Genomic DNA, 115917 nt, shown 5'->3' with positions numbered 1-115917 from the left:
TCTGATTTGTTTTCTTTGTTTCTCACTTTTCTGGCTTCTTAGTAATAGCTAGTAAATTCCTTTAATCTTCCTATGGTTAGTCAGTTTGCCCATGATGATAATTATTGTGTGATCTCCTGGTCCTTATTTCAATCCTTGAACCCTTTTCATTGCATTTTCTCCCCTTTTCCCTTTGAGGAGGGGGAGTGAGAGAGCGGTTGTAGTGAAGCTCAGCTGCCCACCTCAGTAAAAGCACCACACATGATGACAGCAGCCAGTTCTCTTAGTACTCTGGGATGAATCCCATCAGGCCCTATAGTCTTGTATGCATCCATCTGGAGCAGCAAATTCGGGGTTTGTTGGGAGTTTATCATTCCTGCAGTCACTGTCCTCCAGTTCAGGGCACCTGGGGTCCCACAGCCCAGCATCAGTGTTGAAGACAAAGGCAAAGAAAGCATTAAACATCCCTGTGAAGTCGATGACCCTGTTTGGGCATCCCCATCCAGTAGAAGACTAATGTTTTCTCTCATCCTACTTTTGCTGTTAAGATAGTTTAAAAAAAAAATCCATTTTATTGCCCCTCACAGTACTGTCCAGCTTCAACTCAAATTGTGCTTTGGCCATACGAATTTTCTCCCTACAAAGGCAAACAGTACCTCTGTAGTCCTTCCACATTGCCTGACCTCACTTCCAGCAAACAGAAACTTTCCTTATCCACGTAAGCTCTAGAAGAAGGTCCCTGCCCATCTGAGCCAACCTTCTGCCACGGCTGCTTTACTGGAGTTCAGAGCGGGGCTGGCTCTTTGCCTTCAGCACCCTGGTCAAAGGGTGGCAGCTCCAGGCTCAGCACCCAGCTGTGCCCCATTCCCTGCAGCCTGCGATCCCGCTCAGCTCTTCACTGTCATCTCTTCACATTGTCCCATTGCTCACTGATTCCTCCTTAGATGGGTGGAGATGAACAAGCTCAGATAGTGGCTTTCCCTGGAGGTCTGGAGAGGCCCCTGCTGGTGACAAGCCCCTTGTGCTTGCTGAAGGCGGTGGACTGGGCACCCAGCTGCCATGGGATGGTGGTGCCAGCCCTGCAGAGCTCCCCAGACATTGGCCCAGGGGCAGAGCACCTCCAAGAGGCTTATTGCAGCCAGGAAGTGGGCAAACGTTGGGGAAGTTGGGCGTAGCCTTGTGCTTTCTGCAGCTCTGCTGGCTGCCGTGAGGGACCTTGAAGGGAATGACGACACGGACTCCAAGATAGTGGAGAAATGGAGACCCTTTATTGTCCCGATGCCAGATCTTATATAGCTTTTCTGAGCCCCTACATGCACTGCACGTGGCTGGCAAACATAGTTGCAGACTTCTGATTGGTGCATTCCTTTTGATCACACGTAGCCCTCTATAGGCCCGTCCGAGTCTAACAACTCCTTCTTATTGGTTCCCACTTTCTCTTATTCTAGCCTGGTTACCACTCTATGCCTTAGTGCACCGCCGTATCAGTCAGCTCCAGTTTGTCACTGAAAGGGTCACCCATAATTCCCCCTTTTTTTGTTTCTACAAGCCAAATCGTGCGCAACGAACATTTAATCATTTTTTGCAAACATTGCAACAGGCATGGTATAACTATTATAACTGCAACAAATGCGATAAACAAAATAATCATTATCTTTTACCAACTCCGTTAGCCACCCGGTTATTCCTAATCCCTTTAGCCAAGACTCCAATCCCAGTGAGCTTGTTGTTAGCTTATCAGACAACTCATTCAGTTTTTTAAGCTGTTGAAATATCGTCTGGGCTGGATTGAGACCCATGCGGTGCCAAAACTGCAGAGGTGGAGGAGGGCAGTGGTCCCAGCCAAGGCCGCACGCCACGGGCTGGCACCCATCGTGGTCCTTGTCCCATGGAGACACAAGCATACCCTCGCCCCCAAGTTATTAGCTAGTATGGTCCTTCCCACCCCCCGGTATCCAAGTTTCGCATCATAACCATCGCTTTCCCTGTTTTAACTGATGTTAGTCTTGATTCCATTATTTTAAAATGCTTAATAAGGGGTGGTACATCTTCGTGTTGAAAAGGTAGTGTTAAATGATTCATAACATAGATTACCTTAACTAACCTATTCTGTGGTGTCTCTTGGGTCTCCCCCTGTTTTTGTTTTGCTAGCAGGTCCTTTATTGTGTGGTGTACTCGTTCTACTATGGCTTGTTCTGTGGGTGAGTGTGGGATGCCTGTCTTGTGCGTGATACCCCAAGTGTGGAAAAATGCCGTTGTAGAGTGGCTGACATATGCAGGGCCATTATCTGTTTTTCTTTCTTTTGGGATGCCAAGGGCGGCAAAGGCGGCACGAAAATGTGCTTGGACATGGCGGCTAGTCTCGCCTGCCATAGCCGTGGCCCAGATTGCATGTGAAAATGTGTCTATGGATACGTGAACATATTTTAACCTTCCAAATTCGGGAATGTGAGTAACGTCGGTTTGCCAAATCTGGAGGGAGGAGAGGCCCCTAGGATTGACGGTAGTCGGTGGGCCTGTCTGCTGTTGACAGTCTGGGCAGGTTTGGACTATGAGTTTTGCCTCTCCTATAGAGATGGCAAATTGTCTGGACAATACTTTCGCTGCCTGGTGAAAGAATTGGTGTGACAAACGAGCCTGAGATAGTGTATTTGGTACCGGGACTTGCAATGTTAGGTTAGCTAGATGATCGGCTCGGGCATTCCCCTCTATAAGGAAACATGGTAAGGTGGTATGACTCCTAGTATGAATTATGCAGTATGGATGGGTACGTTGCTCAACAAGGAATAGCAATTCCTTGAATTTTGCAAATAGTGCTTCATTCTGAATGTGCCTGATTTGAGATCGTTCAATTCGTTGTACCACTCCTACCGCATATTGTGAATCTGACACAATATTCACTGGAACCTGATGCCATTGTTTAAATGCCAATATTGCATGCAATTCTACTATTTGTGGGGAGCCTTGAATGTTTTCCATTATGTGATTCCACTGGCCCCCTTGTTCCCATGTAACTACTGCTTTTCCCGTTCGCCCCGACCCATCAGTGAATACAGTTTGTCCTTGGACAGGGTGCCATCTATATAGGGGTTTAACCTCGAGTTGAACATTATTATAAAAGGTGAACATTTTGTGAGAAGGGAGGTGTATATCTAATTGACCATCAAAGCCCGAAAGGGCTGCTTGCAGCTCAATGCTATTCTGGAGGCACCAGTCGAGGTAGTCCTTAACTATCGGGATAACAATGCTTTTTGGTTCCTCTCCAGCTATCTCTATGATACGTTCTCTGCCCTTCTTAATTAAGGCTGCAAACATTTCCATGCGAGTCGCGAATGTCTTAGTAGGTTGATGAGGTAAGAACACCCATTCCAGTAACAATAGTGGATTCGCTGCGGCTGGATCCCATTGCGCGATGATAGCTAAAGGTTGCGGATTCTGGTTGCATATGTAGAGCTGAATGGGTAAGTTTTCCGCGCGTCGTTGGATTGTTGGGCTGAAATTTTTTCCTCAACGTTGCTTAAAGCTATTCTGGCCCCATTAGTCATGTTTTGGGGTGCATTAATGTCCGTGTCCCCCTTAAAAAGTTCAAACAATGGTGCTAAGGTTTGATTATCAATGCTGCAGAGCGTTCGTATCCAATTTATATTTCCTATAAGCTTCTGGACATCATTCAGCGTGCGGATTTCCATTGTGATGGCTACATTTTGGGGTTGAATACTCTGTTGTAATATCTTCCAGCCTAAATATTTCCAAGGTGCTTCCATCTGGATTTTTTCTGGCACAATTTGTAACCCTCTTTTTTGCAACTCCTGCTGTAGAACAGGCATCACTTCTTGCGCTAAGCTCTTGGATGGGCTGGAGAGCAATATATCATCCATATAGTGATAAATGTACACATGAGGGAATTGCCTTCGCACAGGGCGCAAAGCTTCTGCAATGTATGTCTGGCATATAGTTGGGAAATTTTTCATCCTTTGGGGTAGTACAGTCCAGTGATATCTATCTATGGGTTCACTCCTGTTGATTTTTGGGACTGAAAAGGCAAATCGGGGAGCATCTTCAGAGTGAAGTGGTATAGTAAAAAAACAATCCTTCAAGTCAATAATTAGTATATTCCAATTTCGAGGGAGCATAGTAGGGGAAGGCAATCCGGGCTGGAGAGCTCCCATGTCTTCCATGACGTTGTTTATCTGGCACAGGTCATGGAGCAGTCACCATTTCCCTTTTTTTTTTTTGATCACAAATATTGGTGAGTTCCAAGGACTAGTTGTGGGGGTGATATGTCCTAATTTCAATTGCTCTTTAATAAGTTCTTGGAGCACAGCGACCTTTTCCGCTGGAAGCGGCCATTGATCCACCCACACTGGCTTCTCAGTTTTCCAGGTGAGTTTCATGAGTGGTCGCTCGTCAATGGCCGCTATCGAAAATTTTCCGGAGAGCTCAGGATGAAATTGCCCTGCCCCATCACATCTCTCCCCAGGAGGCTGACAGGTATTGGGGCAGCATGTGGCCAAACGTGGTATGCCGAACCTTTGTGAGTTTTAATGGTAAGCATATATTTACTTTGGCAAGTATTGGAAACACCACCCACCCCCATGAGGCCTTTTGCAGTTGAATCCAACGGCCATCCGCTGGGCCAGTCCTTTAGGGCTATTACTGTTACATCTGCCCCTGTATCCATTAACACCGTGACTAGGGCATTGGGGGGGTCAGCGGTCGGGTGATGTAGTGTCAGGGTCAATATAGGTCTTTTGGTGGCAATGGTCGAGGCCCAGAAGACTGACGGGGATCCTGTTGACCCAAAACCCCTGTCACGTCGCTCGCACTGTTCTGCTTGGGGAACTGTTGCTTTAAATAATATTAACTGGGCAATTCTGGTATCCTTTGGCACAAGCACTGGTGGCGAGGGAGTCCACGCCATGGCTTGGATGACCCCTTCATAATCAGCATCAATAACTCCAGGCAGTACAAAAAGTCCTGTCAAGGTGGTGCTTGAGCGCCCCAACAGGAGCGCGCTATATCCTTTACCTATTGGTCCCTTAATGTTCAGCATTATTTTGCGCACCCGAGTGTCCCAAAGGGTGCAGTCCTCTACTGTGGAGACATCCAAACCTGCGCTTCCTCGGGTTTTGGCAGTGAGGGAATCCACGGTGATATATTTGGCGAGGCCACTGGAGCGGTGCTCTGCTGTTGTTGTGATCCGGCTGTCATCATTACTCGAGGCGGGTCCCATGAGGGCGGCCTGCCCACTGTCGAGGACTGAGGCACTTGTGTCGTCACGCGGCCCCGCCCCGCGCTCCGCCTCCCATTTCCCCGTCGCGATTGCAGGGACAGACCTTCTGTGTTATATCTCGAGCGACACTGGCTAGCCCAGTGCCACCCTTTTCCACATCGGGGACAAGCAGAGGGGGGAGCAGGGTTACTGCGGCCTCCCCCCATGCCCCGCTGGGGGCATTCGACAGCAAGGTGTCCTGTAGCTTGGCAGCAGAAACAACGTTTACCCACGATTTGAAGCGCTGCCGCAAAGGCTCCAGCTAAGGTGGCAGTGTGGTGCTCCACCGATCCAACTCAGTTACACACCTCTATCATCTGCACTAACATAGTATTAACTGGTAACGCTTGGAGTATCTTTTTACAGTCCGTGTTTGCATTTTCTACAGCCAATTTTAATATCAATGCCTCTCTTGCCTCGCGATTGTCAACCTGTTTATCTACAGCGTCCCGTAATCTATCGATAAATTGCACGTACAGTTCACTTACTTGTTGTTTAATACTCGTAAATGAGGGTTCAACTTTTCCTACTTCTGGTAATTTCAACATTGCCTGGAGAGCCAGAGACGCAGACTGTCGCAAGATGGCATCATTGAGCCTAGCCTGCAATCTCGGGTCCAGCCAATGGCTCAGTCCCCATTAGTTGTGGGATCCCGGCTCCCAGAAGAGGGTCGCCAGGCTGTCTCTCCAGATTTTGTAAGGCAGCCGTTTCGCAGCCTTCTTTCCACTTTTGTTCCCACAGCAACTTTTGTGTTGGGGTTAAAATCATTGCGGCAATCTGGCGACAGTCGTAGGGCACTAACAATTGACCAGTCATGACGTCCTCTAACAACGACTGTGTAAACGGTGCGTGCAACCCGTACGTAGTCACCAGCTTTCGTAATTCTTTAATTAAATCCCATTGAAAAGCATGATACTCATTTGGACCGTTGGCACGCACTTCTACCGGGAAAGCCATTCCTATTGGGTCCCCGTCCTTTAATGCTTCCCGGCGTACCTGCTCCCATCGCTCCCGTGGATCAAAAACTCGAACTCCCAGGGAGGCATTGTTAAGGTGGGGCAATGTGGGAGCCGAGGGGGCTCGCGGAGTAGGGCTAAACAGTGCTGGTTCGCGACCCTCTTCTTGATCGTCCCCCACGTCTATTAAATTGTCCTGCTCTGGTGGCTCATCAGACTCCGATCCCGGAGCTGCTATCAGGATCGCCCGCTCGGTGGCGCTCTGTACCTTCTTTTCCGCCTGCCACGCTCTTAAAGTCTCCGTTACCAGGCCCCACGTGGTCATAACCTCAGCGGCGGTCGCATCCCCGCTTGATGCTGCCTCCCACACTTTCTCCCCCGCTTGTTCCCAAGTCTCTACATCGAATATAGCTGAGGCCGTCGAGGGGACCCCTTGTTTCTGCAAAAACTTTAATAGTAGCTTTATCTTAAATGGGTCGTATTTTACACCCCTTTTTGTTAACAATTGCGTTAATAATGTTACTATTGCTTCTTCTTCTCCTGAGAGATTGGCTCCCCTTGTGAATGCCCAGCCGCTCACCTGTCCTTCAGGCGATGTCCCGGGGTTGAAGCTGCAGTCCAGCTGCAAGCTTGATTCGTTCGGCTGGGCTCCCTCCGGACGCTCCTGCAGCGTTGCTCTACCCCTTATCACGTCGGGGTCACTATTTGAAGGGAATGACGACACGGACTCCAAGATAGTTGAGAAATGGAGACCCTTTATTGTCCCGATGCCAGATCTTATATAGCTTTTCTGAACCCCTACATGCACTGCAAGTGGCTGGCAAACATAGTTGCAGACTTCTGATTGGTGCATTCCTTTTGATCACGCGTAGCCCTCTGTAGGCCCGTCCGAGCCTAACAACTCCTTATTGGTTCCCACTTTCTGTTATTCTAGCCTGGTTAGCGCTCTATGCCTTAGTGCACCGCCGTATCAATCAGCTCCAGTTTGTCACCGAAAGGGTCACCCATAGGACCTCTCTCTTTTGGTCGGACTCCCTTGGAGAAGAACCCCTGGGGGGCCCCCTGCCCCCTGGGGGACCTCTCTCTCAGATGGGGCTCCCCTTGTGCTGCAGCCGCCCCAGCCTCACCAGCCATGCCAGGGGCCTCCTGACTTCCCTCTTCACTCTACTCTTCCTCTGGCTGGGCTCAGGTAGGATCCTGGGGGGCTGCTGGGGGCTCTCCCCTGTGGGCCTGGCAGACGTGCTGCTGTGGGGCAGGGGAGCGGCCATGGGACAGGGGGGAACCCGAGCCCACAGCTTGGCTCACGCTGGGTTTCACTTTTACTTTCCCCCTCTCTCTCTCTTTTTTTTTTCTTTTTTTTTTTCCATGCAATACACACCTTATATTAAGGCTTATATTAAATCTGCCTTATATTACTAGCCTTTTCTGTCCCTTCTTCACCTGCCCAAATGCTGCAGAGAGGGCTCCCACTCCCAGCACACCTCCTTCTCCTGCACGTCCTCCCTCTCCCTCTCCCATTTCCCCAGTGTTTTCCATGGGACACGGGGGACGCAGCACGTACCAACTGACGCACAGCTCGCCCTTTGTCACTCACTGCCCCTAAATTTACAATGGCAAAATCTCACCGCCTCTCTGTGCCTTCTCCATTGCCCAGCCCAGCTCAGAGTGGAGGGACCAGACCAGCCTCTCCCTGCCACCGTGGGGCAGGATGTCGTGCTGCCCTGCCACTTGTCCCCTCAACGGGATGCTCGCAGCTTGGAGGTCAGGTGGATCCGGGATGAGTTCTCTGAGACAGTGCACCACTACCGCAATGGAGAGGACCTGTACGGGGAGCAGATGGAGGCATATGTCGGGAGGACAGAGTTGGCCAGAGATGGTCTCTCTGCTGGAAACCTGGACTTGAGAATCACGGGGCTGAGACCCTCTGATGATGGCCTGTACGTCTGCACTGTGGGAGATGCTTATAATGAAGCCATTGTGGAGCTGGAGGTGTCAGGTTAGTGGCTGGGGTGATGCTTCCAGGGCAGAGTTTACGTCTCCTTTGAATGTTTCAGCTCTTTCACAGCATGGAGCATGCCCATGGATGTGGAGGTAATATCTGGGGAGAGAGCTCCATGGATATTTTTGTCAGTTTTCCCTGGTGTCCTCGAAGACAATAATCATAATATTGTGAGGGCACTGGGCACAGGCTGCTGAGCAGCACCTTCAGCTGTGTCAGCGATGGGACCAAACACCACACAGGGAGAACCAAAGAGTCCTGTGAGCTGCTGGACGTCTGCTTTACTTCTGCTTTGTGTGCTGGGGGAGACCTGAGACGTTGTCTGGAAGTCTTGGGGCTTCTTGAACAAGCACGGCTTGGTGCTGAGACGCTGCCTGGAGGCGCTGAAGGCCGGCACCTGGGTTTTCAGTGTGATTTGGGGCCACTGGCATTGTGCAGCCCTGCTCTCTGAGTCCGGCACCAGCCAGGGTGGTTTCGGGTGAGGGTGGGTGCATGGAGCGCCCGGACCCTGAGCCTCTGGGGCCGTGGCTGGGCTGGGCTGTGTCTGGCATGGGAGCAGATGGGGTCTTTGCCTTGGAACTGAATCCCTCCCCAAGTCAAGCCCCAGCCACGGGCTCTTCCCCCAGCCACAGGTGCTGACCCCCACCTCTCCCTGGGGGGCTACGAGGCCAGAGGCGTCCGGGTGCTGTGTCGATCGGCCGGCTGGTACCCACTGCCGCAGCTGCTGTGGAGGGATGCTCGTGGGCAGCATCTGCCCTCGGTCTCCCAGACACATTCCCAGGACCAGGAGGGGCTCTTTGAAATCGAAGGCGCCATCATCGTGACCGGGAGCGTGGAGGGCCCCTTGTCCTGCATGGTCAGGAGCAGCCGCATCCAGCAGGAGCGGGAATCATCCCTGCACATCGCATGTACAAATAGCACAGCCAGGGGGAGGTGTTCCTGGCCCCTGCACTTGTCCTGAGCTGGGAGAAGTCTGGGTCTTGCTTTTCCACCCACGGGCACATAAATGAAACCCTTTTCCTTGTGCCTTTTCTCAGCTCCCTTCTTCCACAATGCCCAGCCCTGGATGGTGGCTCTGGCTCTGGTCCTCGTGCTTTTGGCTGTGTCCATTGGCCTCGGTGTTTATCTCTTTCGAAAGAAAGGTAAGCTGGCAGCGCAGGGATGGAGCGGAGGGAGGTGTCCTGCAGGGACCCACGTGGGTCTGGAGTGGGGCTGAGCCCTGGCCCAGGGAGGTGCGTAGGAGGAGGAAGGGAATGTTCTCCTGGGGATCCCAAAGGCCTTAGGATCCTCTTGGGCCTCTGCCTTGGGCAACGAAGGCAGGGGAGAAGGCAAGGGGCCTTGGGTGGGAGGCCAGGGAGCATGGCTGCAGCGTGGGGCTGGTGGGAAGGCCCAGAGCCCCTGCACATGTTCCCACCGAGCAACCAAGCTGCTCTGCTGACCTCCTGTTCCTCCGCCTTTGCTTTTCAGTGACACAGAGCCGAGAGCTGGGTGAGTCCTTGCAGTGCCTGCCCCCAGCCCCCTGGGGAAGTGGCATCCCTGCGGGAGGGACTGTGCTGGGTGGGCTGTGGGGGCTTGTGTGCTGGTGGCTCGGGGGTGCTGGAGGAGCAGCTGGAGCCTGACGGGGGAGTGGGGAGTGCTGGGGCTGGGGCTGCCCTGGGCACAGACACGGCTGGGATGGCTGAAAGGAACGGGGATCAAGGTGGGGACGGGGAGCGAGCTGCGGGGCTGCCCTACTCTGTACTTGCAGGACAGGGACGTCCTCCACCTGTCCCCATTCACTTCCACCTGTGTTTTGGTGGCACGGTGCAGAGATTTGCACAAGTGTCTGTCCTTACTGCTCCACGTGCACAAGCCTTGCTCAAAGCTGGGTCTTGCTCCCTGTTAGTCTGGTCCCTCCCAGTCTGGGTGTAAGTTGGTCATTTTCCACTTTAAACCCTTCGTGGTCTTCAAATGGGATCAGCCCTGAGATGAAAAGCTGTAACCTCTGATCACTCATGCTTTTGTTTTCCTTTTCCAGTGAATAGAGATGCAAAGCTGGGTAAGTCTCCTTCCCCAAAGAGAAAGCATTTGGTGTCTTCTCAGAGGAGTAGCCATGGGATAAGAAGCTGCCCCTCTGAACATGCATTACTTTTCTCTTTCTTTTTCTTTTACAGAGGAACAACCTGCAGAGATCGGTGAGTCTCCATCCCCAAACCCAAAGAATTTGGGGTCCAGACATGGGATGAGAATTTTTCCCCTCTGATCATGGATTCCTTATGTTTTTCTTTCCCAGAGGAAAAAGATGCAAGACTGGGTGAGTCTCCCACCCTAATCCGAAGGAATTGAGGCCCTTGGCTTTGCAGCAGCCATTTGATGAGAATCTGTCCTTCCTCCTCATGCACTACTATTCTCTTTCTTTTCCAGCGGAACTGGCTGCCAAAGTGGGTGAGTGTCCCTGAGTTTGGGCATGGTGCAAGAGAGCTGCACAAGTGTCTGTCCTTACTGTTCCACTTACAAGAGCATTGTACAAAGCTGGGCCACAATGACTATTTGTTTGGTCCCACCTCGGAGCAAGGCAGTATTTTCCCAGTCATGGGCTGCATTCACGGTCTACCATGAGCTGAGCAACATTCCCCTCTGATCATGCATTACTTTTGCTTTCCTTTTCAGAGGAACAATCTGCAGAGCTGGGTGAGTGTCCCCGTGCTTGGGCCTCAGGGCAACACCAAGGCGATGTGCAGGGGAGGGTGGGCACCTGGGACAGAGCAGCCCAGGGCTGGCCACTCACCCTGACGGGGGAGTGGGGAGTGCTGGGGCTGGGGCTGCCCTGGGCACGGGACACGGCCGGGATGGCTGAAAGGAACGGGGATCAAGGTGGGGACGGGGAGTGAGCTGCGGGGCTGCCCCGCTCTGCACTGACGCTTCTGGGACAGGGACATCCTCCACCCGTCCCCATTCACTTCCACTTGTGTTTTGGTGGCACGGTGCAGAGAGTTGCACAAGTGTCTGTCCTTACTGCTCCATGTGCACGAGCCTTGCTCAAAGCTGGTTCTAGCTGACTGTTAGTCAGGTCTCTCACAATCTGGGTGCAAGTTGGCCATTTCCCACTCGTGATATGTGTTCAAAGTCTAGCCATGGGCTGAGCAGCTCTTCCTTCTGATCACACATTGTTTTTGCTTTCCTTTTCAGAGAAACAAGCTGCAGAGCTGGGTAAGTGTCCCTGTGCTTGGGCCCCAGGGGACAACAAGGCGATGTGCAGGGGAGGGTGGGCAGCTGGGACAGTGAAGCCCAGGGCTGGCCCCTCACCCTGACAGAGGAGTGGGGAGTGCTGGGGCTGGGGCTGCCCTGGGCACGGGACACGGCCGGGATGGCTGAAAGGAACGGGGATCAAGGTGGGGACGGGGAGCGAGCTGCGGGGCTGCCCCGCTCTGCACTGACGCTTCTGGGACAGGGACGTCCTCCACCCATCCCCATTCGCTTCCACTTGTGTTCTGGTGGCACGGTGCAGAGAGCTGCACAAGAGTCCGTCCTTACTGCTCCACGTGCACAAGCCTTGCTCAAAGCTGGGTCTTGCTCCCTGTTAGTCCGGACCCTCCCAGTCTGAGAGAAAGACTGTCTGTGCCCACTCACCAGGGCAAAGAAATTTGGGGTCTAGCCATGGAATTAGCCATGGAATTTGAAGCACTCCTCTTTGCAGAAACATGCATTTCTTTTCCTTTCCTTTTCCAGTGAGAAAAGATGCAAAGATGGGTAAGACTCCCTTCATAAACCCAAACACTTGGCATCTTTCCATGGCAGCAGCTATGGGCTGAGAAGCTCCCCCTCTCATCATGCCTTGCTTTTCACTTCCTCTTCCAGTGGAACAAGCTGCAGAGCTGGGTGAGTGTCCCCATTCTTGGGTTGTATGATGATGCCAAGGCAATGTGCAGGGGAGGGTGGGCAGCTGCGACAGAGCAGCCCAGGGCTGGACCCTCACCCTGCCCACACCCACTGGGCACCGGCCATGGGCTGTGACCAGCTCTCCCCTCTCATTCCAGCATGGAGAAGGTGTCTTCTGCCTCAAAATAGAGGTAGGTGTGCACTGGGTTGTCCTCTGCGGTGCTTCTCCTGCCCTTGCTGGGGCATGTTCAGGAGCCAAGAGGTGCCCCATCTCCTGCCCTGTGGGGCAGCTCCTGGCCCCGAGCTGGGGAAAGCCTGCCCAGGGCTGAGCTCTGCCCCCGATGGCCTGGCTCCTTCTGTCCCTGCAGTGAAGGTGACCCTGGATGCAGACACAGCTCATCCCATGCTTGTCCTGTCTCAGGACCAAACGAGTGTGAGACGGGAAACTGAATGGCAGCAGGTTCCTGACACACCAGAGAGATTTGACACTTGTTGCTGCGTGCTGGGCCGTGAGGAGTTCAGAGAGGGGAGGCACTTTTGGGAGGTGGAGGGAGAGGGGGAGTGGCTAAAGTTTTCTTGGTGGGCTGTGGGGGTGGCCAGGGCATCTGTGAAGAGGAAGGGGGAGATCGACACGAGCCCTGGAGAAGGGATCTGGGCTGTGGAGTACTATTATGAACATCTCAAGTCTCTCACATCTCCTCCCACTCACTTGTCCCTGTCCCCTGTCCCTACGAGGATCTGGGTCTGTCTGGACTGTACCCAGCAGCAGGTGTCTTTTATCAACGCTGACAACGGGGTCGAGATCTTCACTTTCACAGCAGCCTCCTTCAATGGGGAGAGCATCCACCCCTGGTTCCTCTTGAAGAAACGGGGAATTCAGCTGTGCCTGAGGGACAGCACCCTGTAGACCCTGTCCCCAGCCCTGGGGGGCTCCTGCTCTTCTCCAGCCACTCCTGCATCACCTCTTCTTGGTCCTGCAGGAGCAGCACAGGAATGAGGAGCAGTGGGGGCTGCCCCATATTCCTCCCTGCTGCTAGAGGAGGGCTGGGATGCTGCAAGCAGTGGCCAGGCCCCTTGCAGACCCTGGGCTCTGCCCTGCACATGGCTCCTGTGCTGGGGCACAAGCCTTGCTGGCACCCGCGGGTCTCACCCTGCCTCTGAGCCCCAGCAGGCAGCACAGGGGCTGCAGCAGCTCTCCACGCTCCTCTCCCTTCTGCTTGCACTGCTTGCAGACCCCAGTGCAAGGGATGTGGTCACCGTGTGCTGCCGGCCATTGCAGGCCACCTTTGCCTCCTAGTTTGGGGTTGATCTGTGCTATGTGCCTGGTGCTGAGCATAAGTAGTCTGTGGGGGCTCTTTGTTCCCTCCTCTGGAGCACATCAAGGCATAGCAGCAGCAGCACTGTGGCAAATAAAGTTTTGCACGGGACAATGGAGTCTGGCAGTGGCATTTCCTGGGTGCTTTCTGTCCTGAGGCTTTGCTGCCTGGGAAGGTGTCTTGCAGCAGACCGTCTCCTCAGTGCCTGAGCCTCCCCTGTGACAGCTCCACGTCGTTCCCTCAGGCCCTGTCGCTGGCCCCAGAGAGCAGAGACCAGCACCTGCCCCTCCGCTCCCCTCATCAGGAAGCTGTGGGCTGCCGCGAGGCCTCCCCTGCGTCTCCTCTGCTCTGGGCTCAACAAGCCAAGCACCTTCAGCCGCTCCTCACACCCCTTGCCCTGCAGAGCCTCAGCCATCCTCGTAGCCCTCCCTTGGAGGCTCTCGCACAGTTTCACGCCCTTCATCTGCTGTTGTGCCGACAGCTGCACGCAGTGCTCGAGTGCTCACAGCAGGCCGAGCAGAGCGGGACGATCCCTTCCCTCGGCTGGCCAGCAGTGCCATGCCTGAGGCACCCCAGGGCATGCTTGGCCCTTTGGGGTCCCATGCCATGTCCCCCACCCACCCGCTCCACTTGGTGGGACACCATAGGAACCCCATGAGCGTCTGCCCTGTCCCCAGAATGCTGCAGAGACGCCAGCAGGGCTTGTGGAGCATCTTTATTCTCAGCATCGCGGCATCGGGTCTGAGATGGGGCCATCCAGGAGCCACAGGTGCCAGGAGGTGTCTGTCTGGCGGTCCTCAGATGCTGCCTGGGGAAGGGGGACACACACAGGGCGAGAGATGGGGTGATTCGGCCCTCATCAATGGGGACGGGGATGGGGACACCGTTACCTGCGGGGTAGTTGTCTCCAGGGAGGGGAGTATAACCTGCTGGGGGGAGAAGAAGAGTGAGCAGAATCCTTGTCACCCTTGACCATGTCCCCCAAGAAGCATTTGGACTGTGCTCTTATTCATATGGTCTGAATTTTGGGGTAGACCTGTGTGGTGCCAGCAGTTGGACTCATTGATCCTTGTGGGTCCCTTCCAACTCGGGATATTCTATGATTCTATGACCCCACGTTGGAGCAGGGGAAGAGAGTGACCGTGAAGGAGCAGCAGAGACGAAGTGCTATAGACTGACTGCAAACCCCATTGTCCCGTTCCCCTGCGCCGCTTGGGGAGAGGAGGTGGAAGAGGGTGGGGGTGGATGAGGGGAAGATATCTCTGATGTGTTTTCTTTGTTTCTCACTTTTCTGGCTTCTTAGTAATAGCTAGTAAATTCCTTTAATCTTCCTATGGTTAGTCAGTTTGCCCATGATGATAATTATTGTGTGATCTCCTGGTCCTTATTTCAATCCTTGAACCCTTTTCATTGCATTTTCTCCCCTTTTCCCTTTGAGGAGGGGGAGTGAGAGAGCGGTTGTAGTGAAGCTCAGCTACCCACCTGAGTAAAACCAGCACACATGATGACAGCAGCCAGATCTCTTAGTACTCTGGGATGAATCCCATCAGGCCCTATAGTCTTGTATGCATCCATCTGGAGCAGCAAATTCGGGGTTTGTTGGGAGTTTATCGTTCCTGCAGTCACTGTCCTCCAGTTCAGGGCACCTGGGGTCCCACAGCCCAGCATCGGTGTTGAAGACAAAGGCAAAGAAAGCATTAAACATCCCTGTGAAGTCGATGACCCTGTTTGGGCATCCCCATCCAGTAGAAGACCAATGTTTTCTCTCATCCTACTTTTGCTGTTAAGATAGTTTAAAAAAAAATCCAGTTTATTGCCCCTCACAGTACTGTCCAGCTTCAACTCAAATTGTGCTTTGGCCATACGAATTTTCTCCCTACAAAGGCAAACAGTACCTCTGTAGTCCTTCCACATTGCCTGACCTCACTTCCAGCAAACAGAAACTTTCCTTATCCACGTAAGCTCTAGAAGAAGGTCCCTGCCCATCTGAGACAACCTTCTGCCACAGCTGCTTTACTGGAGCCTGGAGCAGGGCTGGCTCTTTGTCTTCAGCACCCTGGTCAAAGGGTGGCAGCTCCAGGCTCAGCACCCAGCTGTGCCCCATTCCCTGCAGCCTCCAATCCCGCTCAGCTCTTCACTGCCATCTCTTCACATTGTCCCATTGCTCACTGATTCCTCCTTAGATGGGTGGAGATGAACAAGCTCAGACAGCGGCTTTCCCTGGAGGTCTGGAGAGGCCCCTGCTGGGGACAAGCCCCTTGTGCTTGCTGAAGGCCCTGGACTGGGCACCCAGCTGCCATGGGATGGTGGTGCCAGCCCTGCAGAGCTCCCCAGACATTGGCCCAGGGGCAGAGCACCTCCAAGAGGCTTATTGCAGCCAGGAAGTGGGCAAACGTTGGGGAAGTTGGGCGTAGCCTTGTGCTTTCTGCAGCTCTGCTGGCTGCCGTGAGGGACCTTGAAGGGAATGACGACACGGATTCCAAGATAGTCGATAAATGGAGACCCTTTATTGTCCCGATGCCAGATCTTATATAGCTTTTCTGAGCCCCTACATGCACTGCACGTGGCTGGCAAACATAGTTGCAGACTTCTGATTGGTGCATTCCTTTTGATCACACATAGCCCTCTGTAGGCCCGTCCGAGCCTAACAACTCCTTCTTATTGGTTCCCACTTTCTGTTATTCTAGCCTGGTTAGCACTCTATGCCTTAGTGCACCGCCGTATCAATCAGCTCCAGTTTGTCACTGAAAGGGTCACCCATAATTCCCCCTTTTTTTGTTTCTACAAGCCAAATTGTGCGCAACGAACATTTAATCATTTTTTGCAAACATTGCAACTGGCATGGTATAACTATTATAACTGCAACAAATGCGATAAACAAAATAATCATTATCTTTTACCAACTCCGTTAGCCACCCGGTTATTCCTAATCCCTTTAGCCAAGACTCCAATCCCAGTGAGCTTGTTGTTAGCTTATCAGACAACTCATTCAGTTTTTTAAGCTGTTGAAATATCGTCTGGGCTGGATTGAGACCCATGCGGTGCCAAAACTGCAGAGGTGGAGGAGGGCAGTGGTCCCAACCAAGGCCGCACGCCACGGGCTGGCACCCATCGTGGTCCTTGTCCCGTGGAGACACAAGCATACCCTCGCCCCCAAGTTATTAGCTAGTATGGTCCTTCCCACCCCCCGGTATCCAAGTTTCGCATCATAACCATCGCTTTCCCTGTTTTAACTGATGTTAGTCCTGATTCCATTATTTTAAAATGCTTAATAAGGGGTGGTACATCTTCGTGTTGAAAAGGTAGTGTTAAATGATTCATAACATAGATTACCTTAGCTAACCTATTCTGTGGTGTCTCTTGGGTCTCCCCCTGTTTTTGTTTTGCTAGCAGGTCCTTTATTGTGCGGTGTACTCGTTCTACTATGGCTTGTTCTGTGGGTGAGTGTGGGATGCCTGTCTTGTGAGTGATACCCCAAGTGTGGAAAAATGCCGTTGTAGAGTGGCTGACATATGCAGGGCCATTATCTGTTTTTCTTTCTTTTGGGATGCCAAGGGCGGCAAAGGCGGCACGAAAATGTGCTTGGACATGGTGGCTAGTCTCGCCTGCCATGGCCGTGGCCCAGATTGCATGTGAAAAGGTGTCTATGGATACGTGAACATATTTTAACCTTCCAAATTCGGGAATGTGAGTAACGTCGGTTTGCCAAATCTGGAGGGAGGAGAGGCCCCTAGGATTGACGGTAGTCAGTGGGCCTGTCTGCTGTTGACAATCTGAGCAGGTTTGGACTATGAGTTTTGCCTCTCCTATAGGGATGGCAAATTGTCTGGACAATACTTTCGCTGCCTGGTGAAAGAACTGGTGTGACAAACGAGCCTGAGATAGTGTATTTGGTACCGGGACTTGCAATGTTATGTTAGCTAGATGATCGGCTCGGGCATTCCCCTCTGTAAGGAAACCTGGTAAGGTGGTATGACTCCTAATATGAATTATGCAGTATGGATGGGTACATTGCTCAACAAGGAATAGCAATTCCTTGAATTTTGCAAATAGTGCTTCATTCTGAATGTGCCTGATTTGAGATCGTTCAATTCCTTGTACCATTCCTACCGCATATTGTGAATCTGACACAATATTCACTGGAACCTGATGCCATTGTTTAAATGCCAATATTATTGCATGCAATTCTACTATTTGTGGGGAGCCTTGAATGTTTTCCATTATGTGATTCCACTGGCCCCCTTGTTCCCATGTAACTACTGCTTTTCCCGTTCTCCCCGACCCATCAGTGAATACAGTTTGTCCTTGGACAGGGTGCCATCTATATAGGGGTTTAACCTCAAGTTGAACATTATTATAAAAGGTGAACATTTTGTGAGAAGGGAGGTGTTTATCTAATTGACCATCAAAGCCCGAAAGGGCTGCTTGCAGCTCAATGCTATTCTGGAGGCACCAGTCGAGGTAGTCCTTAACTATCGGGATAACAATGCTTTTTGGTTCCTCTCCAGCTATCTCTATGATACGTTCTCTGCCCTTCTTAATTAAGGCTGCAAACATTTCAATGCGAGGCGCGAATGTCTTAGTAGGTTGATGAGGTAAGAACACCCATTCCAGTAACAATAGTGGATTCGCTGCGGCTGGATCCCATTGCGTGATGATAGCTAAAGGTTGCGGATTCTGGTTGCATATGTAGAGCTGAATGGGTAAGTTTTCCACGCGTCGTTGGCATTGTTGGGCTGAAATTTTTTCCTCAACATTGCTTAAAGCTATTCTGGCCCTATTAGTCATGTTTCGGGGTGCATTAATGTCCGTGTCCCCCTTAAAAAGTTCAAACAATGGTGCTAAGGTTTGATTATCAATGCCGCAGAGCGTTCATATCCAACTTATATTTCCTATAAGCTGCTGGACATCATTCAGCGTGCGGATTTCCGTTGTAATGGCTACATTTTGGGGTTGAATACTCTGTTGTAATATCTTCCAGCCTAAATATTTCCAAGGTGCTTCCATCTGGATTTTTTCTGGCGCAATTTGTAACCCTCTTTTTTGCAACTCCTGCTGTAGAACAGGCATCACTTCTTGCTCTAAGCTCTTGGATGGGCTGGAGAGCAATATATCATTCATATAGTGATAACTGTAGACATGAGGAAATTGCCTTCACACAGGGCGCAAAGCTTCTGCAATGTATGTCTGGCATATAGTTGGGGAATTTTTCATCCCTTGGGGTAGTACAGTCCAGTGATATCTGTCTATGGGCTCACTCCTGTTGATTTTTGGGACTGAAAAGGCAAATCGGGGAGCATCTTCAGAGTGAAGTGGTATAGTAAAAAAACAATCCTTCAAGTCAATAATTAGTATATTCCAACTTCGAGGGAGCATAGTAGGGGAAGGCAATCCGGGCTGGAGAGCTCCCATATCTTCCATGACGTTCTTTATCTGGCACAGGTCATGGAGCAGTCACCATTTCCCATTTTTCTTTTTGATCACAAATATTGGTGAGTTCCAAGGACTAGTTGTGGGGGTGATATGTCCTAATTTCAATTGCTCTTTAATAAGTTCTTGGAGCACAGCGACCTCTTCCGCTGGAAGTGGCCATTGATCCACCCACACTGGCTTCTCAGTTTTCCAGGTGAGTTTCATGAGTGGTCACTCGTCAATGGCCGCTATCGAAAATTTTCCGGAGAGCTCAGGATGAAATTGCCCTGCCCCATCACATCTCTCCCCAGGAGGCTGACAGGTATTGGGGCAGCTTATGGCCGAACGTGGTATGCCGAACCTTCGTGAGTTTTAATGGTAAGCATATATTTACTTTGGCAAGTATTGGAAACACCACCCACCCCCATGAGGCCTTTTGCAGTTGAATCCAACGGCCATCCGCTGGGCCAGTCCTTTAGGGCTGTTACTGTTACATCTGCCCCTGTATCCATTAACACCATGACTAGGGCATTTGGGGGGTCAGCGGTTGGGTGATGTAGTGTCAGGGTCAATATAGGTCTTTTGGTGGCAATGGTCGAGGCCCAGAAGACTGACGGGGATCCTGTTGACCCAAAACCCCTGTCACATCGCTCGCACTGTTCTGCTTGGGGAACCGTTGCTTTAAATAATATTAACTGGGCAATTCTGGTATCCTTTGGCACAAGCACTGGTGGCGAGGGAGTCCACGCCATGGCTTGGATGACCCCTTCATAATCAGCATCAATAACTCCAGGCAGTACAAAAAGTCCTGTCAAGGTGGTGCTTGAGCGCCCCAACAGGAGCGCGCTATATCCTTTACCTATTGGTCCCTTAATGTTCAGCATTATTTTGCGCACCCGAGTGTCCCAAAGGGTGCAGTCCTCTACTGTGGAGACATCCAAACCGGCGCCTCCTCGGGTTTTGGCAGTGAGGGAATCCACAGTGATATATTTGGCGAGGCCACTGGAGCGGTGCTCTGCTGTTGTTGTGATCCGGCTGTCATCATTACTCGAGGCGAGTCCCATGAGGGCGGCCTGCCCACCATCGAGGACTGAGGCACTTGTGTCGTCGCGCGGCCCTGCCCCACGCTCCGCCTCCCGTTTCCCCATCGCGATTGCATGGACAGACCTTCTGTGTTATATCTCGAGCGACACTGGCTAGCCCAGTGCCGCCCTTTTCCACATCGGGGACAAGCAGAGGGGGGAGCAGGGTTACTGCGGCCTCCCCCCATGCCCCGCTGGGGGCATTCGACAGCAAGGTGTCCTGTAGCTTGGCAGCGGAAACAACGTTTACCCACGATTTGAAGCGCTGCCGCAAAGGCTCCAGCTAAGGTGGCAGTGTGGTGCTCCACTGATCCAACTCGGTTACATGCCTCTATCATCTGCACTAATGTAGTATTAACTGGTAACGCTTGGAGTATCTTTTTACAGTCCGTGTTTGCGTTTTCTACAGCCAATTTTAATATCAATGCCTTTCTTGCCTCGCGATTGTCGACCTGTTTATCTACAGCATCCCGTAATCTATCGATAAATTGCATGTACAGTTCGCTTACTTGTTGTTTAATACTCGTAAATGAGGGTTCAACTTTTCCTACTTCCGGTAATTTCAACATTGCCTGGAGAGCCAGAGACGCAGACTGTCGCAAGATGGCATCATTGAGCCTAGCCTGCAATCTCGGGTCCAGCAATGGCTCAGTCCCCATTAGTTGTGGGATCCCGGCTCCCATAAGAGGGTCACCAGGCTGTCTCTCCAGATTTTGTAAGGCGGCCGTTTCGCAGCCTTCTTTCCGCTTTTGTTCCCACAGCAACTTTTGTGTTGGGGTTAAAATCATTGCAGCAATCTGGCGACAGTCGTAGGGCACTAACAATTGACCAGTCATGACGTTCTCTAACAACGACTGTGTAAACGGTGCGTGCAACCCGTACGTAGTCACCGTCTTTCGTAATTCTTTAATTAAATCCCATTGAAAAGCATGATACTCATTTGGACCGTTGGCACGCACTTCTACCGGGAAAGCCATTCCTATTGGGTCCCCGTCCTTTAATGCTTCCCGGCGTACCTGCTCCCATCGCTCCTGTGGATCAAAAACTCGAACTCCCAGGGAGGCATTGTTAAGGTGGGGCAATGTGGGAGCCGAGGGGGCTCGCGGAGTAGGGCTAAACAGTGCTGGTTCGCGACCCTCTTCTTGATCGTCCCCCACGTCTATTAAATTGTCCTGCTCTGGTGGCTCATCAGACTCCGATCCCGGAGCTGCTATCAGGATCGCCCGCTCGGTGGCGCTCTGTACCTTCTTTTCCGCCTGCCACGCTCTTAAAGTCTCCGTTACCAGGCCCCACGTGGTCATAACCTCAGCGGCGGTCGCATCCCCGCTTGATGCTGCCTCCCACACTTTCTCCCCCGCTTGTTCCCAAGTCTCTACATCGAATATAGCTGAGGCCGTCGAGGGGACCCCTTGTTTCTGCAAAAACTTTAATAGTAGCTTTATCTTAAATGGGTCGTATTTTACACCCCTTTTTGTTAACAATTGCGTTAATAATGTTACTATTGCTTCTTCTTCTCCTGAGAGATTGGCTCCCCTTGTGAATGCCCAGCCGCTCACCTGTCCTTCAGGCGATGTCCCGGGGTTGAAGCTGCAGTCCAGCTGCAAGCTTGATTCGTTCGGCTGGGCTCCCTCCGGACGCTCCTGCAGCGTTGCTCTACCCCTTATCACGTCGGGGTCACTATTTGAAGGGAATGACGACACGGACTCCAAGATAGTTGAGAAATGGAGACCCTTTATTGTCCCGATGCCAGATCTTATATAGCTTTTCTGAACCCCTACATGCACTGCAAGTGGCTGGCAAACATAGTTGCAGACTTCTGATTGGTGCATTCCTTTTGATCACGCGTAGCCCTCTGTAGGCCCGTCCGAGCCTAACAACTCCTTATTGGTTCCCACTTTCTGTTATTCTAGCCTGGTTAGCGCTCTATGCCTTAGTGCACCGCCGTATCAATCAGCTCCAGTTTGTCACCGAAAGGGTCACCCATAGGACCTCTCTCTTTTGGTCGGACTCCCTTGGAGAAGAACCCCTGGGGGGCCCCCTGCCCCCTGGGGGACCTCTCTCTCAGATGGGGCTCCCCTTGTGCTGCAGCCGCCCCAGCCTCACCAGCCATGCCAGGGGCCTCCTGACTTCCCTCTTCACTCTACTCTTCCTCTGGCTGGGCTCAGGTAGGATCCTGGGGGGCTGCTGGGGGCTCTCCCCTGTGGGCCTGGCAGACGTGCTGCTGTGGGGCAGGGGAGCGGCCATGGGACAGGGGGGAACCCGAGCCCACAGCTTGGCTCACGCTGGGTTTCACTTTTACTTTCCCCCTCTCTCTCTCTTTTTTTTTTCTTTTTTTTTTTTCCATGCAATACACACCTTATATTAAGGCTTATATTAAATCTGCCTTATATTACTAGCCTTTTCTGTCCCTTCTTCACCTGCCCAAATGCTGCAGAGAGGGCTCCCACTCCCAGCACACCTCCTTCTCCTGCACGTCCTCCCTCTCCCTCTCCCATTTCCCCAGTGTTTTCCATGGGACACGGGGGACGCAGCACGCACCAACTCACGCACAGCTCACCCTTTGTCACTCACTGCCCCTAAATTTACAATGACAAAATCTCACCGCCTCTCTGTGCCCTCCTCCATTGCCCAGCCCAGCTCAGAGTGGAGGGTCCAGACCATCCTCTCACTGCCACCGTGGGGCAGGATGTCGTGCTGCCCTGCCACTTGTCCCCTCAACGGGATGCTCGCACCTTGGACGTCAGGTGGATCCGGGATGATTTGTCTGAGACAGTGCACCACTACCGCAATGGAGAGGACCTGTACGGGGAGCATGTGGGGGCATATGTCGGGAGGACAGAGTTGGCCAGAGATGGTCTCTCTGCTGGAAGCCTGGACTTGCGAATCACGGGGCTGAGACCCTCTGATGATGGCCAGTACGTCTGCACTGTGGGAGATGCTTATAATGAAGCCATTGTGGAGCTGGAGGTGTCAGGTTAGTGGCTGAGGTGATGCTTCCAGGGGAGAGTTTATGTGTCCTTTTAATGTTTCAGCTCTTTCATAGCATGGAGCATGCCCATGGATGTGGAGGTAATATTTGGGGAGAGAGCTCCATGGATATTTTTGTCAGTTTTTACTGCTGTCTTTGAAGACAATAACCATAATATTGTGAGGGCACTGGGCACAGGCTGCTGAGCAGCACCTTCAGCTGTGTCAGCAATGGGACCAAACACCACAGGGAGAATCGCAGAGTCCTCTGAGCTGCCGGACGTCTGCTTTACTTTTGCTTTGTGTGCTGGGGGAGACATGAGACATTGTCTGGAAGCCCCGGGGCTTCTTGAACCAGAACAGTGTGGTGCCGAGACGCTGCCTGGAGGTGCTGAAGCTCAGCACCTGGGTTTTCAGGGTGATTTTGGGGCCACTGGCATTGTGCAGCCCTGCTCTCTGGTTCTGGCACAAGCCGGGGTGGTTTGGGGTGAGGGTGGGTGCATGGAGCGCCCGGACCCTGAGCCCCTGGGGCCATGGCTGTGCTGGGCTGTGTCTGGCATGGGAGCAGATGGGGTCTTTGCCTTGAAATGAATCCCTCCCCAAGTCAAGCCCCAGCCGCGGGCTCTTTCCCCAGCCACAGGCGCTGACCCCCACCTCTCCCTGGGGGGCTACGAGGCCAGAGGCGTCCGGGTGCTGTGTCGATCGGCCGGCTGGTACCCGCTGCCGCAGCTGCTGTGGAGGGATGCTCGTGGGCAGCACCTGCCCTCGGTCTCCCAGACACATTCCCAGGACCAGGAGGGGCTCTTTGAAATCGAAGGCACCATCATCGTGACCGGGAGCGTGGAGGGCCCTTGTCCTGCGTGGTCAGGAGCAGCCGCCTCCAGCAGGAGCGGGAATCGTCCCTGCACATCGCAGGTACAAATAGCACAGCCAGGGGGAGGTGTTCCTGGCCCCTGCACTTGTCCTGAGCTGGGAGAAGTCTGGGTCTTGCTTTTCCACCCACGGGCACATAAATGAAGCCCTTTTCCTTGTGCCTTTTCTCAGCTCCCTTTTTCCACAACGCCCAGCCCTGGAAGGTGGCTCTGGCTCTGGTCCTCGTGCTTTTGGCTGTGTCCATTGGCCTCGGTGTTTATCTCTTTCTAAAGAAAGGTAAGCTGGCAGTGCAGGGATGGAGCGGAGGGAGGTGTTCTGCAGGGACTCACGTGGGTCTGGAGCGGGACTGAGCCCTGGCCCAGGGAGGTGCGTAGGAGGAGGAAGGGAATGTTCTCCTGGGGATCCCAAAGGCCTTGGGATCCTCTCGGGCCTCTCCCTTGGGCAACGAAGACAGGGGAGAAGGCAAGGGGCCTTGGGTGGGAGGCCAGGGAGCATGGCTGCTGCGTGGGGCTGGGTGGGAAGGCCCAGAGCCCCTGCAGATGTTCCCACCGAGCAACCAAGCTGCTCTGCTGACCTCCTGTTCCTCCACCTTTGCTTTTCAGCGGCACAGAGCCGAGAGCTGGGTGAGTCCTTGCAGTGCCTGCCCCTAGCCCCCTGGGGAAGTGGTGTCCCTGCGGGAGGGACTGGGCTGGGTGGGCTGTGGGGGCTTGTGTGCTGGTGGCTCGGGGGTGCTGGAGGAGCTGCTGGAGCCTGATGGGGGAGTGGGGAGTGCTGGGGCTGGGGCTGCCCTGGGCACGGGACACGGCTGGGATGGCTGAAAGGAACGGGGATCAAGGTGGGGACGGGGAGTGAGCTGCGAGGCTGCCCCACTCTGCACTGACGCTTCCGGGACAGGGACGTCCCCCACCCGTCCCCATTCACTTCCACTTGTATTTTGGTGGCACGGTGCAGAGAGCTGCACAAATGTCTGTTCTTAATGGTACAAGTCTTTTAAAATGCTGGGCCTCGGTCCTTGTTGGTCTGGTCGCTACAAGTCTGGCAGCAAGGTGGTATGGGCGCATGCATGAGAGCAAAAAAATTTGGGGTCTAGCCATGGAAGCAGCAATGGGGTGAAAGTCTCTCCACTGACCATTCATTCCTTTTGCTTTTTATAGCAGCAAAAAAGGATGCAAAGCTGGGTAAGTCTCCATACCCAAAGAGAAGGCATTTGGTGTCTTCCCACAGGCATACTCTCCCTTCTGACCATACATTGCTTTTCTCTTTCTTTTTCTTTTCCAGTGAAACAAGCTGCAGAGATAGGTGAGTGGCCATCCCTGACCTGAAAGAATTTCCTTCATAGACAATGGATGAGAAGTTTTCCCCTCTGATCATGCATTCCTTATGCTTTTCTTTTCCAGAGGAAAAAGATGCAAGACTGGGTGGGTCTCTCTTCCCCCCCACAACTGAAGGAATTTGGGGTCTTTGGTTTGTAGCAGCCATTGGTGAGAAGCTGACTCCTCTCATTGATGCATTCCTTTTCTCTTTTATTTGTAGCCGAACAAGCTGCCGAGCTGGGTAAGTCTCACTCTCCAAAAGGAAAAAAGATAATAATAAGAAAAAAAAAGTGTCATAGTGAGAGGTATGGGATAAGTAACTGTGCCCTCTGATCATGTTTTTTTTTCTGTTTCATTTGTAGAGAAACAAGCTGCAGAGCTGGGTGAGTGTCCCAACGCTTGGGCCCCAGGGAAACACCAAGGCGATGTGCAGGGGAGGGTGGGCAGCTGGGACAGAGCAGCCCAGGGCTGGACCCTCACCCTGCCCACACCCACTGGGCACCGGCCATGGGCTGTGACCAGCTCTCCCCTCTCCTTCCAGCATGGAGAAGGTGTCTTCTGCCTCAAAATAGAGGTAGGTGTGCATTGGGTTGCCCTCTGCAGTGCTTCTCCTGCCCTTGCTGGGGCATGTTCAGGAGCCAAGAGGTGCCCCATCTCCTGCCCCGTGGGGCAGCTCCTGGCCCCGAGCTGGGGAAAGCCTGTCCAGGGCTGAGCTCTGCCCCTGATGGCCTGGCTCCTTCTGTCCCTGCAGTGAAGGTGACCCAGGATCCGCGCACGGCTCATCCCATGCTTGTCCTGTCTCAGGACCATATGAGTGTGAAATGGGAAAGTGAATGGCAGCAGGTGCCTGACACGCCGGAGAGATTTGACTGTTGGTGCTGCGTGCTGGGCCGTGAGGAGTTCAGAGAGGGAAGGCACTGCTGGGAGGTGGAGGAGGAGGGGGAGAGGGGAAAGTATTCACGGTGGGCTGTGGGAGTGGCATCTGTGAAGAGGAAGGGGTGGATCGACATGAGCCCCGAAGGAGGGATCTGGGCTGTGCAGTACGATCAGGGGTAGCTCATGTCTCTCACATCTCCTCCCACCCCCTTGTCCCTGTCCCCTGTCCCCACAAGGATCTGGGTCTGTCTGGACTGTACCCAGCAGCAGGCGTCTTTTATCAGTGCTGACAACGGGGTGGAGATCTTCACTTTCACAGCAGCCTCCTTCAATGGGGAGAGCATCCGCCCCTGGTTCCTGTTGTGGTCACAGGGAATTCAGCTGTGCCTGAGGGACAGCACCTTCTAGACCCTGTCCCCAGCCATGGGGGGCTCCTGCCCTTCTCTACCCACTCCTGGATTACCTCTCCTTGGTCCTGCAGGAGCAGCACAGAAATGAGGGGCAGTGGGGCAGGGGCTGCCCTGTGTCCTTCCCTGCTGCTAGAGGAGGGCTGGGATGCTGCAAGCAGGGCCAGGCCCCTTGCAGACCCTGGGCTCTGCCCTGCACGGGGCTCCTGTGCTGGGGCACAAGCCCTGCTGGCACCCGCGGGTCTCACCCTGCCTCTGACCCCAGCAGGCAGCACAAAGGCTGCAGCAGCTCTCCACGCTCCTCTCCCCTCTGCTTGCACTGCTTGCAGAACCCCAGTGCAAGGGATGTGGTCACCGTGTGTTGCCGGCCATTGCAGGCCACCTTTGCCTCCTAGTTTGGGGTTGATCTTTGCTCTGTGCCTGCTGCTGAGCATGAGCAGCCTGTGGGGGCTCTTTGTTCCCTCCTCTGGAGCACATCAAGGCGCAGCAGCAGCAGGACTGCAGCAAATAAAGTTTTGTACGGGAAGATGGAGTCTGGCAGTGGCATTTCCTGGGTGCTTTCTGTCCTGAGGCTTTGCTGCCTGGGAAGGTGTCTTGCAGCAGACCGTCTCCTTGGTGCCTGAGCCTCCCCTGTGGCAGCTCCGTGCCGTTCCCTCGGGCCCTGTCGCTGGCCCCAGAGAGCAGAGACCAGCGCCTGCCCCTCCGCTCCCCTCATCAGGAAGCTGTGGGCAGCTGCGAGGCCTCCCCTGCGTCTCCTCTGCTCTGGACTCAACAAGTCAAGCGCCTTCAGCTGTTCCTCACACCCCTTGCCCTGCAGAGCCTTCTCCATCCTTGTGGCCCTCCCTTGGAGGCTCTCGCACAGTTTCACGCCCTTCGTCTGCTGTGGTGCCCACAGCTGCACGCAGTGCTCGAGTGCTCACAGCAGGCCGAGCAGAGCGGGACGATCCCTTCCCTCGGCCGGCCAGCAGTGCCGTGCCTGAGGCACCCCAGGGCACGCTTGGCCCTTTGGGATCCCATGCCATGTCCCCCACCCACCCGCTCCACTTGGTGGGACACCGTAGGAGCCCCATGAGCCTCTGCCCTGTCCCCAGAATGCTGCAGAGATGCCAGCGGGGCTTGTGGAGCATCTTTATTCTCAGTACCGCAGCATCGGGTCTGAGATGGGGCCATCCAGGAGCCACAGGTGCCAGGAGGTGTCCGTCTGGGGGTCCTCAGATGCTGCCTGGGGAAGGGGGACAGACAGGGCGAGAGATGGGGTGATTCGGCTCTCGCCAATGTGGACGGGGATGGGGACACTGTTACCTTTAGGGTAGTTTTCTCCAGGGAGGGGAGTGTAACCTGCAGGGGGGAGAAGAGGAGTGAGCAGAGTCCTCATCACCCTTGACCACGTCCCCAGCTCTCCCCGGCCACTCACCGGGGGCGGGAGGCCTGGCCCTGAAGCGGTAGACGCCGGCGAGAAATAAGCCAAGTCCCACCACCATCAGCATGGTGGCCACCGCCACCATTATCGTCACCTCCGGCAGCAGTCCGGGACCTGCGGGGACACGGCCGGGTGAGTGGCGGTGAGTGGGCAAGACCGCCGGCCTCCGGGTGCCGTCCTGCGCCTCTCCACTCACTCCAGTCCTCCAGGAGAGGCTCCTGCAGGCTGACGTGCTGCACCGAGCACGTGTAGGTGTCGCCTGCCACCGGGGCCACCATCAGGGACACCTGCGTCTGGTAGGTCCAGTTGCCGTTGGGGATGGCGGAGATGGGGTTGTAGCCGTCGGGCTCCAGGATGTCCCTGTTGCGCAGCCAGATGACGGTCTCCTCGGGGGGGTAGAAGCCCCAGATGTGGCAGGTGAGGCAGACGGGCACACGGGCGTTCCCCGTCTCCGCGGGGATGATGCGGACTTGGGGCTGCGCTGGAGCAGGGACGGGGATGGGGTCAGGGGTGGGCGAGCCCCTTTTCCCTGCCCCGTGCAACGTCCCCACGCAATGTTCCGTGCAACGCCCCCGTGCAATGCCCTGTGCAAAGCTCCACGCAACTTCCCCACGCTGCTTCCCCATGCAACGCCCTGTGCAAGCTCTAGGCATTGTCCCATGCGATGTCACGTGCGACATCCCCATGCGATGCCCATGAGATGCCCTGTGCAACGCCCCTGTGCCACACCCTGCAAGAGGCATTGCTCCGTGCAACATCCCCATGCAAAGTGCAATGCAGTGTGCTGTGCAGTGCTCCCTGCAACATCTCCCTGCAACGTCCTCATGCAGTGTGCTCTGCACCACCCCGATGCAATGCCTGGTGCAACAATCCCATGCAACGTGCTCTGCAAAACCCCTGTGCAATACCCCCATGCAACAGCTCCATGTAACATGCTCTGCAACACCTCCGTGCAATGCCCTTTACAACACTCCTCTGCTATCCTCCATGCAACGCCCCCATGGAATATGCTCTGCAAAAGCCCCGTGCAATGCCCCCATGCAACATGCTCTGCAACACTCCCACGCAACACCCCAGGCAATATTCTCCTGCAGCGCTTCCACACCACGGCCCCACGCCAAGCCCCCCCAGGGGCTCACTGCGCCGCAGCGCCGTCCAGTCCCAGTAGCGCAGGGCCAGGTCGCTGCAGGCCTGGCGCTGGGCCTCGACCCGCTGCACCCAGGTGCTGTCGTTGTTGAGGTGGGCGGCGAGGTGGGTGGCCTGCAGCCGCAGCAGCCCCCAGTCGCAGGCGACGAAGCACTGAGTGTCAGACTCGTAGCACACCAGCTGGTTCTTGTTGAAGGCCAGGGTGAAGTCGAAACCCATCACGGAGCCGTTGGCCGCCAGCAGGCAGGAGCTGGCCATGTGTATCAGAAATGTGCCTTGCAGCAGACAGTCACCTTGGTATTGGTTCTGGGAGTCAAGAGCCAGGAGGAGCCTCAGCTTCAGCTGACCCCTGTTCCCCGGTTCCCTGGCTGTGCCCACAGGGGGCATCACGAGCTCTTGGAAGTCCTCCAAGCAGAGGCAGCAGGTGGCCTCAGCCTCGAAGCTGTCCCTCAGGTCCTTGCAACTCACCTCCATGCCCCAGCACCCGACCTGCTGCACTCGTGTTTCACTTCCCAGCACCCAAATTCTTCATGAGATGGACATGCAGGAGCCACGGGACCACCCCAGATTCCCCCAACTCTCAGCAGTCAATAACAAACCTGCACTCCCAGAAAACCACTTCCACTTTATTGCACCTCGTTTTAAAGCAAGCATGGAAAAAGACAGACACTCTTGAGCCAAACTCGTTGGGCTGTATTTTAAATATCGCAGCATTAAAATCAAGAGCAGACATCGTGGGGAAACTGGGGAAGGAAACGTGTCTTTGGAAGACACTGCATCCGATAGAAGCAGGTGATCCAAGCAGACCGAACCTCAGTGAGATGGAGCCTCCGTGGCTGCAGGACTCCTTTGGCCTCTTTGAAGGTTTCAATCTATGAAGGTGGGAAGCTAAGAAGAATCTCTGAACCCAGCTACACAATGAGGAGACACAGATGCTCTCCTCCATCTGGTTCTCAAGGCATGAGCCAAGCTGAGCCGTCTCCAAACCCCACCATACATCTCCATCCACGTCGCGTCTCACCATCCCCGAAACCCCTCATTCTTTATCCCACTGAGATCCCACCAAGATCCCACCATCCCCAAACCCCATGCTCCTTCCTTCCAGAACATTCCCATCTCCTAAAATTCCATTGTCTTCCATTCCAGTTGAGATCCACCACCACAAACCCCATCCACCTCCATCCCAGTGGGGTACCACCATTTCCAAAACCCCATCATCCTCCATTTCGCTGGGCTCCCACCATCCCCAAACCTCATCATCCTCCATCCCACTACTGTCCTACCACCCCCTAACCCAGTCGTCCTCCATCCCACTGGGCTCCCACCATCCTCAAAGCCATCCCGGGACTGGGGACTGACTGACCACCACTTTCCCTAAGCACTACGAGAAGCTGTGCCATGACCAACAGCTGCATGCCTGGTCCTCCTCAATTCACATAAATCATCTTCAGAGGGTTGTTTGGGAGGAACAGTGAAAGTTATGCTCGGAGTTGAAGGCACAAGCAGCAGCGAAACTCAAGCTCTAGGATGGATGGGACGTGGAGGAGCTGTGATGTTGTGGGGATGGAGACCCAAAGACCCCCCATCTCCGCGGTGTGGTTCCTCTGGTGGATGATGAGGGTGGAGCTGGCCCGAAAGCTTTTCTCGCAGTACGAGCAGTGGTAGGGCTTCTCACCCGTGTGGATGCGCTGGTGCCTGCAGAGGGTCGTGGTCTCCCAAAAGGCTTTCCCACAGTCAGAGCAGACATGGGGACTGGGCCCCACGTGGCTTTTCTGGCAGAGGAGGAAGGCTGAGGGAACGGTGAAGCCCATCCCACAATCAGGACACTGATAGGGTTCACTGATAGGGTGTAATTCCCAGGGCCTTCTTTGTTAATCCTTCTTGGTAGCTGGGGCAATGTTTGACAGCTTAAATTCCAAGGCCAAAGACCCTTAAGATAGAATTTGGAGAGGTCTCGAGATGACATTATGCACCTCCACATTGTCCCAATGCTCCCTGTTTGATTCCTCCTTAGATGGGTGGAGATGAATGAGCCTAGAGAGTGGCTTTCCTTGGGGGTCTGGAGAGGTACCTGCTGGGGACAAGCCCCACGTGAAGGGTGAAAGCCATGGGCTGGGCACCCAGCTGCAATGGGATGGTGGTGCCAGCCCTGCAGAGCTCCCCAGACAATTGTCCTCATTGCCCCACGGGCAGAGAACTTCCCAGAGGGTTATTTCAACCAGGAAGTGGGCAAAGGTGGGGGACGTTGGGTGTAGCCTTGTGCTTTCTGCAGCTCTGCTGGGTGTTGTGAGGGACCTCTCTCTCTCAGTGGGACTCCCTTGGAAAAGAACCCCTGGGGGGGCCGCCTGCCCCCTGGTGGACCTCTCTCTCAGATGGGATTCCCCAGGGACTGCTGTCACCCCAACTGCACCAGCCATGCCAAGGGCCTCCTGACTTCCCTCGTCACTTTCCTCCTCCTCCAGCTGGGCTCAGGTAGGATCCTGCAGGGCTGCTGCGGGAACTCCCCCCAGGGCCTGGCAGATGTGCTGCTGTGGGGCAGGGGAGCGGCCGTGGGGCAGGGGGACCTGAGCCCTCAGCTCAGCCCCCAATGGGTTTCACTTTCACTTTGGTTCTTTCAAGCAATACGGGCACTGCCTTAGCTGCCCTTTCTGGCTCTTCTTCACCTGCCCGAGTGCTGCAGAGAGGGCTCCCACTCCCAGCACACCTCCTTCTCCTGCACGTCCTCCCTCTCCCTCTCCAGTTTCCCCAGTGGTTTCCCATGGGACACGGGGGACCCAGCACACACCAACTCACGCACAGCTCGAACTTTGTCACTCACTGCCCCTAAATTTGACATGGCAAAATCTCACCTCCTCTCTGTGCCCTTCTCCATTGCCCAGCCCAGCTCAGAGTGGAGGGACCAGACCAGCCTCTCACTGCCACCGTGGGGCAGGATGTCGTGCTGCCCTGCCACTTGTCCCCTCAACGGGATGCTCACACCTTGGACGTCAGGTGGATCCGGGATGATAGCTCTGAGACAGTGCACCACTACCGCAATGGAGAGGACCTGTACGGGGAGCAGATGGAGGCATATGCTGGGAGGACAGAGTTGGCCAGAGATGGTCTCTCTGCTGGAAGCCTGGACTTGCGAATCACCGGGCTGAGACCCTCGGATGATGGCCAGTACGTCTGCACTGTGGGAGATGCTTATAATGAAGCCATTGTGGAGCTGGAGGTGTCAGGTTAGTGGCTGGGGTGATGCTGCCAGGGGAGAGTTTTCATGTCCTTTTAATGTTTCAGCTCTTTCACAGCATGGAGCATGCCCATGGATGTGGAAGTAATATTTGGGGAGAGAGCTCCATGGATATTTTTGTCATTTTTCCCTGGTGTCCTGGAAGACAATAATCATAATATTGTGAGGGCACTGGGCACAGGCTGCTGAGCAGCTCCTTCAGCTGTGTCAGCAATGGGACCAAACACCACACAGGGAGAATCAGAGTCCTCTGAGCAGCCGGACGTCTGCTTTACTTTTCCTTTGTGTGCTGGGGGAGACCTGAGACGTTGTCTGGAAGTCTCGGAGCTTCCTGAACCAGCATGACTCACTGCTGAGATGCTGCCTGGAGGTGCTGAAGCTCAGCACCTGGGTTTTCTTGGCAATTTGGGGCCAGTGGCATTGCGCAGCCCTGCCCTCTGGTTCTGGCATCAGCCAGGGTGGTTTGGGGTGAGGGTTGGTGCATGGAGCGCCCGGACCCTGAGCCCCTGGGGCCATGGCTGTGCTGGGCTGTGTCTGGCATGGGAGGAGATGGGGTCTTTGCCTTGGAACTGAATCCGTCCCCAAGTCAAGCCCCAGCCACACGCTCTTCCCCCAGCCACAGGCGCTGACCCCCACCTCTCCCTGGGGGGCTACGAGGCCGGAGGCGTCCGGGTGCTGTGTCGATCGGCCGGCTGGTACCCGCTGCCGCAGCTGCTGTGGAGGGATGCTCACGGGCAGCATCTGCCCTCAGTCTCCCAGACACATTCCCAGGACCAGGAGGGGCTCTTTGAAATCGAAAGTGCCGTCATCATGACCGGGAGCGCGGAGGGGCCCTTATCCTGTGTGGTCAGGAGCAGCCGCCTCCAGCAGGAGCGGGAATCGTCCCTGCACATCGCAGGTACAAATAGCACAGCCAGGGGGAGGTGTTCCTGGCCCCTGCACTTGTCCTGAGTGGCGAGAAGTCTGGGTCTTGCTTTTCCACCCAGGGGCATGGAAACGCAGCCCTTTTCCTTGTGCCTTTTCTCAGCTCCCTTCTTCCACAACGCCCAGCCCTTGATAGTGGCTCTGGCTCTGGTCCTCGTGCTTTTGGCTCTGTCCATTGGCCTCGGTGTTTATCTCTTTCGAAAGAAAGGTAAGCTGGCAGCGCAGGGATGGAGCGGAGGGAGGTGTTCTGCAGGGACCAGTGTGGGTCTGGAGCAGACCTGAGCCCTGGCCCAGGGAGGTGCGTAGGAGGAGGAAGGGAATGTTCTCCTGGGGATCCCAAAGGCCTTAGGATCCTCTTGGGCCTCTGCCTTGGGCAATGAAGGCAGGGGAGAAAGCAAGGGGCCTTGGGTGGGAGGCCAGGGAGCATGGCTGCAGCGTGGGGCTGGTGGGAAGGCCCAGACCCCCTGCAGATGTTCCCACCGAGCAACCAAGCTGCTCTGCTGACCTCCTGTTCCTCCGCCTTTGTTTTTCAGCGGCACAGAGCCGAGAGCTGGGTGAGTCCTTGCAGTCCCTGCCCCCAGCCCCTGGGGAAGTGGTGTCCCTGCGGGAGGGACTGGTCTGGGTGGGCTGTGGGGGCTTGTGTGCAAGTGGCTCGGGGGTGCTGGAGGAGCAGCTGGAGCTTGACGGGGGAGTGGGGAGTGCTGGGGCTGGGGCTGCCCTGGGCACGGGACACGGCCGGGATGGCTGAAAGGAACGGGGATCAAGGTGGGGACGGGGAGTGAGCTGCGGGGCTGCCCCGCTCTGCACTGATGCTTCCAGGACAGGGACATTCTCCAGCAATCCGTTCTTCACTTCTGTAATGGCTTCGGTGGCACAAAGATCAAAGTTGCGCAAGTGTCTGTCCTTACTGTTCCACTTACAAGAGCATTGTACAAAGCTGGCCACAATGACTATTTGTTTGGTCCCAACTTGGACCAAGGCAGTATTTTCCCAGTCATGGGATGTGTTCAGGGTCTACCATGGGCTGAGCAACTCTCCCCTCTGATCATGCATTACTTTCACTTTCCTTTTCAGACAAACAAGCTGCAGAGCTGGGTGAGTGTCCCCGTGCTTGGGCCCCAGGGAAACACCAAGGCAATGTGCAGGGGAGGGTGGGCAGCTGGGACAGAGCAGCCCAGGGCTGGACCCTCACCCTGCCCACACCCACTGGGCACCAGACGTGGTCTGTAACCAGCTCTCCCCTCTCCTTCCAGCATGGAGAAGGTGTCTGCTGCCTCATAAGAGCGGTAAGTGTGTATTGGGTTGCCCTCTGCAGTGCTTCTCCTGCCCTTGCTGGGGCATGTTCAGGAGCCAAGAGGTGCCCCATCTCCTGCCCCGTGGGGCAGCTCCTGGCCCCGAGCTGGGGAAAGCCTGCCCAGGGCTGAGCTCTGCCCCTGATGGCCTGGCTCCTTCTGTCCCTGCAGTGAAGGTGACCCTGGATCCGCACACAGCTCATTCTCAGCTTGTGCTGTCTCAGGACAACAGCAGTGTGAGATGGGAAACTCAAAAGCAACAGGTGTCTGACACCTCGGAGAGATTTGACAATCAGTGCTGCGTGCTGGGCCGTGAGGAGTTCAGAGAGGGAAGGCACTGCTGGTTGGTGGTGGTGGAGGGGAAGAGGGGGAAGTATTTGTGGTGGGCTGTGGGGGTGGCCAGGGCATCTGTGAAGAGGAAGGGGTGGATCGACATGAGCCCTGAAGGAGGGATCTGGGCTGTGCAGTACAATGAGGGGCAGCTCATGTCTCTCACATCTCCTCGCACCCCCTTGTCCCTGTCCCCTGTCCCCACGAGGATCTGGGTCTGTCTCGACTGTACCCAGCAGCAGGTGTCTTTTATCAATGCTGACAACGGGGTTGAGATCTTCACTTTCACAGCAGCCTCCTTCAACGGGGAGAGCATCCACCCCTGGTTCCGCCTGGAGACACAGGGAATTCAGCTGTGCCTGAGGGACAGCACCCTGTAGACCCTGTCCCCAGCTCTGACGGGCTCCTGCTCTTTTCCAGACACTCCTGCATCACCTCTCCTTGGTCCTGCAGGAGCAACACAGGAATGAGGGGCAATGGGGCCAGGGGCTGACCCGTGTTCCTCCCTGCTGCTGGAGGAGGGCTGGGATGCTGTAAGCAGGGGCCAGGCCCCTTGCAGACCCTGGGCTCTGCCCTGCACAGGGCTCCTGTGCTGGGGCACAAGCCCTGCTGGCACCCGCGGGTCTCAACCTCCCTCTGAGCCCCAGTGGGCAGCACAGGGGCTTCAGCAGCTCTCCACGCTCCTCTCCCCTCTGCTTGCACTGCTTGCAGACCCCAGTGCAAGGGATGTGGTCACCGTGTGCTGCCGGCCATTGCAGGCCACCTTTGCCTCCTAGTTTGGGGCTGATCTTTGCTCTGTGCCTGGTACTGAGCATGACCAGCCTGTGGGGGCTCTTTGTTCCCTCCTCTGGAGCACATCAAGGCACAGCAGCAGCAGGACTGTGGCAAATAAAGTTTTGTACAGGAAGATGGAATCTGGCAGGGGCATTTCCTGGGTGCTTTCTGTCCTCAGGCTTTGCTGCCTGGGAAGGCGTCTTGCAGCAGACCGTCTCCTCGGTGCCTGAGCCTCCCCTGTGACAGCTCCATGCCATTCCCTCAGGCCCTGTCGCTGGCCCCAGAGAGCAGAGACCAGCACCTGCCCCTCCGCTCCCCTCATCAGGAAGCTGTGGGCTGCCGCGAGGCCTCCCCTGCGTCTCCTCTGCTCTGGGCTCAACAAGCCAAGCGCCTTCAGCCGCTCCTCACATTTCTTGCCCTTCAGAGCCTTTGCCATCCTTGTGGCCCTCCCTTGGAGGCTCTCGCACAGTTTCACGCCCTTCGTCTGCTGTGGTGCCCACAGCTGCACGCAGTGCTCGAGTGCTCACAGCAGGCCGAGCAGAGCAGGACGATCCCTTCCCTCGGCCGGCCAGCAGTGCCATGCCTGAGGCACCCCAGGGCACACTTGGCCCTTTGGGGTCCCATGTCATGTCCCCCACGCACCCTCTCCACTTGGTGGGACACCGTAGGAGCCCCATGAGCCTCTGCCCTGTCCCCAGAATGCTGCAGAGACGCCAGCAGGGCTTGTTGAGCATCTTTATTCTCAGCACCGCGGCATCGGGTCTGAGATGGGGCAATACGTCCATGCAATGCCCTTTGCAACACTCCTCTGCTATCCCCATGCAAAGCCCCCATGGAATATGCCCTGCAACAGCCCCGTGCAATGCCCCCATGCAACATGCTCTGCAACACTCCCACGCAACTCCCCAGGCAATATTCTCCTACAGCGTTTCCACACCACGGCCCCACGCCAAGCCCCCCCGGGGGCTCACTGTGCCGCAGCGCCGTCCAGTCCCAGTAGCACAGCGCCAGGTCGCTGCAGGCCTGGCGCCAGGCCTCAACACGCTGCACCCAGGTGCTGTCGTTGTTGAGGTGGGCGGCGAGGTGGGTGGCCTGCAGCCGCAGCAGCCCCCAGTCGCAGGCGACGAAGCGCTGAGTGTCGGAGTCGTAGCACACCAGCTGGTTCTTTTTGAAGGCCAGGGTGAAGTCGAAGCCCATCACGGAGCCATTGGCCACCAGCGGGCAGGAGCTGGCCATGTGCATCAGGAATGAGGCTGAGGGGAGAGGGGCAGGAATGCCATCTCTGTGCCTCCGTCCACCTCCATGCAGAGCAGAGCCCCCCAAATCCCCAGGGTCCCATAGAGCTGAGTCCCCCCAAAGCATCCCCAAAGTCCCATAGAGCAGAGCCCTCTCCTCACCATCCCCAGGGTCCCACAGAGCAGAGCCCCCCCCAAACATCCACCATGGTCCCCAAGGGCAAAGCCCCTCACAAACAACCCCACAGTCCCATACAGCAGACCTCCCCCCAACCCCCTCTCAGACTACCACAGTGCAGAACCCCCCCCAAACTATCCCTAGGGTCCCATGATGCTGAGCAAGCCCAAACCTCCCCACGGCCTCATAAAGCAAACCCCCCACCCAAACTCCTTCTCACGGCCCCATAGAGCAGAGCCCCCACAAACTACCCCCAGGGTCCCACGAAGCAGAGCCTACCCCAGCCCTTCCCCAGGGGTCCCATAGAGCAGAGCCCCCCAAAACTTATCCCTAGGGCCCCATGATATTGAGCCCCCCCCAGACATCCCCATGGCCCCATAGAGCAAAGCCCCCCCCCAGTTCTCCACAGGGTCCTATAGAGCAGAGCCCCCCCAAACTCCCCCCAGGGTGCCATAGAGCAGAGCCCCCCCAAACATTCCCCGTGGTCCCCAAGGGCAAAGCCCCTCCCCCCCAGCAGACCCCAGTGCAAGGGATGTGGTCACCGTGTGCTGCCAGCCATTGCAGGCCACCTTTGCCTCCTAGTTTGGGGCTGATCTTTGCTCTGTGCCTGGTGCTGAGCATGAGCAGCATGTGGGGGCTCTTTGTTCCTTCCTTTGGAGCCCATCCATGCAACACAAAGCAGCAGCAGGACTGTGGCAAATAAAGTTTTGTACATGAAGATGGAGTCTGGCAGTGGCATTTCCTGGGTGCTTTCTGTCCTGAGGCTTTGCTGCCTGGGAAGGCGTCTTGCAGCAGACCGTCTCCTTGGTGTTGGTCCTGGGAGTCGGAGCTAGGAGGAACCTAAACTCCAGCTGCCCCCGATTCCCCAGCTGGCACCCACTTGTCCCAGCTGGGTCATTGCCCTGCCCTGGGGGCACCCAAAGAGCTTCCAGCCTCCCATCACACAGACTCTGCAAAGGCTGTGCCCACACGGGTGCATCTCTGGCTCTTGGAAGTCCTCCAAGCAGAGGGAGCAGGTCTCCTCAGCCTTCAGCCCAAGATCACAGAATGACAGAATAGCCTGAGTTGGTAGGGACCCAATGGGACCATCGAGTCCATCTCCAGGCTCCACAAAGGATCACCCAAAAATCAGACCCTTTCCCTAAGAGCCTTCTCCAAACACTCCTTGAGCTGCAGCAGGCTCAGGGCCGTGGCTACATCCCTCGGGAGCCTGTTGCAGTGCCCGACCACCCTCTCGGGGAATAAACCACTTCCAAACAGCCGGCCTGAGTGTCTCTGGTGGCAGCTCCCTGCCGTTACCTTGGGCCCTGTCGCTGGCCCCAGAGAGCAGAGACCGGTGCCTGCCCCTCCACTCCCCTCATCAGGAAGCTGTGGGCCACCTGAGGCCTCCCCTGCGTCTCCTCTGCTCTGGGCTCAACAAGCCAAGCGCCTTCAGCCGCTCCTCACACGCCTTGCCCTGCAGAGCCTTCGCCATCCTCATGGCCCTCCCGTGGAGGCTCTCGCACAGTTTCACACCCTTCGTATGCTGTGGTGCCACAGCTGCACACAGTGCTTGAGGTGAGGCCGCAGCAGGCCAAGCAGAGCGGGACAATCCCTTCCCTCGGCCGGCCAGCAGTGCCGTGCCTGAGGCACCCCAGGGCACGCTTGGCCCTTTGGGGTCCCATGCCATGTCCCCCACCCACCCGCTCCACTTGGTGGGACACCGTAGGAGCCCCATGAGCCTCTGCCCTGTCCCCAGAATGCTGCAGAGACGCCAGCAGGGCTTGTGGAGCATCTTTATTCTCAGCACCGTGGCATCGGGTCTGAGATGGGGCCATCCGGGAGCCACAGGTGCCAGGAGGTGTCCGTCTGGGGGTCTTCAGATGCTGCCTGGGGAAGGGGGACACACACAGGGAGAGAGATGGGGTGATTCGGCCCTCGCCAATGGGGACGGGGATGGGGACACCGTTACCTGCGGGGTAGTTGTCTCCAGGGAGGGGAGTGTAACCTGCTGGGAGGAGAAGAAGAGTGAGCAGAGTCCTTGTCACCCTTGACCATGTCCCCAAGGAAGCATTTGGACTGTGCTCTTATTCATATGGTCTGAATTTTTGGGTAGACCTGTGTGGTGCCAGCAGTTGGACTCATTGATCCTTGTGGGTCCCTTCCAACTCGGGATATTCTATGATTCTATGACCCCACACTGGAGCAGGGGAAGAGAGTGACCGTGAAGGAGCAGCAGAGACGAAGTGCTATAGACTGACTGCAAACCCCATTGTCCCGTTCCCCTGCGCCGCTTGGGGAGAGGAGGTGGAAGAGGGTGGGGGTGGATGAGGAGAAATAACTCTGGTTTGTTTTCTCTGTTTCTCACTTTTCTGGCTTCTTAGTAATAGCTAGTAAATTCCTTTAATCTTCCTATGATTAGTCAGTTTGCCCATGATGATAATTATTGTGTGATCTCCTGGTCCTTATTTCAAACCTTGAGAACTTTTCATTGCATTTTCTCCCCTTTTCCCTTTGAGGAGGGGGAGTGAGAGAGCGGTTGTACTGAAGCTCAGCTGCCCACCTCAGTAAAACCAGCACACATGATGACAGCAGCCAGTTCTCTTAGTACTCTGGGATGAATCCCATCAGGCCCTATAGTCTTGTATGCATCCATCTGGAGCAGCAAATCTCACACAAATTCGGGGTTTGTTGGGAGTTCATCATTCCTGCAGTCACTGTCCTACAGTTCAGGACATCTGGGGTCCCACAGCCCAGCATCATTGTTGAAGACAAAGGCAAAGAAAGCATTAAACAGCTCTGTGAAGTCGATGACCCTGTTTGGGCATCCCCATCCAGTAGCAGACCAGTGCTTTCTCTCATCCTACTTTTGCTGTTAAGATAGTTTAAAAAAAAATCCATTTTATTGCCCCTCACAGTACTGTTCAGCTTCAACTCAAATTGAACTTTGGCCATACGAATTTTCTCCCTACAAAAGCAAACAGTAGCTCTGTAGTCCTTCCACATGGCCTGACCTCACTTCCAGCAAACAGAAACTTTCCTTATCCACCTAAGCTCTAGAAGAAGGTCCCTGCCCATCTGAGACAACCTTCTGCCACAGCTGCTTTACTGGAGCAGTGACCAAGGCTGGCACATTGCCTTCAGCACCCTGGTCAAAGGGTGGCAGCTCCAGGCTTGGCACCCAGCTGTGCCCCATTCCCTGCAGCCTCCAATCCCGCTCAGCTCTTCACTACCATCTCTCTACATTGTCCCATTGCTCACTGATTCCTCCTTAGATGGGTGGAGATGAACGAGCTCAGACAGTGGCTTTCCCTGGAGGTCTGGAGAGGACCCTGCTGGTGACAAGCCCCTCGTGCTTGCTGAAGGCCCTGGACTGGGCACCCAGCAGTGATGGGATGGCGGTGCCAGCCCTGCAGAGATCAACAGACATTGCCCCAGGGGCAGAGCTCCTCCCAGAGGGTTATTGCAGCCAGGAAGTGGGCAAAGGTTGGGGAAGTTGGGCATAGCCTTGTTCTTTCTGCAGCTCTGCTGGGTGTTGTGAGGGACCTCTCTCTCAGTGGGGCTCCCTTCGAGAAAAACCCCTGGGGTCTGCTTGCGCTCTGGGAGACGTCTCTCTCAGATGGGGCTCCGCTGGGGCTGCGGAGGCCCCAGCCTCACCGGCCATGCCAGGGGCCTCCTGACTTTCCTCGTCACTCTGCTCCTCCTCCAGCTGGGCTCAGGTAGGATCCTGCAGAGCTGCTGGGGGCTCTACCCCCTGGGCCTGGCAGACGTGCTGCCATAGGGCAGGGGAGTGGCTGTGGGACCGGGGGAACCCGAGCCCACAACTCGGCCCCAGCTGGGTTTCACTTTCACTTTGTCTATTTCATGCAGTACGGGTGCTGCCTCGGCTGCCCTTTCTGGCTCTTCTTCACCTGCCCAAATGCTGCAGTGAGGGCTCCCACTCCCAGCACACCTCCTTCTCCTGCACGTCCTCCCTCTCCCTCTCCCATTTCCCCAGTGCTTTCCCAGGGGACACGGGGGATGCAGGATGCACCAACTCACGCGCAGCTCGCCCTTTCTCACTCATTGGAACCCAGCTACACAATCAGGAGACACAGATGCTCTCCTCCATCTGGTTCTCAAGGCATGAGCCAAGCTGAGCCGTCTCCAAACACCAACATCCATCTCCAGCCACGTCAGGTCTCACCATCCCAAAAACCCCTCATCCTTTATCCCACTGAGATCCCACCGAGATCCCACCATCCCCAAACCCCATGCTCCTTCCTCCCAGAACAGTCCCATCTCCCAAAATTCCATTGTCTTCCATTCCAGTGGAGATCCACCACCACAAACCCCATCCACCTCCATCCCAGTGGGGTCCCACCATCTCCAGAACCCCATCATCCTCCATTTCGCTGGGCTCCCACCATCCCCAAACCTCATCATCCTCCATCCCGCTGCTGTCCTACCACCCCCTAACCCAGTCGTCCTCCATCCCACTGGGCTCCCACCATCCTCAAAGCCATCCCGGGACTGGGGACTGACTGACCACCACTTTCCCTAAGCACTATGAGAAGCTGTGCCATGACCAACAGCTGCATGCATGGTCCTCCTCAATTCACATAAATCATCTTCAGAGGGTTGTTTGGGAGGAACAGTAAAAGTTATGCTTGGAGTTGAAGGCACGGGCAGCAGCGAAACGCAAGTTCTAGGATGGATGGGACATAGAGGAGCTGCGATGTCATGGGGGTGGAGACCCAAAGACACCCCATCTCCCGGTGTGGTTCCTCTGGTGGATGATGAGGGTGGAGCTGGCCCGAAAGCTTTTCTCCCAGTACGAGCAGTGGTAGGGCTTCCCACCCGTGTGGTTGCGCTGGTGCCTGCAGAGGGTCATGGTCTCCCAAAAGGCTTTCCCACAGTCCGAGCAGACATGGGGACTGGGCCCCACGTGGCTTTTCTGGCAGAGGAGGAAGGCTGAGGGAATGGTGAAGCTCATCCCACAGTCAGGGCACAGATAGGGTTCACTGATAGGGTGTAATTCCCAGGGTCTTCTTTGTTAATCCTTCTTGGAAACTGGGGCAATGTTTGACAGCTTAAATTCCAAGACCAAAGACCCCTAAGATAGAATTTGGAGAGGTCTCGAGATGACATTATGCACCTCCGCATTGTCCCAATGCTCCCTGTTTGATTCCTCCTTAGATGGGTGGAGATGAATGAGCCTAGAGAGTGGCTTTCCCTGGGGGTCTGGAGAGGCACCTGCTGGGGACAAGCACCTTGTGCTGGGTGAAAGCCATGGGCTGGGCACCAAGCTGCGATGGGATGGTGGTGCCAGCCCTGCAGAGCTCCCCAGACAATTGTCCTCATTGCCCCAGGGGCAGAGCTCTTCCCAGAGGGTTATTTCAACCAGGAAGTGGGCAAAGGTTGGAGACGTTGGGTGTAGCCTTGTGCTTTCTGCAGCTCTGCTGGGTGCTGTGAGGGACCTCTCTATCTCTGTGGGGCTCCCTTGGAAAAGAAGCCCTGGGGGGCTGCCTGCCCCCTGGGGGACCTCTGTCTCAGATGGGGCTCCCCAGGGACTGTGGCCGCTCCAACCGCACCGGCCATGCCAAGGGCCTGCTGACTTCCCTTGTCACTTTCCTCCTCCTCCGGCTGGGCTCAGGTAAGATCCTGTGGGGCTGCTGGGGGCACTCCCCTCAAGGCCTGGCAGACGTGGTGCTGTGGGGCAGGGGAGTGGCCGTGGGGCAGGGGGACCTGAGCCCTCAGCTCAGCCCCCAATGGGTTTCATTTTCCCTTTGGTTCCTTCAAGCCATAGGGGCGCTGCCTTGGCTGCCCTTTCTGGCTCTTCTTCACCTGCCCAAATGCTGCAGAGAGGGCTCCCACTCCCAGCACACCTCCTTCTCCTGCACGTCCTCCCTCTTCCTCTCCTGTTTCCCCAGTGGTTTCCCATGGGACACGGGAGAAACAGCACGCACCAACTCATGCACAGCTCGCCCTTTGTCACTCACTGCCCATAAATTTGACATGGCAAAATCTCACCTCCTCTCTGTGCCCTTCTCCATTGCCCAGCCCAGCTCAGAGTGGTGGGACCAGGCCACGCTGTCACTGCCACCGTGGGGCAGGATGTTGTGCTGCCCTGCCACTTGTCCCCTCAACGGGATGCTCACACCTTGGAGGTCAGGTGGATTCGGCACAGCTTATCTGAGACAGTGCACCACTACCACAATGGAGAGGACCTGTACGGGGAGCTGATGGGGGCATATGTCGGGAGGACAGAGTTGGCCAGAGATGGTCTCTGCCGGAAGCCTGGACTTGAGAATCACGGGGCTGAGACCCTCTGATGATGGCCAGTATATCTGCACTGTGGAAGATTCTTATAACGAAGCCATTGTGGAGCTGGAGGTGTCAGGTTAGTGGCTGGGGTGATGCTTCCAGGGGAGAGTTTACGTCTCCTTTTAATGTTTCAGCTCTTTCACAGCATGGAGCATGCCCATGGATGTGGAAGTAATGTTTAGGGAGAGAGCTCCATGGATATTTTTGTCAGTTTTCCCTGGTGTCCTAGAAGACAATAATCATAATATTGTGAGGACGCTGGGCACAGGCTGCTGAGCAGCTCCTTCAGCTGTCAGCAATGGGACCAAACACCACACAGGGAGAACCAAAGAGTCCTCTGGGCAGCCGGACGTCTGCTTTACTTTTGCTTTGTGTGCTGGGGGAGACCTGAGACGCTCTCTGGAAGTCCTGGGGCTTCTTGAAGTAGCAAGACTTGGTGCAGAGCTGCTGCCAGCAGGTCCTGGAGTTCGGCACCTGGATTTTCTGGGCAATTTGGGGCCATTGGCATTGTGCAGCCCTTCCGTCTGGGTCCGGAACCAGTCGGGGTGCTTTGGGGTGAGGGTGGGTGCATGGAGCACCCGGTCCCTGAGTCTCTGGGGCCGTGGCTGGGCTGGGCTGTGTCTGGCATGGGAGCAGATGGGGTCTTTGCCTTGGAACTGAATCCCTCCCCAAGTCAAGCCCCAGACACGCGCTCTTCCCCCAGCCACAGGCGTTGACTCCCACCTCTCCCTCGGGGGCTACGAGGCCGGAGGCGTCCGCGTGCTGTGTCGATCGGCCGGCTGGTACCCGCTGCTGCAGCTGCTGTGGAGGGATGCTCGCGGGCAGCATCTGCCCTCGGTCTCCCAGACATATTCCCAGGACCAGGAGGGGCTCTTTGAAATCGAAGGCAGCGTCATCGTGACCGGGAGCGTGGAGGGGCCCTTGTCCTGCGTGGTCAGGAGCAGCCGCCTCCAGCAGGAGTGGGAATCATCCCTGCACATCGCAGGTACAAATAGCGCAGCCAGGGAGACGTGTTCCTGGCCCCTCCACTTGTCCTGAGTGGCGAGAAGTCTGGGTCTTGCTTTTCCACCCAGGGGCATGGAAATGCAGCCCTTTTCCTTGTGCCTTTTCTCAGCTCCCTTCTTCCACAACGCCCAGCCCTGGATGGTGGCTCTGGCTCTGGTCCTCGTGCTTTTGGCTCTGTCCATTGGCCTCGGTGTTTATCTCTTTCGAAAGAAAGGTAAGCTGGCAGCACAGGGATGGAGCGGAGGGAGGTGTTCTGCAGGGACCCGCGTGGGTCTGGAGCGGGGCTGAGCCCTGGCCCAGGGAGGTGCGTAGGAGGAGGAAGGGAATGTTCTCCTGGGGATCCCAAAGGCCTTAGGATCCTCTTGGGCCTCTGCCTTGGGCAACGAAGGCAGGGGAGAAGGCAAGGGGCCTTGGGTGGGAGGCCAGGGAGCATGGGTGCAGCGTGGGGCTGGTGGGAAGGCCCAGAGCCCCTGCAGATGTTCCCACCGAGCAACCAAGCTGCTCTGCTGACCTCCTGTTCCTCCGCCTTTGTTTTTCAGCGGTACAGAGCCGAGAGCTGGGTGAGTCTTTGCAGTCCCTGTCCCCAGCTCCCCAGCAGTGGCACCCCTGCGGGAGGGATTGGGGTGGGTGGGCTGTGGGGTCTTGTGTGCTGGTGGCTCGGGGGTGCTGGAGGAGCAGCCGGAGCCTGACAGGGGAGTGGGGAGTGCTGGGGCTGGGGCTGCCGTGGGCACGGGACACGGCCGGGATGGCTGAAAGGAACGGGGATCAAGGTGGGGATGGGGAGCGAGATGTGTGGAAGCCACGCACTGCACTGATGCTTCTGGGACAGGGACGTCCTCCAACAATCCGTTCTTCACTTCCTTAGTGGCTTTGGTGGCAGAAAGATCAAAGTTGCACAAGTGTCTGTCCTTACTGTTCCACTTACAAGAGCATTGTACAAAGCTGGGCCACAATGGCTATTTGTCTGGTCCCACCTCGGAGCAAGGCAGTATTTTCCCAGTCATGGGATGTGTTCAGGGTCTACCATGGGCTGAGCAACTCTCCCCTCTGATCATGCATTACTTTTGCTTTCATTTTCAGAGGAACAATCTGCAGAGCTGGGTGAGTGTCCCCGTGCTTGGGCCCCAGGGAAGCACCAAAGCGATGTGCAGGGGAGGGTGGGCAGCTGCGACAGAGCAGCCCAGGGCTGGGCCCTCACCCTGCCCATACCCACTGGGCACCGGCCGTGGACGGTGACCAGCTCTCCCCTCTCCTTCCAGCATGGAGAAGGGGTCTGCTGCCTCAAAATAGAGGTAAGTGTGTATTGGGTTGCCCTCTGCGGTGCTTCTCCTGCCCTTGCTGGGGCATGTTCAGGAGCCAAGAGGTGCCCCATCTCCTGCCCTGTGGGGCAGCTCCTGGCCCCGAGCTGGGGAAAGCCTGCCCAGGGCTGAGCTCTGCCCCTGATGGCCTGGCTCCTTCTGTCCCTGCAGTGAAGGTGACCTTGGATGCGGACACTGCTCATCCCCAGCTTGTCCTGTCTCAGGACAACAGCAGTGTGAGATGGGAAACTCAAAAGCAGCAGGTGTCTGACACCTCGGAGAGATTTGACACTTGTTGCTGCGTGCTGGGCCGTGAGGAGTTCAGAGAGGGGAGGCACTGCTGGTTGGTGGAGGTGGAGCGGAAGAGGGGAAAGTATTTGTGGTGGGCTGTGGGGGTGGCCAGGGCATCTGTGAAGAGGAAGAAGTGGATCGACGTGAGCCCTGAAGAAGGGATCTGGGCTGTGCAGTACAATGAGGGGCAACTCATGGCTCTCACATCTCCTCGCACCCCCTTTGTCCCTGTCCCCTGTCCCCACAAGGATCTGGGTCTGTCTCGACTGTACCCAGGGGCAGGTGTCTTTTATCAACGCTGACAATGGGGTGGAGATCTTCACTTTCACAGCAGCCTCCTTCAATGCGGAGAGCATCCGCCCCTGGTTCCGTCTGGAGACACGGGCAATTCAGCTGTGCCTGAGGGACAGCACCTTGTAGACCCTGTCCCCAGCTCTGATGGGCTCCTGCTCTTTTCCAGACACTCCTGCATCACCTCTCCTTGGTCCTGCAGCAGCAGCACAGGGGGCAGGGGCCCCACAGCACCGGGGCCAGGGGCTGCCCTGTGTTCCTCCCTGCTGCTGGAGGAGGGCTGGGATGCTGCAAGCAGGGGCCAGGCCCCTTGCAGACCCTGGGCTCTGCCCTGCACGGGGCTCCTGTGCTGGGGCACAAGCCCTGCTGGCACCCGCAGGTCTCACCCTGCCTCTGAGTCCCCGCGGGCAGCACAGGGGCTGCAGCAGCTCTCCACGCTCCTCTCCCCTCTGCTTGCACTACTTGCAGACCCCAGTGCAAGGGATGTGTTCACCGTGTGCTGCCGGCCATTGCAGGCCACCTTTGCCTCCTAGTTTGGGGTTGATCTTTGCTATGTGCCTGGTGCTGAGCATGAGCAGCCTGTGGGGGCTCTTTGTTCCCTCATTTGGAGGACATCAAGGCACAGTAGCAGCAGGCCTGTGGCAAATAAAGTTTTGTACAGGAAGATGGAGTCTGGCAGTGGCAGTTCCTGGGTGCTTTCTGTCCTCAGGCTTTGCTGCCTGGGAAGGCGTCTTGCAGCAGACCGTCTCCTTGGTTCCTGAGCCTCCCCTGTGGCAGCTCCATGCTGTTCCCTCGGGCCCTGTCGCTGGCCCCAGAGAGCAGAGACCGGCGCCTGCCCCTCCGCTCCCCTCATCAGGAAGCTGTGGGCCATCGCGAGGCCTCCCCTGTGTCTCCTCTGCTCTGGGCTCAACAAGCCAAGCGCCTTCAGCCGCTCCTCACACGCCTTGCCCTGCAGAGCCTTCGCCGTCCTCGTAGCCCTCCCTTGGAGGCTCTCGCACAGTTTCTCACCCTTCATATGCTGTGGTGCCCACAGCTGCACGCAGTGCTCGAGGCGAGGCCGCAGCAGGCCCAGCAGAGCGGGACGATCCCTTCCCTCGGCCGGCCAGCAGTGCCGTGCCTGAGGCACCTCAGGGCATGCTTGGCCCTTTGGGCTGCCAGGGCCCGCTGCTGGCTCACACCCAACTTGCCATCGGCCACAACCCCCAGCTCCCGTTCTGGGGGCTGCTCTCCAGCCTCTTGCCCCCCACGCTGTACGTACAGCCGGGGCTGCCCCTGCCCAGGGACAAGGCCCCGCACTTGCTCTTGTTAAACTTCCTGCAGGCGGTGGCTGCCCAGCTCTCCCCTTTGGCCAGATCCCCCTGCAAGGCCTCTCCAGCCTCAAGGGAGTCAGCAGCTCCTCCCCGTTCTGTGTCAGACACAAACTCACTCAGGTTTCTCTGAAGTCCCGCATCCAGGTCATTTATGGGACCACTGAAGAGACCTGACCCCAAAACGGAGCCCTGCAGAGCCCCACTCATGACTGGCCGCCAGCCTGATGTAGCCCCTTTTACCAGAATCCCTCAGAGCCAATTGTTCAGCCATCGTATTGTGCATTTGTCTGGCTCTGTGATGGACATTTGGTCCAGATGGATACGGTCAGAAAACATGTCATAATCTTTACTGAAATCCAAAACGATCACCTCAACTGGCTCCCTCGCTCAAATGGGAGACTGACCTTATGAAAAAAAGGAAATCAGGTTTGTTGAACACGAGCTTCCCCTCACAAACCCATGTGTCCTGTGACCAGTGGCCGCATTGTCCCTCAGGTGTTTTTCACTCACTCCCAGAGCAATCTCCCTAACTTTAGCAGGCACTGCCATGAGACTGACAGGCCTGTAATTCCCAGGGTCTTCTTTGCTGCCCTTCTTGGAAACTGGGGCAACGTTTGGCAGCTTCCAGTCACTGGGACCTCTCCGGATTCCTCAGTATATTTAAAATTAAATTATAGAGATTTCATGATGTAGTAGGTTTATGTGGCAAGATTTTGGTAGCAGGGGGTTGCTACTGTGAGAAGTATCCAGAAACTGCCCCATATTAGATAAGGGCCAGCTCGCTCCAAAAGGACACACTGCTGCCCAGAGCTGAGCCACTAAGCAATGTTATTTGTGCCTCTGTGAGAGCATATTTAAGAAATGTGGAAAAAACTGCTGCACAACATCAGCTGGGAGAGCGAGGAGTGAGAACCAGCCCATCACCAACCACATGAAATTTAACAAGAGCAACTGCCGGGTCCTGCACCTGGGGTGGGGCAACCCTGGCTATACGTACAGACTGGGTGACGAGATGCTGGAGAGCAGCCCTGCAGAGAGGGATCTGGGGGTTGTGGTTGACAGCAAGCTGAACATGAGCCAGCAGTGTGCCCTGGCAGCCAGGAGGGCCAACCGTATCCTGGGGTGCATCAGGCACGGCATTGATAGTCAGTCGAGGGAAGTGATTGTCCCACTCTACTCTGCGCTGGTGTGGCCTCACCTCGAGCACTGTGTGCAGTTCTGGGCACCACAGTACAAAAAGGACGTGAAACTATTGGAGAGTGTTCAGCGGAGGGCCACAAAGATGGTGAAGGGCCTAGAGGGGAAGACGTATGACTTCAGCCAGTTCTCTTAGAACTCTGGGATGAATCCCATCAGGCCCTATAGTCTTGTATGCATCCATCTGGAGCAGCAAATTCCACACAAATTCAGGGTTTGTTTGGAGTTTATCGTTCCTGCAGTCACTGTCCTCCAGTTCAGGGCACCTGGGGTCCCACAGCCCAGCATCAGTGTTGAAGACAAAGGCAAAGAAAGCATTAAACATCTCAGTGAAGTTGACGACCCTGTTTGACCATCCCCATCAAGTAACAGACCAATGTTTTCTCTCATCCTACATTTTCTGTTAAAACAGTTTAAAAGATAATCCATTTTATTGCCCCTCACAGTACTATCCAGCTTCAACTCAAATTGTGCTTTGGCCATACGAATTTTCTCCCTACAAAAGCAAACAGTACCACTGTAGTCCTTCCACATGGCCTGACCTCACTTCCAGCAAACAGAAAATCTTTCCTCATCCACCTAAGCTCTAGAAGAAGGTCCCTGCCCATCTGAGACAACCTTCTACCACAGCTGCTTTACTGGAGCAGTGACCAAGGCTGGCACATTGCCTTCAGCACCCTGGTCAAAGGGTGGCAGCTCCAGGCTTGGCACCCAGCTGTGCCCCATTCCCTGCAGCCTACGATCCTGCTCAGCTCTTCACTGCCATCTCTCCACATTGTCCCATTGCTCACTGTTTGATTCCTCCTTAGATGGGTGGAGATGAACGAGCTCAGACACTGGCTTTCCCTGGAGGTCTGGAGAGGACCCTGCCGGGGACAAGTCCCTCATGCTTGCTGAAGGCCCTGGACTGGGCACCCAGCTGCGATGGGATGGTGGTGCCAGCCCTGCAGAGCTCCCCGAACATTGCCCCAGGGGCAGAGCTGCTCCCAGAGGGTTATTGCAGCCAGGAAGTGGGCAAAGGTTGGGGAAGTTGGGCATAGCCTTGTGCTTTCTGCAGCTTTGCTGGGTCCTGTGAGGGACATCTATATTGGTGGGGCTCCCTTGGAGAAGATCCCCTGGGGGGCTGCCTGCCCCCTGGGGGGCCTCTGTCTCAGATGGGGCTCCCCTGGGGCTGCGGCCACCCCAGCCTCACTGGCCATGCCAGGGGCCTCCTGACTTCCCTCGTCACTCTGCTCCTCCTCCAGATGGGCTCAGGTAAGATCCTGCAGGGCTGCTGGAGGTTCTCCCCCCAGGGCCTGGCAGATGTGCTGCCGTGAGGCAGGAGAGCAGCTGTGGGGGGGACCTGAGGGGGACCTTTTTTATGAAAAAAAGGAAATCAGGTTTGTTGAACATGAGCTTCCACTCACGAACCCATGTGTCCTGTGACCAGTGGCCGCATTGTCCCTCAGGTGTTTTTCACTCACTCCCAGAGCAATCTCTGTAACTTTACCAGGCACTGCCATGAGACTGACAGACCTGTAATTCCCAGGTTCCTCTTTGCTGCCCTTCTCTGAATCTGGGGCAACGTTTGGCAGCTTCCAGTCACTGGGACCTCCCCAGATTCCTCAGTATATTTAAAATTAAATTATAGAGATTTCATGATATAGTGAAGATGCATTGCTGTGTACGAAGGCGTCTTGCAGCAGACCATCTCCTTGGTGTTGGTCCTGGGAGTCAAGAGCCAGGAGGAACCTCAGCTTCAGCTGCCCGTAGTTCCCCAGTTCCCTGGCTGTGCCCACAGGGGGCATCACGAGCTCTTGGAAGTCCTCCAAGCACAGGCAGCAGGTGGCCTCAGTGTTGAAGCTGTCCCTCAGGTCCTTGCAAGCCTCATCCATGCCCCAGCACCCAGCCTGCTACACTTGTGTTTCACTTCCCAGCACCCAAATTCTTCATGGGATGGACATGCAGGAGCCACAGGACCACCCCAGATTCCCCCAACTCTCAGCAATCAAGAACAAACCTGCACTCCCAGAAAACCACTTCCACTTTATTGCACCTCATTTTAAAGCAAGCATGGAAAAAGACAGACACTCTCGAGCCAAACTCATTGGAGTGTATTTTAAACATTGCAGCATTAAAATCAAGAGCAGACATGGTGGGGAAACTGGGGAAGGAAACGTGTCTTTGGAAGACACTGCATCCAATAGAAGCAGGTGATCCAAGCAGACCGAACCTCAGTGAGATGGAGCCTCCGTGGCTGCAGGACTCCTTTGGCCTCTTTGAAGGTTTCAATCTATGAAGGTGGGAAGCTAAGAAGAATCTTTGAACCCAGCTACACAATGAGGAGACACAGATGCTCTCCTCCATCTGGTTCTCAAGGCACGAGCCAAGCTGAGCCGTCTCCAAAACTCACCACCCATCTCCATCCATGTCAGGTCTCACCATCCCAAAAACACCTCATCCTTTATCCCACTGAGATCCCACCAAGATCCCACCATCCCCAAACCTCATCATCCTCCATCCCACTACTGTCCTACCACCCCCTAACCCAGTCGTCCTCCATCCCACTGGGCTCCCACCATCCCCAAAGCCATCCCGGGACTGGGGACTGACTGACCACCACTTTCCCTAAGCACTACGAGAAGCTGTGCCATGACCAACAGCTGCATGCATGGTCCTCCTCAATGCACACAAATCATCCTCAGGGGGTTGTTTGGGAGGAACAGTAAAAGTTATGCTCGGAGTTGAAGGCACGAGCAGCAGCAAAAATCAAGCTCTAGGATGGGTGGGACGTGGAGGAGCTGCGATGTCGTGGGGATGGAGACCCAAAGACCCCCCATCTCCCGGTGTGGTTCCTCTGGTGGATGATGAGGGTGGAGCTGGCCCGAAAGCTTTTCTCGCAGTACGAGCAGGGGTAGGGCTTCTCACCCGTGTGGATGCGCTGGTGCCTGCAGAGGGTTGTGGTCTCCCAAAAGGCTTTCCCACAGTCGGAGCAGACATGGGGACTGGGCCCCACATGGCTTTTCTGGCAGAGGAAGAAGGCCAAGGGAACGGTGAAGCCCATCCTGCAGTCAGGGCACTGATAGGGTTCACTGATAGGGTGTAATTCCCAGGGCCTTCTTCGTTGACCTTCTTGGAAACTGGGGCAATGTTTGACAGCTTAAATTCCAAGACCAAAGACCCCCAAGATAGAATTTGGAGAGGTCTCGAGATGACATTATGCACCTCCACATTGTCCCAATGCTCCCTGTTTGATTCCTCCTTAGATGGGTGGAGACGAACAAGCCTAGAGAGTGCCTTTCCCTGGAGGTCTGGAGAGGCTCCTCCAGGATAAATGCCCCTCGTTCTTGCTGAAGGCAGTGGACTGGGCACCCAGCTGCCATGGGATGGTGGTGATGACGCGTGGAAAAGACTCCACAACCATAGGGTTGTAAAGTAGGTATACTTTATTGCAGTGCTTCGGGCGCAGTGGGAATAGCTTTCCTCAAAAAAGTGCGCTTTTACATATTAAATGAGCTCTAATACATATTCATTATTTTCCCCTGTCCTGGTTTCAGTTAGGACAGAGTTAGTTTTCCTCCTAGTAGCTGGTAGGGTGCTATGTTTTGGATTAGGATGAGAATAATATTGATATCACGCTGATGTTTTAATTGTTGCAGAGCAGTGCTTACACCAAGCCAAGGACTTTTCAGCTTCTCGCTCTGTCCTGCCAACGGGCAGGCTAGGGGTGCAGCGGGAGCTGGGAGGGGATGGACCCAGGACAGCTGACCCAAACTGGCCAAAGGGGTATTCCACACCCCGTTATGCTAAACAATATATAGGGGTGGCTAGCCAGGGTGGAGGGGCCGGCTTGGGGATAGGCTGGGCATTGGTCAGCGGGTGGTGAGCAATTGCATTGTGCATCACTTGTTTCATACACATTAGTAGTAGTAGTACTATTATTATTATTATTATTATTAATGTTAATTAATGTGTTAATAAACTGTGTTAATAAACTGTCTTTATCTCAACTCACACGCTTCACTTTCCTGTTTCTCTCCCCCATCCCAGAGAGGGAGGGGGAAGGGTGAGCCAACGGCTGTGTGGTGTTTAGCTGCCGACCGGGTTAAACCACAACATCCCCGACAAGGCGGACCTCTTCCAAGTACTCATTTCCATACTCTCCACCCTTAGCTCTTCCCGGTTGTGCCTGCGTAATGTAGCCTGGTGGTTGCAGGCAGGGGTCTTTCAGGATGAAGGCAAAGAGGAAAAGGAGGTCAAACTTTTTACCTTTCTGGACTTTGACCTGCTCTTGGACAGTATTGAGGAGTTTATTGCTTATCTTTGCATTGTTTCCTGCCAACAAGTTGTTCATCCTTCCCTAACGAGTTGTTCATCCTTCCCTCATCTGTTGGCCTTGAGTGATATCTTCCTTTTTACTTCTGCTTCTCATAAGATTCTCATCTACATCCCCGATAATCAGGATATTTTACAATATATGTAGCTAACTATTAATTCGGATAAGTTTTAGCATCTTCCCCATCTCAGTGCTAGGCATACAGAGCTCCCCAGACACTTCTTCCCACTGCTCCAGGGCCAGAGCTCCTCCTAGAGGATTATTGCAACCAGGATGTGGGAAAAGGCTTGGGAAGTTGGGCGTAGCCCTGTGCTTCCTGCAGCTCTGCTGGGTGCTGTGAGGGACCGCTCTCTCGGTGGGGTTCCCTTGGAGAAGAACCCCTGGGTGGGCTGCATGCCCCCTAGGGGACCTCTCTCTCAGATGGAGCTCCCCTGCGGCTGCCAACGCCCCAGCCTCACCAGCCATGCCAGGGACCTCCTGACTTCCCTCGTCACTCTGCTCCTCCTCCAGATGGGCTCAGGTAGGATCCTGTGGGGCTGTTGGGGGCTCTCCACCTGGGCCTGGCAGATGTGCTGCCGTGGGGCAGGGGAGTGGCCGTGGGGCTGGGGGAACCCGAGCCCACAGCTCAGCCCCCAATGGGTTTCACTTTCACTTTGGCTCTTTCACACAATATGGGCACAGCTTTGGCTGCCCTTTCTGGCTCTTCTTCACCTGCCCGAATGCTGCAGAGAGGGCTCCCAATCCCAGCACACCTCCTTCTCCTGCACATCCTCCCTCTACCTCTCCTGTTTCCCCAGTGGTTTCCCATGGGACACGGGGGATGCAGAAAGCAGCAACTCATGCACAGCTCACCCTTTGTCACTCACTGCCCCTAAATTTGCGATGGCAAAATCTCACCTCCTCTCTGTGCCCTTCTCCATTGCCCAGCCCAGCTCAGAGTTATGGCACCAGGCCAGCCTCTCACTGCCACCGTGGGGCAGGATGTCGTGCTGCCCTGCCACTTGTCCCCTCAACGGGATGCTCGCACCTTGGACGTCAGGTGGATCCGGGACAATATCTCTGAGACCGTGCACCACTACCGCAATGGAGAGGACCTGTACGGGGAGCAGATGGGGGCATATGCTGGGAGGACAGAGTTGGCCAGAGATGGTCTCTCTGCTGGAAGCCTGGACTTGCGAATCACGGGGCTGAGACCCTCAGACGATGGCCAGTACGTCTGCACTGTGAAAAATGCTAATGCTTATGACGAAGACATTGTGGAGCTGGAGGTGTCAGGTTAGTGGCTGGGGTGATGCTTCCAGGGCAGAGTTTACGTGTCCTTTTAATGTTTCAGCTACTTCACAGCATTGAGCATGCCCATGGATGTGGAGGTAATATTTGGGGAGAGAGCTCCATGGATATTTTTGTCTGTTTTCCCTGGTGTCCTCGAAGACAACAATCATAATATTGTGAGGGCACTGGGCACAGGCTGCTGAGCAGCTCCTTCACCTGTGTCAGCAATGGGACCAAACACCACACAGGGAGAATCGCAGAGTCCTCTGAGCTGCCGGATGTCTGCTTTACTTTTGCTTTGTGTGCTGGGGGAGACCTGAGACGTTGTCTGGAAGTCTTGGGGCTTCTTGAACCAGCACGACTTGGTGCCAAGACGCTGCCTGGAGGCACTAAAGCTTGGCACCTGGGTTTTCAGGGCAATTTGGGGCTACTGGCATTGTGCAGCCCTGCCCTCTGGTTCCGGCATCAGCCGGGGTGGTTTGGGGTGAGGGTAGGTGAATGGAGCACCTGGAACAATAGCCCCTGGGGCCGTGGCTGTGCTGGGCTGTGTCTGGCATGGGAGCAGATGGGGTCTTTGCCTTGGAACTGAATCCCTCCCCAAGTCAAGACCCAGCCGCGGGCTCTTCCCCCAGCCACAGGCGCTGACCCCTTCCTCTCCCTGGGGAGCTACCAGGCCGGAGGCGTCCGGGTGCTGTGTCGATCGGCCGGCTGGTACCCGCTGCCGCAGCTGCTGTGGAGGAATGCTCGTGGGCAGCATCTGCCCTCAGTCTCCCAGACACATTCCCAGGACCAGGAGGGGCTCTTTGAAATCGAAGGTGCCATCATCGTGACCGGGAGCGTGGAGGGGCCCTTGTCCTGCGTGGTCAGGAGCAGCCGCCTCCAGCAGGAGCGGGAATCGTCCCTACACATCGCAGGTACAAATAGCACAGCCAGGGGGAGGTGTTCCTGGCCCCTGCACTTGTCCTGAGCTGGAAGTCTGGGTCTTGCTTTTCCACCCATGGGCATGGAAGTGCACCCCTTTTCCTTGTGCCTTTTCTCAGCTCCCTTCTTCCATAACGCCCAGCCCTGGATGGTGGCTCTGGCTCTGGTCCTCGTGCTTTTGGCTGTGTCCATTGGCCTCGGTGTTTATCTCTTTCGAAAGAAAGGTAAGCTGGCAGCGCAGGGATGGAGCAGAGGGAGGTGTTCTGCAGGGACCCGCGTGGGTCTGGAGCGGGGCTGAGCCCTGGCCCCGGGAGGTGCATAGGAGGAGGAAGGGAATGTTCTCCTGGGGATCCCAAAGGCCTTAGGATCCTCTTGGGCCTCTGCCTTGGGCAACGAAGGTAGGGGAGAAGGCAAGGGGCCTTGGGTGGGAGGCCAGGGAGCATGGGTGCAGCGTGGGGCTGGTGGGAAGGCCCAGAGCCCCTGCACATGTTCCCACTGAGCAACCAAGCTGCTCTGCTGACCTCCTGTTCCTCCGCCTTTGCTTTTCAGCGGTACAGAGCCGAGAGCTGGGTGAGTCCTTGCAGTGCCTGCCCCCAGCCCCCTGGGGAAGTGGTGTCCCTGTGGGAGGGACTGGACTGGGTGGGCTGTGGGGGCTTGTGTGCTGGTGGCTCAGGGGTGCTGGAGGAGCAGCTGGAGCTTGACGGGGGAGTGGGGAGTGCTGGGGCTGGGGCTGCCCTGGGCACAGACACGGCTGGGATGGCTGAAAGGAACGGGGATCAAGGTGGGGACGGGGAGCGAGCTGCGGGGCTGCCCTACTCTGTACTTGCAGGACAGGGACGTCCTCCACCTGTCCCCATTCACTTCCACCTGTGTTTTGGTGGCACGGTGCAGAGAGCTGCACAAGTGTCTGTCCTTACTGCTCCACGTGCAGAAGCCTTGCTCAAAGCTGGGTCTTGCTCCCTGTTAGTCTGGTCCCTCCCAGTCTGGGTGTAAGTTGGTCATTTTCCACTTTAAACCCTTCGTGGTCTTCAAATGGGATCAGCCCTGAGATGAAAAGCTGTAACCTCTGATCACTCATGCTTTTGTTTTCCTTTTCCAGTGAATAGAGATGCAAAGCTGGGTAAGTCTCCTTCCCCAAAGAGAAAGCATTTGGTGTCTTCTCAGAGGAGTAGCCATGGGATAAGAAGCTGCCCCTCTGAACATGCATTACTTTTCTCTTTCTTTTTCTTTTACAGAGGAACAACCTGCAGAGATCGGTGAGTCTCCATCCCCAAACCCAAAGAATTTGGGGTCCAGACATGGGATGAGAATTTTTCCCCTCTGATCATGGATTCCTTACGTTTTTCTTTCCCAGAGGAAAAAGATGCAAGACTGGGTGAGTCTCCCACCCTAATCCGAAGGAATTGAGGCCCTTGGCTTTGCAGCAGCCATTTGATGAGAATCTGTCCTTCCTCCTCATGCACTACTATTCTCTTTCTTTTCCAGCGGAACTGGCTGCCAAAGTGGGTGAGTGTCCCTGAGTTTGGGCATGGTGCAAGAGAGCTGCACAAGTGTCTGTCCTTACTGTTCCACTTACAAGAGCATTGTACAAAGCTGGGCCACAATGACTATTTGTTTGGTCCCACCTCGGAGCAAGGCAGTATTTTCCCAGTCATGGGCTGCGTTCACGGTCTACCATGAGCTGAGCAACATTCCCCTCTGATCATGCATTACTTTTGCTTTCCTTTTCAGAGGAACAATCTGCAGAGCTGGGTGAGTGTCCCCGTGCTTGGGCCTCAGGGCAACACCAAGGCGATGTGCAGGGGAGGGTGGGCACCTGGGACAGAGCAGCCCAGGGCTGGTCCCTCACCCTGACGGGGGAGTGGGGACTGCTGGGGCTGGGGCTGCCCTGGGCACGGGACACGGCCGGGATGGCTGAAAGGAACGGGGATCAAGGTGGGGACGGGGAGTGAGCTGCGGGGCTGCCCCGCTCTGCACTGACGCTTCTGGGACAGGGACATCCTCCACCCGTCCCCATTCACTTCCACTTGTGTTTTGGTGGCACGGTGCAGAGAGTTGCACAAGTGTCTGTCCTTACTGCTCCATGTGCACGAGCCTTGCTCAAAGCTGGTTCTAGCTGACTGTTAGTCAGGTCTCTCACAATCTGGGTGCAAGTTGGCCATTTCCCACTCGTGATATGTGTTCAAAGTCTAGCCATGGGCCGAGCAGCTCTTCCTTCTGATCACACATTGTTTTTGCTTTCCTTTTCAGAGAAACAAGCTGCAGAGCTGGGTAAGTGCCCCTGTGCTTGGGCCCCAGGGAACAACAAGGCGATGTGCAGGGGAGGGTGGGCAGCTGGGACAGTGAAGCCCAGGGCTGGCCCCTCACCCTGACAGAGGAGTGGGAGTGCTGGGGCTGGGGCTGCCCTGGGCACGGGACACGGCCGGGATGGCTGAAAGGAATGGGGATCAAGGTGGGGACGGGGAGCGAGCTGCGGGGCTGCCCCGCTCTGCACTGACGCTTCTGGGACAGGGACGTCCTCCACCCATCCCCATTCGCTTCCACTTGTGTTTTGGTGGCACGGTGCAGAGAGCTGCACAAGAGTCCGTCCTTACTGCTCCACGTGCACAAGCCTTGCTCAAAGCTGGGTCTTGCTCCCTGTTAGTCCGGACCCTCCCAGTCTGAGAGAAAGACTGTCTGTGCCCACTCACCAGGGCAAAGAAATTTGGGGTCTAGCCATGGAATTAGCCATGGAATTTGAAGCACTCCTCTTTGCAGAAACATGCATTTCTTTTCCTTTCCTTTTCCAGTGAGAAAAGATGCAAAGATGGGTAAGACTCCATAAACCCAAACACTTGGCATCTTTCCATGGCAGCAGCTATGGGCTGAGAAGCTCCCCCTCTCATCATGCCTTGCTTTTCACTTCCTCTTCCAGTGGAACAAGCTGCAGAGCTGGGTGAGTGTCCCCATTCTTGGGTTGTATGATGATGCCAAGGCAATGTGCAGGGGAGGGTGGGCAGCTGCGACAGAGCAGCCCAGGGCTGGACCCTCATCCTGCCCACACCCACTGGGCACCGGCCATGGGCTGTGACCAGCTCTCCCCTCTCCTTCCAGCATGGAGAAGGTGTCTTCTGCCTCAAAATAGAGGTAGGTGTGCACTGGGTTGCCCTCTGCGGTGCTTCTCCTGCCCTTGCTGGGGCATGTTCAGGAGCCAAGAGGTGCCCCATCTCCTGCCCCGTGGGGGCAGCTCCTGGCCCCGAGCTGGAGAAAGCCTGCCCAGGGCTGAGCTCTGCCCCCGATGGCCTGGCTCCTTCTGTCCCTGCAGTGAAGGTGACCCTGGATGCAGACACAGCTCATCCCATGCTTGTCCTGTCTCAAGACCAAACGAGTGTGAGACGTGAAACTGAATGGCAGCAGGTTCCTGACACACCAGAGAGATTTGACACTTGTTGCTGCGTGCTGGGCCGTGAGGAGTTCAGAGAGGGGAGGCACTTTTGGGAGGTGGAGGGAGAGGGGGAGTGGCTAAAGTTTTCTTGGTGGGCTGTGGGGGTGGCCAGGGCATCTGTGAAGAGGAAGGGGGAGATCGACACGAGCCCCGGAGAAGGGATCTGGGCTGTGGAGTACTATTATGAACATCTCAAGTCTCTCACATCTCCTCCCACTCACTTGTCCCTGTCCCCTGTCCCTACGAGGATCTGGGTCTGTCTGGACTGTACCCAGCAGCAGGTGTCTTTTATCAACGCTGACAACGGGGTCGAGATCTTCACTTTCACAGCAGCCTCCTTCAATGGGGAGAGCATCCACCCCTGGTTCCTCTTGAAGAAACGGGGAATTCAGCTGTGCCTGAGGGACAGCACCCTGTAGACCCTGTCCCCAGCTCTGACGGGCTCCTGCTCTTCTCCAGCCACTCCTGCATCACCTCTTCTTGGTCCTGCAGGAGCAGCACAGGAATGAGGGGCAGTGGGGGCTGCCCCATATTCCTCCCTGCTGCTGGAGGAGGGCTTGGATGCTGCATGCAGGGGCCAGGCCCCTTGCAGACCCTGGGCTCTGCCCTGCACACGGCTCCTGTGCTGGGGCACAAGCCTTGCTGGCACCCGCGGGTCTCAGCCTGCCTCTGAGCCCCAGCGGGCAGCACAGCGGCTGCAGCAGCTCTCCACGCTCCTCTCCCTTCTGCTTGCACTGCTTGCAGACCCCCAGTGCAAGGGATGTGGTCACCATGTGCTGCCGGCCATTGCAGGCCACCTTTGCCTCCTAGTTTGGGGTTGATCTGTGCTATGTGCCTGGTGCTGAGCATAAGTAGTCTGTGGGGGCTCTTTGTTCCCTCCTCTGGAGCACATCAAGGCATAGCAGCAGCAGCACTGTGGCAAATAAAGTTTTGCACGGGACAATGGAGTCTGGCAGTGGCATTTCCTGGGTGCTTTCTGTCCTGAGGCTTTGCTGCCTGGGAAGGTGTCTTGCAGCAGACCGTCTCCTCAGTGCCTGAGCCTCCCCTGTGACAGCTCCACGTCGTTCCCTCAGGCCCTGTCGCTGGCCCCAGAGAGCACAGACCGGCGCCTGCCCCTCTGCTCCCCTCATCAGGAAGCTGTGGGCCACCGCAAGGCCTCCCCTGCGTCTCCTCTGCTCTGGGCTCAACAAGCCAAGCGCCTTCAGCCGCTCCTCACACCCCTTGCCCTGCAGAGCCTCAGCCATCCTCGTAGCCCTCCCTTGAAGGCTCTCGCACAGTTTCACGCCCTTCATCTGCTGTGCTGCCCACAGCTGCACGCAGTGCTCGAGTGCTCACAGCAGGCCGAGCAGAGCGGGACGATCCCTTCCCTCGGCCGGCCAGCAGTGCCGTGCCTGAGGCACCCCAGGGCATGCTTGGCCCTTTGGGGTCCCATGCCATGTCCCCCACCCACCCGCTCCTCTTGGTGGGACACCATAGGAACCCCATGAGCCTCTGCCCTGTCCCCAGAATGCTGCAGAGACGCCAGCAGGGCTTGTGGAGCATCTTTATTCTCAGCACCGCGGCATCAGGTCTGAGATGGGGCCATCCGGGAGCCACAGGTGATAGGAGGTGTCTGTCTAGTGGTCCTCAGATGCTGCCTGGGGAAGGGGGACACACACAGGGAGAGAGATGGGGTGATTCGGCCCTCATCAATGGGGACAGGGATGGGGACACCGTTACCTGCGGGGTAGTTGTCTCCAGGGAGGGGAGTGTAACCTGCTGGGGGGAGAAGAAGAGTGAGCAGAATCCTTGTCACCCTTGACCATGTCCCCCAAGAAGCATTTGGACTGTGCTCTTATTCATATGGTCTGAATTTTTGGGTAGACCTGTGTGGTGCCAGCAGTTGGACTCACTGATCCTTGTGGGTCCCTTCCAACTCGGGATATTCTATGATTCTATGACCCCACGTTGGAGCAGGGGAAGAGAGTGACCATGAAGGAGCAGCAGAGACGAAGTGCTATAGACTGACTGCAAACCCCATTGTCCCGTTCCCCTGCGCCGCTTGGGGAGAGGAGGTGGAAGAGGGTGGGGGTGGATGAGGGGAAGATATCTCTGATTTGTTTTCTTTGTTTCTCACTTTTCTGGCTTCTTAGTAATAGCTAGTAAATTCCTTTAATCTTCCTATGGTTAGTCAGTTTGCCCATGATGATAATTATTGTGTGATCTCCTGGTCCTTATTTCAATCCTTGAACCCTTTTCATTGCATTTTCTCCCCTTTTCCCTTTGAGGAGGGGGAGTGAGAGAGCGGTTGTAGTGAAGTTCAGCTACCCACCTGAGTAAAACCAGCACACATGATGACAGCAGCCAGTTCTCTTAGTACTCTGGGATGAATCCCATCAGGCCCTATAGTCTTGTATGCATCCATCTGGAGCAGCAAATTCGGGGTTTGTTGGGAGTTTATCGTTCCTGCAGTCACTGTCCTCCAGTTCAGGGCACCTGGGGTCCCACAGCCCAGCATCAGTGTTGAAGACAAAGGCAAAGAAAGCATTAAACATCCCTGTGAAGTCGATGACCCTGTTTGGGCATCCCCATCCAGTAGCAGACCAATGTTTTCTCTCATCCTACTTTTGCTGTTAAGATAGTTTAAAAAATAATCCATTTTATTGCCCCTCACAGTACTGTCCAGCTTCAACTCAAATTGTGCTTTGGCCATACAAATTTTCTCCCTACAAAGGCAAACAGTACCTCTGTAGTCCTTCCACATTGCCTGACCTCACTTCCAGCAAACAGAAACTTTCCTTATCCACGTAAGCTCTAGAAGAAGGTCCCTGCCCATCTGAGCCAACCTTCTGCCACGGCTGCTTTACTGGAGCCCGGAGCAGGGCTGGCTCTTTGCCTTCAGCACCCTGGGCAAAGGGTGGCAGCTCCAGGCTCGACTCCCAGCTGTGCCCCATTCCCTGCAGCCTGCGATCCCGCTCAGCTCTTCACTGCCATCTCTTCACATTGTCCCATTGCTCACTGATTCCTCCTTAGATGGGTGGAGATGAACAAGTTTAGGCGCTGGCTTTCCCTGGAGGTCTGGAGAGGCCCCTGCTGGTGACAAGCCCCTTGTGCTTGCTGAAGGCCGTGGACTGGGCACCCAGCTGCCATGGGATGGTGGTGCCAGCCCTGCAGAGCTCCCCAGACATTGGCCCAGGGGCAGAGCACCTCCAGGAGGTTTATTGCAGCCAGGAAGTGGGCAAACGTTGGGGAAGTTGGGCGTAGCCTTGTGCTTTCTGCAGCTCTGCTGGCTGCCGTGAGGGACCTTGAAGGGAATGACGACACGGACTCCAAGATAGTCGAGAAATGGAGACCCTTTATTGTCCCGATGCCAGATCTTATATAGCTTTTCTGAGCCCCTACATGCACTGCACGTGGCTGGCAAACATAGTTGCAGACTTCTGATTGGTGCATTCCTTTTGATCACACATAGCCCTCTGTAGGCCCGTCCGAGCCTAACAACTCCTTCTTATTGGTTCCCACTTTCTGTTATTCTAGCCTGGTTAGCACTCTATGCCTTAGTGCACCGCCGTATCAATCAGCTCCAGTTTGTCACTGAAAGGGTCACCCATAATTCCCCCTTTTTTTGTTTCTACAAGCCAAATTGTGCGCAACGAACATTTAATCATTTTTTGCAAACATTGCAACTGGCATGGTATAACTATTATAACTGCAACAAATGCGATAAACAAAATAATCATTATCTTTTACCAACTCCGTTAGCCACCCGGTTATTCCTAATCCCTTTAGCCAAGACTCCAATCCCAGTGAGCTTGTTGTTAGCTTATCAGACAACTCATTCAGTTTTTTAAGCTGTTGAAATATCGTCTGGGCTGGATTGAGACCCATGCGGTGCCAAAACTGCAGAGGTGGAGGAGGGCAGTGGTCCCAGCCAAGGCCGCACGCCACGGGCTGGCACCCATCGTGGTCCTTGTCCCGTGGAGACACAAGCATACCCTCGCCCCCAAGTTATTAGCTAGTATGGTCCTTCCCACCCCCCGGTATCCAAGTTTCGCATCATAACCATCGCTTTCCCTGTTTTAACTGATGTTAGTCTTGATTCCATTATTTTAAAATGCTTAATAAGGGGTGGTACATCTTCGTGTTGAAAAGGTAGCGTTAAATGATTCATAACATAGATTACCTTAGCTAACCTATTCTGTGGTGTCTCTTGGGTCTCCCCCTGTTTTTGTTTTGCTAGCAGGTCCTTTATTGTGCGGTGTACTCGTTCTACTATGGCTTGTTCTGTGGGTGAGTGTGGGATGCCTGTCTTGTGCGTGATACCCCAAGTGTGGAAAAATGCCGTTGTAGAGTGGCTGACATATGCAGGGCCATTATCTGTTTTTCTCTCTTTTGGGATGCCAAGGGCGGCAAAGGCGGCACGAAAATGATGCCATTGTTTAAATGCCAATATTATTGCATGCAATTCTACTATTTGTGGGGAGCCTTGAATGTTTTCCAGTATGTGATTCCACTGGCCCCCTTGTTCCCATGTAACTACAGCTTTTCCCGTTCGCCCCGACCCATCAGTGAATACAGTTTGTCCTTGGACAGGGTGCCATCTATATAGGGGTTTAACCTCAAGTTGAACATTATTATAAAAGGTGAACATTTTGTGAGAAGGGAGGTGTATATCTAATTGACCATCAAAGCCCGAAAGGGCTGCTTGCAGCTCAATGCTATTCTGGAGGCACCAGTCGAGGTAGTCCTTAACTATCGGGATAACAATGCTTTTTGGTTCCTCTCCAGCTATCTCTATGATACGTTCTCTGCCCTTCTTAATTAAGGCTGCAAACATTTCAATGCGAGGCGCGAATGTCTTAGTAGGTTGATGAGGTAAGAACACCCATTCCAGTAACAATAGTGGATTCGCTGCGGCTGGATCCCATTGCGCGATGATAGCTAAAGGTTGCGGATTCTGGTTGCATATGTAGAGCTGAATGGGTAAGTTTTCCACGCGTCGTTGGCATTGTTGGGCTGAAATTTTTTCCTCAACGTTGCTTAAAGCTATTCTGGCCCTATTAGTCATGTTTCGGGGTGCATTAATGTCCGTGTCCCCCTTAAAAAGTTCAAACAATGGTGCTAAGGTTTGATTATCAATGCCGCAGAGCATTCGTATCCAACTTATATTTCCTATAAGCTGCTGGACATCATTCAGCGTGCGGATTTCCATTGTAATGGCTACATTTTGGGGTTGAATACTCTGTTGTAATATTTTCCAGCCTAAATATTTCCAAGGTGCTTCCATCTGGATTTTTTCTGGCGCAATTTGTAACCCTCTTTTTTGCAACTCCTGCTGTAGAACAGGCATCACTTCTTGCTCTAAGCTCTTGGATGGGCTGGAGAGCAATATATCATCCATATAGTGATAACTGTAGACATGAGGAAATTGCCTTCACACAGGGCACAAAGCTTCTGCAATGTATGTCTGGCATATAGTTGGGGAATTTTTCATCCCTTGGGGTAGTACAGTCCAGTGATATCTGTCTATGGGCTCACTCCTGTTGATTTTTGGGACTGAAAAGGCAAATCGGGGAGCATCTTCAGAGTGAAGTGGTATAGTAAAAAAACAATCCTTCAAGTCAATAATTAGTATATTCCAATTTCGAGGGAGCATAGTAGGGGAAGGCAATCCGGGCTGGAGAGCTCCCATGTCTTCCATGACGTTGTTTATCTGGCACAGGTCATGGAGCAGTCACCATTTCCCATTTTTCTTTTTGATCACAAATATTGGTGAGTTCCAAGGACTAGTTGTGGGGGTGATATGTCCTAATTTCAATTGCTCTTTAATAAGTTCTTGGAGCACAGCGACCTTTTCCGCTGGAAGTGGCCATTGATCCACCCACACTGGCTTCTCAGTTTTCCAGGTGAGTTTCATGAGTGGTCACTCGTCAATGGCCGCTATCGAAAATTTTCCGGAGAGCTCAGGATGAAATTGCCCTGCCCCATCACATCTCTCCCCAGGAGGCTGACAGGTATTGGGGCAGCATATGGCCGAACGTGGTATGCCGAACCTTCGTGAGTTTTAATGGTAAGCATATATTTACTTTGGCAAGTATTGGAAACACCACCCACCCCCATGAGGCCTTTTGCAGTTGAATCCAACGGCCATCCGCTGGGCCAGTCCTTTAGGGCTGTTACTGTTACATCTGCCCCTGTATCCATTAACACCATGACTAGGGCATTTGGGGGGTCAGCGGTCGGGTGATGTAGTGTCAGGGTCAATATAGGTCTTTTGGTGGCAATGGTCGAGGCCCAGAAGACTGACGGGGATCCTGTTGACCCAAAACCCCTGTCACATCACTCGCACTGTTCTGCTTGGGGAACCGTTGCTTTAAATAATATTAACTGGGCAATTCTGGTATCCTTTGGCACAAGCACTGGTGGCGAGGGAGTCCACGCCATGGCTTGGATGACCCCTTCATAATCAGCATCAATAACTCCAGGCAGTACAAAAAGTCCTGTCAAGGTGGTGCTTGAGCGCCCCAACAGGAGCGCGCTATATCCTTTACCTATTGGTCCCTTAATGTTCAGCATTATTTTGCGCACCCGAGTGTCCCAAAGGGTGCAGTCCTCTACTGTGGAGACATCCAAACCGGCGCCTCCTCGGGTTTTGGCAGTGAGGGAATCCACAGTGATATATTTGGCGAGGCCACTGGAGCGGTGCTCTGCTGTTGTTGTGATCCGGCTGTCATCATTACTCGAGGCGAGTCCCATGAGGGCGGCCTGCCCACCATCGAGGACTGAGGCACTTGTGTCGTCGCGCGGCCCTGCCCCACGCTCCGCCTCCCGTTTCCCCATCGCGATTGCATGGACAGACCTTCTGTGTTATATCTCGAGCGACACTGGCTAGCCCAGTGCCACCCTTTTCCACATCGGGGACAAGCAGAGGGGGGAGCAGGGTTACTGCGGCCTCCCCCCATGCCCCGCTGGGAGCATTCGACAGCAAGGTGTCCTGTAGCTTGGCAGCGGAAACAACGTTTACCCACGATTTGAAGCGCTGCCGCAAAGGCTCCAGCTAAGGTGGCAGTGTGGTGCTCCACCGATCCAACTCAGTTACACACCTCTATCATCTGCACTAACATAGTATTAACCGGTAACGCTTGGAGTATCTTTTTACAGTCCGTGTTTGCATTTTCTACAGCCAATTTTAATATCAATGCCTCTCTTGCCTCGCGATTGTCAACCTGTTTATCTACAGCGTCCCATAATCTATCGATAAATTGCATGTACAGTTCGCTTACTTGTTGTTTAATACTCGTAAATGAGGGTTCAACTTTTCCTACTTCTGGTAATTTCAACATTGCCTGGAGAGCCAGAGACGCAGACTGTCGCAAGATGGCATCATTGAGCCTAGCCTGCAATCTCGGGTCCAGCCAATGGCTCAGTCCCCATTAGTTGTGGGATCCCGGCTCCCAGAAGAGGGTCGCCAGGCTGTCTCTCCAGATTTTGTAAGGCAGCCGTTTCGCAGCCTTCTTTCCACTTTTGTTCCCACAGCAACTTTTGTGTTGGGGTTAAAATCATTGCGGCAATCTGGCGACAGTCGTAGGGCACTAACAATTGACCAGTCATGACGTCCTCTAACAACGACTGTGTAAACGGTGCGTGCAACCCGTACGTAGTCACCGTCTTTCGTAATTCTTTAATTAAATCCCATTGAAAAGCATGATACTCATTTGGACCGTTGGCACGCACTTCTACCGGGAAAGCCATTCCTATTGGGTCCCCGTCCTTTAATGCTTCCCGGCGTACCTGCTCCCATCGCTCCTGTGGATCAAAAACTCGAACTCCCAGGGAGGCATTGTTAAGGTGGGGCAATGTGGGAGCCGAGGGGGCTCGCGGAGTAGGGCTAAACAGTGCTGGTTCGCGACCCTCTTCTTGATCGTCCCCCACGTCTATTAAATTGTCCTGTTCTGGTGGCTCATCAGACTCCGATCCCGGAGCTGCTATCAGGATCGCCCGCTCGGTGGCGCTCTGTACCTTCTTTTCTGCCTGCCACGCTCTTAAAGTCTCCGTTACCAGGCCCCACGTGGTCATAACCTCAGCGGCGGTCGCATCCCCGCTTGATGCTGCCTCCCACACTTTCTCCCCCGCTTATTCCCAAGTCTCTACATCGAATATAGCTGAGGCCGTCGAGGGGACCCCTTGTTTCTGCAAAAACTTTAATAGTAGCTTTATCTTAAATGGGTCGTATTTTACACCCCTTTTTGTTAACAATTGCGTTAATAATGTTACTATTGCTTCTTCTTCTCCTGAGAGATTGGCTCCCCTTGTGAATGCCCAGCCGCTCACCTGTCCTTCAGGCGATGTCCCGGGGTTGAAGCTGCAGGCCAGCTGCAAGCTTGATTCGCTCGGCTGGGTTCCCTCCAGACGCTCCTGCAGCGTTGCTCTACCCCTTATCACGTCGGGGTCACTATTTGAAGGGAATGACGACACGGACTCCAAGATAGTCGAGAAATGGAGACCCTTTATTGTCCCGATGCCAGATCTTATATAGCTTTTCTGAGCCCCTAAATGCACTGCACGTGGCTGGCAAACATAGTTGCAGACTTCTGATTGGTGCATTCCTTTTGATCACGCGTAGCCCTCTGTAGGCCCGTCCGAGCCTAACAACTCCTTCTTATTGGTTCCCACTTTCTGTTATTCTAGCCTGGTTAGCACTCTATGCCTTAGTGCACCGCCGTATCAATCAGCTCCAGTTTGTCACCGAAAGGGTCACCCATAGGACCTCTCTCTTTTGGTCGGACTCCCTTGGAGAAGAACCCCTGGGGGGCCCCCTGCCCCCTGGGGGACCTCTCTCTCAGATGGGGCTCACCAGCGACTGCGGCCGCTCCAACCACACCGGCCATGCCAAGGGCCTGCTGACTTCCCTTGTCACTTTCCTCCTCCTCCGGCTGGGCTCAGGTAGGATCCTGTGGGGCTGCTGGGGGAACTCCCCCCAGGGCCTGGCAGACATGCTGCTGTGGGGCAGGGGAGCGGCCGTGGGGCAGGGGGACCTGAGCCCTCAGCTCAGCCCCCAATGGGTTTCACTTTCCCTTTGGTTCTTTCACACAATATGGGCGCTGCCTCGGCTGCCCTTTCTGGCTCTTCTTCACCTGCCCGAGTGCTGCAGAGAGGGCTCCCACTCCCAGCACACCTCCTTCTCCTGCACGTCCTCCCTCTCCCTCTCCCATTTCCCCAGTGGTTTCCCATGGGACACGGGGGACGCAGCACGTATCAACTCTCGCACAGCTCACCCTTTGTCACTCACTGCCCCTAAATTTGCGATGGCAAAATCTCACCTCCTCTCTGTGCCCTTCTCCATTGCCCAGCCCAGCTCAGAGTGGTGGGACCAGACCATCCTCTCACTGCCACCGTGGGGCAGGATGTTGTGCTGCCCTGCCACTTGTCCCCTCGCAAGGATGCTCGCACCTTGGAGGTCAGGTGGATCCGGGATGATTTGTCTGAGACAGTGCACCAGTACCGCAATGGAGAGGACCTGTACGGGGAGCAGATGGAGGCATATGTCGGGAGGACAGAGTTGGCCAGAGATGGTCTCTCTGCTGGACACCTGGACTTGCGAATCACGGGGCTGAGACCCTCTGATGATGGCCAGTACGTCTGCACTGTGGAAGATGCTTATAATGAAGCCATTGTGGAGCTGGAGGTGTCAGGTTAGTGGCTGGGGTGATGCTTCCAGGGGAGAGTTTATGTGTCCTTTTAATGTTTCAGCTCTTTCATAGCATGGAGCATGCCCATGGATGTGGAGGTAATATTTGGGGAGAGAGCTCCATGGATATTTTTGTCATTTTTCCCTGGTGTCCTGGAAGACAATAATCATAATATTCTGAGGGCACTGGGCACAGGCTGCTGAGCAGCACCTTCAGCTGTGTCAGCAATGGGACCAAACACCACAGGGAGAATCTCAGAGTCCTCTGAGCTGCCGGACGTCTGCTTTACTTTTGCTTTCTGTGCTGGGGAAGACCTGAGACATTGTCTGGAAGCCCCGGGGCTTCTTGAACCAGAACAGCTTGGTGCCGAGACGCTGCCTGGAGGTGCTGAAGCTCAGCACCTGGGTTTTCAGGGTGATTTGGGGCCACTGGCATTGCGCAGCCCTGCTCTCTGGTTCTGGCACAAGCCGGGGTGGTTTGGGGTGAGGGTGGGTGCATGGAGCGCCCGGACCCTGAGCCCCTGAGGCCATGGCTGGGCTGGGCTGTGTCTGGCATGGGAGCAGATGGGGTCTTTGCCTTGGAAATGAATCCCTCCCCAAGTCAAGACCCAGCCGCAGGCTCTTTCCCCAGCCACAGGCACTGACCCCCACCTCTCCCTGGCGGGCTACGAGGCCGTAGGTGTCCGGGTGCTGTGTCGATCGGCCGGCTGGTACCCGCTGCCGCAGCTGCTGTGGAGGGATGCTCGTGGGCAGCACCTGCCCTCGGTCTCCCAGACACATTCCCAGGACCAGGAGGGGCTCTTTGAAATCGAAGGCACCATCATCGTGACCGGGAGCGTGGAGGGGCCCTTGTCCTGCGTGGTCAGGAGCAGCCGCCTCCAGCAGGAGCGGGAATTGTCCCTGCACATCGCAGGTACAAATAGCGCAGCCAGGGGGAGGTGTTCCTGGCCCCTGCACTTGTCCTGAGCTGGGAGAAGTCTGGGTCTTGCTTTTCCACCCACGGGCACATAAATGAAGCCCTTTTCCTTGTGCCTTTTCTCAGCTCCCTTTTTCCACAACGCCCAGCCCTGGAAGGTGGCTCTGGCTCTGGTCCTCGTGCTTTTGTCTGTGTCCATTGGCCTCGGTGTTTATCTCTTTCAAAAGAAAGGTAAGCTGGCAGGGCAGGGATGGAGCAGAGGGAGGTGTTCTGCAGGGACCCGCGTGGGTCTGGAGCGGGGCTGAGCCCTGGCCCAGGGAGGTGCGTAGGAGGAGGAAGGGAATGTTCTCCTGGGGATCCCAAAGGCCTTGGGATCCTCTTGGGCCTCTCCCTTGGGCAACGAAGACAGGGGAGAAGGCAAGGGGCCTTGGGTGGGAGGCCAGGGAGCATGGCTGCAGCGTGGGGCTGGTGGGAAGGCCCAGACCCCCTGCAGATGTTCCCACCGAGCAACCAAGCTGCTCTGCTGACCTCCTGTTCCTCCGCCTTTGCTTTTCAGCGGCACAGAGCCGAGAGCTGGGTGAGTCCTTGCAGTCCCTGCCCCTAGCCCCCTGGGGAAGTGGTGTCCCTGCGGGAGGGACTGGGCTGGGTGGGCTGTGGGGGCTGGTGTGCTGGTGGCTCGGGGGTGCTGGAGGAGCAGCTGGAGCCTGACGGGGGAGTGGGGAGTGCTGGGGCTGGGGCTGCCCTGGCCACGGGACACGGCCGGGATGGCTGAAAGGAACGGGGATCAAGGTGGGGACGGGGAGCGAGCTGCGGGGCTGCCCCGCTCTGCACTGACGCATCTGGGACAGGGACGTCCCCCACCCGTCCCCATTCACTTCCACTTGTGTTTTGGTGGCACGGTGCAGAGAGCTGCACAAGTGTCTGTTCTTAATGCTACAAGTCTTGCAAAATGCTGGGCCTCGGTCCTTGTTGGTCTGGTCGCTACAAGTCTGGCAGCAAGGAGGTATGGGCGCATGCATGAGAGCAAAAAAATTTGGGGTCTAGCCATGGAAGCAGCAATGGGGTGAAAGTCTCTCCACTGACCATTCATTCGTTTTGCTTTTTATAGCAGCAAAAAAGGATGCAAAGCTGGGTAAGTCTCCTTCCACATAGAGAAGGCATTTGGTGTCTTCCCACAGGCATACTCTCCCCTCTGACCATACATTGCTTATCTCTTTCTTTTTCTTTTCCAGTGAAACAAGCTGCAGAGATAGGTGAGTGGCCATCCCTGACCTGAAAGAATTTGCTGCATAGACAATGGATGAGAAGTTTTTTCCCTCTGACCATGCATTCCTTATGCTTTTCTTTTCCAGAGGAAAAAGATTCAAGACTGGGTGGGTCTCTCTTCCCCCCCACAACTGAAGGAATTTGGGGTCTTTGGTTTGTAGCAGCCATTGGTGAGAAGCTGACTCCTCTCATTGATGCATTGCTTTTCTCTTTTATTTGTAGCCGAACAAGCTGCCGAGCTGGGTAAGTCTCACTCTCCAAAAGGAAAAAAGATAATAATAAGAAAAAAAGTGTCATAGTGAGAGGTATGGGATAAGAAACTGTGCCCTCTGATCATGTTTTTTTTTCTGTTTCATTTGTAGAGAAACAAGCTGCAGAGCTGGGTGAGTGTCCCAACACTTGGGCCCCAGCGAAACACCAAGGCGATGTGCAGGGGAGGGTGGGCAGCTGGGACAGAGCAGCCCAGGGCTGGACCCTCACACTACCCACACCCACTGGGCACCACACGTGGGCTGTGACCAGCTCTCCCCTCTCATTCCAGCATGGAGAAGTTGTCTTCTGCCTCAAAATAGAGGTAGGTGTGCATTGGGTTGCCCTCTGCAGTGCTTCTCCTGCCCTTGCTGGGGCATGTTCAGGAGCCAAGAGGTGCCCCATCTCCTGCCCCGTGGGGCAGCTCCGGGCCCCGAGCTGGGGAAAGCCTGCCCAGGGCTGAGCTCTGCCCCTGATGGCCTGGCTCCTTCTGTCCCTGCAGTGAAGGTGACCCTGGATCCGCACACGGCTCATCCCCTGCTTGTCCTGTCTCAGGACCACATGAGTGTGAAATGGGAAAGTACATGGCAGCAGGTGCCTGACACGCCGGAGAGATTTGGCTGTTGGTGCTGCACGCTGGGCCGTGAGGAGTTCAGAGAGGGGAGGCACTGCTGGGAGGTGGAGGAGGAGGGGGAGAGGGGAAAGTATTCACGGTGGGCTGTGGGAGTGGCCAGGGCATCTGTGAAGAGGAAGAAATGGATCGACATGAGCCCCGAAGGAGGGATCTGGGCTGTGCAGTACAAAGAGGGGCAGCTCATGTCTCTCACATCTCCTCCCACCCCCTTGTCCCTGTCCCCTGTCCCCACGAGGATCTGGGTCTGTCTCGACTGTACCCAGCAGCAGGTGTCTTTTATCAACGCTGACAACGGGGTGGAGATCTTCACTTTCACAGCAGCCACCTTCAATGGGGAGAACATCCGCCCCTGGTTCCTGTTGTGGTCACAGGGAATTCAGCTGTGCCTGAGGGACAGCACCCCCCAGACCCTGTCCCCAGCCCTGGGGGGCTCCTGCCCTTCTCCAGCCACTCCTGCATCACCTCTCCTTGGTCCTGCAGGAGCAGCACAGAAATGAGGGGCAGTGGGGCCAGGGGCTGCCCCGTGTTCCTCGCTGCTGCTGGAGGAGGGCTGGGATGCTGCAAGCAGGGCCAGGCCCCTTGCAGACCCTGGGCTCTGCCCTGCACGCAGCTCCTGTGCTGGGGCACAAGCCTTGCTGGCACCCGCGGGTCTCACCCTGCCTCTGACCCCAGCAGGCAGCACAGGGGCTACAGCAGCTCTCCACGCTCCTCTCCCCTCTGCTTGCACAGCTTGCAGACCCCAGTGCAAGGGATGTGGTCACCGTGTGCTGCCGGCCATTGCAGGCCACCTTTGCCTCCTAGTTTGGGGTTGATCTTTGCTCTGTGCCTGGTGCTGAGCATGAGCAGCCTGTGGGGGCTCTTTGTTGCCTCCTCTGGAGCACATCAAGGCGCAGCAGCAGCAGGACTGCAGCAAATAAAGTTTTGTACAGGAAGATGGAGTCTGGCAGTGGCATTTCCTGGGTGCTTTCTGTCCTCAGGCTTTGCTGCCTGGGAAGGTGTCTTGCAGCAGACCGTCTCCTCAGTGCCTGAGCCTCCCCTGTGGCAGCTCCATGCCGTTCCCTCGGGCCCTGTCGCTGGCCCCAGAGAGCACAGACCGGCGCCTGCCCCTCCGCTCCCCTCATCAGGAAGCTGTGGGCCGCCGCGAGGCCTCCCCTGCGTCTCCTCTGCTCTGGACTCAACAAGTCAAGCGCCTTCAGCCGTTCCTCACACCCCTTGCCCTGCAGAGCCTTCTCCATCCTTGTGGCCCTCCCTTGGAGTCTCTCGCACAGTTTCATGCCCTTCATCTGCTGTGCTGCCCACAGCTGCACGCAGTGCTCGAGTGCTCACAGCAGGCCGAGCAGAGCGGGACGATCCCTTCCCTCGGCTGGCCAGCAGTGCCGTGCCTGAGGCACCCCAGGGCACACTTGGCCCTTTGGGATCCCATGCCATGTCCCCAGAATGCTGCAGAGATGCCAGCAGGGCTTGTGGAGCATCTTTATTCTCAGTACCGCAGCATCGGGTCTGAGATGGGGCCATCCGGGAGCCACAGGTGCCAGGAGATGTCCGTCTGGGGGTCCTCAGATGCTGCCTGGGGAAGGGGGACAGACAGGGCGAGAGATGGGGTGATTCGGCTCTCGCCAATGTGGACGGGGATGGGGACACCGTTACCTTTAGGGTAGTTTTCTCCAGGGAGGGGAGTGTAACCTGCAGGGGGGAGAAGAGGAGTGAGCAGAGTCCTCATCACCCTTGACCACGTCCCCAGCTCTCCCCGGCCACTCACCGGGGGCGGGAGGCCTGGCCCTGAAGCGGTAGACGCCGGCGAGAAATAAGCCAAGTCCCACCACCATCAGCACGGTGGCCACCGCCACCATTATCGTCACCTCCGGCAGCAGTCCGGGACCTACGGGGACACGGCCGGGTGAGTGGCGGTGAGTGGGCAAGACCGCCAGCCTCCGGGTGCGGTCCTGCGCCTCTCCACTCACTGCAGTCCTCCAGGAGAGGCTCCTGCAGGCTGACGTGCTGCACCGAGCACGTGTAGGTGTCGCCTGTCACCGGGGCCACCATCAGGGACACCTGCGTCTGGTAGGTCCAGTCGCCGTTGGGGATGGCGGAGATGGGGTTGCAGCCGTCGGGCTCCAGGATGTCCCCGTTGCGCAGCCAGATGACGGTCACCTCGGGGGGGTAGAAGCCCCAGATGTGGCAGGTGAGGCGGACGGGCACACGGGCGTTCCCCGTCTCCGCGGGGATGATGCGGACTTGGGGCTGCGCTGGAGCAGGGACGGGGATGGGGTCAGTGGTGGGCGAGCCCCTTTTCCCTGCCCCGTGCAACGTCCCCATGCAATGTTCCGTGCAACGCTCCCGTGCAACGCCCTGTGCAAAGCTCAGCGCAACTTCCCCATGCTGCTTCCCCATGCAACGCCCTGTGCAAGCTCTAGGCATTGTCCCACGCGATGTCACGTGCGACATCCCCATGCGATGCCCACGAGATGCCCTGTGCAACGCCCCTGTGCCACACCCTGCAAGAGGCATTGCTCCGTGCAACATCCCCATGCAAAGTGCAATGCAGTGCGCTGTGCAGTGCTCCGTGCAACATCCCCCTGCAACGTCCTCATGCAGTGTGCTCTGCAGCACCCCCATGCAATGCCTGGTGCAACATCTCCTTGCAACATGCCCTACAACACCCCTGTGCAACAATCCCATACAACATACTCTGCAAAACCCCTGTGCAATGCCCCCACGCAATGCCACAATGCAACAGCTCCATGCAACATGCTCTGCAACTCCTCCGTGCAATGCCCTTTACAACACTCCTCTGCTATCCTCCATGCAACGCCCCCATGCAATATGCTCTGCAACAGCCCCGTGCAATGCCCCCATGCAACATGCTCTGCAACACTCCCACGCAACACCCCAGGCAATATTCTCCTGCAGCGCTTCCACACCACGGCCCCACGCCAAGCCCCCCCGGGGGCTCACTGCGCCGCAGCGCCATCCAGTCCCAGTAGCGCAGGGCCAGGTCGCTGCAGGCCTGGCGCCGGGCCTCGACGCGCTGCACCCAGGTGCTGTCGTTGTTGAGGTGGGCGGCGAGGTGGGTGGCCTGCAGCCGCAGCAGCCCCCAGTCGCAGGCGACGAAGCGCTGAGTGTCGGAGTCGTAGCACACCAGCTGGTTCTTGTTGAAGGCCAGGGTGAAGTCGAAACCCATCACGGAGCCTTTGGCCGCCAGCGGGCAGGAGCTGGCCATGTGTATCAGAAATGCGCCTTGCAGCAGACAGTCACCTTGGTGTTGGTCCTGGGAGTCAAAAGCCAGGAGGAACCTATGCTCCAGCTCCCCCTGCTTCTCGGTTCCCCGACTGTGCCCACAGGGGGCATCACGAGCTCTTGGAAGTCCTCCAAGCACAGGCAGCAGGTGGCCTCAGCCTCGAAGCTGTCCCTCAGGTCCTTGCAAGCCACCTCCATGCCCCAGCACACAGCCTGCTGCAGTCATGTTTCACTCCCCAGCACCCAAATTCTTCATGAGATGGACATGCAGGAGCCACGGGGCCACCCCAGATTCCCCCAGCCCTCAGCAATCAATAAAAAACCTGCACTCCCAGAAAACCAGTTCCACTTTATTACACCTCATTTTAAAGCAAGCATGGAAAAAGACAGACACTCTTGAGCCAAATTCATTGGGGTGTATTTTAAACATCGCAGCATTAAAATCAAGAGCAGACATCGTGGGGAAACTGGGGAAGGAAACGTGTCTTTGGAAGACACTGCATCCGATAGAAGCAGGTGATCCAAGCAGACTGAACCTCAGTGAGATGGAGCCTCCGTGGCTGCAGGACTCCTTTGGCCTCTTTGAAGGTTTCAGTATACGAAGGTGGGAAGCTAAGAAGGGGCTTGGAACCCAGCTACACAATGAGGAGACACAGATGCTCTCCTCCATCTGGTTCTCAAGGCATGAGCCAAGCTGAGCCGTCTCCAAACCCCACCATCCATCTCCATCCACGTCAGGTCTCACCATCCCCAAAACCCCTCATCCTTTATCCCACTAAGAGCCCACCAAGATCCTACCATCCCCAAACCCCATACTCCTTCCTCCCAGAACATTCCCATCTCCCAAAATTCCATTGTCTTCCATTCCAGTTGAGATCCACCACCACAAACCCCATCTACCTTCGTACCAGTGGGGTCCCACCATTTCCAAAACCCCATCATCCTCCATTTCGCTGGGCTCCCACCATCCCCAAACCTCATCATCCTCCATCCCGCTGCTGTCCTACCACTCCCTAACCCAATCGTCCTCCATCCCACTGGGCTCCCACCATCCCCAAAGCCATCCCGGGACTGGGGACTGACTGACCACCACTTTCCCTAAGCACTACGAGAAGCTGTGCCATGACCAACAGCTGCATGCATGGTCCTCCTCAATTCACATAAATCATCTTCAGTGGGTTGTTTGGGAGGAACAGTGAAAGTTATGCTCGGAGTTGAAGGCACGAGCGGCAGCAAAAATCAAGCTCTAGGATGGATGGGACATGGAGGAGCTGCGATGTTGTGGGGATGGAGACCCAAAGACCCCTCATCTCCGCGGTGTGGATCCTCTGGTGGATGATGAGGGTGGAGCTGGCCCGAAAGCTTTTCTCGCAGTACGAGCAGTGGTAGGGCTTCTCACCCGTGTGGATGCGCTGGTGCCTGCAGAGGGTTGTGGTCTCCCAAAAGGCTTTCCCGCAGTCGGAGCAGACATGGGGACTGGGCCCCACGTGGCTTTTCTGGCAGAGGAGGAAGGCTGAGGGAATGGTGAAGCCCATCCCGCAGTCAGGGCACAGATAGGGTTCACTGATAGGGTGTAATTCCCAGGGCCTTCTTTGCTAATCCTTCTTGGTAACTGGGGCAACGTTTGACAGCTTAAATTCCAAGACCAAAGACCCCCAATATAGAATTTGGAGAGGTCTCGAGATGACATTATGCACCTCCACATTGTCCCAATGCTCACTGTTTGATTCCTCCTTAGATGGGTGGAGATGAATGAGCCTAGAGAGTGGCTTTCCTTGGGGGTCTGGAGAGGCACCTGCTGGGGACAAGCCCCTCGTGCTGGGTGAAAGCCATGGGCTGAGCACCAAGCTGCGATGGGATGGTGGTGCCAGCCCTGCAGAGCTCCCCAGACACTTGTCCTCATTGCCCCACGGGCAGAGCTCTTCCCAGAGGGTTATTTCAACCAGGAAGTGGGCAAAGGTTGGGGACGTTGGGTGTAGCCTTGTGCTTTCTGCAGCTCTGCTGGGTGCTGTGAGGGACCTCTCTATCTCTGTGGGGCTCCCTTGGTAAAGAAGCCCTGGGGGGCTGCCTGCCCCCTGGTGGACCTCTCTCTCAGATGGGGCTCCCCTGGGACTGCGGCCGCTCCAACCGCACCGGCCATGCCAAGGGCCTGCTGACTTCCCTCGTCACTTTCCTCCTCCTCCGGCTGGGCTCAGGTAGGATCCTGTGGGGCTGCTGGGGGCGCTCCCCCCAGGGCCTGGCAGACGTGGTGCTGTGGGGCAGGGGAGCGGCCGTGGGGCAGGGGGACCTGAGCCCTCAGCTCAGCCCCCAATGGGTTTCACTTTCCCTTTGGTTCTTTCACGCAATATGGGCGCTGCCTCGGCTGCCCTTTCTGGCTCTTCTTCACCTGCCCAAATGCTGCAGAGAGGGCTCCCACTCCCAGCACACCTCCTTCTCCTGCACATCCTCCCTCTTCCTCTCCTGTTTCCCTGGTGGTTTCCCATGGGACACAGGGGACACAGCACGTACGAACTCACGCACAGCTCGCCCTTTGTCACTCACTGCCCCTAAATTTGCAATGGCAAAATCTCACCTCCTCTCTGTGCCCTTCTCCATTGCCCAGCCCAGCTCAGAGTGGTGGGACCAGGCCAGCCTCTCACTGCCGCCGTGGGGCAGGATGTCGTGCTGCCCTGCCACTTGTCCCCTCAACGGGATGCTCGCACCTTGGAGGTCAGGTGGATTCGGCACAGCTTATCTGAGACAGTGCACCACTACCGCAATGGAGAGGACCTGTACGGGGAGCAGATGGAGGCATATGCTGGGAGGACAGAGTTGGCCAGAGATGGTCTCTCTGCTGGAAACCTGGACTTGCGAATCACGGGGCTGAGACCCTCAGATGATGGCCTGTACGTCTGCACTGTGGAAGATGCTTATAATGAAGCCATTGTGGAGCTGGAGGTGTCAGGTTAGTGGCTGGGGTGATGCTTCCAGGGCAGAGTTTACGTGTCCTTTTAATGTTTCAGCTCTTTCACAGCATGGAGCATGCCCAATGATGTGGAGGTAATATTTGGGGAGAGAGCTCCATGGATATTTTTGTCATTTTTCCCTGGTGTCCTTGAAGACAATAATCATAATATTGTGAGGGTACTGGGTACAGGCTGCTGAGCAGCACCTTCACCTGTGTCAGCAATGGGACCAAACACCACAGGGAGAATCACAGAGTCCTCTGAGCAGCCGGACGTCTGCTTTTCTTTTGCTTTCTGTGCTGGGGAAGACCTGAGACATTGTCTGGAAGCCCCGGGGCTTCTTGAACCAGAACAGCTTGGTGCCGAGACGCTGCCTGGAGGTGCTGAAGCTCAGCACCTGGGTTTTCAGGGTGATTTGGGGCCACTGGCATTGCGCAGCCCTGCTCTCTGGTTCTGGCACAAGCCGGGGTGGTTTGCGGTGAGGGTGGGTGCATGGAGCGCCCGGACCCTGAGCCCCTGAGGCCATGGCTGGGCTGGGCTGTGTCTGGCATGGGAGCAGATGGGGTCTTTGCCTTGGAACTGAATCCCTCCCCAAGTCAAGACCCAGCCGCGGGCTCTTTCCCCAGCCACAGGTGCTGACCCCCACCTCTCCCTGGGGGGCTACGAGGCCGGAGGCGTCCGGGTGCTGTGTCGATCGGCCGGCTGGTACCCACTGCCGCAGCTGCTGTGGAGGGATGCTCGCAGGCAGCATCTGCCCTCGGTCTCCCAGACATATTCCCAGGACCAGGAGGGGCTCTTTGAAATCGAAGGTGCCATCATCGTGACCGGGAGCGTGGAGGGGCCCTTGTCCTGCGTGGTCAGGAGCAGCCGCCTCCAGCAGGAGCGGGAATCATCCCTGCACATCGCAGGTACAAATAGCACAGCCAGGGTGAGGTGTTCCTGGCCCCTACACTTGTCCTGAGCTGGGAGAAGTCTGGGTCTTGCTTTTCCACCCACGGGCACATAAATGAAGCCCTTTTCCTTGTGCCTTTTCTCAGCTCCCTTCTTCCACAACGCCCAGCCCTGGATGGTGGCTCTGGCTCTGGTCCTCGTGCTTTTGGCTGTGTCCATTGGCCTCGGTGTTTATCTCTTTCGAAAGAAAGGTAAGCTGGCAGGGCAGGGATGGAGCGGAGGGAGGTGTTCTGCAGGGACCTACGTGGGTCTGGAGCGGGGCTGAGCCCTGGCCCAGGGAGGTGCATAGGAGGAGGAAGGGAATGTTCTCCTGGGGATCCCAAAGGCCTTAGGATCCTCTTGGGCCTCTGTCTTGGGCAACGAAGGCAGGGGAGAAGGCAAGGGGCCTTGGGTGGGAGGCCAGGGAGCATGGGTGCAGCGTGGGGCTGGTGGGAAGGCCCAGACCCCCTGCAGATGTTCCCACCGAGCAACCAAGCTGCTCTGCTGACCTCCTGTTCCTCCGCCTTTGCTTTTCAGCGGCACAGAGCCGAGAGCTGGGTGAGTCCTTGCAGTCCCTGCCCCTAGCCCCCTGGGGAAGTGGTGTCCCTGCGGGAGGGACTGGGCTGGGTGGGCTGTGGGGGCTGGTGTGCTGGTGGCTCGGGGGTGCTGGAGGAGCAGCTGGAGCCTGACGGGGGAGTGGGGAGTGCTGGGGCTGGGGCTGCCCTGGCCACGGGACACGGCCGGGATGGCTGAAAGGAACGGGGATCAAGGTGGGGACGGGGAGCGAGCTGCGGGGCTGCCCCGCTCTGCACTGACGCTTCCGGGACAGGGATGTCCTCCACCCGTCCCCATTCACTTCCACTTGTGTTTTGGTGGCACGGTGCAGAGAGCTGCACAAGTGTCTGTTCTTAATGCTACAAGTCTTGCAAAATGCTGGGCCTCGGTCCTTGTTTGTCTGGTCGCTACAAGTCTGGCAGCAAGGAGGTATGGGCGCATGCATGAGAGCAAAAAAATTTGGGGTCTAGCCATGGAAGCAGCAATGGGGTGAAAGTCTCTCCACTCTGACCATTCATTCCTTTTGCTTTTTATAGCAGCAAAAAAGGATGCAAAGCTGGGTAAGTCTCCTTCCACATAGAGAAGGCATTTGGTGTCTTCCCATAGGCATACTCTCCCCTCTGACCATACATTGCTTTTCTCTTTCTTTTTCTTTCCCAGTGAAACAAGCTGCAGAGATAGGTGAGTGGCCATCCCTGACCTGAAAGAATTTCCTTCATAGACAATGGATGAGAAGTTTTCCCCTCTGATCATGCATTCCTTATGCTTTTCTTTTCAAGAGGAAAAAGATGCAAGACTGGGTGAGTCTCTCTTCCCCCCCACAACTGAAGGAATTTGGGGTCTTTGGTTTGTAGCAGCCATTGGTGAGAAGCTGACTCCTCTCATTGATGCATTCCTTTTCTCTTTTATTTGTAGCCGAACAAGCTGCAGAGCTGGGTAAGTCTCACTCTCCAAAAGGAAAAAAGATAATGATAAGAAAAAAAAAGCGTCATAGTGAGAGGTATGGGATAAGAAACTGTGCCCTCTGATCATGTTTTTTTTTCTGTTTCATTTGTAGAGAAACAAGCTGCAGAGCTGGGTGAGTGTCCCAACGCTTGGGCCCCAGGGAATGCCAAGGTGATGTGCAGGGGAGGGTGGGCAGCTGGGACAGAGCAGCCCAGGGCTGGACCCTCACCCTGCCCACACCCACTGGGCACCAGCCGTGGGCTGTGACCAGCTCTCCCCTCTCATTCCAGCAGGGAGAAGGATTCTGATGTCTCATGATAGAGGTAGGTGTGCTTTGGGTTACCCTCTGCGGTGCTTCTCCTGCCCTTGCTGGGGCATGTTCAGGAGCCAAGAGGTGCCCCATCTCCTGCCCCGTGGGGCAGCTCCTGGCCCCGAGCTGGGGAAAGCCTGCCCAGGGCTGAGCTCTGCCCCTGATGGCCTGGCTCCTTCTGTCCCTGCAGTGAAGGTGACCCTGGATCCGGACACGGCTCATCCCATGCTTTTCCTGTCTCAGGACAACAGCAGAGTGAGATGGGGAAGGGAATGGCAGCAGGTGCCTAACACACCGGAGAGATTTCACGCTTGGACCTGCGTGCTGGGCCGTGAGGAGTTCAGAGAGGGGAGGCATTGCTGGGTGGTGGAGGTGGAGGGGGAGAGGGTAAAGTTTTCTTTGTGGGCTGTGGGGGTGGCCAGGGCATCTGTGAAGAGGAAGGGGGATATCGACAGGAGCCCTGAAGGAGGGATCTGGGCTGTGGAGTACGATAAGGGAAAGCTCTGGTCTCTCACATCACCTCCAACCCCCTTGTCCCTGTCCTCTGCCCCCACAAGGATCTGGGTCTGTCTGGACTGTACCCAGCAGCAGGTGTCTTTTATCAATGCTGACAATGGGGTCGAGATCTTCACTTTCACAGCAGCCTCCTTCAATGGGGAGAGCATCCGCCCCTGGTTCCTGTTGTGGTCACAGGGAATTCAGCTGTGCCTGAGGGACAGCACCCCCCAGACCCTGTCCCCAGCCCTGGGGGGCTCCTGCCCTTCTCCACCCACTCCTGCATCACCTCGCCTTGGTCCTGCAGGAGCAGCACAGGAATGAGGGGCAATGGGGCCAGGGGCTGACCCATGTTCCTCCCTGCTGCTGGAGGAGGGCTGGGATACTGCAAGCAGGGGCCAGGCCCCTTGCAGACCCCGGGCTCTGCCCTGTACAGGGCTCCTGTGCTGGGGCACAAGCCTTGCTGGCACCCACGGGTCTCACCCTGCCTCTGAGCCCCAGCGGGCAGCACAGGGGCTGCAGCAGCTCTCCACGCTCCTCTCCCTTCTGCTTGCACTGCTTGCAGACCCCCAGTGCAAGGGATGTGGTCACCGTGTGCTGCCGGCCATTGCAGGCCACCTTTGCCTCCTAGTTTGGGGTTGATCTTTGCTCTGTGCCTGGTGCTGAGCATGAGCAGCCTGTGGGGGCTCTTTGTTCCCTCCTCTGGAGCACATCAAGACACAGCAGCAGCAGGACTGCGGCAAATAAAGTTTTGCATGCGAAGATGGAGTCTGGCAGTGGCATTTCCTGGGTGCTTCTGTCCTCAGGCTTTGCTGCCTGGGAAGGTGTCTTGCAGCAGACCGTCTCCTCAGTGCCTGAGCCTCCCCTGTGGCAGCTCCATGCCGTTCCCTCAGGCCCTGTCGCTGGCCCCAGAGAGCACAGACCGGCGCCTGCCCCTCCGCTCCCCTCATCAGGAAGCTGTGGGCCACCGCGAGGCCTCCCCTGCGTCTCCTCTGCTCTGGGCTCAACAAGCCAAGCGCATTCAGCCGCTCCTCACACCCCTTGCCCTGCAGAGCCTTCTCCATCCTTGTGGCCCACCCTTGGAGGCTCTCGCACAGTTTCATGCCCTTCGTCTGCTGTGCTGCCCACAGCTGCACGCAGTGCTCGAGGCGAGGCCGCAGCAGGCCGAGCAGAGCGGGACCATCCCTTCCCTCGGCCGGCCAGCAGTGCCGTGCCTGAGGCACCCCAGGGCATGCTTGGCCCTTTGGGGTCCCATGCCATGTCCCCCACGCACCCTCTCCACTTGGTGGGACACCATAGGAACCCCATGAGCCTCTGCCATGTCCCCAGAATGCTGCAGAGACGCCAGCAGGGCTTGTGGAGCATCTTTATTCTCAGCACCGCGGCATCGGGTCTGAGATGGGGCCATCCAGGAGCCACCGGTGCCAGGAGGTGTGTGTCTGGTGGTCCTCAGATGCTGCCTGGGGAAGGGGGACACACACAGGGCGAGAGATGGGGTGATTCGGCTCTCGCCAATGGGGACGGGGATGGGGACTCCGTTACCTGCAGGGTAGTTGTCTCCAGGGAGGGGAGTGTAACCTGCAGGGGGGAGAAGAGGAGTGAGCAGAGTCCTCATCGCCCTTGACCACGTCCCCGGCTCTCCCCGGCCACTCACCGGGGATGGGAGGCCTGGCCCTGAAGCGGTAGACGCCGGCGAGAAATAAGCCAAGTCCCACCACCATCAGCACGGTGGCCACCGCCACCATTATCGTCACCTCCGGCAGCAGTCCGGGACCTGCGGGGACACGGCCGGGTGAGTGGCGGAGAGTGGGCAAGACCGCCAGCCTCCGGGTGCGGTCCTGCGCCTCTCCACTCACTCCAGTCCTCCAGGAGAGGCTCCTGCAGGCTGACGTGCTGCACCGAGCACGTGTAGGTGTCGCCTGTCACCGGGGCCACCATCAGGGACACCTGCGTCTGGTAGGTCCAGTCGCCGTTGGGGATGGCGGAGATGGGGTTGCAGCCGTCGGGCTCCAGGATGTCCCCGTTGCGCAGCCAGATGACGGTCACCTCGGGGGGGTAGAAGCCCCAGATGTGGCAGGTGAGGCGGACGGGCACACGGGCGTTCCCCGTCTCCGCGGGGATGATGCGGACTTGGGGCTGCGCTGGAGCAGGGACGGGGATGGGGTCAGTGGTGGGCGAGCCCCTTTTCCCTGCCCCGTGCAACGTCCTCACGCAATGTTCCGTGCAACGCTCCCCTGCAACGCCCTGTGCAAAGCTCCACGCAACTTCCCCATGCCGCTTCCCCATGCAACGCCCTGTGCAAGCTCTAGGCATTGTCCCACGCGATGTCACGTGCGACATCCCCATGGGATGCCCACGAGATGCCCTGTGCAACGCCCCTGTGCCACACCCTGCAAGAGGCATTGCTCCGTGCAACATCCCCATGCAAAGTGCAATGCAGTGCGCTGTGCAGTGCTCCGTGCAACATCCCCCTGCAACGTCCTCATGCAGTGTGCTCTGCAGCACCCCCATGCAATGCCTGGTGCAACATCTCCTTGCAACATGCCCTACAACACCCCTGTGCAACAATCCCATACAACATACTCTGCAAAACCCCTGTGCAATGCCCCCACGCAATGCCACCATGCAACAACTCCATGCAACATGCTCTGCAATACGTCCATGCAATGCCCTTTGCAACACTCCTCTGCTATCCTCCATGCAACGCCCCCATGCAATATGCTCTGCAACAGCCCCATGCAATGCCCCCATGCAACATGCTCTGCAACACTCCCACACAACACCCCAGGCAATATTCTCCTGCAGCGCTTCCACACCACGGCCCCACGCCAAGCCCCCCCGGGGGCTCACTGCGCCGCAGCGCCGTCCAGTCCCAGTAGCGCAGGGCCAGGTCTCTGCAGGCCTGGCGCCGGGCCTCGACGCGCTGCACCCAGGTGCTGTCGTTGTTGAGGTGGGCGGCGAGGTGGGTGGCCTGCAGCCGCAGCAGCCCCCAGTCGCAGGCGACGAAGCGCTGAGTGTCGGAGTCGTAGCACACCAGCTGGTTCTTGTTGAAGGCCAGGGTGAAGTCGAAGCCCATCACGGAGCCGTTGGCCGCCAGCGGGCAGGAGCTGGCCATGTGCATCAGGAACGCGCCTGCGGGTAGGGGGGAAGGAATGTCATCTCTGTGCCTCCATCCACCTCCATGCAGAGCAGAGACCCCCAAATCCCCAGGGTCCCATAGAGCAGAGCCCCTCCAATGCTCCCCTATGGGGTCTCATAGAGCAGAGCCCCCCAAACCATCCCCAGGGTCCCATAGAGCTGAGTATCCCCAAAGCATCCCCAAAGTCCCATAGAGCAGAGCCCCTCCAATGCCCCCCACAGGATCCCATACAGCAGAGCCCTCTCCAAACCATCCCCAGGGTCCCACAGTGCAGAGCCCCCCCCAAACCTCCCCCATGGTCCCCAAGGGCAAAGCCCCTCACATACAACCCCACAGTCCCATACAGCAGACCAGCCCCCAACACGCCCCCCCCCGAGTCCCACAGTGCAGAACCCCCCCAAACTATCCCTAGGGTCCCATGATACTGAGCCCCCCCAAACCTCCCCAAGGCCCCATAAAGCAAAGCCCCCACCCAAACTCCCCCCAGGGCCCCATAGAGCAGAGCCCCCACAAACTACCCCACAGTCTCATGATGCTGAGCCCCACAAGACTGTCCTCGGGGGTCCCATAGAGCAGAGCCCCCCAAAACTTATCCCTAGGGCCCCATGATGCTGAGCCCCCCCCCAATTTCCCCACGGCCCCATAGAGCAGAGCCTCCCACAAACTCCCCCCAGGGCCCCATAGAGCAGAGCCCCCCAAACTACCCTCATGGTCCCACGATGCTGAGCCCCCCAAGACTGTCCCCGGGGGTCTCATAGAGCAGAGCCCCCCAGAATTTATCCCTAGGGTCCCATGATGCTGAGCCCCCCCAGACATCCCCACGGCCCCATAGAGCAAAGCCCCCCCCAACTCTCCACAGGGTCCTATAGAGCAGAGACCCCCCAAACTCCCCCTAGGGCACCATGAGTTTGAGCCCCCCCTAGATATCCCCATGGCCCCATAGAGCAAAGCCCCCCCCCAACTCTCCACAGGGTCCTATAGAGCAGAGCCCCCCCAAACTCCCCCCAGAGCCCCACAGAGCAGAGCCCCCCCAAACTCTCCGCAGAGCCCCACAGAGCAGAGCCCCCCCAAACTACCCCCAGGGTCCTATAGAGCAGAGCCCCCCCAAACTCCCCCCAGAGCCCCACAGAGCAGAGCCCCCCCAAACTCCCCCCAGGGTCCCACGATGCTGAGCCCCCCCCAGCCCGTCCCCGGGGGTCCCATAGAGCAGAGCCCCCCCAAAACCATCCCGGGGGGGTCCCCAAGGGCCGCCCCCCCCCACCCATCCCGGGGTGCCCCCCCCCCGCCCCCCCCCGTCCCCACCTGCCCCCCGCGCTCCCAGGGCCAGGCCGAGCAGCAGCAGCATCGCGGGGGCGTCCGGCCGCGCTCTGCCCCCCCCCCCCCAACTTCCACGCACCCCCCCCCCTCCTCCGGTCCCGCAACCCCACGCCGGGTGTCCTGGGGGGGGGGGGGGGGGGAGCCCCCGGGCAACCAATGAGAGCCGCGAGCCGCGCCTACGTCACCGGTTGCCGGAGCAGAACGGCTCGGAGCCGCCGTCGGGCGGGACATAGCGCGGTGGCCGCGCGGCCCCACGCCGCTGTCACCGTCCCGCGTGGGCGAGCCCTCGTGGGCTCACGGCTACCTGCACCCCCGGGGGACCGCCCCCCCGCCCCGGCCTCTGCTTCGCCCCCCTGCCGGGAACTTTGCGCGTCCAAACTGGGAGCACTGGGAGCTCCCCGCCGAGCGAGGGTCGCAAACGCCGTCGGGGTCCCCACTTGGTTTATTTGGGGGGGGTCGAGCCCCCGGCCCCTCGCACCCCCAAAATTGGGTGTCCCCAGGCTTGGTCCGTGGAGGGGGGGGGGGCGATCCCACAAGACCCCAAATTGGAGAGGGAGGGAGGCAGCGGGGGGCGGGGGGGGCTCCAACTCAGAGCTTGGTCACAGCCTGGCCCCACTCGGCCAGGTGGGGACCCGGGTGGGGACCAGGACCAGGAGGACAGGGACCAGGACCAGGATGAGGACCAGGACCAGGATGAGGAGCAGGACCAGGATGAGGAGCAGGACCAGGACCGAGCGGACCTAAGAAGATGAATGAAGAAGGATGCCCTGAGCCAGCGTGTCCCCAACCCCGTGTCCCACCCCCTCTGCCCCATCCCTCACCCTGTGCCCGAGGCTGGCGGCAGTAGACGAAGATGCCGGCGGCCAGGACCACCAGCCCCACAGTCATAATCGTGGCTGCCACCGCCACCATCACCGTCATCTCCCGGGACAAACCAGGACCTGCGGCGGGGGACAAGAGCGGGCGCGCTGAGCCGCTGGGGACCCTGGGCTCACTCCTCACGTCCCCATCCCCGGGGCTCACTCCAATTCTCCCGGAGGGGCTTCTCCAGGCTGGCGTGCTGCACCAAGCACGTGTAGGTGTCCCCAGTCGTGGCGGTGGCCGTCAGGGCCACCTGCGTCTGGTAGGTCCAGTCGCCGGCTGGCAGGAGCTTGGCGGCGTCCCCCGAGGCCACGACGTCGCCGTTGCGCAGCCACTGGATGGTCACGTTGGGTGGGTAGAAGCCCCACACGTGGCAGGTGAGGAGGACGGCATCAGGGACATTGGTGAGGGGCGTGGGGACGACGCGGACCTGGGGCGGTGCTGGAGCAGGGAGGGGACAGTCAGGGATGGGGATGGCCCCCTTCCCACCCCACGCAGTAGCCGGTGCAATGGTCCCTGTGACACCCCCTATGCAATCCCCCGGTCAATTCCCTGTGCAATGTCCCCATGCAGTGTCCCCCGCGTGTCCCCATGCAGCACGTATCTATGCCTTACCCCATGCAACGTCCCCTCGCAGTGTCCACTGCACGTCCCCATGCAACGTGCCTCTGGAATTTCCCTGCGCAATGCCTTGGGCACGCTCCCTACAATCCCCCGTGCAACTTCCCAGTGCAATATCCCATCCGATCCCCCATGCAATGTCCCCATGCGATGTCCCGTACCACGCCCAGTGCAATGTCCCCGTGCAACATCCCCGTGTGTCTCCCGCTCAACTTCCCTGTGCGGCATCCCGTACAACGCCCTGCGCAGCGTGCCCATGCAATCTGCTTGTGCAATCTCCCAGTCAATCCCATGTTCAACGTCCCTCGTGCAATGTCCTCTACAATGTCCCCTAAGACGTCCCCATACAACACCCCTGTGAAGTCTCCCGATGTCCCCATGCAATGTCCCCGAGCAATTTCCCCAAGCAGTGTCGCTGTGCAATGTCCCCTACAATGCCCCGTGCAACATCCCTGTGCAATGTCCCCGTGCAACACCCCTGTGAAATCTCCCACTCAGTGTCCCCGTGCAACTTCCCCACACAATGTCCCTGTGCAATGCCCCGTGCAACGTCTCCGTGCAATTTCCCCGTGCAACTTGCTTGTACAGCGTCCCGCACAATGCCCCGTGCAGCGTCCCCGTGCAATCACCTCAATTCCCTGTACGACAACCCCGTGCTGCACCCCACACAACATCGCCCCGCGTCGCCCCGCGCAACGCCACCGCGCAACACCCCGCCCCGCATCACCCCGTGCAACGTCCCCGTGCAACGTCCCCGTGCAACGTCCCCGTGCAACGCGCCCCGGGGCTCACTCCGCCGCAGCGCCGTCTGAGCCCAGTAGTGGGGGGCCAGGTCGCGGCAGGCCTGGCGCCGGGCCTCGACGCGCTGCACCAAGGTGCTGTTGTTGAAGAGGATGGCCAAGACAGTGGCGACGCCGTGCAGCAGCCCCCCGTGGCACGGGTAGAATAAGCGAACGTTGGGCTCGTAGCACACCAGCTGGTTCTTGTTGAAGGCCAGGGTGAAGTTGAAGCCCTGCTCGGAGCCGTTGGCCGCCAGCGCGCAGGAGCTGGCCATGTGCATCACGAAAGCACCTGCCCCAGGAACGGACACCGGGGTGGGCACGGCCCCAGGGGGGTCTGCAGCCTCCTCCCCGCCCTTGCACCCCGCGTCCTACCTGCGCCCCGGCAGCTCAGCACCAGCCCCAGCACCCCCAGCGCCCACATCCCTGGCGGCGGCATCGGGGTTCTGAGCCTTCATCCCACCCCGCACCACCCGGTGCACACCCTTCTCCTCCTTCTTCTCCTTCTCTTCCTCCTCCTCCTCCCTGTTTTCTTCTTTCCCGGGATCCAACGTCATCGCCATGGGCGGTGCAAGGACAATGGACTGTGCCCAGGGTTGGGCCAGCACCCTTGGGTGCGGGGGGGGGGGGGGGGGGGGGGGAACGACACAGGTGGCACCACCCTGAGGGCATGGAACCGCACGGCGCAACCCCGCTACGAGCCAGCGGAGAAGCCACCCTCCAGCGCCGCCAGGACAGATGACACCACGAGGCTGCAAACGAACGGGTTTAATTGCAACGTGTCGCCGGCTCCGTCCCCACGCTGCGCTCTCAACCTGCAACGGGGGGGGGTGGCGGGATATAAATGAGCAGGGGGGGATGTGTCCCCTCGGTCACTGTCTCCCCCCCCCCCCACCCCGTCTGTCCCCACGTACCGCGGCGGTGTCGGTAGGTGGCCGCCAGCAGCGCCAGCCCCACCAGCGCCAGCAGGATGCCCAGCGCCATGGCGGCGCCGCACAGCGCCGTGGCCAGCACGTCGGAGGGGACGGGGTCCTGCGGCACTGCGGGGACACACCGGGAGCCGTCAGAGGTTGGCCCCGCAGGTGGGACCCCCCCCCCCCCCCCCGAAAAGGCGGCCCCCACTCACCCCAGTAGGTGAGCACAGAGGTGTTGTCCCGCTCGCGGGTGACAATGCAGGAGTAGACGTCCCCGGCGCGGGGCGTCACCTCCAGGTAGGAGAACCGCACGAAGCCCAGCTCCTCGACGGGGGTGTAGGTGGTGTTGGTGACGCCTTCGGTGACGGGGACGCCGTCCCGCTGCCAGCCGATGGTGACGGCGGGCGGGAAGATGTTACCCACCATGCAGACCAGCGTGTTGGGCCGGCCGAGCTCCAGCGGCCGCTTCAGGAAGACGTTGGCCACCGGGATGCCTGCGGCAGGGGGGTGGCAACGGCAGGGATGGCACCGGCAGGGGTGGCACCGGCAAGGGTGGCAGCAGGGGACAGGGGACACCTACCCTTGGCTTCAGCCATCGGCATATACTGAGTAACGTAGAAGGTGAGTGATTGGAGCAGCTCCTGGCACAGCGTGGTGTCGTGGACGAGCTCCGACGGCGGCTCGGTGGCCTCGGGCCACGCAGGGAAGTCGGGCAGGCGCGGCTGCCAGCGCGACGAGGGGGCGTCGAACCAGAAGAGCTGCTCGTCGTCGAAGGTCAGCGCCAGCCCCAGCGAGGGCACGTCCGGCTGGCAGAAAAGCACCTCGGCCAGGCTGTGCACCGGCGGCTCTGCGGTGCGGGTGCAGGGTCAGCGGCACGCGTGCGGCATGCACACGCGTTGTGTTGCATGCGTGCACTCGCGCTGTGTTGCATGCGTGCACATGCGCTGTGTTGCATGCATGCACCGCATGCACCCATGTATGCAGTCTGCATGCACGCCGTGCTGTACATTTGCACACACCGTGCGTGCGCGCGCGCCGTGCACTGCGTGGGCATCCACTTTGCACATGCACACACTATGCAAAGGGTCACGGTCCGCCTGCGTGCTCCTTGCAAGTGCACGCTGCGTCGGCACGCGCTCAGACGTCGCGCGAGCACAGACACCCTGCGCACATGCATCCGCCCGCTTGTCCACACGCGCTGCACGGTGACGCCGCACGTGCCGTGCAGGGATACACACGCAGAGTGTGCACGCACTCACACGCTCTGCTTGGATGCGCCCATGCTGTGCGTGGGCACGCCGCATGCACGCACTGCCCTTGCACACATGCCATGTTCACACCCACTGTGCACACACTCTGCATACACCTACCATGCATGAAAACGTGCTGTGCAGTGACACACACACTGCTGCTACTTGTGCAAGGGGCCACCCTGCGGCCCTGTGCATAACCCCCCTTGCACCCTACCCACAGCACTTTGCCCTGCTATGCGTACACTCCTGCTCACACTCGTCTGTGCACGAATGCACAGACAAACCCATGCATGGCTCTGTGCAGTAGCACAGAGCCCCCTGCACTAGCATACAGCCCGTCCTGCTCACACCCCATGCGTTAATGCACAAACAGCTCCCTGCAAAGTCCCTTGCACTAATGCACAGCCACCTCTTGCACACTGCACACGGCCCCTTACAGTAGCGTGCAGTCACCCCTTGCACGCTGCACATAGCCCCTTGCGCTAGTGCATGGCCACCCCTTGCATGCCACGCACAGCCCCTTGCACTACTGCATAGCCATCCTTTGCACTACTGCATAGCCACCCCTTGCATGCTGCACAGCCACCCCTTGCACTACTGCATAGAACCCCTTGCACTACTGCATAGAACCCCTTGCACTACTGCATGCAGCAATTTCCACTACTGCACGGCCACCACTTGCACGCTGCATAGAACCCCTTGCACTACTGCATAGCCACCCTTTGCACACTGCACAGCCCCTTGCACTACTGCACACAGCCCCTTGCACACTGCACGGCCACCCCTTGCACGCTGCATAGAACCCCTTGCACTACTGCATAGCCACCCTTTGCACACTGCACGCAGCCCCTTGCACTACTGCACAGCCACCGCTTGTACGCTGCATAGAACCCCTTGCACTACTGCACAGCCATCCCTTGCATGCCTCGCACAGCCCCTTGCAGTACTGCACAGCCCCTTGCACTACTGCATGGCCACCCCTTGCACTACTGCACATAGCCCCTTGCACTACTTACTGCACAGCCACCCCTTGCACACTGCACAGCCCCTTACACAAGCACACAGTCCCTTGCACTATTTCACAGCCACCCCTTGCACACTGTACAGCCCCTTGCACTAGCACACAGCCCCCTGCACGCTGCACAGCCACCCCTTGCACTACTGCACGGCCACCCCTTGCACTACCACACAGCCCCTTGCACTACCACACAGCCCCTTGCACACTGCACAGCCACCCCTCGCACGAGCACACAGCCCCTTGCACTACTGCACTTACACCCCTCCACGCCCCCCCCAGCCCCTCGCACTCCCACTTGCACCCCCCCTCCTCCCACTCCCACCCGGGGCACGACCGCGCGACGCCCCCCTCCCCCCCCAACCCCCCCCCAGGGCCACGCACACCCCTTGCACGCCCCCCCGACCCCCGTCCCCAGCACGACCCCGTCCTACCGGGGGTGGCGGCGGCGGCCAGGGCCACCCCGAGCAGGGCGCCCAGCAGCGCCCCGCGCCCGCCCGCAGCCCCCATCCCGCCGCTGCCCCGCCGCTGCCCCGCCGCGCCCCGCCGCCGCCTCCGCCAATGGCCGCGCCCCGCGGCCCCCCCGCGTCACCGGTTGCTAGGGAGAAGACGCCCGCCGGGCGCCCCGGTGCCGTGACAGGCGCTGAAAGGGGGGGGGGGGGGGCACCCTCCGAACTCCCACCCGCGGCCGCCCCCACGGGCCCAGCGTGGGCGACGGGCTGGGCGGCTCGCCTTCGTTAACCTAATTAATTAACCGCCCTAATTAACCGAGCGGGGACCCCCACCCCGCCGGCTCCGCCCGGATGTTGCTGCTGCTGCTGCTGCTGCAAGGGGTTTTGGGGTAAAAACGCGGGGTTTTGGGGTCCGCCGCGGCCCTGGGGACGTGGTGGCGACGGTGCGGCGCCCCCCGCCCCCCCCAGCCCCGCAACCACGCGCGCGGTGCGCGCGCCCCCCCTGCCTGCGCTCCGCGCACTGCACCGCTTTGCAGCCACCGAGCTGCAGGCGCCGCAGCCGCCACGAGGCTCTGCACTGCCCCGAGGGCGTGCACGGCACTGCTGCAATGCCGGGCACCCCCCTGGGTGCACCCTCGCAACGCCGTGCACCCCCTAAGCGCACCCTCGCAATGCCACGCACCCCCACGGGTGCACCCTTGCAACGTCGGGCACGCTTTGCAATGCCGGGCATGCTTTGCAACGCCCCGCGTCTCCATTCGTACACCCTTGCAAGACCGTGCACCCCCCCACCGGTGCACCCTTGCAATGCCGGGCACCCTTTGCAGCACCGTGCTTTTCCATTCATGCACCCTCACCGTGCCATGCACCCCCACTGGGGCACCCTTGCAATATGGGGCACCCCCCTAAGCGCACCCTTGCAATGTCAGGCACCCCTTGCAAGTATGTGGAACTCCATACGTGCGCCCTTGCAACGCTGGGCACCCCTTGCAATGCTGCGCACCCCCGCAGGTGCACCCTTCATTAATTTAATGCCCCAAATAGGGGCACCCTTGCAATGCTATGGACCCCCATAAGTGCACCCTTGCAACACCAAGCAGTGCTTTGCACCCCTATAGCTCCACCCTTACAATAAGGGGCATCCCCCTAAGCGCACCCTTGCAACGCCATGCACCCCCGTAGGTGCACCCTTGCAACACCGAGCACCCCTTGCAATGCCTTGCACCCCCATAGCACCACCCTTACAATATGGGGCATCCCCCTAAGCGCACCCTTGCAATGTCGGGCACCCCTTGCAACACCGGGCACCGCCATTAGGTGCACCCTTGCGGTGTCATGCATCCCCATAGGTGCACCCTTGCAACGTGGGCACCCCTTGCAAGGCCGTGCACCCCCACATGTGCACCCTTGCAAGGCCGCGCACGCTTGCAATGCCGTGCACCCCCACGCTGCACCCTCGCCATGCCGTGCACCCCCATCGGTGCACCCTTGCAACGCCGTGCACCCCCAAACGTGCACCCTTGCAACGCCGTGCACCCTTGCAATGCCGTGCACCCCCCCCATAGGAGCACCCTTGCAACGCCGGACGCACCTATAGGTGCCCCCCCCGCCCCGTTCTGCCCCCCCCGAGCACCACTCCCCCCCCCCCGCCCCCCCTCCCCAGGGGGTGGCCGCTGCAGAGGGCCCGCACGGCGCATGCGCCCCCCTCCCTTCCCCCCCCTCCTCCCCGGGGGGGGGGGGGGGGGCGGGGGTCGGCGCTAGGACCCCGCGGAGCCCCGCGGCCCCCCCACCCCAGGGCGGAGGGGGACGGGGGGGGCATGAATGGGGCCGTGAGAGCCGCGGGGGCGCCACGTGACGGCGGGGAGCCAATCGCGGCGCGGGTGACGTAGCGCGTGGCTCCCTTTTTCTGCCCTGGGATGTTTTTTTTCTTTTTTTGCCCCAAACCGGGGCTTTTGGGGGGGCCGGGCAGGGCGGATGACGACGGGCCGGGACCGGGGGGCGCGGCCCCGCTCGGGGGCTGCTCAGGTGAGTGCCGGGGGGGGGGGGGGGGTGTGACCTCACCCCCCCCTTTTTCTTTTTTTTTTTAATTTTTTTTTTATTTTTTTCCCCCATAAAACCCACCCGCGGGGGGGGGGGGAGGAGGCGGCCACGTGGGGCGGCGCCGTCAATCAAACCGAAGTCCCGCCCCCCCCGCCGCCGCCGGGCCCGGCGGCCAATGGGAGGCGCGGGCGGCGGTGACGGGCAGGCGGCGCGGGTGGGGGGGGGCGGCGCGGGGCGGCTCCGTGCGCGGCGGTTTGGGGCGAAAAGCGCCATGTTTGGGTGTTCGCGCGGGGGCGGCGGCGGGCAGGGCCCGCGGGGCCCAAAGTGCTGTGTCACGGCGTGGCGGCTGCGGGGGGGGGGGGGGGTCCCCTTTACCCGGTCCCTTCTCCTCGGTCCCTTTCGAGCCCCCCCCCACCAGCGCCACCACCACGCTGCAGGATGCCAGCGGGGGTCTCCCCGCTGCCCACGCGTGTCCGGGACCGCCGTGGGGTCCCCCCCCTAAAAAAAAATCTTTCGAGGGGGAACCGGGGGCAAGGAGGGGGAACCGGGAGCGGCTGGGGCTGGGGCTGCGCACCCCGCGAGGGGGGTGAGGGCCTCGGCCGGGGGGGGGTGCCGAGGTTTGCGTGGGGGGTCTCGTGTTCGCCGTGGGGGTCCCGAGGCTGCCATGGAGGTCTGCGGGGGGGGGGGGGGGGGGGGGGTTGAGGTCGCCGTGGGGGTCCCGAAGCTGCCGTGGGGGTGCTGGGGCCGGGCTGAGCAGCGTGGAGCCGGGGCGGGCACCCCCCCCCCCGGCTGGCCTTAGGGGGGGTGAGGGAGCCCCCCCCACGCGTGTCACGGAGCCGCGTGGGCTCCCCTCAGGGCTGCGGGCAGCCCCCGGGCACCGAGCCCCGCTTATAGGGGGGGTCACCGGCACCCCTCGGGCTCCGCGTGGGGGCCGCGGGTGGGAGCCGGCCCCGTGGAGCCCTGGGGGTCCCGTGGGGATCCCGTGGGGGCTGCGGGCGGCGGGGCCGGGGGCGGCGGAGCGCCGGGCCCGGCCGCGCTCATTGTCCGCCGCCGCCGCACAAAATGGCCGCCGCCCCCTCCCTTCCCCCTCCCCCCCCCCCCCCCCCCCCTCCTCCTTCGCCGGCCGGGCGCGCGACAACAACAGCCAACGGCGGGCGCCGCCCCCACGTGACCCGCCAGCCAATGGCGCCGCAACGAATGGCAGCGGCGGCCAATGGGCGGCGGCGCCGCCGAGCTCTGTCGGCTGCGGGCGCCGGGCGGAAGGGCGGGGGAGCGCGGCGCCGAGTGAGCGACGCGCCGGGCGGCCAATGGGAGAGCCGCGCCACGAACGCTTCCGCCCAATGAGGCCGCGGCGGGGCGGGCAGGGGCGGGGGGGTGATGTCAGCGCCGCCGCCGCCCAATGAGGGGCCGGCTGGTGTCTATATAAGGGCGGCCGGGGGCAGGCCGAGAGGCGCCATTTCGCGGGGACGAAGGACGGAGCGGGTCGGGCCCGGTGCGCGCGGGGGGCGGCCCCAAACCGGATCCATCCTCCGCCGGGCGGCCCAGCCCCCGCCTCCGCGCTCCCGGAGGGCTCCGCCGGACCCTCCCCGGCCTCCGTAGCGACCCCTGCCTGCGGCCAGCGGCGAGGGGGGCCCTCCCCCCACCCCCACCCCCCGCGCTCCCGCCCTCCTCCCTTCAGGGAGCCAAGATGGAGCCCGGCCGCTGAAGCCCCGCCGCCATCCGCCGCCATCCGACCCCCGGCCCGCCTCGCCGAGCCCGACCGCCGGCCTCCGAGGATTCCTCCGGCTCCCAGCGACACCTCCGGGCCTGTATTGACGGCGTCGCGCAGGACTCGGGGCCCGCCGGCGGCGCCCAAGAGGCGGCCCCCCCCCCCCCCTCCCCGGTCCCTTTCCCCGGTCCCTTCCCCCCCCCCCCCTTCTCGGCCCCGCCGCCATTTTCTCCGCGCCCGCCGATGTGAAGGCCGCTGGATGGTCCCGAGCCGCCGCTCGGTGATGCCCGGCCGGGGGCCGGCTCCTTAACGGGGCGGGGGGAGGCTCCTCCCCGGCGGGCAAAGTGGGGGGGGCGTCGGAGGAGACGGCGGCGGGTGGAGGAGGAGGAGAAGGAGGAGGAGGAGGAGGAAGGCCGGGAGCCGGGCACGCAGCCGCCGGGATGCTGCAGAATGTGAATCCCCAGAGCAAGTAGGTGCTGGGGGGGGGCTCGGGGGGTGGGTGGGGGGCTCGCATCCAGCCTGCGGGGGGGGCACCGGGCTCGGGTGGAGCCCGGGGGGTCCCCACGGAGCCCCCGCGGGCTCGGGGATGTGGCAGCGGGAAGCCCGCGGGGGGTCCCCGGGGAGCAGCAGCGGGGCTTGAGGGGGGGCTCCCCTCTTGCGTCGTCCCCCCCCCTCCCAGTTCGTCCCAGTCCGTGGCACCGGCGGCGCCGTCCTTCCCTCATCCTTGGCGCCGCCGCCGCGTCCTTGGCGGCTCCCGGCGCTGACGGCCCGCCGGGGCCGGGCGTCCTGCGGGGCCCCGGGGGGCTGCGAGCCCCCAGCGAAGCGGCCGGGCGCCGGCTTTGACCCTCCTTGAGTTCTCCGGAAACCTCTGGACCCCCCCCTGTGTTCGCGACCTGGTTCGGGGGTCCCCGCTGCTGCCTGTGGCGCTTGAGGCCGATTTCCCCCCGCCGCTGCAGCTTCTGTGGCTTCCTCCTACCTCCCCGCCCGGCTGCCGTGCCTATTCCACGCCACTCGCTCCGCCGAAACCCCCCCGAGACCCCCACTGCGAGGTTACGCCCGCGCCGCCGCCTCCTAACGGGTCCCGTTGGGTCCCCAGTGTCCCCACCACCGCCACCCCCCAGCCACCACCTCGGGGCGGTGACGCCGCGGGGCACCGCGTCACCCCGGCGCGCGCCGGCACCGTCACCCCCGCGCCGGCTTCTTTGTTCGCGGGCGGACCTGGACTTGCGCCAGCTCCTGGCCGCGCCGGCGCTGCCGGTGGGGTTCTGGTGCTTTTTATTATTATTTTTTTTATATATATATTTTTATTATTATTTTTTTACCCCCCCCATGAGCCGTTTGCGGCGGGCCCTGGCGGTGCGGAGCTGCCCCCGCTAACGGTGTCTCTGCTCCCCCCCCCCCTTTCCAGGATTCTGGGGGAGGGCAATGCCGGGCTCATGGGCCTGGCGACGGAGTCGACCCCCGGCAAGCGGATCCGCAAGCCCTCGCTGCTCTACGAGGGCTTCGAGAGCCCCACCATGGCCTCGGTGCCGGCCCTGCAGTCCCCCCAGGTGAACCCGCCCCCGCCGGAGGTGTCGAACCCCAAGAAGCCGGGCCGGGTCACCAACCAGCTGCAGTACCTGCACAAGGTGGTGATGAAGGCCCTGTGGAAGCACCAGTTTGCCTGGCCCTTCCGCCAACCCGTCGACGCCGTCAAGCTGGGCCTGCCGGTAACGAGCTCTCGCGGGCGGGCGCGGGAGAGGCGGCGGCGGCGCCCCTCGGGGGGGGGGGGGGGGGGGCGAGCGCGTGTGTGTCTGTGTGTCCCCCGCTTGCCCCGGGGGGGCCGCGGGGCCGGCGGCGGCGTTAGGCAGGCACGGGGTGTTAGGCCAACGCATCGCTCGGCTCGTGCCGCCTGCCCCGAGACACGGTCCCCAGCCTGAGAGTGCCAGGGACGGCGCCGTCCCCTCCTGGGGCTCCGCCACAGAGATGCAGCTGCAGGTGCCTGGGCTGTGCTGTCCCCTCGCCCTCTCCATGGGGGCGTAAATCCTACGGGCTCCGAAGCCCCCCCCCAACACACACACACACACACCAAGGTCCCGGTAGGCGGCCGGCCCGCTCGGCTCGTCCTGGGGACGTCCCCAGAGCCGCTGTCCCCTCCCGCTGCCCCCGCGCAGGTACGGGTGAGGTGACGCGGTTGCTCCGGAGGGAACCCGGACGCTTCCCCCCCTCTTCTCCTCCCCCCCCCACCTAATCTCTTGTGCCCTGAATGCGTTTTGCAGATTCCCATCCATGAATTTGTAGAAGACATCCTGTGACCCCAATAATAAACGCCAGCCCCCCGTGCACCTGTGGCGCCCAAGGATTTAAAGCCCGGAGGTAAATTCCACGTAGGTTCGCTCTTAACCTTAGCGTTAGCGTCCCCCGAGCCCCATCGCGCCTCGCGCGAGAGCGTGCCCTCGAGGCCGCAGGACGCCGGGGTCCAGCCGTCCCCGCAAAGTAGGCTCCCCTCCAGGGCTCAACCTAGGGACCCTTCCCCCATCAAAATCTGGACGGTGGCACTCTAGGGTGGGGACCAGGTCCGGAGGCGTTTTGTTTTTTGTCAACCCGATGCACCCCCTGCCTGCTTTCTGATGAGTGAGAGCGGGTGCGTGAGCGGGCGGCCGGCCCCGTGCGCCGCCCGCGGCGCTAACGCGAGCTCGAGCAGCTTTCGAGCCCCTACCCCACCCCAGAAACGCGTCGCCGGTGGCTCGGGGGTGCGAGGGGGGTGGGCAGGGGCGCGCCGTGGTCGTTGGCGTGCAGCTGACCGCCCGTGCCCCCCCCCGTTTCATCGGCAGGACTACCACAAGATCATCAAGCAGCCCATGGACATGGGGACGATCAAGCGGCGCTTGGAGAACAACTACTACTGGGGGGCTGCCGAGTGCATGCAGGACTTCAACACCATGTTCACCAACTGCTACATCTACAACAAGGTGAGGGGGGAGGCCGTGCACGGGGGGGCGGGGGGCGGCGCCTTCCCTGCGGTTTCTGACGCTGCCCCTGGCCCTCCCCGCAGCCCACAGATGACATTGTGCTGATGGCCCAAACCCTGGAGAAGATTTTCCTGCAGAAGGTGGCTCAGATGCCTCCGGAAGAGCAGGAGATTGTGGTCCCGGTGGCCAAGAACAGCCACAAGAAGGGAGCGTCCCGGGCAGCGGGTACGTCGGTGCCGCGCGGGGCGGGACGGCCGCTCGGGTTTGGGACCCCCAAAGGGTTTTTTTGGGGGGGTAGCTGCGGTGCTAACGGGGAGGGGGCTTCTGTCTGTGCCCAGCGCTCCTGGCGGGCCTCACGGCTGCTCAGCAAGTGCCAGCCGTCTCCTCCGTGTCCCACACCACGGTGTACGCCCCGAGCCCCGACATCCCCACCACCATAGTCAACATTCCCCACCCGTCCGTCATCTCCACTCCGCTCCTCAAGTCGCTGCACTCCACCGCCCCGGCCGTGCTGCCCACGCCTGCGCCCACCCAGCCTGTGGCCAAGGTAGGACGGGAGGAAGGAGCCGCGGGGGAGAGGCTCCGAGCCCGCGGGCCTGGCGCGGCCTCACGCGCCCCCCTTCTTTTGCCTCCTCCGGCAGAAGAAGGGCGTGAAGCGGAAAGCGGACACCACCACCCCCACCACCACGGCCATCATCGCCACCAGCGGGGAGTCCTCGCCCTCCGCCACGCTGCTGGAGGCCAAGGCGGCGAAGATTCCCGCGCGGCGTGAGAGCGGCCGGCCGATCAAGCCCCCCAAGAAGGACTTGCCGGACTCGCAGCAGCATCAGACGTCCAAGAAGGGCAAGCTGTCGGAGCAGCTCAAGTACTGCAACGGCATCCTCAAGGAGCTGCTCTCCAAGAAGCACGCGGCGTATGCCTGGCCCTTCTACAAGCCCGTCGACGCCTCAGCCCTGGGGCTGCACGACTACCACGAGATCATCAAGCACCCCATGGACCTCAGCACCATCAAGGTTCGGCTGGCACCGCGGCCAAGACGGGGGCGGTGGGGCGAAAGAGCTGCTGTGCGGCTCTTTTTGGGGGGGGGCATGTGGCTTGCTTGGCCCCAGCAGGGGTTCCTGGAAGCCTGGGGGGTTTGGGCTCACCCGCTTCGCTCCCCGCAGCGGAAGATGGAGAACCGGGACTACCACGACGCGCAGGAGTTCGCCGCCGACGTCCGGTTAATGTTCTCCAACTGCTACAAGTACAACCCGCCCGACCACGACGTGGTGGCCATGGCCCGCAAGCTGCAGGTGAGTGGGGTCAGGGCTCCCCCCACGGCCCCCGCCGGACCCCAAACGCCGTGCCGACCCCCTCCCCCTTTTTCCCTCTCCTTCCCCTCAGGACGTTTTCGAGTTCAGCTACGCCAAGATGCCTGACGAGCCGCAGGACGCCAGCCCGCCCTCGGTGTCGGCGCCGCTGCCCGGTGCCCTCTCCAAGTCCTCCTCTGAGGAGTCCTCCAGCGACGAGGACGAGGATGATGAGGACGACGAAGACGACGACGAGGATGAGAGCAGCAGCGAGAGCTCGTCGGAGAGCGAGGAGAGCTCGGACTCGGAGGAGGAGCGCGCCAACCGCCTGGCCGAGCTGCAGGAGCAGGTGAGGGCCGGAGAAGGGCCGGTGCCACGACCTGCGCCCGCTCCCCATGCCCGCCTCACCCCCCTGTCTCCCCCCACAGCTGCGGGCCGTGCACGAGCAGCTGGCTGCCCTCTCACAGGGCCCCATTTCCAAACCCAAAAAGAAGCGGGAGAAGAAGAAGAAGAAGAAGTCGGAGAAGCACAAAGGCCGGGGAGGCGACGACGAGGCCCGGGCGCGCCAGGCCCAGCTGCGCAAAGCCAAGAAGGCCGGGGGCGGCGGAGGGACCAGCGGGGGCGGCGGCGGAGGCAGCTCCAAGTGAGTTGGGGGGGCCCCTGGGTGCTGCTGCCGGGCTTGGGGTGCGTGCGGCAGCGGTGATGACTCTTTCCCCGTCAGATCGACCGTGGTGATAACCTGACACAAACAAGCCAAACCCCGTCTGAGTGCTGCCAGAAAGCAGGGGTGGGAGCGCATGGGGTGGGCGCTCATGGGGTGGGCTTCGGGGGCGGGGGGGTTGCAGCATCCCTGAGGCCTCGCTCCCAGCAGGAACTCGAAGAAGGCGGCGAAAGCGGCGCTGCCGCCTCCCCCGGCGCTCTACGACTCGGAGGAGGAGGAGGAGAGCAAACCCATGACCTACGACGAGAAGCGCCAGCTCAGCTTGGACATCAACAAGCTGCCCGGCGAGAAGCTGGGCCGGGTGGTGCACATCATCCAGTCGCGGGAGCCGTCCCTGCGTGACTCCAACCCCGAGGAGATCGAGATCGACTTCGAGACCCTCAAGCCCTCGACGCTGCGCGAGCTGGAGCGCTACGTGCTGTCCTGCCTGCGGAAGAAGCCCCGCAAGCCCTACAGCGAAAGTGAGGCGGGGGCGAGGCTGCGGGGCGTGTGGGGGGGCTGTGGGGCTGCGGGCCGAGCTCAGCAGCCCCTCGCTTTCTCCCCCCAGCCATGAAGAAGCCGGTGGGGAAGACGAAAGAGGAGCTGGCGCTGGAAAAGAAGCGGGAGCTGGAGAAGCGGCTGCAGGACGTCAGCGGCCAGCTCAACTCCACCAAGAAACCCCCGAAGAAGGGTGAGTGCTGGGTTAGGGTTGCGGGTGGGATATTTTTTGGGGAGGAGGAGGGGGGCGGCCTCAGGCCCCGGCGGTGCTGAGCGCGCCCTCACCTTGCAGCCAGCGAGAAGCCCGAGTCGGCGCAGCAGGTGGCCGTGTCGCGGCTCAGCGCCTCCAGCTCCAGCTCCGACTCCAGCAGCTCCAGCTCCAGCTCCTCGTCCTCGGACACCAGCGACTCGGATTCGGGTTAGGGCGGCCGGAGTGTCCACGGCGGCTGCGAGCGGCGCGGCCGGGTGGAGCCACGGGCAGGTTCGGAAGCGGCTCTGCGGGACCGGGCCCGCGTGAACCGGACTGAGAGCCCCCGCCCGGCGAACTGCGCCCCCGGGGTGGGCTGGGGGGGTGCTGAGGAGCCCTCCCGGTGCCTGAGCGACGCCCCCACGGACTTGGGGTGGGGTGGGGGGTGGCTGGTGGTTACAGGCTGGAGGTTCCCGGGTGTCGCCAGGGCAGGGGGGGCTGCGCTCAGGCCCCTGGGGCCGGGCGGGGGTGTATGGCCACCACCCTGTCCCCAGCAGGTTTTACCGTTTGTTGTTTTAGGTTTTTTTTCTGACTTGTGGGATTTTTTCGGAGGGGGAAAAGTTTGGGGTTTTTAAGAAAAAAAAATATAAGAAAAATTAAAAAAAAAAAAATCTTAAAAAAGCATTTAAAGGAGAAAAAAAAAAAAAACACACACACACAAAAAGGGGTTAACAGTCCCGAATTTGGGTTTGCCGTGGAGGCAGCAGGGCAGACAGCAGTGCCCCGTGGCCGCAGCCCTTCCCCGGCCGGGGGAGCCGCCGCCATCCCCGTCCCCTTGTCTGTGGAGGATTTTAATTTATTTGAGCTGCGTCGTGCTGGCGCGGGCCCCGGCCCGTTGTACATAGCCCTCCCCGGCACACGAGCAGGGCAGCATGTTCCCCGGCGGGGCAGGGGGGAGGGAGGGGCCGCCTGTTTTTTACGTTGACTGTATAATTTTTTTCTACTCGTTTTATTTTTTTTTCCTCCCTTCCTTTCACCCTCCCGCCCCCCCCCTCCCTCCCCCATCCCCACTATTAGACCCTTAGAGCCGTGTTTTCATCTTATTGTATGTTTCAAACCTTTCGATTCTTTAACATGTAAATAAAGAAAATATTATTCGAGTTGAGCCGGGCTCCCTGTGGTCATAAGGGTTGTGTCTCCTCCCTCACCTGCCCCAGGGCTGGTTCTGGGGACAGTTGCCGGCGTCGTTCCTGCCCCTTCCCCCCCCCCCGCCCCTACCCCCACACACAGTGGGTTGGGTTGAGCCTATTCTCCCCAGGGCTCTTGGCCTCCTTGAGCCCTATTACGGGCAGGGCTCAAGGGGTTGTGGTAAATGGGGCCGCATCAGGCTGGCGGATGGTCACTGGTGGGGTCCCTCAGGGCGCCATTTTAGGGCCAGTCCTCTTCAATGTTTCTATAAATGATTTGGATGTAGGACTAGAAGGTGTTTTGAGCAAATTTGCCGACAACACCACTTAGAGGAGTTGTGGACTCGGCTGAGGGTGGAAAGGCCTTGCAGAGAGATCTGGACAAATTGGAGAGCTGGGCGATCACCAACCGCATGAAGTTTAACAAGAGCAAGTGCTGGGTCCTCCACCTGGGACGGGGCAACCCTGGCTATACGTATAGACTGGGGATGAGACGCTGGGGAGCAGCCCTCCAGAGATGGATTTGGGGGTTGTGGTTGACAGCAAGTTGAATATGAGCCAGCAGTGTGCCCTGGCAGCCAGGAGGGCCAGCCGTATCCTGGGGTGCATCAAGCACCGCATCGCTAGTCGGTCGAGGGAAGCGATTGTCCCACTCTACTCTGCACTGGTGCAGCCTCACCTCAAGTACTGTGTGCAGTTCTGGGCACCACAGTACAAAAAGGACATGAAAACTGTTGGAGAGTGTCCAGAGGAGGGCTACAAAGATGGTGAAGGGCCTAGAGGGGAAGACATATGAGGAGCGGCTGAGGTCACTTGGCCTGTTCAGCCTGGAGAAGAGGAGGCTGAGGGGGGACCTCATCGCAGCCTACAGCTTCCTCAGGAGGGGGAGTGGAGAGGCAGGTGACCTATTCTCCGTAATCACCAGTGATAGGACCCGCGGGAACGGTGTTAAGCTGAGGCAGGGGAGGTTTAGGCTGGACATCAGGAAGAGGTTCTTCACCGAGGGGGTGGTCGCCCACTGGAACAGGCTCCCCAGGGAAGGAGTCACAGCACCGAGCCTGTCTGAGTCTAAGAAGCGTTAGGACCATGCGCTTAGTCGCATGGTCTGAATTTTGGGGTAGACCTGTGTGGTGCCAGGAGTTGGACTCGATGATCCTTGTGGGTTCCCATCTAACTCAGGATATTCTATGAATCTATGATTCTGGTCCCCCGGGGCTCTTGGCCTCCTTGAGCCCTATTCCCCCCGGGGCTCTGGGCCTCCTTGAGCCCCGTCCCTCTGGTACTCTTGACCTTGAGCCTCTTGGCCTCCTTGAGCCCTATTCTCCCGAGCCTATTGGCCACTTTGAGCCTGGCCCCCAAGGGCCTCCTTGAGGTTTCCTACAGGGAAGTGACTGGCGCTGCGGGCTGGGTGCCCGTGTCCCTTGCTGCTCCTCACCTGTCCCAAGGGGCAGTGGGACCCCACACCCCCACCAGTGGCTCTTTTGCACCCTGGGGGATCCAAACCCCCTTCCCTCCCAGCTCTTGAGGTTGGTCCTCGAACACCTTTGTAGCAAGTGTCAGAGAGTGCCCTGCGGGGTCAGGTTCTGCCTGGTGACGGGTGATGCTGCCCAGCCCCGCTGCTCACTGGTTCTTACTGGGACGCCCAGTCACAGCACTGGGTGGAGTCTGCGTTGAGTGGGGTCCCAGCACCCCTCAGCCTCTGCCGAGCAGCCATGGGGACCGGCCGCATCCTGGGAGCTGGGGCCGTGCTGGTGGCACTGGTGGTGCTGGGAGCCCGCCCGGCCGGGGGCGAGGAGACCAAGGGTGAGCTCAGCCCCACGCCGTGGGGCAGGATCCCACGTGTGGCTGCTGGAGGGGAGGTGGGATGGGGGCCCTGGACCTGGCAATGCGTGGGGAGCCCCCCCCTCGGCCCTGGCACCGCCACGCAGGGTGTGGGCATCCGCAGCGACTGCCTCAGCCTCTGCCTGGCAGCAAAAGGCTCCACGGGGGGGCCCAGAGAGCTCCGGGGGTGCTGCCCCCCCCCCCCCCCAGGGCTCTGTTGCGTCCTGGTTCCCTTCTCTGTGCTTCTTCCCTGCGTTACCCCCCACCTCTTGTCCCCTCCTGCCCCCAGGACCCCCCCCCTGGGAGCCCCTCGGCCTCTTCCTGACCCCAGCACGTGGGGCTCCAGGGGATCGGGGTCACGGCGTCGGTGTCACCGCGGCTGGGAGGGGAGTGGGAATGGGGGGGGGGGGCTCCAGGTCATCTGTGAGCCCTGCCCAGCCCGGGCTGGGGGCTGGGGACCTGGGGAGGTGGAGCGGGGCCCCTGCTCTGATCCACCCGTACAGGGTTCTTCCAGGAGATGATGGTGGCTGAGTGTCAGTACCTCAACGGCACCGAGCGGGTGAGGTTTCTGTACAAGGACATCTACAACCGGCAGCAGGACGTGCACTTTGACAGCGATGTGGGGCAGTATGTGGCTGACACGGAGCTGGGCAAGCCTGATGCCGACTACTGGAACAGTCAGCCCGAACTACTGGAGGATGCAAAGGCTGCAGTAGACAGGTTCTGCCGGCACAACTATGGGGTGAACTACCCTTTCACCATCGAGAGGAAAGGTACGTGCACGTGAGCCTGGGGCTGGTGCGGCTGGCCCACCTCCGCGCCCTGCCAGGCCGGGCACAGCCGGGCCCTGGGGGCCGGGCACAGCCCAGGGGGGGCAGCCCGTGTGTGCCCTGTCCTGCCTGGGCCCAGGGGCAGCGGTACAGGTGACCGCTGGGCTCTCGCCGCCCGCGCCCAGCTCTCTCCCTCTCCCCGCAGTTGAGCCCAAGGTGAGGGTCTCTCCCATGCAGTCGAGCTCGCTGCCCCAGACCGACAGGCTGGCGTGCTACGTGACGGGCTTCTACCCCGCCGAGATCGAGGTGAAGTGGTTCAAGAACGGCCAGGAGGAGACGAAGCACGTGGTGTCCACGGACGTGATCCAGAACGGAGACTGGACCTACCAGGTGCTGGTGATGCTGGAAAGCACCCCGCAGCACGGGGACACCTACAAGTGCCAGGTGGAGCACGCCAGCCTGCAGAGCCCCATCACCCACGAATGGGGTAAGGCCCCGGCCCCCGCCTCCCGGGGGGTCCCGAGCCCCCACCCTGCTGCAGGCGAGGAGCGGGAGCACGGCCCCGGCCCTGAGCCCCCGCTCCTGTCCCCGCAGTGCTCCCGGCGGACGCCGCCAGGGGCAAGATGCTGACGGGCGTCGGGGGCTTTGTGCTGGGGCTCATCTTCCTGGCGCTGGGGCTCTTCCTCTACGTGCGCAGAAAGGTGAGCGGCCGGGGCGCTGGGGGTGGCGTGGGGCTGGGGGGGCCGCGGTTCCCCCCCGTGTTGACACTGACCTGGTCTCGCTGTGTTGCAGGGCGCATCGCTCCCCCGGCTGCAGGTAACGTCCCCCACCCGCGGCCCCGCTGCACCGTCCCCGTGGGGGCTGCTTCCCCTTCCCCCCTACCACCAGCAGGGCTGCGCCCCGGGGCCGCAGGCAGCACGTCCCTGGGGGGCCGTGGGGCAGAGGGCTGGGGCGCTGCCCCCCGCCTGCTGTTCACCCCCTGCTCTCTCCCCACAGGGCTCCTGAAGCAGCTCCTGCTCCTGCGCCTCGGATCCTCCACCCCCAGTGCCGCCTCTGCCCCGCGCTCACCCAGCTCCTGCCCTCGGCGCCTGGTCCCACAGCCCCTGGTCCCACGCGACTCCTCAGGGTCCTCCCCCCTCCCTCGCTCCTGTCCCAGCTCAGCTTGGCCGGGGCCACTGGGAGCCCCAAATAAAGTGTCCCAATGCGCTGCGGCCCTGCTGCTGTGGGGACGGTGGGGCAGGGGCTGGCATCACCATCCCTGCACACACAGCTCCAAAGCCTTGGGGGGGACGGGGCTGCTTGGGGGCCTGGGTCCCAGAGCCCGGGGGGTGCTGCCTGGGGGTGAAGGCAGCGTCCTGTGGGAGGGGGGCTGGTGGCGGAGCCTGCGTCCTGCTGCCTCTGGGCTGCTGCACTGGTGCTGGGGATGGGCGCGGGGTGCAAGGGTCCTGGGCCCCTGGCAGTGCTGGAGGGTCTGGAAGCTGGGGCACCCGTCCTGCCCCCACAGCGACCGCCATTCCCACCCTGAGCCCCAACACGGCCCCACCAGAGCCCGCGGCTCCCCTGTCCCCAGGCTGGGACACCGCGCAGCCCCCTTGGGTCCCCCCCAGCGTCACCACGCAGTACCCCTGGGGTCACCCCACCACCCCACCCAGGTCCCACCGTGCTCCCCCCAGATCTCCCGGTCCCCACAGCCCTGCAGCTTGGGGCCGAGCACACCACAAAGCGGTGACGTGGGGCTGCTTCGGCGCTGTGCTGTGCCCAAGCACCGTCGCTCTGCTGGGCAGCAGCAGCCCAGCGCCGACAGGGGCAGATCCTGGTCGGGGGGGGGCAAGGAACAGCATCAGGGGACAGAGGGGCTGAGGATGGAGGGGTCGAGGGGCATGGGGCCACCGGGGCACGCTGGGTGTTGGGGGAGTGAGGGCTGGTAGGAGAACTTGTGGAGCCCAGGCTGACCAACCCGAATTCCCTCAGCCTCTCTTCATAGGAGAGGTGCTCCAGCCCCTTGATCATCTTTGGGGCCTTCCTCTGGACTCGTTCTAATAGGTCCATGTCTGTCTTACACTGGGCGCCCCAGAGCTGAACGCAGTAGTTGAGGTGTGACCTCCCCAGGGCCGAGTACAGAGGGACAATCACTTCCCTAGTCCTGCTGGCCACGCTATTTCTGATACAAGCCAGGATGCTGGTGGTCTTCTTGGCCACCTGAGCACGCTGCTGGCTCATATTCAGCTGGATATCGACCAATACCCTCAGGACGCTTTCTGCCGGGCAGCTTTCCTACCACTCTGCCCCCAGCCTGTATCATTACATGGGGTTGTTGTGCCCCAAACGCAGGACCCAGCACTTCACCTTATTGAACTTCATGCAGTTGGCCTCGGCCCATCGTTGGTCCAGCCTATCCAGATCCTCCTGCAGAGCCTTCCTACCCTCTCAATCAGATCAATACACGCTCCTAAATTGGTGTCACCTACAAAGTTACTGGGGGTGCACCCGCTCCCCTCATCCAGACCATTGGTGAAGGTATTGAAGAGAGCTGGTCCCAGTCCTGAGCCTTTGGGAAGCCTAGGCAGACCACATCCACAGCCTTTTCCTCATCAACTGAGCACATCACCTTGTCGTAGGAGATCAGATTCGTCAAGCAGGACCTGCCTTTGATAAGCCCATGCTGAATGGACCTGATCACCTGGTTGTCCTGTATGTTGACATGTAGGAGGGAAGGGATGCCATCCAGAGGGACCCGGCCACGCTGGAGAAATGGGCTGATGGGAACCTCCTGAGGTTCCACCGGGAGAAAGGCTAAGTCCTGTCCCTGGGCTGGGTTGCAGTAGGCAAAGCATTGCCAGCAGGCCGAGGGAGGTGATCCTTCCCCGCTGCTCGGCACTGGTGAGGCCGCAGCTGGGGTACTGGGCCCAGCGCTGGGCTCCCCAGTCCAAAAGAGACCTGGCCAGACTGGGGAGAGCCAAGGAAGGGCCCCGAAGATGCTGCAGGGACTGGGGCATCTCCCCTGGGAGGAGAGGCTGAGGGAGCTGGGCCTGCTCAGCCTGGAGCAGAGGAGGCTCGGGGGGATCCCATCGAGGCCCACAAATCCCCGAAGGCAAGGTCCCAACATGGGGGACAGGATCCAGGCAGCCACGGATGTGTTCTGCCAGCACAGCTACAGGACGCAGAACCCTCTTGCCGTGGGAGCAGAGGTGAGTGCGTGCGAGCGTGCGGCCGGCGGGGCTGGGACCCCTCCCCAGCGAGAGAAGCAAGTTCTCAGGAAGCATCCGAGGAGCCGCCGGGACCGCTGATGTCCTGCCGTGCTGTCCCTCCAGCAGACTTGCAGGGGGGGCAAAGCGCCCTGTGAGAAGCAGGGCCTGCGAGCATGTGAGGCTGCTCCTCTGTCTGCAGAGGGCATCCTCTGCTTCTCCTGCCAGCTCAAGTGGCCGCGAGCACAGCCCCGCTATGGGCACCTTCAGCTGCCCTCCCATTTCCCCAAACCCACCCGGTCTCGGGGGGCTCCTCCTCCAGCCCCAGGGGAGCTCCATGTGCTGCGGCTGCCCTTGGCTGCGACCCCCCAAGGCCCTTTGGGCACTGCCCCGCTTGCCCCCAGCGGCACCATCGGGCCCAGGTGCAGCCAAGCAGGGGCAGCAGGCAGAGGGACGGGGCAGATCCGGCAGTGCCTCCAGGGGGTCAGGGTCACGGCGTCGGTGTCACCATGGCTGGGGGCGGCTGGCAGGGGAGTGGGCACGGGGAGGGGGCTCCAGGGTATCTGGGAGCCTTGCCCAGCCCTGGCTGGGGGTGTGGGGAGGGGGAGCGGGACCCCCTGCCCTGCCTGCCCTTGCAGGGTTCCTCCAGTTCCACCTCCCGGTGCAGTGTCACTTCCTCACCAGGACCAAGCGGGTGACGCTGCTGGAGCGCTGCGTCTGCGAGGGGCAGCAGGACGAGTGCTGTGGCCGCGACCTGGGGTTCCTCGGGTGCTGTGCAAGGGCCATGGGCTCCACAAATTCTCCTACCAGCCCTCACTCCCCCAACACCCAGCGTGTCCCGGTGGCCCCATGCCCCTTGAACCTTCCATCCTCAGCCCTGCTGTCACCTGATGCTGTTCCTCGCCCCCCCCCCCCCCCCCCAACCAGGATCTGCCCTGTCGGCGCTGGGCTGCTGCTGCCCAGCAGAGCGACGGTGCTCAGGGACAGCCCAGCACCGCTGCAGCCCCACGTCACCGCTTTGTGGTGTGCTCGGCCCCAAGCTGCAGGGCTGTGGGGACCGGGAGATCTGGGGGGAGCACGGTGGGACCTGGGTGGGATGGTGGGGTGACCCCAGGGGTACTGCGTGGTGACGCTGGGGGGACCCAGGGGGGCTGCGCGGTGTCCCAGCCTGGGGACAGGGGAGCCGCGGGCTCTGATGGGGCCGTGTTGGGGCTCAGGGTGGGAACGGCGGTCGCTGTGGAGGCAGGATGGGTGCCCCAGCTCCCAGACCCCACAGGCCCTTCCAGGGGCCCAGGACCCCTGCACCCCGCGCCCATCCCCAGCACCAGTGCAGCAGCCCAGAGGCAGCAGGACGCAGGCTCCGCCACCAGCCCCCCTCCCACAGGACGCTGCCTTCACCCCCAGGCAGCGCCCCCCCCGGGCTCTGGGACCCAGGCCCCCAAGCAGCCCCGTCCCCCCCAAGGCTTTGGAGCTGTGTGTGCAGGGATGGCGGTGCCCGCCCCTGCCCCACCGTCCCCACAGCAGCAGGGCCGCAGGGCACCGGGACACTTTATTTGGGGCTCCCAGTGGCCCCGGCCAAGCCAGGCTGGGATGGGAACGAGGGAGGGGGGGACCCCAAGGAGTCGCGTGGGGCCGTGGGGCTGCGGGACCAGGGGCTGTGGGACCAGGCGCCGAGGGCAGGAGCTGGGCGAGCGCGGGGCAGAGGCGGCGCTGGGGGTGGAGGATCCGAGGCGCAGGAGCAGGAGCTGCTTCAGGAGCCCTGTGGGGAGAGAGCAGGGGATGAGCAGCGGGCGGGGGGCAGCGCCCCAGCCCTCTGCCCCTCGGCCCCCCAGGGACGCGCTGCCTGCGGCCCCGGGGCGCAGCCCTGCTGGTGGTAGGGGGGGAAGGGGAAGCAGCCCCCACGGGGAGGGTGCAGCGGGGCCGCGGGTGGGGGACGTTACCTGCAGCCGGGGGAGCGATGCGCCCTGCAACACAGCGAGACCAGGTCAGCGTCACCGCGGGGGGGAACCGCGGCCCCCCCAGCCCCACGCCACCCCCAGCGCCCCGGCCGCTCACCTTTCTGCGCACGTAGAGGAAGAGCCCCAGCGCCAGGAAGATGAGCCCCAGCACGAAGCCCCCCACGCCCGTCAGCATCTTGCCCCTGGCGGCATCCGCCGGGAGCACTGCGGGGACAGGAGCGGGGGCTCAGGGCCGGGGCCGTGCTCCCGCTCCCCGCCTGCAGCAGGGTGGGGGCTCGGGACCCCCCGGGAGCCGGGGGCCGGGGCCTTACCCCATTCGTGGGTGATGGGGCTCTGCAGGCTGGCGTGCTCCACCTGGCACTTGTAGGTGTCCCCGTGCTGCGGGGTGCTTTCCAGCATCACCAGCACCTGGTAGGTCCAGTCCCCGTTGGGGATCACGTCCGTGGACACCACGTGCTTCGTCTCCTCCTGGCCGTTCTTGAACCACTTCACCTCGATCTCGGCGGGGTAGAAGCCCGTCACGTAGCACGCCAGCCTGTCGGTCTGGGGCAGCGAGCTCGACTGCATGGGAGAGACCCTCACCTTGGGCTCAACTGCGGGGAGAGGGAGAGAGCTGGGCAAGGGCGGCGAGAGCCCAGCAGTCACCTGTACCGCTGCCCCTGGGCAGGGGTGCCCCCCCCCCCCTGGGGCTGTGCCCGGCCCCCCTGGCCCCAGCTGTGCCCGGCCTGGCAGGGTGCAGAGGTGGCCCAGCCCCACCAGCTCTGGGCTCACGTGCACGTACCTTTCCTCTCAATGGTGAAAGGGGTCACCACCCCATAGTTGTACCGGCAGTATGTGTCTACTTCAGCCCGTCTCTGCTCCAGTAGTTCGGGCTGACTGTTCCAGTAGTCGGCATCAGGCTTGCCCAGCTCCGTGTCAGCCACATAATGCCCCACGTCGCTGTCAAAGTGCGCGTACTGCTGCCGGTTGTAGAAGTACCTATCCAGAAACCTCACCCGCTCGGTGCCGTTGAGGTAGTGACACTCATCCACCATCATCTCCTGGAAGAACCCTGTACGGGCAGGTCAGGTTAGGGAGCCCAGCTTCCCCTCCCCAGGCCCCCAGCCCCCAGCTGGGCAGGGCTCACTGATACCCTGGAGCCCGCTCCACACCCTGGAGCCCCCTCCCCACCGTGGAGCCTGCCCCCCCCCCCCCATCCCCACTCCCCTCCCAGCCGCGGTGACACCGATGCCGTGACCCCGAGCCCCTGGAGCCCCACGTGCTGGGTTCAGGAAGAGGCCGAGGGGCTCCCAGGGGGGGTCCTGGGGGCAGGAGGGGACAAGAGATGGGGGGAATGCAGGGAAGGAACCCAGAGGAGGGAGCCAGGATGCAACAGAGCCCTGGGGTGGGGGGGGGGGGGCAGCACCCCCGGAGCTCTCTGGGCCCCCCCGTGGAGCCTTTTGCTGCCAGGCAGAGGCTGAGGCAGTCGCTGCGGATGCCCACACCCTGCGTGGCGGTGCCAGGGCCGCGGTGGCCCCCCTCCCCACCCCATCCCACCTCCCCTCCAGCAGCCACACGTGAGGTCCTGCCCCACGGCGTGGGGCTGAGCTCACCCTTGGTCTCCTCGCCCCCAGCCGGGTGGGCTCCCAGCACCACCAGTGCCACCAGCACGGCCCCAGCTCCCAGGATGCGGCCGGTCCCCATGGCTGCTCAGCGGAGGCTGAGGGGTGCTGGGACCCCACGCAAGGCAGGACTCTGCCCAGTGCTGTGACTGGGCGTCCCAGCAAGAACCAGTGAGCAGCGGGGCTGGGCAGCATCACCCGTCACCAGGCAGAGCCTGTCTCTGCAGGACTCCCTCTAACACTTGTCCCATGCCGCAGACGTGTTCCAGGAGCGACCCCAGGGAGCACTCACCCGGGCGCAGCTCACACCGGGGCTCTCCCCTTGGCTGCCCCCCTCCCCTCAGCCCCCCCCCGGTCCCTGCACGCCCCCAGCCCCACGGCGCGCCCCCTCAGCACCCTGCGCGGTGCTGTCTGTCTGTCGCGTAGGGTGCTTGGTGTTTGTGCTCTGCCTGGGAACAGCTGAGTCAACCGCGGGGCACCCTGCTATTGGCTCGGGAGTTGGGGGAGCCCCCGGGCACGGGGCCCCAGCACTGGGCTCCCCAGCCCCAGTGACGCTCGCCCCTCGCTCGCTCCCACTGCCCGGTGCCGCAGAGGTGATGGCCGCAGGACGGGGCGTCCCGCTGGTGCTGCTGGCCGTGCTGGCCCTGCAGGGCTCGGGGGCCGTGAAAGGTGCGTGCGGGGGACACGGCTGGGGAGCAGGGGTCCCAGACCCACGGGGGGGGGGGGGGGGGGGGGGCGGGGGTCGGCGCTGCTGTAAGGGCTGGGTGCGGGGAGCTGCGGCCCCCAGCTGTAGGGGAGCAGGGTGGGCTGCCGAGGGGGGGGCTGGGGGCCAAAGGGACGCGTGTGGGGCAGGATGGCCGGGGCCACGGCACCTCCTGCCCAAGTCCCAGGGCTGCCGGGACCGCCGCCCCAGCCCGCAGTGCTCCTGGGGACCGAGCCGGGTCCCCGCAGCCTGTCACTGGCCCCAGCCCCAGGCGGTGAAGAGCCCGGGGAGCTCTTGGTGGGCTCTGGCGAGCCCCCCGGCAGTGGGAGGGGGCTGCCACTGACACCTGTCCCTTCCCAGTGGGGAACGTGCTGATCCAGACTACATTCTACCAGCGGGCTGAGACGCTGAAGGAGGAGGGCGGCCAGTTCATGTTCGATTTCGACGGGGATGAGATCTTCCACGTGGACCTGCAGAAGTCAGAGACCATCTGGCGCCTGCCCCTCTTCTCAAAGTTTGCCAGCTTCGAGGCCCAGGGAGCTCTGCAGAACATTGCCGTGGGCAAGCAGAACATGGAGATCATGATGCAGAGGTCCAACCGCTCGCAGGGAACCATCGGTAACAACCCAGCCACGGCGCGGCCGCTCCCTGCACCCCTGCGGCCCCTGCTGGGGCTGGCTGCCCCCCAACCTGTGGGCAGCAGCAGGGGGAACAGCGCCCAGCTCCCTGCGCGCCCAGGCTGTGCCCCAAGCTGTGTGCGGGGTCCCCCTGGGTGGCAGTGGGGCACAAAGGGCCCTCTGTGGGGCCGGAAGCCCTGGCACCACCTGGGGGCAGTGAAGCTTGGCTGACCCCGGACTGCACTAAGCCCTTCTCCATCTCCTCCAGCGCCGCCCGAGGTGACGGTGTTCTCCGAGGACCCCGTGGAGCTGGGGGACCCCAACATCCTCATCTGCTACGTGCACAAGTTCTGGCCGTCCATCATCACCATCACGTGGCTGAAGAACGGGCAGGAGGTGGTGGAAGGCGTCTCCGAGACCGTTTTCTACCGCCAGGAGGACAACGGCTTCTACAAGTTCTCCTACCTGCCCTTCATCCCCACGCGGGGCGACTACTACGACTGCCGCGTGGAGCACTGGGGGCTGCCCAACGCGCTGCTGACGCACTGGGGTGAGGATGGGGCCCTGCCCTCGCCGGTGGGGGGGGGCTCGGTGCCCCATCCTAACCCCCCGTCCCTTTGCAGAGCCCCAGGTGCCCCTGCCCGCCTCCGAGAGCACCGAGACCCTGGTGTGCGCCCTGGGCCTGGCCGTGGGCATCGTCGGCATCGTCGTGGGCACCATCCTCATCATCAAGGCCATGAAGATGAACAGCGCCCGCAACCAGCGGGGCCTCTTGTGAGGGGGCAGAGGCCAGGCCTCCCTGCCTCCCCCCAGCCGGACCCTGTGCCCCCTCAGCCGCCCCTCGCTTCAGCCCGCCCAGAGCTGCTCGCTCCCGTGCCCCACATCGGTGCCGCACCTCCCCAGCACTTCCTTCTCCCTCACGTGCCTCACGAGGACACACCGCAGGCTGCTCTGGAGCCAGACCCGGGGGGGTGATGGGACTGGGCCCCACAACGGGATGGGGTGAGCAGAGGTAGCCCCCGGGGCCGCTCCGAGTTGCCCGCTGTCAGGGGACGACGCCGCACCACCTGCGCTGGTCCCAGCATCCAGCACGCACCACGTCTCCTCCTAGCAGGGATGTGGGGGTCTCTCCCGCAGCCTCTGGGGTGAGCGGAGGGGTGTCCTGTCCCCACAGCTCCCCCTTGGCGCCCAGTCCCGTGCCCGCCACTCCCGCTCTGCTGTTCTGACACCGCAATAAAGTGGGTTGGGGTTGATCCTGCTGTGCGACCCTCACCGCGCATCCATGCTCTGCACTGCAGCCCCACGAGCTCCCTGGTCATCTGTCGGGGGGAGATCTATGGGGTGGGGGGTGGGGGGGGTCTTGGGTGCGGGGCAGGGCTCCGGGGCTGCAACTCTTGAGCAGAGGGAAGGGGTAGGGTGACCTCAAGGCTCCTGGGTTCTCCTGGCTGCCGGTGGTGGGATCTTGGCACCTCTAGGGTGGGCTTCAAGGGGGAAGACCCCACTGATGGCTCCCAGGGGGTCACAGACACCAGCTGGCACCCAGACCCTGGGCAGGGGGCTCCCTCCTTGGTCTGTCAGGGAGGTCCCGGGGGGCACGGGGGGCATGGGGGTGGCTCTGCAACACCCGTGTTTGGCCCACGGGCACGAGGGGAGCAAAGCTGGACCTTGCCCTCAGCCAGATCAGTTCTCCCAGCAGCCGCTCTGCCTGGTAACTGGTGACACCAGCGCTCAGGGATCGAGATGGGGGAACGGACCGGCAGAACCGCCCCGGGGGCTGTAGGGGAGGCCCTGAGGAGCAGACAAGGAGCAAATCCCTCTTGGGAGCGGCGCCACGGACAAGGCCGCACGGCAGCAGCGGCTCGAGGCTGCTTCCTTCCCCACTGGGAGCAGAAGGGGAAGGTGCGGTGGGAACAGAAAGCGGATGGCGTGCGGTGGGGAGGATGTGAAACCCCCCCGCCTCGCACGCGGGCAGCACGCTGGGGTCATGCGGGGGGTGCGGGCGGCAGCGCTCCGAGCCCCCCGGGTGGGCAGCGCTGGAAGGGGTAGGGCAGTGGGGCAGAGCAGCGTGGGGCCTGAATAAAAACCACCTGGAAATGAGTATTTCTAGGAGAATAAAATAAGTAGCGGCCACAGCCAGGTGCACAGCAGCCACTCAGGACCAGTCACTGACAAAATGCCAGCAGGGGTGGAGGCAGGGTTTGGAAACCAGAGCCCGTCCCGCGTGGGTTGCAGGCAGCACCGCAGGCTCGGGACCAGACAGGACCCAGAGCCCCACGGGGGCAAATCCTAAAAGCCGAGCCGCCGGTGGGCACGGACGTGTGTAGGGCTGGAGGTAGTGTGGGGGGGCTCCGTGCTGAGCCCCCAGTGCCCCCAGAAGAACGTAGGCGTCCTGACCCAGCACTGCTCCCATCGGGACTTCGGCTGCCCGGAGTCTGCCGGAGACTGGTGACGCAGCCCAGTACCGCCCGCTGACTGGCTGGACTGGGGTTACTGGCGGGCAAGGGAAGCAGGCAGGGCCGTTTCCCCGAAATGCTGGCGTGCCCCACGGCGGGGGGGGACACTGGCTTCGGTGGAAATCCCCTGCCTGGCGGGGTGGGGGGTGGGGGGCACCCATCAGGACCCACAGACAGACAGAGCCGCCGGGGAGCTCTGTGTCTTGTGGTCCCGTCCCCCCCCCCGCCCCGAGGACGCCAAGCCTCGCAGCATCAGGGCCTTGAGGCCAGGGAAGGATCGCTGTCAAGGCCAGTAGATGGGGGGGTCCCTTTTGTAAGGCTCCGTGCTCAGACAGCTCCAGTTCCCCACTCCCAGGGTGGTCCTGGTGGGGGCCACCCCCCCCTCCACCCCCAGCCCCACACCAGGGGTGCCTTCTGCTTTCTCGAGAGCTGAGGGGAGTCACGGGAAGGGGGAAATGGGTGCAAACCGTGCCAGGGACTTTCCAAAAGGCGGTTTCCCCCCCACCCCCTCACCCCAAGGGCTGTCATGTCACCAGTTGCCGGGGGAAAATTGCGAGGGTAGAGCCGAGCCCAGGTGGTGGCCTCACGCTCCAGCACGTTCCTCCAGAGAATGGTTTCCCAGAGGGGAGCACTACACCGGAATGAACCCCCCCCTCCTCACACCCAGGGTGGTGTGATGATGCCAGTGCCCCAACGTGGAAGAGAGACCAAAAGGTCCCCAAAACAGCCCTTTTCCAACCACCAGAAAAGCCACAGCGGAGGGTGACCCCGCCCTCGAGGGATGAAGATGCTGAGGTGGGAGCTGACCCCAACCCCACCGAGCGGCGCACGGGAGGGCAGCGAGCAGCGGGTTTGCCCCATGCAATGCAAGCAATGCAATGCTGGCGTACGCCAGGACCGGGGCGAGCCCTTTGGACTTGGCAGAACTTCACAAGAGGGCACCGGGCTCCACGCGCCTTCTCCTTGACCAAGCCCTGCCCTGTTCCGAAGTCCAGCTCGTGGCGCAGTCTCCAGCAAGTCAAGAGGGATCCGGCAGCAAGAGGGATCGGGGGACCAGGGATCTGTCCCCAGCCACGACGCTAAGCAGAGCTCATTTCATTGCAAGTGATGCTGATGCTGCCTGCGACACACTGAAAACTCAGGTCCCCGCCTGGACCTGCAGCAGGATGGAGGCCAGCTGGAACCCGGGCCATCCTCCCAGTCATGCTGACACCTTCTGGCCAAGCCCCTGCTTTGCACACAACGTTTTTCTCTTCCGTTTTCACCGCGTCCATGTCCCTCATGGGACACAAGGCCCTA

The 115917-nt window shown here is 59.2% G+C and overlaps 17 protein-coding genes, 2 long non-coding RNA genes and 1 pseudogene across 31 annotated transcripts; 11 read left to right on the top strand and 9 right to left on the bottom strand.

The window, feature by feature from the left end:
- Positions 1–5127: 5127 nt before the first annotated feature.
- LOC136788351 (butyrophilin subfamily 3 member A2-like) lies at positions 5128–13660 on the top strand. 2 transcript variants are annotated; one of them, XM_066986717.1, is made up of 15 exons: positions 5128–7396; positions 7862–8203; positions 8833–9114; positions 9244–9348; positions 9674–9694; positions 10224–10244; positions 10360–10380; positions 10479–10499; positions 10610–10630; positions 10856–10876; positions 11375–11395; positions 11915–11935; positions 12044–12064; positions 12223–12255; positions 12433–13660. In XM_066986717.1, the coding sequence occupies exons 1-15, from the start codon at positions 7297–7299 to the stop codon at positions 12969–12971; spliced, it is 1590 nt and encodes a 529-aa protein (XP_066842818.1). In that variant the 5' UTR covers positions 5128–7296; the 3' UTR covers positions 12972–13660. The 2 variants fall into 2 exon arrangements, with proteins under 2 accessions (XP_066842818.1, XP_066842819.1); XM_066986718.1 differs by lacking the exon at positions 8833–9114 and having other exon boundaries at positions 12433–13656.
- Positions 13661–14080: 420 nt separating this feature from the next.
- Positions 14081–14307, bottom strand: LOC136788405 (uncharacterized). Its single transcript, XR_010827201.1, has 2 exons — positions 14271–14307; positions 14081–14188 (listed from the first exon to the last, which is right to left on the bottom strand). It is a non-coding gene; the product is annotated as an uncharacterized lncRNA (long non-coding RNA).
- A 7627-nt stretch (positions 14308–21934) lies between these two features.
- On the top strand, positions 21935–35584 carry LOC136788312 (butyrophilin subfamily 1 member A1-like). The gene is made up of 8 exons (XM_066986595.1): positions 21935–22039; positions 31756–32097; positions 32725–33031; positions 33095–33240; positions 33566–33586; positions 34107–34127; positions 34286–34318; positions 34496–35584. Exons 1-8 carry the CDS (start codon positions 21940–21942, stop codon positions 35032–35034), a joined length of 1509 nt encoding a protein of 502 aa, XP_066842696.1. The 5' UTR covers positions 21935–21939; the 3' UTR covers positions 35035–35584.
- Positions 25245–26848, top strand: LOC136788389 (butyrophilin subfamily 1 member A1-like). The gene is made up of 4 exons (XM_066986895.1): positions 25245–25268; positions 25390–25410; positions 25569–25601; positions 25779–26848. The coding sequence occupies exon 4, from the start codon at positions 25814–25816 to the stop codon at positions 26081–26083; it is 270 nt and encodes an 89-aa protein (XP_066842996.1). The 5' UTR covers positions 25245–25268; positions 25390–25410; positions 25569–25601; positions 25779–25813; the 3' UTR covers positions 26084–26848.
- Positions 27406–29350, bottom strand: LOC106029726 (HLA class II histocompatibility antigen, DM beta chain-like). The gene is made up of 5 exons (XM_066986908.1): positions 28870–29350; positions 27927–28211; positions 27725–27844; positions 27613–27648; positions 27406–27532 (listed from the first exon to the last, which is right to left on the bottom strand). The coding sequence occupies exons 1-5, from the start codon at positions 29348–29350 to the stop codon at positions 27522–27524; spliced, it is 933 nt and encodes a 310-aa protein (XP_066843009.1). The 3' UTR covers positions 27406–27521.
- A 4732-nt stretch (positions 35585–40316) lies between the features above and the next one.
- Positions 40317–46681, top strand: LOC125181529 (butyrophilin subfamily 1 member A1-like; annotated as a pseudogene).
- A 3721-nt stretch (positions 46682–50402) lies between these two features.
- LOC136788311 (zinc finger protein 79-like) lies at positions 50403–75954 on the bottom strand. Its single transcript, XM_066986594.1, has 3 exons — positions 75625–75954; positions 53731–53927; positions 50403–51562 (listed from the first exon to the last, which is right to left on the bottom strand). The coding sequence occupies exons 1-3, from the start codon at positions 75952–75954 to the stop codon at positions 51274–51276; spliced, it is 816 nt and encodes a 271-aa protein (XP_066842695.1). The 3' UTR covers positions 50403–51273.
- Positions 53127–60097, top strand: LOC125181531 (butyrophilin subfamily 3 member A2-like). Its single transcript, XM_066986711.1, has 15 exons — positions 53127–53353; positions 53761–54108; positions 54738–55019; positions 55146–55250; positions 55576–55596; positions 56126–56146; positions 56262–56282; positions 56381–56401; positions 56512–56532; positions 56758–56778; positions 57277–57297; positions 57816–57836; positions 57941–57961; positions 58120–58152; positions 58331–60097. The coding sequence occupies exons 1-15, from the start codon at positions 53227–53229 to the stop codon at positions 58867–58869; spliced, it is 1623 nt and encodes a 540-aa protein (XP_066842812.1). The 5' UTR covers positions 53127–53226; the 3' UTR covers positions 58870–60097.
- LOC136788403 (uncharacterized) lies at positions 59980–66913 on the bottom strand. The gene is made up of 3 exons (XR_010827199.1): positions 60762–66913; positions 60170–60205; positions 59980–60087 (listed from the first exon to the last, which is right to left on the bottom strand). It is a non-coding gene; the product is annotated as an uncharacterized lncRNA (long non-coding RNA).
- LOC125181532 (butyrophilin subfamily 1 member A1-like) lies at positions 66987–72114 on the top strand. Of its 2 annotated transcripts, none has more exons than XM_066986713.1 (12): positions 66987–67372; positions 67921–68121; positions 68749–69030; positions 69160–69264; positions 69590–69610; positions 70142–70165; positions 70266–70286; positions 70386–70406; positions 70522–70542; positions 70662–70682; positions 70841–70873; positions 71051–72114. In XM_066986713.1, the coding sequence occupies exons 1-12, from the start codon at positions 67273–67275 to the stop codon at positions 71677–71679; spliced, it is 1479 nt and encodes a 492-aa protein (XP_066842814.1). In that variant the 5' UTR covers positions 66987–67272; the 3' UTR covers positions 71680–72114. The 2 variants fall into 2 exon arrangements, with proteins under 2 accessions (XP_066842814.1, XP_066842813.1); XM_066986712.1 differs by having other exon boundaries at positions 66992–67372; positions 67780–68121.
- Positions 72642–74418, bottom strand: LOC125181533 (HLA class II histocompatibility antigen, DM beta chain-like). The gene is made up of 5 exons (XM_066986857.1): positions 74138–74418; positions 73144–73428; positions 72942–73061; positions 72830–72865; positions 72642–72749 (listed from the first exon to the last, which is right to left on the bottom strand). Exons 1-5 carry the CDS (start codon positions 74400–74402, stop codon positions 72739–72741), a joined length of 717 nt encoding a protein of 238 aa, XP_066842958.1. The 5' UTR covers positions 74403–74418; the 3' UTR covers positions 72642–72738.
- A 162-nt stretch (positions 75955–76116) lies between the features above and the next one.
- Positions 76117–79976, top strand: LOC125181534 (butyrophilin subfamily 3 member A2-like). 3 transcript variants are annotated; one of them, XM_066986816.1, is made up of 9 exons: positions 76117–76614; positions 77022–77363; positions 77991–78272; positions 78402–78506; positions 78832–78852; positions 79386–79409; positions 79510–79530; positions 79629–79649; positions 79765–79976. In XM_066986816.1, exons 1-9 carry the CDS (start codon positions 76515–76517, stop codon positions 79875–79877), a joined length of 1029 nt encoding a protein of 342 aa, XP_066842917.1. In that variant the 5' UTR covers positions 76117–76514; the 3' UTR covers positions 79878–79976. The 3 variants fall into 3 exon arrangements, 2 of the variants coding, with proteins under 2 accessions (XP_066842917.1, XP_066842918.1); XR_010827184.1 differs by having other exon boundaries at positions 76121–76614; positions 79510–79649; positions 79765–79785; positions 79907–79946; XM_066986817.1 differs by lacking the exon at positions 78832–78852.
- Positions 79977–79990: 14 nt separating this feature from the next.
- On the top strand, positions 79991–81355 carry LOC125181838 (butyrophilin subfamily 1 member A1-like). Its single transcript, XM_066986855.1, has 2 exons — positions 79991–80117; positions 80295–81355. The coding sequence occupies exons 1-2, from the start codon at positions 80102–80104 to the stop codon at positions 80921–80923; spliced, it is 645 nt and encodes a 214-aa protein (XP_066842956.1). The 5' UTR covers positions 79991–80101; the 3' UTR covers positions 80924–81355.
- A 592-nt stretch (positions 81356–81947) lies between these two features.
- LOC136788377 (HLA class II histocompatibility antigen, DM beta chain-like) lies at positions 81948–85189 on the bottom strand. The gene is made up of 6 exons (XM_066986844.1): positions 85041–85189; positions 83450–83731; positions 82456–82740; positions 82254–82373; positions 82142–82177; positions 81948–82059 (listed from the first exon to the last, which is right to left on the bottom strand). The coding sequence occupies exons 1-6, from the start codon at positions 85081–85083 to the stop codon at positions 82049–82051; spliced, it is 777 nt and encodes a 258-aa protein (XP_066842945.1). The 5' UTR covers positions 85084–85189; the 3' UTR covers positions 81948–82048.
- Positions 85190–85479: 290 nt separating this feature from the next.
- LOC106049921 (HLA class II histocompatibility antigen, DM beta chain-like) lies at positions 85480–87941 on the bottom strand. 2 transcript variants are annotated; one of them, XM_048056899.2, is made up of 5 exons: positions 87692–87941; positions 87330–87608; positions 86079–86357; positions 85877–85996; positions 85480–85795 (listed from the first exon to the last, which is right to left on the bottom strand). In XM_048056899.2, the coding sequence occupies exons 1-5, from the start codon at positions 87753–87755 to the stop codon at positions 85644–85646; spliced, it is 894 nt and encodes a 297-aa protein (XP_047912856.2). In that variant the 5' UTR covers positions 87756–87941; the 3' UTR covers positions 85480–85643. The 2 variants fall into 2 exon arrangements, with proteins under 2 accessions (XP_047912856.2, XP_066842919.1); XM_066986818.1 differs by having other exon boundaries at positions 85480–85996.
- Positions 87942–88069: 128 nt separating this feature from the next.
- Positions 88070–91084, bottom strand: LOC136788381 (class II histocompatibility antigen, M alpha chain). 2 transcript variants are annotated; one of them, XM_066986853.1, is made up of 5 exons: positions 90933–91084; positions 88811–89077; positions 88443–88724; positions 88231–88356; positions 88070–88131 (listed from the first exon to the last, which is right to left on the bottom strand). In XM_066986853.1, exons 1-5 carry the CDS (start codon positions 91006–91008, stop codon positions 88127–88129), a joined length of 756 nt encoding a protein of 251 aa, XP_066842954.1. In that variant the 5' UTR covers positions 91009–91084; the 3' UTR covers positions 88070–88126. The 2 variants fall into 2 exon arrangements, with proteins under 2 accessions (XP_066842954.1, XP_066842955.1); XM_066986854.1 differs by lacking the exon at positions 90933–91084 and adding an exon at positions 89601–89622.
- A 1750-nt stretch (positions 91085–92834) lies between these two features.
- BRD2 (bromodomain containing 2) lies at positions 92835–101488 on the top strand. 6 transcript variants are annotated; one of them, XM_066986675.1, is made up of 12 exons: positions 92835–92975; positions 96107–96407; positions 97512–97649; positions 97733–97874; positions 97988–98196; positions 98291–98662; positions 98813–98941; positions 99033–99287; positions 99367–99581; positions 99807–100120; positions 100207–100329; positions 100429–101488. In XM_066986675.1, the coding sequence occupies exons 2-12, from the start codon at positions 96135–96137 to the stop codon at positions 100557–100559; spliced, it is 2301 nt and encodes a 766-aa protein (XP_066842776.1). In that variant the 5' UTR covers positions 92835–92975; positions 96107–96134; the 3' UTR covers positions 100560–101488. The 6 variants fall into 6 exon arrangements, with proteins under 6 accessions (XP_066842776.1, XP_066842774.1, XP_066842772.1 ...); XM_066986673.1 differs by lacking the exon at positions 92835–92975 and adding an exon at positions 94378–95167 and having other exon boundaries at positions 99406–99581; XM_066986671.1 differs by lacking the exon at positions 92835–92975 and adding an exon at positions 94385–95167.
- Positions 101489–103154: 1666 nt separating this feature from the next.
- LOC136788374 (class II histocompatibility antigen, B-L beta chain-like) lies at positions 103155–105308 on the top strand. The gene is made up of 6 exons (XM_066986841.1): positions 103155–103313; positions 103835–104104; positions 104307–104588; positions 104696–104802; positions 104894–104917; positions 105098–105308. Exons 1-6 carry the CDS (start codon positions 103223–103225, stop codon positions 105104–105106), a joined length of 783 nt encoding a protein of 260 aa, XP_066842942.1. The 5' UTR covers positions 103155–103222; the 3' UTR covers positions 105107–105308.
- Positions 105309–108764: 3456 nt separating this feature from the next.
- LOC136788373 (class II histocompatibility antigen, B-L beta chain-like) lies at positions 108765–110992 on the bottom strand. The gene is made up of 6 exons (XM_066986840.1): positions 110837–110992; positions 110026–110295; positions 109556–109837; positions 109342–109448; positions 109227–109250; positions 108765–109045 (listed from the first exon to the last, which is right to left on the bottom strand). The coding sequence occupies exons 1-6, from the start codon at positions 110925–110927 to the stop codon at positions 109037–109039; spliced, it is 783 nt and encodes a 260-aa protein (XP_066842941.1). The 5' UTR covers positions 110928–110992; the 3' UTR covers positions 108765–109036.
- A 343-nt stretch (positions 110993–111335) lies between these two features.
- On the top strand, positions 111336–113418 carry LOC106049922 (HLA class II histocompatibility antigen, DR alpha chain). Of its 2 annotated transcripts, none has more exons than XM_066986846.1 (4): positions 111336–111514; positions 111909–112166; positions 112434–112715; positions 112789–113418. In XM_066986846.1, exons 1-4 carry the CDS (start codon positions 111442–111444, stop codon positions 112941–112943), a joined length of 768 nt encoding a protein of 255 aa, XP_066842947.1. In that variant the 5' UTR covers positions 111336–111441; the 3' UTR covers positions 112944–113418. The 2 variants fall into 2 exon arrangements, with proteins under 2 accessions (XP_066842947.1, XP_066842948.1); XM_066986847.1 differs by having other exon boundaries at positions 111374–111514; positions 111944–112166.
- The last annotated feature ends 2499 nt before the right edge of the window (positions 113419–115917 follow it).

The sequence above is a fragment of the Anser cygnoides genome, chromosome 35, assembly GCF_040182565.1.
Source record: "Anser cygnoides isolate HZ-2024a breed goose chromosome 35, Taihu_goose_T2T_genome, whole genome shotgun sequence".
Taxonomy (NCBI): Eukaryota; Metazoa; Chordata; class Aves; order Anseriformes; family Anatidae; genus Anser; species Anser cygnoides.
The sequence above is the reverse complement of the archived record's forward strand: the minus strand, read 5'-3'. Positions and strand labels throughout refer to the sequence as shown.

Excerpts from the sequence above, each read along its gene's own strand:
- LOC125181534 (XM_066986816.1), top strand. The coding sequence starts at position 76,515 with ATGGGGCTCCCCTGGGACTGCGGCCGCTCCAACCGCACCGGCCATGCC. Across the intron at positions 78,273-78,401 it reads ATCATCCCTGCACATCGCAG|CTCCCTTCTTCCACAACGCC; the intron begins GTACAAATAGCA and ends GCCTTTTCTCAG. Across the intron at positions 78,507-78,831 it reads TTATCTCTTTCGAAAGAAAG|CGGCACAGAGCCGAGAGCTG; the intron begins GTAAGCTGGCAG and ends TTTGCTTTTCAG.
- LOC125181533 (XM_066986857.1), bottom strand. The coding sequence starts at position 74,402 with ATGGCCAGCTCCTGCCCGCTGGCGGCCAAAGGCTCCGTGATGGGTTTC. Across the intron at positions 73,062-73,143 it reads GCCTCTCCTGGAGGACTGCA|GTCCCGGACTGCTGCCGGAG; the intron begins GTGAGTGGAGAG and ends GTGTCCCCGTAG. Across the intron at positions 72,866-72,941 it reads GGCCAGGCCTCCCGCCCCCG|GTTACACTCCCCTCCCTGGA; the intron begins GTGAGTGGCCGG and ends TCCCCCCTGCAG.
- LOC106049922 (XM_066986846.1), top strand. The coding sequence starts at position 111,442 with ATGGCCGCAGGACGGGGCGTCCCGCTGGTGCTGCTGGCCGTGCTGGCC. Across the intron at positions 112,167-112,433 it reads CCGCTCGCAGGGAACCATCG|CGCCGCCCGAGGTGACGGTG; the intron begins GTAACAACCCAG and ends CATCTCCTCCAG. Across the intron at positions 112,716-112,788 it reads CGCGCTGCTGACGCACTGGG|AGCCCCAGGTGCCCCTGCCC; the intron begins GTGAGGATGGGG and ends GTCCCTTTGCAG.
- LOC136788351 (XM_066986717.1), top strand. The coding sequence starts at position 7,297 with ATGGGGCTCCCCTTGTGCTGCAGCCGCCCCAGCCTCACCAGCCATGCC. Across the intron at positions 10,877-11,374 it reads GGAACAATCTGCAGAGCTGG|AGAAACAAGCTGCAGAGCTG; the intron begins GTGAGTGTCCCC and ends TTTCCTTTTCAG. Across the intron at positions 11,936-12,043 it reads GAGAAAAGATGCAAAGATGG|TGGAACAAGCTGCAGAGCTG; the intron begins GTAAGACTCCCT and ends TTCCTCTTCCAG.
- LOC125181531 (XM_066986711.1), top strand. The coding sequence starts at position 53,227 with ATGCCCCCTAGGGGACCTCTCTCTCAGATGGAGCTCCCCTGCGGCTGC. Across the intron at positions 53,354-53,760 it reads CCTCCTCCAGATGGGCTCAG|CCCAGCTCAGAGTTATGGCA; the intron begins GTAGGATCCTGT and ends TCCATTGCCCAG. Across the intron at positions 56,147-56,261 it reads GAATAGAGATGCAAAGCTGG|AGGAACAACCTGCAGAGATC; the intron begins GTAAGTCTCCTT and ends TTTCTTTTACAG.
- LOC136788381 (XM_066986853.1), bottom strand. The coding sequence starts at position 91,008 with ATGGGGGCTGCGGGCGGGCGCGGGGCGCTGCTGGGCGCCCTGCTCGGG. Across the intron at positions 89,078-90,932 it reads GGCCGCCGCCGCCACCCCCG|AGCCGCCGGTGCACAGCCTG; the intron begins GTAGGACGGGGT and ends CCCGCACCGCAG. Across the intron at positions 88,357-88,442 it reads CTCTGTGCTCACCTACTGGG|TGCCGCAGGACCCCGTCCCC; the intron begins GTGAGTGGGGGC and ends GTGTCCCCGCAG.
- LOC136788311 (XM_066986594.1), bottom strand. The coding sequence starts at position 75,954 with ATGGGCTTCACCATTCCCTCAGCCTTCCTCCTCTGCCAGAAAAGCCAC. Across the intron at positions 53,928-75,624 it reads CGTGCCTTCAACTCCGAGCA|GTCCTCTCCATTGCGGTAGT; the intron begins TAACTTTCACTG and ends CTCCCCGTACAG. Across the intron at positions 51,563-53,730 it reads GAGAAGGGCACAGAGAGGAG|GATGGGCTTCACCGTTCCCT; the intron begins GTGAGATTTTGC and ends CCCTGACTGCAG.
- LOC106049921 (XM_066986818.1), bottom strand. The coding sequence starts at position 87,755 with ATGCCGCCGCCAGGGATGTGGGCGCTGGGGGTGCTGGGGCTGGTGCTG. Across the intron at positions 87,609-87,691 it reads GCTGAGCTGCCGGGGCGCAG|GTGCTTTCGTGATGCACATG; the intron begins GTAGGACGCGGG and ends TTCCTGGGGCAG. Across the intron at positions 86,358-87,329 it reads TCAGACGGCGCTGCGGCGGA|CACCGCCCCAGGTCCGCGTC; the intron begins GTGAGCCCCGGG and ends TCCCTGCTCCAG.
- LOC106029726 (XM_066986908.1), bottom strand. The coding sequence starts at position 29,350 with ATGGAGGTGAGTTGCAAGGACCTGAGGGACAGCTTCGAGGCTGAGGCC. Across the intron at positions 27,845-27,926 it reads GCCTCTCCTGGAGGACTGGA|GTCCCGGACTGCTGCCGGAG; the intron begins GTGAGTGGAGAG and ends GTGTCCCCGCAG. Across the intron at positions 27,649-27,724 it reads GGCCAGGCCTCCCGCCCCCG|GTTACACTCCCCTCCCTGGA; the intron begins GTGAGTGGCCGG and ends TCCCCCCTGCAG.
- LOC136788377 (XM_066986844.1), bottom strand. The coding sequence starts at position 85,083 with ATGCTGCTGCTGCTCGGCCTGGCCCTGGGAGCGCGGGGGGCAG. Across the intron at positions 83,732-85,040 it reads CCTGGGAGCGCGGGGGGCAG|GCGCGTTCCTGATGCACATG; the intron begins GTGGGGACGGGG and ends CCCTACCCGCAG. Across the intron at positions 82,374-82,455 it reads GCCTCTCCTGGAGGACTGGA|GTCCCGGACTGCTGCCGGAG; the intron begins GTGAGTGGAGAG and ends GTGTCCCCGCAG.
- LOC136788389 (XM_066986895.1), top strand. The coding sequence starts at position 25,814 with ATGCTTGTCCTGTCTCAGGACCATATGAGTGTGAAATGGGAAAGTGAA.
- LOC136788373 (XM_066986840.1), bottom strand. The coding sequence starts at position 110,927 with ATGGGGACCGGCCGCATCCTGGGAGCTGGGGCCGTGCTGGTGGCACTG. Across the intron at positions 109,449-109,555 it reads CCCCATCACCCACGAATGGG|TGCTCCCGGCGGATGCCGCC; the intron begins GTAAGGCCCCGG and ends CTGTCCCCGCAG. Across the intron at positions 109,251-109,341 it reads TCCTCTACGTGCGCAGAAAG|GGCGCATCGCTCCCCCGGCT; the intron begins GTGAGCGGCCGG and ends GCTGTGTTGCAG.
- BRD2 (XM_066986671.1), top strand. The coding sequence starts at position 95,139 with ATGCTGCAGAATGTGAATCCCCAGAGCAA. Across the intron at positions 96,408-97,511 it reads CCGTCAAGCTGGGCCTGCCG|GACTACCACAAGATCATCAA; the intron begins GTAACGAGCTCT and ends TTTCATCGGCAG. Across the intron at positions 97,875-97,987 it reads GGGAGCGTCCCGGGCAGCGG|CGCTCCTGGCGGGCCTCACG; the intron begins GTACGTCGGTGC and ends GTCTGTGCCCAG.
- LOC136788374 (XM_066986841.1), top strand. The coding sequence starts at position 103,223 with ATGGGGACCGGCCGCATCCTGGGAGCTGGGGCCGTGCTGGTGGCACTG. Across the intron at positions 103,314-103,834 it reads CGGGGGCGAGGAGACCAAGG|GGTTCTTCCAGGAGATGATG; the intron begins GTGAGCTCAGCC and ends CCACCCGTACAG. Across the intron at positions 104,105-104,306 it reads TTTCACCATCGAGAGGAAAG|TTGAGCCCAAGGTGAGGGTC; the intron begins GTACGTGCACGT and ends CTCTCCCCGCAG.
- LOC125181532 (XM_066986712.1), top strand. The coding sequence starts at position 67,273 with ATGGGGCTCACCAGCGACTGCGGCCGCTCCAACCACACCGGCCATGCC. Across the intron at positions 67,373-67,779 it reads CCTCCTCCGGCTGGGCTCAG|CCCAGCTCAGAGTGGTGGGA; the intron begins GTAGGATCCTGT and ends TCCATTGCCCAG. Across the intron at positions 69,611-70,141 it reads GGCACAGAGCCGAGAGCTGG|CAGCAAAAAAGGATGCAAAG; the intron begins GTGAGTCCTTGC and ends TGCTTTTTATAG.
- LOC136788312 (XM_066986595.1), top strand. The coding sequence starts at position 21,940 with ATGGGGCTCCCCTTGTGCTGCAGCCGCCCCAGCCTCACCAGCCATGCC. Across the intron at positions 32,098-32,724 it reads TGTGGAGCTGGAGGTGTCAG|CCACAGGCGCTGACCCCCAC; the intron begins GTTAGTGGCTGG and ends CTCTTCCCCCAG. Across the intron at positions 33,241-33,565 it reads TTATCTCTTTCGAAAGAAAG|CGGCACAGAGCCGAGAGCTG; the intron begins GTAAGCTGGCAG and ends TTTGTTTTTCAG.